Consider the following 144179-nt stretch of genomic DNA (forward strand, 5'->3'; position numbering starts at 1 on the left):
CAAAGGTTTGGTTCTTCTGATACTTACAGGAAAATGAGCCACAGGAAGCCTACGAGAAGAATATTAGAAGCATGCGTGTCTGGTGTCTGTCCTTATCCTGACTGTCAGTACCAATGCAGGCCAGATGTTCCCCACCCCTGAGACTTTACATTTCAGTTGCCTGTCATTGAATTGGATATAAGCATGGTGATACCATTCTGGCACTAAGATGTGAAGGGAAGTCTGATGAAAAAGTGTTTTGGATTTTTCGTTTTGTCCCTCTGCTCCCCACCCCCACCCCATGCAGGGAGAAAATACTCCTTTGTTCCCTAAAGCTGAGGGGAAACCAGAACCAAAAATCCCAATTCCTTTGTGATATCCTCAAGTCATGTGAACTAATTAACCTGAAGTTGATCTAACTCAAAACTTTTACATGAGATGATGAAGTTTTCCTGTTGCCTTACATAACCTTTGGGTTGGAAGTTTAATCCTATTTCCTGTAGTCCAATTCAGCAGATTTGAATACCTATTGATTTTGCTTTTCCCTTGTACAGGTTCAGCCCATTGCTAAAGATTACTCCCTCTCTTCCCCATTCCTTGGTCTCATCAAGAATGGACAGATGTTACATGGGGCATCAGTAGCTCGAGTTTATAATCCTAGCTACTCAGGAGGCTGAGATCTGAGGATTATGGTTCAAAGCCAGCCCAGGCAGGAAAGTCCCTGAAAGTCTTGTCTTCAATTAACCACCAAAAAAAAAAAAAAACAAATCCCTGGAAGCAGAGCTGTGGCTCAAGAGGTAGAATGCTAGCCTTCAGTGAAAAGGCTAAAGGATAGGGCCCAGTTCCTGAGTTCAAACTCCAATACTGGCATTAAAAAATAAAGAATAGAAGTTACTTAGAGATGACAATATATTCAATTAGTATCCCTATTGTGGCACAGGGGAGAAATGAAAGAGGAATTACTCAGTGCAAAACCTTGACTATTTGTATCTTCACCTTTCCTGATGTTTTGGTTGAGAGGATTTACTGAACTCTCCAGGGAGCGAAGAGGGGAGACAGCATAGGCAAGCCCAGGGGAAATTACATCTATGTTTCTGTATTCACAGCAGTGCTGGAATTCTCTGGTAATTCCCTCAAGAGCCAAGACTACCTCTGAGACAATCTGTTGGGAACCACTTGTGTGTGGCAGGAAATCAAATATAACCAGGAATAGGATATGCCTGCTGCCCTCATTCTTAATAGTCCACATCAATCCCAGTGAGTCAGGCCAACCCATGGCAAAAAGTTACAAATAAGCACACTCATCTACCCATTCTCTTCCAAACCCTTTTCTTTTTCTAGCCTCACCAATCCCTCCCACTCCTCCTCCCAATTCAAATCCTACTTGCAAGATAGGCCCATTACTTGAGGGCATCTGAAATTCTAACACACCCAAAGTAATGTTGCCCGTTGTTAGAAATCCTAGTCTCTAGTTTGTCAGGGGAGGCCTTACACTCCTTATATCATGCGGAGTTAACTTGAGATCAAATGAGGTATGGAGGACTCCATCAGCAGGTCTCCCTACCTACAAGGTACAAGAGCATCAGATCAACTCCACTGCCCTCATCCTCTCCCATAGGCACATTTACATTCCCATTTCTGCCCCCAACTTATCATCACTCTCAGATATTCCTTATTCCAGCAAGCATTTTGGGATTCATCTGTAGGTCTGAGGCCTGTCTCTCTAACCTAGCCCCATAGTACTGAATGTCTTCCTTTCTGATCACTCGGCACATTGGTTTGCCATGTGGCAGGTACTCTGTTTACTGAATAGATGAACAAATGAACATCTGGATAAATGAACAACTACATAGAGGCTATAACTCTGTAGAGACCATAGCTGTCTTACTCCCCACGGTACTTTGTTAAAACTGAAAATTCAATGGCTCTGTTAAGCTCCTTGTGCTCAGTGCTTAATATGTATGTAACATCTCAGGGAGAGAATATTTCCATCACCGCAGGAGGGTATGGCATAGAGCTTCTCCTACTGGAAGCATCAATCTGGATATAATGTACAGGCAGGATTGATTTCATATATCTGAAATTTTTATTTCTTTTGGAAAAATCAGGTTATCTGTGCCATCGAGGCCCTAGGCTTGCGTTCCCCACCTGGCAGTAGGAAGGGAGGGGATGGTGTTTCTCAATGCATTGCACTGGAGTTGTCTGCTGGACCATTTCACCACCCCACCCCCCCTCCCCCCCACTTCCCAGCAACAGTTTACCAGGAGCCTTGAATTTAGGGACCACGCCCATCCCGCCTGCTTCCAGAGAGTTGTACAAGAGACCCGACTTCAAATTTTGCAAAATAAGAGTCGGATGGGCTTTAAGAGTTCATCTGGGGCGCAGATGGGGCCAAGGTTCCTGCTCTTCGGTTGGAAGCCTGTTTCCTTACATTCTCCGGAACTGAAGAGATTTTTATCCTGGAACATCTGTTGCTTGACAAAGAACTTCTTCCCGGGTTCCCAGAGAGCTCTCCAGTTTCCAGCCCCTGCTCGCCTTGGGCCCGCCCCTCGCGGGTGAGACGGCGGGGAGGGGCCAAGGGGAAACCCAAGCCCTAGCGCCCACCACCCCGGCCCGGGCGACGTGGCTCGGCGGTCCCTGGCCTCCCCGCGGCGCCGACGGCGCAGCGACCAATGGGCGCGTGAGCGCGGCCCCCGAAGCCTCCCCGCGCCAGCGCGGGGCGCGCCCCTCCTCGGGGTACGGGGCGGGCACAGCAGAAGCCGGGCCCCGCCCCAGCCGGCCCCGGCCCAGCCCCCGTGCTCCGAGCCCCCATTCCGGAGCTACCGCTCGGGTCCGGTCGCTCCGGGCCTCCTGCTCCTCGGGACGACGATGGCGAGCGGGGACAGTGGCCGCCGCCTGGGGCTCGCCCTGGGGCTGCTGCTGGCCCTGGCGCTGGTTCCGCGGGCGCTGCGGGCCAAGCCCACGGTGCGCAGGGAGCGCGTGGTGCGGCCCGACTCTGAGCTGGGTGAGCGGCCGCCCGAGGACAACCAGAGCTTCCAGTACGACCACGAGGCCTTCTTGGGCAAGGAGGACTCCAAGACCTTCGATCAGCTCACCCCGGAAGAGAGCAAGGAGAGGCTGGGGTGAGGCCGCGGCCCAGGCCGCTCTTGGGGGGCGACGCAGGTGCCCGTGGGGACCCAGGCACCGGAGCCACGCGGGATCTCCGCGCAAATCGAAAGCGGAAATCGCAGTGTGTGGAGCCGAGGGCTGGGGGTGGCCGGGCTCGGGCAAAGTTATCTCTGGACCCCCAGACCCCCGCGTGGAGATCGGTGCCACACCCCAGCCGGCCTGGGGTGGCTTCCCGCGGGGAACGTGGCAGCGGCCTGCCGGAGCCAGGACCGAGAGGGCCCGCCCCCTCCCCTTGCTTGCATCAGAAGGGAGGGGAGAGTGTGTACAAAAGAAGTTTGTTCACAGTGGCCCTTCAGTGCAGGAGTTCTTGCCAACCCTCGCAGTCCTCGCTTAGTTCCCACGTGGAGAGAGGAGGCTTCAGACCCTTGTTCAGACGTGGGATACAAGAGGCAGGAGATGAAATGTCTTGATTCCTGGGTTTGTGTCTGAGAGCCAGGACTAATCCCATAAATCTCGGTGTAGGGACTATGAAAGTCTGGCTGTTAGGAAGGGAGGAGATGGGCTTGGGAAGAGTAGTAGGGAGTGAAGATGAGAACTGGGTCCCTTGTTTCTGTTTCCAGCAAATGCCAGTGAGGCATTTATGTCTTTGGCAACTGGTTGTTAGGGGCAAAACACTATAGAGTGGTGGTGGTTCTTGAACTCAGCTGTGGAACTGGACCCCAAACCTGGGAAAGAAAGAGAATCCAGAGCTCTCAGTACACCCTCCCCTGGTTCTCCTCTGAGGACAACTGGGGGGACAGTTTGGTATTGCGCTGAGTTACCTAGAAATCCTTCCAGAGAAACTAGCAGTCAGTAAGGCCTGGCAGGGCTGGGGAGGAGGGGGCCTGGTGCATCAACAGTGGCTAGTGGGCACTAGGGCTTCCAGAACCTGCGTCTTAATCGTGGAGGATCTACCTGTCTCTCTACAATCAAAAGGAACATAGTCACCCCTGTGCTTGTTGAGGCTTCCAAAAGCCAGTGTGTCCAGGTAGGATAGGATAAATGATGCCTATTGTGTAGGTGTACCATCTGCAGGTTGTGATAAAAGGATCTTTGAACTTCAAAGTCACCTCCAAACAATTAACCTTTTATTTGGCTGAGAAGTACTTTATCTGGTTGTTTAGAATTTCATAATAGGGGCCATTGACAGATTCAGTGTCTTGTATGGCTTTGAGGCCCTTGGAAGACTGATTTACTGTGTAACCCGATGGCAGCCTTGGTGGGTGCTTTGTCACTGGAGAGGAGTGGGGAAGGAGAGAATGAGAGGCCTGGGGATGGGGAATTGGGAACTTTAGCTTTTGGTGGCATCATTTCATGCCTTCATCTTGCCATTAAGTCAGCCTAATTGTAAGAGCAAAGGCTGATGTAGTTGGTTTGGGTTTGATCTTTAGCTGAAGACTTGATTTCATTCATTTTATTTATGCAGCAAACATTGGGCTGGCTACTGTGTACCAGACATTCATGTTTTGATACCTGACAGTTACAAAGATCAAACTTTATGCTCTATGCCTTAAAATGCTTATTGGCATGGTAGTGGTGTGTTACAGCCACGACCAAGCACACCCAGGAAGAGTCCCTAGGCTTCAGGCTGGAGAGGGGGCTTAGGAGCTTTTGATGTCACCCAATCAGAGCTTGTAGAATGCCTCAGAAGTTGTGACATGTTCAGCAAGGGATGGCATGTCAGAAGGAGCAGCCAGTTTATAAAGGTTTTGAACTTTGTTCTGGAACAGGACAGGACATGAGCCCCTGGAGGAGCAGGAAAGGAAAAGGGACTTGAGAGTAGAAGGTGAACAGTCTTGGTAAGGTAGAGATTAGATGTTATCATGTATGTTGTGGAAAGCCCTAATCCCAAAATTTGTCAGGAAACGGAGGCACAGGGTGGGCAGGGTGGCAGCTGGAGCAATGGCAGGAGAAAGACAAGGAGGAGCAGCAAGAGAATGAATCCAGACACCAGTGGTACTTTCGTTCAGTATGGCAGAGAGGAAGGATTAAGGAAGCAAGGATGGTCTCTGGCCTGAGCCTTGGATAGGGAGTTGCATCCACCTATCCCTGAGCTAGAGGGTGGGTGGGACTTTTGGAAATTATGGGTTCTACTTGGAAGGGGGGCTGAGTATGAGGAGCCACCCTTCTGTCCACTGCCTTCAGAGTCCCCTCCAAGCCTGCACTTCTGAGAGAGGAGTTTAACTGGATGCAAGAAAATTTATCTGTACTGCCATCCACCCATAGATCACATGCAGTCTCCAACTGTGCCTTATGTACAATCTTAGAAAAAAAAATAGGACCCACTTGCCAACATTTAAATTCTGAGTAATTTCACATACTGACCCAGATTCCTAGTTTCTCCTCACACCCAGCTAGGCAGCCTTGTTTGGCATCTGACAAGAGATCTCCCAGTTGCCACAAGCCTCTCCTAGAGGCCTTGCTCATTTTTTTTACTTGCTGAGTTTGTAGAGTTTTCCATCCACCCTTGACCTAGGTTGCTGCCTTTAGTAAGGAAAGGCAGTCCTCCCTTCCTTTATTCCTTACAGCCTTCCTTAGGGAAGATGGGGAAACTAAAGTCCAGTCAGTCCCATGTCCAAGGTCATGCAGATAAAGTGAACCGGAGCCAGGACTGGGATTCCAGGGTTCAGATGAAAGCACTTCAGCTTTATCTACACGACAGCTACCTTTTCCAGTATCTTCCACACTTGGGATTTTTCTAGATAGTTTAGATTATATTTGTCCTTCAAGTAGATACTGAGCCCCTACTGTGTATCTGGCTGACCTTTGTCCTGGATCCTGATTTTTTTGTTAATTAACTGCTATCCTTTCCCTAAAAGAGGGCTATACAGTCTGTTGTCACTAGGTATTTGCTGATCAGAGATGCTTTTCCTTGGACCCGCCGTTACTGTATGTGTACCCAGGGTTAGAGCAATGCCTGGTGGATGGACTCAGTACTACTCAGTGGTTAAAGCAACTGCTGTGACTTTAGGGGAAATCCTGGAGTCCAACCTGAGTTTACTTCATGCTTAAGTCTCTCAGTCTCCAGACCTGTCAAATGGTGATGTAAGGAACACTATAAAGCCACTAGTATTGTTCATACCTTCCAGAGAAACAGGAACTAGGGCTTCCTGAGTCTTTGGGTAGGAGGTATTGACTGATAGTTCACTCTGTCACCATCACCCTTACTGGGTTTCTTTATTTTGTGCCACCCCCAAAAGTTAGGAGTTGTAGCAGTACTAGTTATGAGATAGGACGAACTAAAGAATTCATTTTGTGTTTTCTTCTAATGAATCGAAGATTAACATTCAATCAGAAATTCTATTGACAAGATAGAATTCCAGCCCCAAACAATGAAGGAAGTCCTTGTTGGCCTCTATGGTCTCATCCCAGGTAAATGGACTACCTGTAGGATGAAATTCCTTTTAAGTATGGGAAATTGCAGAGGCAACCAGCTTGAGATTCCCTACAGATTGCTTGGGAACATCTGGCTTAGAGATGGATAAATGACATTTCCAACCTGAAATTGCTCTGAATTTGCATCTAGGATGCCTTAGTGGAATCTACTGGAAAACCATTGTAACTTGGGCTGGAGAGACCAGGAGGCATAAATATCTTCACCCGAAGAGCCGGGCACAAGGGTCCTGCAGTTGCTCAACTGGTTACATTTCTGGATTAGCTTCCATGATGTAAAGGCTCTTTCATTGTGTGGATATTTGATGCTTTGTCCAACAAGATCTGATTTCCTGCTTTCCGTTTTAAAACTTTGATCCAACATGGTGGAATTAAAGACAAAAACAAATGATTTGCTTGTCTTAGTTTGATGTAATTTTCTATTTTTTGCATTGGACCTGAAGCCATAAAAAATATAGGTCTTTACTCCAGTTGACTAAATATTAGCTATGTGACATTAGAAAGGTCATTCCATTTCCCTGAGCCTCAGTTTCCATTTGTCTAGGAATTGACCTACATTAGGAAACACTAATAGGTTTCATCTTCTAGGTCATCACAGTGCAAGGGCACTGTACTGAGAATTCTGGGATCACATCTAGGTTTATCAGGATGGAGAAGCATGATCCATTAACATGGTCTGCCATTGGCACTATTTTGAAATGTGAGAAAGACATGTTATCTTTGAAAAAAAGGAAACGTTAAGATCCTTCCCAGTACCATACATCACTAATTCTGTTGTAGTTTATGCATTACATTTTGTAAGGTTTGATCATTTGCTAGAGCACAAGCCTTGATAATATAGCCTTGTGGGTTTTGTTTTTGAACTACAGGAAGATCGTGGATCGAATTGACAGTGATGGGGATGGCTTTGTCACCACTGAGGAGCTGAAAGTTTGGATCAAACGGGTGCAGAAAAGATACATCTATGACAATGTCGCTAAAGTCTGGAAGGATTACGATAGGGACAAAGACGATAAAATTTCCTGGGAAGAATACAAACAAGCCACATATGGCTACTATCTAGGTGAGTGCTGATGCTGAAGCAATTGCACCAGTGCGAGTTAGGTAACAAGCTTCTTGCAAGAGACCCAGTCCTTTCGTTATGGCTACCTCCCTTGAAGAGACAACACAACTCTGAAGTAGAATCTATTGTGTAACATCTTCCTCTGCCTATTGAGGATGTACTGAGCTGCATATTTCAAGTGAAGTCATTCATGGGTGGAAGGTATGAAACACCAATAGGCCACTGTCCTACTTGAACTTAATCTCAGAGGCTCACACAGAGAAATAGCAGGGAGGAAATATCTCTGCAATACAAATTTCAAATTGCTACCAGAATTTAGGAAACAAAGATTAAATATCCTGAAGCACTCAGGGAAGACCTCTTGGACCTTGAAGAACAGAATCATATTTAGAGAGATGGAGTTGTGGGTAAAGTACAGGAGTTGGAGGGAGAGAGGTATAGCACCGTACTGTTTGAAAGTAAGATCTAGTAAGTTAGGGGAATGAGGAATGAGCATAGGGCAAAGGCTAGAGTACAAACCCATGAGGGGCCTGGTAGAAACAGTGAGGAAACAGGCCTGAGAACCAACGATGCACGTGCATGCGCATGCACACACACACCCCGCCCCCTCTCCCCATCCAGATTTAGAGAATCTTGAAATCCAGGCAAGTATTTAAGCAAGATGTATTGGGAACCAGGGTTCCTGTGTATATTATCGGTCAAAGAATGATACGATAACAGACAGATTTTTGTATGGTGTAAACCATCTTAACCATTTGCTATCAGGCTTCTAAACATGTATTAGGACCTTGATTATGGGATGACTTGAAGATACGAGAGCCATTCTAAAATAGGATCTATTAAAGAACTCAGTATGTCAGGATCTTTAGTTTGATGTGTACAGTTTGAATGTGAAGGATTAGTGATCTGGAAGGAAAGGCTTTCCTTCATAGCACAGTGTAAGTACTTCTGTGTCTCTCTTGTAGGCAACCCCACTGAGTTCCAAGATAGTTCCGATCATCACACCTTCAAAAAGATGCTGCCACGTGATGAGAGAAGATTCAAGGCAGCAGACCTTGATGGGGACCTGATAACCACTCGGGAGGAGTTCACTGCCTTTCTGCACCCTGAGGAGTTTGAGCATATGAAAGAAATTGTGGTTTTGGTAAGACCAGTAAAGACCCTGGACTGGGAAAAGTCTAGGTAGAAAGCTATATTTTGTTTCTTCTTTCAAAGAGATTTTTTTTAATTTTATGTTTGAAAGAAATTAGAGAAAGTCTGTAAAATGCAATAGATTTAATGCCTGCCTATCCAAGAAGCTAGTTAGAACAAACTAGCTGCTGTAACAAAGAGCCCCCTATAGAAACCATTTAACTTGAGGTCTGTTTCTTACTCGACAACTCTAGTATAGATGATCCCAGCCAGATGGATCTTTTGGTTTTGTTTTTTTTGTTTTTTTTGTTTTTTTGGCCAGTCCTAGGCCGTGAACTCAGGGCCTGAGCACTGTTCCTGGCTTCTTTTTTGCTCAAGGCTAGCACTCTGCCACTTGAGCCACAGCGCCACTTCTGGCCATTTTCTGTATATGTGGTGCTAAGGAATCGAACCCAGGGCCTCATGTATACGAGGCAAGCACTCTTGCCACTAGGCCATATTCCCAACCCCAGATGGATCTTTTGGATAGCTTCTTATATCCCTTCCATTTCTGTTTTGATGGGCCCTCTGGCCCTCTACCTCTGGGGAGATAAAGGAATGAGCCAAAAGTTGTCAAGCATTTTGTTATAAAATATGAACCAAAGAAGACAATATATGATTCTCAAATTCACTTAGAGCATGTGGCCATCTTGCATTTTTCCCTAGGAAACCCTGGAGGACATCGACAAGAATGGGGATGGGTTTGTGGACCAGGATGAGTACATTGGTAAGTGCTGGACTGGGCTCACTCAGTTGTTCTCTTTGGGCAACATTCCTTCACCCCCACATTGAATACTTTACCCCAGACTTCTTTCAACAGCTGCTACAAGTCTGCCAGTGTCACTACAGGGCCCTCCCCCTGTTTTAGCCCCATTTGTCACAGTAGCCCTGGTAATGAACTTAGATTTCATTCAGTGGAGAAGAGGCCAACAGGCTGCCCTACCCCTGGGCTGGCCAGCAGCTGGCCCCTTGGCCCTCATAGTTCCCCTTCATCACACAGCCCTGGTTTATCCTTGGAAAATGGGATTGGAGAGCTATAGATTGATAGTGAGGCCAGAGCAGACAGTGGGTTGGGGAAGATTCTGAACTCAGACCACAGGTCAGACCCAGCCTAGAAGCCCTGAGAAGGCATAGCTGTGACAATAGAACTGCCTGTATTCCTGAGCTCTCTGCAGAAAGGCATTCTCAACAAGGCCACAGCTTCTACAGAAGCAGAGTTGCCCAGTAATCCAGCTGTACCTAGCATTTGTTTCTGAAGGGCTTCAAGTAGCAACAGAAGAAGCATTTGTTCTGATGGCTGTGAATGCTGGCAGCCTGAAAGTCGGGTTTGCATGGAGTTAGAAGCTTCTCGAGCCCTTTATGGCATCACAGAAATAACTGGTGCCAGCAACAAGATAATTTCCATCTGACCCCCACCAACTGCTGTGGCTGACGGCTCTAACTTTAGGCTGTCTGCTCACAACAGCTCTTTCTTCCCTGTCTCTATCAGGGAAAAGCTGGGAAATCATTGAATATGAAAGGGGGGTGGGATCATTTTTAGGACATATGCTTAAAAGATAGCTAATTACCTGCAAAAATAAAACTGGGGCTCAAGTTGCCCTCAGTCTGGTTTTCCGGGTACATTATTTTGGCCACTCCATACACAAGGACAGGCAAAGTTGTCACTTAACACTAGAAATTGTATTTGCTTCCGAGAGCTGAATACTGTTGCCTGTCTTTGGTAACAGGTAGCTCTCTCTGCAGTAATTAAAGTGATCTTGGTGGCACTTTATAGAATAATGACGCTGACTACTCCCTCCTTGAAGCCTTCCTCTTGTGAGGCACACGTGGGAGGGAAGCATTCAGAGCCCCTGACATGTCATGTAACAAAGGTGATAGAATTAGACTGACAGACAAGGCCAACAAGTAGAAATAGCGTGGTACTTTTGCTTAGCAGTCTGTGCTTCTCCTGGTTCTCCGAACTCTGCATTGTAATGGGGCGAGTGAGGGACAAAACTTTTTGAGGGGCTTTGTGTGAAAGAAGCATGTCATTCTGTATACTGGAGAGAGAGAGAGAGGGTGGGCTTGAAAATCAAATTTGGGGTGACTTGTGGTTGGAAAGACCCAGTTTTTTTTTTTTTTTTTTTTTTGGCCAGTCCTGGGCCTTGGACTCAGGGCCTGAGCACTGTCCCTGGCTTCTTCCAGCTCAAGGCTAGCACTCTGCCACTTGAGCCACAGCGCCGCTTCTGGCCGTTTTCTGTATATGTGGTGCTGGGGAATCGAACCTAGGGCCTCGTGTATCCGAGGCAGGCACTCTTGCCACTAGGCTATATCCCCAGCCCCGGAAAGACCCAGTTTTGAGTTGCCTAGCTGGTGATATCTTTTCATTTCTAGGACAGCTTTTGCTTCTGGTAGGGACAAGTGGAAAATGGATAATTAGGATACAAGTGGGAAGGGCATCAGAATTGGAGCCCTTGGCTTGTCCATTCCCCAGCTGTGTGACCCTGAAAGAGTCATGTAACCACTCAGTTTTCCTCATCTGCAAAATGAGAATAAATAGCTCCTATCCTTGCAGGAGCAGATGAAGTTCTGGTTCGCTCATTCAAAAACTCTTTATCAAAATGTATTCATTGCCTGACTTATGTAACTGTAACCCCTGTGAATATTATCTTTACAATAACAGTTTGAAAAAAAAACTTTGCCAGATATAATGTGACATGTGTAAATATCAGGTGTCAGTCTATCTCCTTGGTTGTCTTATAGCCAAGATAGCCAAGAGTCATGCTTCTCCCCCCCCTTCTCTGTGTGTCTCTGTCTCTTTCTCTCATCAGTGTGAGGCTTGAACTCAGGACCCAGGCCATGCTTCTTTTTCCTGTTCCTGCTTTTACCTGCTTCTACCACATGACATCCCCCCTTCCCTTATATTGAAGTTTTTTCTTCCTTCTTTTCATCTCTTTCCCTCTCTGTATCTGTCTGTCTGCCTGTCTTTTCTCCAATTCTTTCTAAATTTCTCCATCAAAGAGAAATAGGGCTTCTTTTTGTTAAGAAGACCCAGCAGTAGTGGTGTTTCCTTCCCCTACTGCTCTTCCCTTGGAGAGGAAAGATCTGTCCTAGAGAAGTGCTATAAGGATGAAATGAGATGCTCTGTGAAAGCCCTTGGAAATGCTAGAAATGGCAATGCCAGTGAGGCCAGAGCATAGGGCAGCCACTGCCCATGTTCCCGAGGGGCCTCCCACTCAGACTGGCTGTGCTCTACAGGCTGGGGCTGAGCCTCAGGTTCACCTGTAAGGTGTGAATAACAGCAGCACCTAGTTCATAAACTTGCTAAGGAAATCAAATGAAAAAGAGAATATAAAATACATGTTACTTAAATCAGTGACTAAGCTTTCAGTTTGTCTGTAAAATGCAAATAATAATGGATAAACCACAAAGATAACATGGCACTAAAAGGTGATGACCAGGTCACACGTGAGTTAAGTAACATAATCTCAATCACTGAACTGAGTCAAGAGCTAAGATTCATCTTCTAGCTTCTAACCTCAGGTCTTTGTTTCCTACATGGCCTTCATGCTGGGTCAATCGTAGCCTTGTACCCATAGTCTCCAGTTGTGACTCCGGTCTCTTAATGGGTTAACATCATTCCAGAATTTTTTTTTTTTTTTTTTTTTGCTTTGACCTTCCTACTTGTGCTTTGTAACTACAAACAACCTTCCCTTCTAGCTGACATGTTTTCTCATGAGGAGAGTGGCCCTGAGCCAGACTGGGTTTTGTCAGAACGGGAGCAGTTCAATGACTTCCGGGATCAGAACAAGGATGGGAAGCTGGACAAGGACGAGATCCGACACTGGATCCTCCCTCAAGATTATGACCATGCGCAGGCAGAGGCCAGGCACCTGGTGTATGAGTCAGACAAAAACAAGGTATTGTGCTATCATTGATCCAAAGGAGACAGTTTGAATAAGATTTGATTTATCTACTTTGGCAGTAACATTGGGCAGTGTGGCTATATCCTTGTTGATGTCTCTTGCTCTACAGTAGAGAAATGGAAACTTTAGCAAATACCATGAAGACCCACAGTGAACTCTGGGCTTTCCTAAATAGAGCCAGCTATGGGCTGCAAACATAAAGTCTCCCCAGCTAGGACTGAAGAGTCACTTTGTTTGATGTGGGCAGGATGTGGATTGAAGAATTAAACCTTGCATGGCCCGACAGAAACTTACTTATCCATTCACATAACAGATATTTCTCAAACTTCTGTCAGGCACAAGGAAGCCTATCCCACTTGACACAGGAGAGCTCTATAGAGCTAGGCAGGCTCAGGAAAGCTTCTTCTCCATAGCCAAGGCCAGTACTTCCCAGTCATCAAGTAAACTGGGAATGTGGGTGCAGCTCAGGCATAGAGCACTGGCCTACTAGGTGGAGGGTCCTGGGCTAAATCTTAAAACACTGGAATAGATGATGGATGGATGGACAGATGGATGGACGAGACAGATAAAATCTGTAATTAAGATTTAGACAAACATTTTTACTTCGCTCTACTTTACAATTGCTACAAGGTCCCAAGAGGACAGATGAGGTTATTGAGTTTGGCCCTCAAGGGCAGTGGGGTTCCTCAGGATTGCTTTGGGAACACCTACACTGCTCATAGATATTAATGGATTCCAGCTTCTGAGTCATCCAGGTACTGAGTCAAGTCACTTCAGTTCAGCTTTTACAGCAAGAAATTACTCCATTTTGGAGGTGTGCAGCACATAGCCATAGATGAAAGAGGAGCCTAGAAGCTTTTAAATTATTAGATGTCATGCTTCAAACATTTTAAATCAAGGATATAACAAATGTCTCACCAGACAACGGATTCATGCTTACAAGGCCTCCCATGATGGCTCTTCCCTCTTTTCACAGGATGAGAAACTAACTAAAGAAGAAATATTGGACAACTGGAACATGTTTGTTGGAAGTCAAGCTACGAATTATGGGGAGGATCTCACAAAAAATCACGATGAACTTTGATAGACATTCATTGTAAGGAGGCAGACTGTCTAAGGTCTCCTCTTACTGTCTTGGGTGGTTGCTACTTTCATCTGATTTACAGCAGTTGTATCCCTAAAAAAAGCATTATACCTCAGATTGGGGTAAAAAATTACTTTTCACTCCATATTTACTGGAAAGTGATCCTTACTATGTTTTTCAGGAAGATTTCTAAAAACATATTGGAATCTTAGCAAAGTACAGTTATCCCTGGGGGTGCATTGCTACAGCACGGCTTCTAAAGAGTTATTGTTTCTTTTTTTCCCCACTAGATGTAAGTAAAAGGCGAATAAAACTTGAAAAAGTTCTGCTACTCAGAGGTTTGGTAGGGTGGGGGGTAGCATATTGCGTGACTGTTGTATATTTGAGCTATCAGATTTTTAAAATATTCACCACTGCTAAATGGTCAGTGGTATTTCCTTAGGCTTATTTCAGAGCAAGTCTAAGATTTCCGATTCTTTTTTGACCTTCTATTTTGAACTGTTACTCTAAAGTGCTATATAGGTCTCTGTGCATTTTTCTGTAGGTGCATAATTAATCCACATCTTTGTTTGTTGTTTTTATGAAAAGCAATCAAAAAAGATAATGTGAACAAGGAAGGAATTTTAGAGGTAGGGAAATGATGGAGGTCAGGCATTTGAAGGATTGTACCAACATGAAGAACCCTTTAAATATTCTTGAGAAGATTTTCTTGACATGGAAATGATGTGGACCTGATCTTTGAAATCGTGGCTAGAAATATAATCTGTTTCCTCCATGATCCTGAATTGAAAATGAAGTTTTGAGAGTCTAATGGATTCATCCAACATACCCACATCCTCACCTCTACCACAGGACAGCCTACACCATAGAAGTTGGGCAAAGTGAATTTCTGGGCCACTGACTGAATGGCAGAAACAATGATAGGTTGGAAACAATGGAATAAAGGATCACCTTGAGGATTTTCTACTGTGTCCTGTGGTGTTTGACCTGTGGTATTTGTGGTATCATTTTTCATAAAGAATTAAACAGAGGGTGAGTTGTAATGAATATGATTATAAAGAATCTGGTGTTCTTAATGCATTAGAATGTTTGGAATATAATCCATATTTTCTCCTTAGTATACGCTTATCATTCTCCCTTTTTTGTTTTGGTGGTCCTGGGGTTTGAACTTGATGCCATATGATTGCTAGGCAACAAGTACTCAACTACTTGGTCCACACATCCAGCCTTTTCTGTATTTTTTAGGTCTTGATTGTGCCCAGGGTTATCCTTAAGTCTTAGTTCTCCTACCTATACCTTCCATGTAGCTGGGATTATATAGATTAACCATTGTGCCAGGTTGGTTTATTAAGAAAGGGTCTTGTTAACTTTCTTATTTTTTCCTGGGATGGACTCGTGGATATATCTTTGAGGAGACACCGTTCCATCAGTAACACCACTTGCCATCTTGTTTGCACATTGTCACTGCTCCACGTTGGAATGCGAGCTTCATGAGAACATTGTTGGTATCACATCAGCTGCTATTTCCCAGGACCTGGCACAGTAGAGTGTTGCTCCACTCTGTCACTTGCTAAACAAATGAAACTTTAGTAGATATAGCAAAAAAAAAACAAAACCCAACCCATAGGATAGAAAGTTAAACAGTGTACCCAAGATTCCACAATGATTGGATGGCAGGGGAAGAATTTAAATCCAAAATCCTTGGTTCTGAAAATCCCTACAATTTTGATTAGGTTGCAATACTCCAACCCTCTCTGGTTTTCATATATGGCCTCTGTTCCTTTGTTGACCTCTTTCCTGGAAGTGTGTGAAAGACTTCTCTTTTGTCAGACAATAAAAGCCTGTCTCGAGAGAAATAAGGAAATAGTATCGTAGCCAGGCCCTGATACTTGTAATTCTAGCTACTCAGGAGACTGAGATCTGAGAATCAAGGCTGTAGTCAGCCCAGGAAAAAAAGTCCATGAGACACTGACACTTATCTACAATTTACAAAAAAAAAAAAAAAAAAAAAAAAGTGGAAATGTGGTTTAGAGTGAAGAACACCAATTTTTTTTTTTTTTTTTGGCCAGTCCTGGGCCTTGGACTCAGGGCCTGAGCACTGTCCCTGGCTTCTTCCCGCTCAAGGCTAGCACTCTGCCACTTGAGCCACAGCGCCGCTTCTGGCCGTTTTCTGTAGATGTGGTGCTGGGGAATCGAACCTAGGGCCTCGTGTATCCGAGGCAGGCACTCTTGCCACTAGGCTATATCCCCAGCCCAAGAACACCAATTTTGAGTGGAAAAGCCAAGTGAGAATTAAGAGGCTGAGTTCAAGCCTGACTCGCAGTGCACCTAAAGAAAAAAATAATAGTAAAAGTAACATGTAACCTGAGTAAGCACATAACTGCAAGGTGTGTTCACATGTTTCTCTGCAAAAGGTGACCATTGTTGCTGTATTAAGTTGCTCATAGTAGGACACTGGATTTATTTGGCACATTAAATTTTTCCTCTCAAGTCACTGCGCATAAGAAGAGTAACCCTGGAAGGGATTTGCTCTTCTGGATCTGGATTTAACACTATTTAAAGAAAGAAAGCCTTAGCTGGAGGGGTGTCACTGTTATCATGGTGATTCGTAAAACCTTAGATTCCTAATAAGGTCTGACTGTTGCAAGGAAAGCAGATTTTGTTTCTAGGTAATATTTCAAGTCTGATTATGAACAAATGCTACAAAATTGATTTGTAATGGGAAATACTGTAATGTCACAAGGCATTATTTAATGCTTGATGTGACTGAAAGCACTAATTGCTCGCAGCCATATTCTGTCTAAGCAAGCCATGAACACATTTGTACTTCTCGCCTCTTACTGTAGGTTTTCAAATGAATCCAAGTGTCACAAAAATACTTTGAGAAAATTTGCAATACCTGAAGGTTTTCTTGACCTGCTTGGACTATTAGAGTTGGTCCCCTATTATTAAACACACCAGTCATTTGTATTCAGAGGTGCCCAACAAACAGGAGTGGGGTGGATACTTGTTAACAGCTCAGCCCAAAGATCTTGTGGAAGGACAGAGTGGCGGAATTTTTTTTTCAATCTTCCTAGATTTACTTAGCCATCTTTATAACATTTTGGCTTTCTCCAAGACTGTGCCTTTGAGAACTGGCCCTGTCTAGAGTCATAAAAACCGTTTATAGTGCTAGAATTGCCCTCTAAAACCCAATGAGTGTCATAACATTCACTGCTTTGGCTCACACTAAAGCATTAAAAATAGGAGCCCTGGAAAGAGTAGGTCATCAGCATGTAAACTCCTAAAATTTACCAAACTTGAGAATTAGTTCCAAACTAGCCATCCCTACTCACTAGTGCTGAGTTCCAGGGGACACGAACTCAGCAAATTATATCCAACGTATCCCTTACTTACCTTTGTAATTTTTCTCACATGAAATAGAAAACAGAATCTAAGGCTGGTAGCTCACAAGCTATGATCCCCACTACTACTCAGGAAGTGAAGACAGGAAGATTAGGGTTCAAGCCCTGCCCAGGCCTTTATTACAGTACCTTGTCTGAAGAACAAGCTATGAGCAAAAGAACAGAATAGGACTCTAGTGGCAGAATGCTTGCTAGGCAAATATGAGGCCTTGAGGAAAAAGAAACACTGTACAACTCCCCATAGAAGTACATCCAAAAGACCCAAATGCAACTGCTTATTTTTCTTCCTTGAAGGCACTTGGATAGTAGATGGACACATTTCATTTCTAGGATAACCAGTGATGGTTGTACCAGAGACAGTGCCTGCAGACATTTCTCATGCAACCTTTATAATCACCCTCAGGAGGTAGGAACTTGTATGAAAGTCTAAGCTGGTTTATGTTGCTATGGCAAACAGCCCTATCACCTCAAGGTTTTATTTGTTTGTTTTTGTCAGTCCTGGGGCTTGAACTCAGGGCCTGGTCACTGTCCCTGAGCTTCTTTTGCTCAAGCTAGCACTCTACCACTTGAGCCACAGTGTCACTTTGGGCTTTGTCTGTTTATGTGGTACTGAGGAATGAACCTAAGGCTTCATGCATGCTAGCCAAGCACTCTACCACTAAGCCACATTCCTAGCCCCATCTCAAGGTTTTAAAGCAATATATATTTACTGTTGGATTTTCCAAAGCCAGCTGTGGTTGAGCACGACAGCAGCAGTGTTGAGGCTTAGCAATGCATTCTCATCTGTGCCCACTGCAGAGCCAAGTGCAGGCGATGGGCTGCCACTTCCTGACAGTGACTAGTGTCACTCGTGCCCACAAGTAACTTGAAGAGCGGCGGAAGTGTGTGATCCTACTGCTGAAAGCATTACGGAGTGGCACCTGTGGGCACCACAGAATTATTTTCCCTATTTCACTAGTTGGGATACTAAGAGGCCATCATGTCTGTTGTCTTATGGCTCATAAAGGTGGTGCTAGAACTGTTTGTCCAAACCAGGACATGTTTGTCAAAGAAAGGGGGCATTTGAAGCAAAATCTACAGAAACCCCCAAGGCCACCTTTCCTCTCCACACTGGGATTCATAAAGGTCCATTCATTTCTTCTCAATTTATGCTTCAGGGACCAAAGCCTTCTATTGACCCAGAGCCATGCTTCTGTTCTCCATTGGACCCTGGAATTCATGCTCATGGCCCCCGTTACTGGCTTCCCCAAGCACATGTTCCAGATGTCAGGTAAAGTGGCAAGTGGATGCACCTGTACTTCCAAAGTGGCAAATGAGCAGCTTTTGGGAGGGACTCCGTTTGACTATGTAAGCTGGGGTGCCCCTACATACTTGCTGTGTTTTGAATTTGTTTCCTCAAAGCCTAACAGCAGCATGATAGCATTGAGTGGTGAGGTTTTTCAGGAGATTAAGCCAGAGGCCCAGCACCCTTTTAAGGGGACAGAAGAATCAATCAAGCTGGGCCTTTTCTCCCTATCTACTCTTCTACCATGTGAATACAGAGAAACAAAGATACTGTTTTGGAAAATGGTCCTGGCCAGACCCTCTCTTCTTAAAATGTACCTAATACAAAGTATTTCTTCATTCCTTTTTTTTTTTTTTAATTTCAGTACTGGAGATTGAACGCAGAGCCTCAAGCTTGCTATTCACTCTTCCACCTGAGCCATGTTGAAGCTCTGTTCTATTTCATGACAGCAGCAGGAACACACTGAGACACATGTGAACTTGGGGCCTGTTCATGAGAAGAAAAATGGTGGAATGATCCATAGACTTCTCTATTTTTGCTCCTAGGAGAGGGTCAGCTGCCATGCTGTGACAACTCATACAATCCTGGGAGAACTAAGACTTGTGAATCTATTTAAAAGCCAATATTTGAAATTTTGGTTTCAATAATGGTGAATTTCCTTTTCTTAATCATCCCAATACAGTGCCTGGGATTTAAGAACCTCTTAGTTAAGCCACCATTACTATCACCATAAATTTTAAAACCTGATGGCAAAGCATGGTATAATGTCAACATTCAGGATCACTTTGATGAGATGTGGAGTTGATGGCATAGAAAGATGGGTTAAAGGCTCGACTGGAATCAAGTTCTAGCTCTGCCAGCCAGGAATTCCATGGTTTTAACAACTCACCTATACCCTCTCAGCATTGTTTTGTAGACAAGGTGAAGTAATACATGTACAAGAGCCTCAAGAAGTGAAGCACAAACACTAGAATTGCTTCCCGTTCATCTTCCTGAGAGGGTCAAGTGCCAGAGGTCAGTCAGATTGGTGCTGGAAACCCTGGGCAAATAATCTTCCAAGCTTTAGAATTACTGTGTGAAGCGGATTTTTTTTTTTAATCTCAGAATTGATCTAGGCAAAATTGAATGGCTTCATGGCAAAGAAATAGCACTTAACATTTGTCTAGCAAGAGTGGGGAACCTTTGGGCTGCCAAGGACATTTGAATATTTATAACATCATTTTCTGGCCATACAGAATTGTCGATATAAGCAGATGGCTGTGGGCAGATGACAAGAAGCATATGAGAAGTCTCTGTGTTATCATGTAACTCATGATTGCTCAGTCTTTATAAGGTCCTCAGGCAGAATGGCCCCCACTCTTGCATGATGAGAGTATGCCAAAGCTATTCATAGGTGGCAGAAATATGAAATTCAATTCCATAGCAGACCGAGGATTTTCTGAATTTCACCTAGGAAAGGCCACTATGGATCATGTTTTCCAGATGAGGAAGCTGAGGCCTACAGTGATTAAACCCACACTTTTCACTGCCAAGTTGAGGCCCAGGCAGACCTGGGACTAGAGCCCTCCCACTGTGTGCAATCATCACGTTTAAAGTCTCACCATTCTGGTCTGGAACAGCGGTAATTTGGTCTACCACATAGAGTAGTAATAGGATCAGTAGACGTCACGGCCGGCAACCACTCATTTCATGTTGTCAGCACTCAGCAACTAGCATCCACACCTACTATCATAATGAAGTATTAGTTTTCATATTCACTTTTTTCAGTAAAATATTTGTAGTTACTTTTTGCTTCAAACTGTGGCATGCCATTAGTGATTGATGGAGGTTATGGATGTAACAGAAAAAAAGCCAAAGTTAACTGTTATTTTTGTTTTTGTGCTTGGCTTGGGCTTGAAGTCAAGGCCTGTAGTACTATCCTTGAGCTTTATTTTTCCCTAAAGGCTGGTGTTCTACTTGAGTGACAGATCTACTTCAGGCATTTTGGTGGTTACTTGGAGATAAAAGTCTCACAGGCTTTCTCCTGCCCAGGCTGGCTTCAAACCACAATCCTCAGATCTCAGCCTCCTGAATAGCTAGGATTACAGGTGTTTACCACCAGCAAATCTATTATTTTTAAACATATGAGAAAAAAATGACCAGTTTTTCTAGCACCAAAGTTTGTATCTTCACAGAAAGCCAAAGGTCACACGGTTATGTACTAAAAACATCACAGGAAGTATGTAGCCTACCTGGTAAGTCACTGGTAAGAAAGCGGAGAGCATGTGGCATGTAGACAGGCTAGAGGGTCTGTGGCAGTGAGTAGGGCTCTCTTGCGGAAGTGGATCTGAAGCTGGCAGGGCCTGGACAGGGGACATCAGCATGGAGGTCATTGAGACCCTGGGCTCCATGAGGCTGACCAGACCTTTCCTCTAGAAACTTCACTTCCCTTTTCTCAGAGACAGTTGTGAGCACTCCAGAAGATAAATTGTTCCAAGTAGAAGCAATGCAAGGAGGGGCTTCCCTGGAGCCATTAAGATGGCCCTGAGATACCATTATGTAAGCAAACCTCAGCCATTTTAAAGGCTAAAATAGATGTTCAGAAATGAAAAGAAATTGTATAGAGATTAAGCTGAATTTTTCCTTTTTTTAATTAATTAAATTTTGTTGACAAGGTATTGTGCAAAAGGGGTACAGTTACATAATAAGGCAGTGAGTACATATCCTGTGATATCTTACACCCTCGTTTTTCTTTCCCTTCCCTAGATCAGGTAGGCATATATAATACAATGCCCAGTGTAATCATATACAGTAACCACATGGCGTATGCCAAAGGAAATTCACCTAGAACTTTAAATGTAACGTCAATAATAGAGTCCTCCTGTGTCCTTTTCTTGGAGTTGTTTTCGCTTCTCCTTGTCTTATATGATCTAGCTATTGTGATCCACTGATAGGTCTATTTATGTTTATTTATAGGTCTTTTTATGTTTAGTAGTCATTTGGTTTTAGATACATAATGTAAGGTCGCTGACCCAAACCTGTGGAAATACCATTTGAAAAGAAGTTTGTTGTTTTGCAGACCTGGTCTCTACTATCCCCCACCTTCACCCTAACAGACATATATTAAGAAGACCATGCCCCTTTGTTCTCTGTGTTCTAGGCTTGTCTCGCTCAACTTTATTTGTTCAAGCTCTGGCTATTTCCCTGCGAATACCAATATTTTATCATTTCTGATCGCTATGTAGTATTCCATTGTGTATAGGTACCACATTTTTTGGATCTATTCATCTGTAGAGGGGCATCTGGGTTGTTTCCATATTTTGGCTATTGTGAATTGTGCAGTGATAAACATGGATGTGCAGATGTCTTTTTGATATTTTTCTTTTTTTTTAATGACACAAACAATTCAGTGTACATCATTTAAACTGCTACTGGGTTCATCAGCTTCAGAAGCCCCTTCCTGAAGTCATCAGGAAGTCCCACTGGCTTGTTGGTGGCTGGATTCACAAAGACATGGACTGAAGATCCTGTGGCACAGGCCCAAGATTCAAACTGTGCCAACTTGGGATGGCCCAAGAAAAATCCATCCCCGAGGTCACAGTGCTCTGCTGAATTTCCTTCCTGAGGGGACACAGGGGGAAACAGAGCAAGTCGGTAATGCACGCTTGAGTGCCCAATTTTCTCCACAGCCAAGGCGGCCAGCGGGATCTGCGGAAAGCCAACAGGTATGTGGTAGGTGCACTGATTAGCCACCATGAACCCCACCATGGGGGATGTCAGTAAGCTGGTCTTCAGGCCACAGTACCTAGAAGGAGAACCATAATGTTTATTCCAGGTTGCTATGCCACTGTCCCTTAGTCCAAAAGCTAGGAGCCTTCTGTAGTAGAGGAGCCCCGCCCAAAGGGATCAGTCTAATCCCAGTTCTGTTGTTTCTTAGCTGAATTGCCTTGGGCAAGTTTTTTTCTCTCACTTTTTCTTTTTGCCAGTTTTGGAGCTTGAACTCAGGGCCTGAGTACTGTCCCTGGCTTCTTTTTGCTCAAGGGTAGCACTCTACCACTTGAGCCACAGCGCCACTTCTGGCCATTTTCTATATATGTGGTGCCAGGGAATCGAACCCAGGGCTTCATGTATACAAGGCAGGCACTCTTTCCACTAGGCCATATTCCCAGCCCTTGGGAAAGTTTTTTTAACTCTCCTGAACCTCAGTTTACACAATAATAGAATATCTGTTTTGATCATGGTACCACGTCCTAGGCTGACAGTGAAAAATTGAAAGGATGGCTCACACCTGTAATCCTAGCTACTTAGGAGGCTGAGATCTGAGGACCACGGTTCAAAGCCACCCAGGACAAGAAAATTCCTTGAGACTCATACCTCCAATTATCCACCATAAAGCAGTCAGAATTGGAGCTATGGATCAAGTGGTAGAGCACCAGCCTTGAGTACAAAAGCTCAGGCCCAGGGTTCAAGCCCCTAAGAGTGGCACACACAAATTGGGAATGTATATCATTTGATATATCAAGTTTCTAGCCAGGAAAGGTTTTCATTAACCACTGACTATTTTAATATAATTATGTCCATCTTTTCCTTATGGTGATGAGTCAGACACTTTTGTGTTAAATGAGAGAGAAACTTATTTATTAGGTATAAAAAGTTATGTCTTTTATCTCTACCACTGGATTTTAATCTCTTTAAGGACAGGGGTTGTAGCTAATACAATTTCTTAAGTTTTTTGAATAGAAATAAAATAGCACTTGGGATAAAACTTGGGGGTCAAACAGTATAGGAAATAAAAAGCATCCTGCTGAGTTATAGCAGGGACTCCACCAGAGACCCATTTGTGATTTAAGCATCTCTTTGCATTGTTTAATCCTCTTCTTTTCTTGAAAAAAAAAATGAAGATAGAATGCCTGGATTCACCAGAAGTGAATTATTATGGGTTGTGGAAGGTTTAATTATGGACATTGTTCTGAGAGGGGAAGCAGAAATAAGTTCCAGGTCCCCACTCAAAGAGCGCACCATGAGTTTCCTGTGTAGTTAGTCACCTTAGAGCCCACCAGTGACACCCAGGGTGGCATTAGATCCATTCACTTCCTGACATGAAGAGCTGCCCAGAATAAAAAATCAGGTGACAGAATAGTAGACACTATGCCATGTGAGCTCATTTGTGAGACAAGAATTTACTGGTTTATGAACTGGGAAACGATAAGATGCAGTATTTCTTTTAGTAATTATCTAACTGTCGTTTGAGAATTTTGCTTTATTTGTGCTTATATGAATGTTCCAAACAAAATGTGATTTGCTTTCAAACTGATTTTTAAATAATTGAATGTTATTTTTTTTCTTACCTTGTAGAAATAAGCTAGTCAGGAGATGAGCAGGCTGCTCCATGATAACACCACCCTAGCTGTCCTCCCTACAGAGTTACCTCACCAGTACTGGGAAGAGGGGTCTTAGTCTGGCAGGCTGCTATTATAAAAGTACTGATTGGATGGCTTATAAACAACAGGCATGTGTGTCTCATGGTTTCAGAAGCTAGGATGTCTGTATCAAGGCACCAACAGTCTAGTGTCTAGTCACAGTCTACTTCCTGGTTTCTGAGCAGCAGGACTGTGCCCCCACAGGGTAGAAGACAGTCAGGCTTTGCAGTATGATGCCAAGGTCCGCTGGGAATTGAATTCTCCCTTCCCCAGCTTCTCTGTTGCTATTGCATTTCCATTCTCTGCCACAATTTTCCTCCTTCCTTTATAGAGTAGACAATAAAGAAATAGTGTCTCTTCTCACCAAGAGAGTAATGTTACATGAGCAACTTGTTTGCTGAATGAGCCAGGCTTCCATGATTTTAAGTATTTGAAACATAGGATTGCATTTGAAACAAGTTGCCCAAGCAGAACTGGCTGAGGATCAGGCCTGTACTAGGTACTTTATATTTTATATATAGGTTTCAAAACAACCTTACAAGGCAAGTCTCATATCCTCTGTTTTATAGAGAAGAAGATAGAGCAGAGAGGCTGGATATGCTTGGCAAGGCTTGTGTGAAGTAATGGTGGGCCTGGACCCAGACTTTCTTTCTAGATAGAAGTACACATTTCTTCCTCTAGCCCAGATTTCTAGAGTGAGGCAAAGAAAAATCTGTTTTAGTCCAGTGGAAAATTATATTTTCCTTGTTTCTTTTTTATATATTTACATTTTTTGGTCCTGATACTTGGAGTTAAACTCAGAGGAGCCTTGCACTTCCTCTGGGCTTTCTTGCTCACGGCACTGGTGCTTTACTCCTTAAGCCACACTTCCAGACCAGCATTTTGCTCATTAATTGGAGAGAGAGTATTTCAGAATTTTCTACTTGGATTGGCTTGTGTGATCTTCAAAGTTTCAGCCTCTTAAATAGCCAGATTAGAGGTGTGAGCCCTTGGTGTCTGGCTCTTGTTTTGACTTAGGGATAGTGTGGTGACATTTGAACCATAGGCCTTATGTTTGTGAGTTCACAAACCCATCTGATTTGATTAGTAGTGATTCCAATAGGGTCTCCAATTGGAACATTTTCATTGTTGCTCTTCTTTTAGGAGATATAGATATAGATACAGATATAGATATGCACACACACACACACACACACACACACATACACATATACATGTTTGGCCTCTGGTCACTGTAAGGACACAGCCCAGCCTTCTCCAGAGTTCAGATGAAAGGAAAGGACCTGCCAGATGGTGGGACCTGCCAGTAGGCTGGTGGCACCTTTCAAAGGGAGCAGCTATTTTGGGGCACTAATTATAAATAGCATAGGACAGGCTACAGCTTGTGGTCTGTTACCTGGGATGGCAGGGCAGGAAGTCTATCCTCAACTCTCCTAACTAGGAACAGCATAGGTAGGCATGAAGGCAGAGAGGAGTCCCCAGGGAACATGGCACAGGCAGCCAAAGGTACAACAGGCCTTGGAAGATTAAGATGAAACTGACACTCCATGTGCCCGGTGTGTCTCTGTATAAATAAGTAATCTTCAATCAAGCCTGTGTGGAAACAAACTGCTCCCAGTCCCCATGTTGGTTATGTCTGTGAATGTCTGCATGTGAGATGGGTTAAGAGCTTCAAGTCAGTCATTGCATCTGAGGTTATCGCTTCAGGTCATTGAATCACAGCCCTGCTACTATGGAATCTCCACAAGTCATTTGATGTCCCAGAGCCTCAGATTTTCTCATGTCTAAGATAGATATAATAACACAGGTCCCATAGGACTGGAGGGACAATTAAATAAGGCTGTGCATAGTTTATGTATTCTGGTTAATTTCTAGATCTTAAAGATTGTTGCTGTCTGCTTGTTTTCTCAATTTGGTGTCTAGGAGTGGAGATTTAACATTTACTTATGGGCCACCCTCCCTCCCTCCCAGCCTCCCTTCCTTCCTTCCTTCCTTCCTTCCTTCCTCCCTCCCTCCCTCCCAGCCTCCCTCTCTCCCTTCCTTCCTTCCTTCCTTCCTTCCTTCCTTCCTTCCTTCCTTCCTTCCTTCCTTCCTTCCTTCCTTCTTTCCTTCCTTCCATGTTGGCTCTCTCACTTTCTTTCTTATTTTTTTTTTTAATTTTGAGACGATCCCTTGCATCAGGGTCCTGGTTATCAGCAGGGGTGTGGACAGGAGTAACAGTCACTGTAGGCCATTATCATGATGTCAATAAGCCCAGACACCAGACATGGAGGGCAGAACAAGAAAGAAGTATTTAGCAATGGGATTAATGGGAAGTACGTCTTTCCCTATCCTTAGGAGATTAACATAAAACTCAATCTCTTAGTGAAGTGCCAGGCCACATCAAGTATTCACTAGGTTTCATCCTAAGAGCATGGGCGCTATTCTGTTGAGGAAAGGTGTTGTACAAGATCTGTAAGCTAGGAAATGGGCTAGTGGAGGCAGAGTGGTTGCAGAGAAAACAGGAGACTATTGAGTTTGTGGGTGGTAACAACGGAGGTGAAAGCTGTGATTTGCAAAGATATTTAAAGGATTCAATAAACAGATCCTTGAATCTTTGCTGGCTGGCTTGGCTTCCTCCTCTGACAAAAGTCTGTGGTTGGCAGAAGCAGCACTGGGAACAAGAGCAGGTCCTCCACCAACTCCTTCCAGTCTTTGAAGACTGATGAGGAAACTGTGGGGCTTTCTCTATATAAACAACACCCTCTCTGGGGAGCTTCTGCCTCAGTTACCCATCATCCTTTGTGGCTATACCTGGGCAATTGAACCATCTTCTATCTAAGCATCATTTGTTTCAAAGTCTAGAATTTTCAAGTACTTTAAGGAAAATATGATTCCAAACATAGGGAAAATGACTGTACAGATAAGTAAATGCATTTGAAATATATAAGCTGTTTTGCTTCCAAAAGTGAAGGGAGGCAGTTGAGATGGAGATGGGAAGAAATGTTTTCTGGCAACCTCACATTTTGAGCAACTGTGACTTTGCAGTAGATGGAGTTCTTTTTTTTTTTTCTTTAATTAGTTTCCTGTTGCTTTTTAGCACATGTTGGCTCTATTTACAGGACAAATGATATCCTAGGTAACAAGAAAAATTCCTCAAAACTTAGGTCTTGTAAGATGTGAGATTGAGTAAATATCTAAACAAGCCTTTACCCTCTTCTGTGTTTGTCTTGCTGCTTGGCAATGTACCAATATCAAAAATTTAAAAATGATATTTTTAAGCCACATTGCCTAGCTCCAAATAGAAGGAGCTAGGATAACGAGCTAGCAATCACTCCCATTAGGAAAATGTCCAGGCCTAGTTCCCTGCAGATTCTACTCTCACAATTTGCAGTGTATACGCACTGACATCCCTAACTAAGGAAAAGAAAAACCATGAAAATCATCTTCTCTCCAAGCAGAACCATTTCTTTACCACAGTATTTTTCCAGGAAGTTCATTCTGAGGAATCAGTGTCAAAATGACAAGAAAATCCAACATGTCTCAAGAGGCACTATGTAGAACAAGAAAATTATCATAATAAGCTGTGTTCCAAACCTGGACACTAATGATACAATGAAAATTTCAAGAAAAAAAATGATGTGAAACAAACTCATTAAAATGTTTTAAATAAAAAGAAAAAAATGACATTATGCTCAATTAGCATTGAAACATGATTTTAAAGGGTAAATGCAGTATTTTTCAATGTCAAGAAGCAAAATTGGTCATTAAAGACATTTCTGAAAGTCTATAGATTACTTTGACTCTGCTCACTAAGGTTTTGCCCAGCAATGGTTATGCTTTTTGCTTCTTCCAGAACTGCTCTGTAAGTGATAGCTTTTGAAGAAAGCCCTCAAATAAAGCAGGGTGGGGATGTGGTCATTGTTGGTGGGTCTGCTGAGAAAAAGTGAGACTGAAAGGAAGATACATTTGAGCAATGCCACACTCACCCACAGTGCCCAGCCTGGTCATTGGTGTACTCTGCTGCCAGGTAGTCACCACCAAACTCTGGGCAGTGGAAGAAACAGCCCCTCAACCCCTGTTTTAAATCACCAGCTAGCAGAAAAGACTTAAGTCACAGAGAACAAATGTGCCAGAGGCAACTCTCTAAAGATGCGAAGCTCGGGAGGAAAGAAAGGATAGGGCCTAAAAAGATTTTCCTTCCATTTTTTTCTTGAGGAAAAAGAAAACCCACAAAGAACTGGTAGTTTGTTCCCCACCCCCCAAAAAAAGGTACAGTGCTCAGACCCTGAGTTCAAACCCCAGGAATGGCACACATGCACACATGCACACACACACACACACACGCACACATGCACACATGCACACATGCACACACACACAATGCTTTTATGAGCAAAAGAGAAAATCTTGGTCAAAGAAATCTGAAGAAAATATTCTGTTAACATGAGCCTTAAGACCAATATGTAAAAAAAATTTCAAAGACATGACACTTTTCAGACAACCAAAGTTCCCCTCATCTTTCAAAAGATAGGAGGCCAGTGGGCAATAGGAAAGAATCTGATGAATTCCACAGGAAGAAGCAGGTATAAAACTATGGCAAGTTATAAAGAAGGCAACATATTAAAAGAAAATTATTTAGTTAGACAATCTAGCTCAAATGTCTCTCAAGTACAGTAGTAAGACACAGACATGGAGGTAATTTTTTAATAAAACAGTTACAAGAAGTTTCTGGAAGGTGAGATTTTTCTATGGTGCTATTTCTTGCCTTGCTATTTCTGAAGATCACCCTGGACTCTAAGGATTAAGGAATAATACAATGTAGTTAGCAAGTGACCCACACTGCAAGTCCATATAAAGGAACACACATAGCCATGAACATGTCACTTCACAGAAAACGCTATTCTGTATGTATCTGACCAAATATAGTAATGTCTGAGGAATCTGAGGATCCACGCTGGAAATGTTGTTTAAATCTGTGTTCCCAGGGCTGAGGGTTTGCTCTGGAATTTTATTAAGGGTGAAAGTAGTCATTTTAGAAAGGGTTTTCATGGGATTTACTTAACCCACTTGTGTGATAATGTATTCTTAAAGTACTTAATACATAAATACTTGAATATTAAGTATTCAGGCTTGTCAAGTAATGGTTTATGTCCATTCAGTTAACAGAGCATCATTAAACACCATCAACTGGCATTCAGTCCATGATACAAACACAGCCCAACATACCAATCACCCACAAGGAGCTCCTGGTCTATGCCTGAGAAGCACTAAGAGTGAGCAAAATTCTCTGACTGGCTAAGACTAGGATTGTGATATGAAGAGTCTTGGCTTAAGAGAAGGAAAAGGACATCAAAAAAGGCTTCAAAGAGGAGGTAACCTTTGAATGGGGTCTTGAAGACTATGTAGGAGTTCTCTAGTCAGGAAAAGAGAGACATTCTAAGTAGAGGGGATAATACCATTTCCTTAGCAATGACAAGAGTTGTAGTAAGAATTAAGAATGGAAAAAGAAAGATGGCGCCGATGGAATAGGGAGGCACCCCGACTCGCTCCAACGGCATAGTGAGCTGGGAACCCCAACACCCAACACCCCATCAAGAACCCAGCAAAACCAGCAGCCAGAAGCAGTGGAGAAACGCAGGAAAACAAAAAGGAGCAAAAAAGAAGAACCGAAAACCTACACGGAGCCGGAGATTCACCGGGGCACCCTCCCCCCTCCAGCCGACCCTGGCCCAAACAGGGCCAGGCTGGGAAAGGGGAACCCGGCGATCGGCAGACAGGCTGCCAGGAGCGCAGAATTCATATAGGGGGAGACCCCACGGACACAAGGCAGGGTGCGGACCAAGACACACCGGCAGCGACGAGAAGTTCGGGTCCACACCGGGTTTGGACAAGGGAACCCAACGCGGCAGAAATCGGGAACCAGGGAAGCCACCACGACACTTAGCCAACCCCTGGAGGGCCAACGGCTGCGAGGGACACACACACAAAGCAGCAAAAGTGAGTGCCCTCCCCTCCCCCCTCCCCCACCCCTGAGGGAACAAAGAACCCACAAATCAGGCGGGGAAGCTCCCATCAGGCGCTGGGAAGTCAGTTTAGCAGGGGAAGGGCTCAGCAGCACCAACACCCCACAGGTTCCTGAACTGGCAGAACCGGCCCCGCCCCCTTCCCAACAGGGGCCGGGAGACAGCCGGTTGTGCAAACCCCACCTGAGGCGCCTGGACCTCGCAGACTCTTACAACTAAAACCACAGGCGCTGGTGGGCAATACCAGCCCAGCAGGGTCACTTGAGCCTGATCACGTCCCCCCTCCTCACAGCGGAGGTGAGGTCTGAAGGTGCCAAGCCACACCCGGACAGTCGATCCCACTGGGCCCCACACGTACCCCCCCCCCCAACGGACTCGTGGGAGGGCGCAAGCACAACCCAACAACCCAGGACTTGCTCTGGGAGGCATATCCCGCCGAAGTGCCTGTTGCACTGAACGCACAGCGCACAGGAGGGCGGGGCCCCCGGCAACAGCGCCCGCTCTGGTAGGCGTACCCTGCACTGGTGGGCGGGGACACAGCGACAGCACCTGCTGCCGTAGACACTACACAGGAGGGAGGGAGGAGCTACAAACCAAACCTGAGAAGCCATCCAGATCTCCAGATGCGCAAATCACAAAGAAACATAACTCAGTTCATCAAAGGGCAAGCCAACTCGCCAGCTCCAAAAAGCAGCACGACTGAAGAGGAGATGGAGACTAAAAAAGCAAATGAGGCCATGTTAACAGGAATGATCGAAAGCGTCAGAAATGAAATCAGAAAACAATTCCAGGAATTTAGAGCGGAAATCTGGAAGGACACCCAGGAAGCCAAGAAAGAAATGGAAGCAAAACTGGATACAATGCAAACCTGCTTTAAAGAAATGGAAGCAAAAATGGATACAATGCAAGCTGCCTTTAAAGAAAATCTCCACATCCTAAGAATTGAAATGCATGAAAAAATAGATTTAAAATACAACTCTTTAAAGGAAGAAATCTCCACGATCAGAGCTGATATGACAACCATAAATAGCTCTCTGACATCCATAAACTCCGCAATTGAAACCATGACACAAAGAGTAGACCATATAGAATCCAGAATCTCTCGCCTGGACGATGAAGCAGCTGACAACAACCAGAAAATGACCACACTCCAAGAAAAGGTGAAGCTTCAGGGAAGACTAATCCAGGAACTAATGGACAAAGACAAGAGATATAATCTGCGCATAATTGGAATAGAAGAAGGAGCCGAATACCAGAGCAGAGGGCTTAATCATGTTCTCAATAAAGTTATTGCAGAAAACTTCCCCAATCTCACAGGGGACCCCATCCAGGTAACCGAAGCCTATAGGACACCTGGCAGGCCAGACCCCAGGAAAGCCACCCCAAGGCACATAATATTCAAGACTACAGACCTCAAGATTAAAGAGCAAATTCTGAATTCAGCCAAAGCGAAGAAGGAAACTTTTTTCAATGGGAAGAGGATTCGAATAACATCCGACTTATCCACACAAACTTACCAAGCTCGAAGCGAGTGGAAGAACACCATCCAAGTACTCCAGAATAACAATTTACAACCTCGGATCAAATATCCAGCGAAATTGGAGTTCACATTCGAAGGGAGAACCAGATCTTTCCACACCAAAGAGGAGCTAAAGGAGTATGTGAATAAAAAACCAGCCCTACAGCGAATATTAAGAGGGGAACCCCACCCAACAGAGATCGTAAAAGACACACAGACAGAATCAGAAAGAAACTTCAATAGCCAAAGTCCAGCAGAAACACAAGCTCACTAAAGACAAGAAGAAAAAAAAAAAAAAAAGAAGAAGAAAAAACAGCCCACCAAGAAAATGGAAGGAGAAAAAACACCCTTATCCTTGATCTCTTTAAATATAAATGGTTTAAACTCCCCGATAAAGAGGAGCAGACTGGCAGAATGGATTCGCAAACAAAAAGTTGACATCTGCTGTCTACAAGAGACCCACCTTACAGCAAGGGACAAAAACAGGCTTCGAGTGAAAGGATGGAGCAAGATCTACCAAGCAAATGCATCCACCAAAACGGCAGGTGTAGCCATCCTGATCTCAGACAAGCTTGACTTCTCTTTAAAGTCCACTCAAAAAGACAAAGAAGGACACTACATATTAATACAAGGAAAAATACAGAATCAAGAAATCACGGTGATAAATGTATACTCACCAAACAAAAGAGGCCCGACATATGTCAAGCAAATTCTCAAAGAATTACAGAGCAAGATAGACGCAAACACAATCATAGTGGGTGACTTTAATACTCCCCTCTCTCCAAGAGACAGATCCAACACCCAGAGGATTAGTAAGGGAGCTGAGGACCTAAATAACACCATTTCCCAAATGGATCTAACAGACCTATATAGAACCTTTCACCCCACAGAGACCCAATACACCTTCTTTTCAGCAGCCCATGGATCATATTCCAAAATAGACCACGTCATAGCCCACACAAAGAACCTCAGCAAATACAAAAGTATTGACGTCATCCCATGTATTATATCTGATCACAGTGGATTAAAGGTAACCCTCAACAACAAAGGATACCACAGAGCCTATACACACTCTTGGAGGCTAAACCCCACGCTGCTATCCAACACTTGGGCCACAGATCAAATTAAAGATGAAATCAACGAATTCATAAGCCACAATGACAAAGAAAACACATCACAAAGAAACCTATGGGACACAGCTAAGGCAGTACTGAGGGGCAAGATCATTGCACTCAGTACCCACATTAAAAGAATGGAAGCAGAGCAGGTGAATACCCTCACGATGAAACTAAAACAACTGGAGAAACAAGAAATGACAGAATCTAAAACGACTAGGAGGGGAGAGATCACGAAGATTAAAGAAGAGGTAAATCTGATTGAAAATAGAAAGACCATTCAACAAATAAATAAGACTAAAAGCTGGTTCTTTGAGAAAATAAACAAAATTGACAGACCCCTTGCAAGACTTACAAAAAAAAGAAGAGAAGAGACTCATATTCGTAAAATCAGGGACTCCACAGGAAAAATTACAACAAGTACACACGATATTCAAACAATCATAAGGAGCTATTTCCAAAACCTCTACTCAGCAAAAAACAATAATTCTACAGAAATGGATCAATTCTTAGAGAAGTACAAACTGCCCAAACTGAACCAAGAAGAAATAAATCAGCTAAATAAACCAATAACTTACGGTGAGATACAGGAGGTAATCAAGAACCTCCCTACTAAGAAAAGCCCAGGCCCAGATGGATTCACCAACGAATTCTACAAAACCTTTAGTGAGGAGCTAATTCCAATACTCCTCAAACTCTTCCGCGAAATAGAAATGGAGGGAGAAATTCCAAACTCATTCTACGAAGCTAATATCATACTAATTCCCAAACCAGGCAAAGACCCAACAAAAAAAGAGAACTACAGACCAATATCACTAATGAACACAGATGCAAAGCTCCTCAATAAAATATTAGCTAATAGGATCCAGAAAGTGATCAAGAATATCATACATCATGACCAAGTAGGCTTCATCCCTCAGTCACAAGGATGGTTCAACATCCGTAAATCAATCAATGTAATTCACCACATAAACAGAACTAAAATCAAGAATCACATTGTTATCTCAGTCGATGCCCAAAAAGCCTTTGACAAAATACAACATCCATACCTATTAAAAGCTTTGGAGAGAACAGGAATAGATGGAACATTCCTCAAAACAATAAAAGCCATATACAACAGACCAACTGCTAATATCATATTAAATGGAGAGAAACTTAAGTCATTCCCCCTAAAATCAGGAACAAGACAAGGATGCCCACTCTCCCCACTTCTGTTCAACATAGTGCTGGAATCCCTAGCCATAGCAATAAGGCAAGAGGAGGACATCAAAGGGATCCACATCGGCAAGGAAGAAATCAAGTTATCCCTATTCGCAGACGACATGATCTTGTATCTGAAGGACCCAAAAAACTCAGTACCCAAACTCCTACACCTAATAAACCAATTTGGCAAAGTAGCAGGATATAAAATCAACCCACAAAAGTCAGCAGCTTTTCTGTACACCAGCAATAGACAAACAGAAAAGGAAATTATGGAAACAATTCCATTTACAGTAGCCAAAAAAAGAATAAAGTACCTAGGGATCAGCTTAACCAAGGACGTGACGGACCTATTCAATGAAAACTACAAAAATCTAATAAGGGAAATCAAAGAAGACACAAGGAGATGGAAAGACCTCCCATGCTCATGGGTAGGCAGAATCAATATAGTGAAAATGGCCATACTGCCCAAATTGTTATACAAATTCAATGCAATGCCTATCAAAATCCCAGCCACATTCTTCACTGAAATAGAGAAACCAATCCATAAATTCATATGGAACAGCAAAAAACCTAGAATAGCCAAAGCAATTCTAGGCAAAAAAAGCAATGCAGGAGGTATCACAATACCTGACTTCAAGATCTACTACAAGGCCATCATAACAAAAACAGCATGGTATTGGTATAAAAACAGATCGGAAGACCAATGGATTAGAACTGAAGACCCAGAAATAAAACCGCACTCTTACAGCCAACTGATATTCGACAAAGGAGCTAAAGATATACAATGGAATAAACATAGCCTCTTCAACTACTGGTGCTGGGAGAACTGGGCAGCCATATGCAGAAAACTCAAAGTAGACCCAAGCCTATCACCATGCACCAAGATCAACTCAAAATGGATCAAGGACCTCAACATCAGACCTGAATCCTTGAAACTACTGAAGGACAGAGTAGGAAAGACACTAGAACTTATAGGCACAGGAAGGAACTTCCTGAATAGAGTCCCAGGGGCACAACAAATAGGAGAAAGACTCGACAAATGGGACTACTACAAATTAAAAAGTTTCTGCACAGCTAAGGACATAGCCACCAAAATAGAAAGACAGCCAACGATATGGGAAAGGATATTTACCAGCACAGCAACAGACAAAGGCCTGATATCGGTCATCTACAGAGAACTCAAAAAACTAAGCCCCTCCAAGCCCAATAAACCTATTAGGAAATGGGCAAAAGAGCTAAAGAGAGACTTCACAAGAGAAGATATAAAAATGGCAAAGAAACATATGAGGAAATGCTCAACATCCCTGCTAGTAAAGGAAATGCAAATAAAAACAACCCTGAGATACCACCTCACCCCAGTTAGAATGGCCTATACTCTGAACTCAGGAAACAACAAATGCTGGAGGGGCTGTGGGGAAAGAGGAACCCTTCTCCATTGTTGGTGGGAGTGCAAATTAGTACAACCACTTTGGAGAACAGTATGGAGGTTTCTCAAAAAGCTCAATATAGACCTACCCTATGACCCAGCCATACCACTCCTAGGCATCTATCCTAAACAGCAAAATCCAAGATATCAAAAAGGCATTTGTACTACCATGTTTATCGCGGCACAATTCACAATAGCTAAAATATGGAAACAACCCAGATGCCCCTCCACAGACGAATGGATCCAAAAAATATGGTACTTATACACAATGGAATACTACATAGCGATTAGGAATGGTGAAATATTGTTATTTGCAGGGAAATGGTCGGAACTCGAACAAATAATGTTGAGTGAGACAAGCCTAGAACACAGAAAACAAAGGGGCATGATCTCCCTGATATATGACTGTTAACAAAGGGAGACGGAGAGACAGTAGAGACCAAGTCTGTGAATACTGTATATGTTCTTGATACATTGTATATTGCATATATGTCAACCTGACCTAGACAAGGGATAGAAAAACAGGTCGTAAGATATCATAAGAAATGTACACACTGCCCTACTATGTAACTGCACCCTCTTTGCACAACACCTTGTAAAAAAATTTATGTCCAATTAATAAAAATAAATAAATAAATAAATAAATAAATAAATAAATAAATAAAGCTGAGCACTGATGGCTCACGACTGTAATCTTAGCTCCTGAGGAAGCTGAGATCTGAGGTTCAAAGCCAGCCTGGGCAAGAAAGTCAATGAGAGTCTTCTTCCCAATTAAATATCAGAAAAATAAGCCAGAAGTGGCGCTATGGCTCAAGATGTAGAGTGCTAGCCTTGAGCAAAAGGAGCTCAGGTGCAGTGCCAAGGGCCAGAGCTCAAGCCTTGGAACTTGCAAAAAAAAACAACAAAAAAAAAAACTCAAAAAACAAAAACACCCTGAGCATAATGGTACATACTTGCCTTTCCAGATGTGGGCAGTATAAAAGTGACTATCACAATTCAGGCTGGCCAGGTCATAAATGGAAGTCCTTAACAGGAAAATTCATATAAATAAAAAGGACCGAGGGTATGACTCAAGTGTTAGACTGCCTGTCTGGCAAGTACAAAGACTTGAGCTCAAACACCAGCACCATAAAAAAAAAAGAAAGAAAGAAAAAGAAAAATGGCCTTTTAAAAGACTCAGCTGGGGACTGGGAATATGGCTTAGTGGTAGAGTGCTCACCTTGCATGCATGGGTTTGATTCCTCAGCACCACATAAACAGAAAAGGCCGGAAGTGGCGCTGCGGCTCAAGTGGAAGAGTCCTAGCCTTGAGCAAAAAGGAAGCCAGGGACAGTGCTCAGGCCCTGAGTCCAAGCCCCAGGACTGGCAAAAAAATAAAAAAAATAAAAAAAAAAAAAGAATTAAGAATGGAATCTACCTGGAGGGGACCAGTCCTGAAAAAGACTGAGTCACACGGAAAGTGCTCAGTCTTTTATCTTAGGAAGAATCATGAGCTATGTTGGTTACCACTTTTTGCCTTTAACCAAATGCTTAAAAGAAGGAATGATAAAACATATAAAATAACTAGTCAAAAGCCATCATAGAGGTATGCTCCAGTTTTGGGTCATGTACTCATCAGGGAGCAAAGTACTCTGATTGGCAAAGCCTGGATCACATCCCCAACCCTAAACCAATCGCAATAGACTAGAAACAGAGGTCTCTGACACTGCCTTCCTCATCAACCTACTAAGTGAGGCCATCTCTACCTAAACCATGGACTAAGAAGAGATAAGGGTGATTTCTCACAGAGATTCAGCGTAGTTAAAGCATGTCCATTACAGCTTCTTTCTCCTTTCTCTAACAGACCAGCTTTCTGTCTTTTCAGTCAGTATAGCTGGTGAAATGTGGCCACATCCAGTTCAAGTTACAATTTCTCTATTCAACAATTATCGGCCTCATTTGGAAATCCCTGGGAGACTGACTAGAAGAATGTGTACAATTAACTGTGGTGGTGGTGGTGGGGGGTAATAATACTCTTAGGGAAAATGTGACTTCAACATGTCGATCTTTGTGACTATAGGGGAAGTTCCAGGCATCATTAAGAACAAGAGAAATATCTACAAAGGTGTCTTTCACAACACATAAAGGCACATTTACAGAGAATGGTATGAACAGATAATATGAGGATAGTTCTGTCAGTTAAACACTGGATAGGTTGAGCAAGATTATTCATTGGCTGAAAGACTAAGCACAGGGCTATCACAAACGATGGTGCTGGAATTTCTAGCTAAGGAGAATGGTGATGTCTTGCATCAAGACTGAGACTATAAGCCAGGTGCTGGTGACTCACACCTGTCATCATAGCTACTCAGAAGGCTGAGATCTGAGGGTCGTGATTCAATGCCAGTCTGGGCAGGAAAGTTGGAGAGACACTTATCTCCAATTAACTAGCAGAAAACTGGAAGTGGCACTGTAGCTCAAAGTGGCAGAGCTTTAGTCTTGAGCAAAAGAGTTTAGGGACAGTACCTAGGCCCCAAGTCAAAGCTCCACAGTCCCCTCCCCCTCAAATAAGACCATACTATATTATTAGGAGGTGGAGTAGGAAAGGAAGGGTGATAAGTAGCTGGACTCCTGCATGGAAAATAGAAGACTGGAGTTTGTAATAGAGGCTAGGGACAGAGGTTTGGAAGTCTCTGGTAAAGAGATGAATGTGGAAACTATCAAGCATATGAGACTGTACATAAGGAACACCAAGGAAGGCTGAGAAGAGAGCAGAAAGCAAAATCTTCATTAAAGGGCAGACAGATGCCCTCAAGGTCCCGCCCACTTCTGCTCAGTATTATTGCTTCTAAATATGTGAATCCTGCTGAAACTCTCCATCTAATGGATTGCTTGAGGTCCACATGCTAGAATGTTGGTCCACTGTTGCGATGCTGGGAATCTTTAAGGAGGGGGCCTCACTGGAGAAACTCGGGCATTGGAGGGACACTATACCTATGAAGGGATTAGTGCAGTCCCAAGGGGGTTCTAGCTCCCCTGAGTCTGGGTTAGTAGCCATCAGAGAGGTGTAACTGAAAGGGCAAGTGTCATGTTCCCAGTACCCATTCCCTATCTCTAGTTTCTGTCTCACTGAAAGGCATTAGTAGAAAAGCAGTGAGGGAAGTGCAACCTATACAGCTTGCAGAGGCAGGCTAAGCTGAGAAACCACAGCCTGCCTGAAAGCCAAATGAGGGCTGTGGGTTACAAAGTTACAAGGCAGTAAGAAGAACAAAGGAATGGAAAATAAGGAATGGGCACTAAGTCTTTGGCTTCATGACCTTATAGGAAAGGGAAAGGAAACCCACCAATGAGAAAGCCAAAACGGAAAGGAAACCCACTAATGAGAAAGCCATTTGCAAGGACTCCAATTATCCCTATTTAGCCCAAGGCCAATCTCTGTGCCACTCAAAGAAAGCTCTAGATGTCTGAGATGAGCTGAAGTGCTGTCTTCTGGTAGCATATCTGTGCCACATGCTCTCTTTTTCTGCTGTATTTCCTTTCTAATAAACTTTGTTATCACTTTTACTTGTGTTTGCATCTTTCTTTATTATTTTTGTTTGTTTTTGGCCTGTCCTGGGCCTTGAACTCAGGGCTTGGGCTCTGTCCCTGAACTCTTTGTGCTCAAGGATAGCACTCTATCACTTGAGCCACAGTGCCACTTCCAGCCTTTTCTGAGTAGAAAAGAGTCTCATGAACTTTTCTTCCCAGGCTGGTGTCGAACCATAATCTTAGATCTCAGCCTCCTTAGTAGCTAGGATTATAGGTGTGAGACACTAGGGTCCAGTTCTGTGTTTGCATATTGTCTAAAGTCTTGCTACACACAAGGTCAACCTAGCTGCTCTAAATCATATAGTTGTTCAATGAAATAAATTACATTAAACCCAGTAATAATTACTCAAAACCCATCATTACCAAACATTTTACTCTTATATATAGTCTTGTCATTATATACAGCTATTTTTGTCTGTACAATGAGAATACTACATGTCATGAAGTTTTTTTCAGTTCTATATTGTTGTGTTTTGTGTGTGTGCGTGTGTGTGTGTCTGTGTCTGTGTCTCTGTGTGCTAGAACTCAGTCTAAGTGCTATCCCTTAGTTTTTTGCTCAAGGTTAATGCTCTACCACCTGAGTAATACCCTTACTTCAGGTTTTGTTGGGAGGTTTGCTGATTAATTGGAGATAAGAGACACTAAGACTGGAACTGGCTTCAAACTACAATCCTCAGATCTCAGCCTCCTGAGTAGATAGGATTACAGGCATGAATTACCAGCACCTGGCTTAGCTCTGCACTTTGAAATTTTAAGGCAGTACTTGAAATTGGCCATGTAAGGCACATTTATAACATGGAAATAAGCAAATGATATAAATTCATTGTTTGATTTATGGATTTATTCACTTACTGATTGTGACAATAGGAAAGGAAGGCTGCAAGATGGTTCCATGAAGGACCAATCAGGGACTCTTTTGCCCTTTGTGGACATTATGCTCTCTGTCGGTCTGCCTTACCTCTGCTCTTATAGCACTAAAGTAGTAACTGGCAGTCCCTAAATGAATAGGCATGGTTATATTCCAATCAAATTCACTTACAAAAGCAGGCAGCAGGCCAGAATTAGCCAAAGAGTCATGACATGTTTAATATAGGGTAGGATAAAGACTTAAGGGCATATTAAAAATGTAGAGTAGATTTTAAAGTACATGAAGTTTATAGTAAAATACAGAAAATAAGAGGAAACAGAACCAAGCACCAGTGGTTCAAGCCTGTAATCCTAGCTACTCAGGAGGATGAGATCTGAGGATTGCAGTTTGAAAATAGCTAGGATAGAAAAGTTCATGACACATTGTTCTCCAATTAACTATCCAAAAGACAGAAGTAGAGCTGTGGTTCAGGTAGTAGAGTGCCAGCTTTGATTGGAAAAAAACACTCAGGGAGAGTGCTTAGGCCCTAAATTCAAACCCAAACACTGGCACGCATGCATACATGTACATGTGCGCACGTGCACACACACACACACACACACACACACACACACACACGAAATAGACTTCTAGTATTCAAAAACATCATTTTCTCTACCTCACAACATAGTTCTTACTCATTAACATAAACAAAACTATCCACCAGCATTCAGAGGTATTTGTGTGTCAACTGAAGCTAAAGGTTAGCTAAGGATAGAAGAATTTAGCCCCCAAAATGACAAAAGCATTCCACGAGAACCAATCAACCGTGTGGAATTTACAATAAAGAGGATTGGAGATGCTATTATAATTGGTAAGTCAGATACCAAGTGTCTTATTATTAGTAAAATTTGTAACAAACATATACATGTACCTACATGCTGGTTGTGGAAAACATTTCTCTGTGCATAACACCTGGGGGACCCTTAGTCATGAAGCAAAACTGTGGGTGTCCCTGGATCCAAGAGGAGGGGACTGTAGCCAAACCCATACACCAAATGTGTCTAAACCTCTCAGACTTGCCTGGGACATCTCCATAGATTTCATGGATGTGGAACTTTATGCTTGTCTAGAGTTATAGAATGAGTGATTGACAGCTCTGGAATCCAGACTTAAGACTGGTCACAATTCCATGTCTAATGTGGCTGAGTTACAATCCTATTTGGTGCAGAACAGAGGGAAGCTGTTAATGAGGCTCATTTTGGACATGGGCTACAATGAGGCTTGGAGCAATTCCAGATGAGTCCATACCCAGGCAAAGGCCAACCTGTCCAGCAGGAAGTGGGGGGGGGTGGTTAAGCACATGCACAGGTAGAGATTACAGATGTGGTTGAGATCAGACATGTGGGCAGGCAGGGAGAAAGTGGGGAGCTTCCTGGGTCTGAGCTACCACAGTAAACGCAGTCCAGATAATCAGTGATGGATGGGAATCACAAGGAGATGGTGCAAACATCTGTAATTCAATTAGATGGTCTTGTGATAGGAAATGGGATCTGCTTTTCCAGCCATGTCCAGAGCTTCAGAGGAGGTGTGGGCTATGACTGGAAGCCATGCTGGTTAGCTGAGGTACTCTGCATTCGAGCCAAAGTCACAGTGTAGGAAAAGGGATGAAGGGGAATGTGTAAGTAGGCCTCATGTCTCAAGCTTGCTTTCTGGAAGACTTCTTGCTAGGAGAAATGCCAACGTCACTGTGGCAAAACCATTCCTTCATGGGACATTCTGTAGCATCCAGTGGCTTAAGGGTTCCAGCTGAGTGTGAACATCAGTGGAACTGAATTGTATCTTATTCAAGCTCCCAATGGGAGAGAAGATTGAGTATCTGTTTCCTTCAAAGATCTTTCCCATTTCTGTGGATAGAAAGTCAGCTCAAAGATCTCAAGAAGAAAGGGGATCTATTGGCTGGTGTAACTAGGAAGTGAAAGTGTGGCCTAAGGAATTCTAGAAAGAAAGCAATGTTCTCAGATCTAAGCTCTGTCCTGCTCCCTGGCTAGCTTGGTGTCTTTGCTCTTGCATCCACTTTCTTCTGCAAAAAGCAGAAGGCATGGGGAAAACAGCTCAAGCCTACAGCTTCCTATCTCCCCCTCCAGCTCAGATAGCAAGAGGTATCTAGTTAACATGAATTCTCATTGGTCCATATTCAGTCATGTGCCCATCACTGTCCAATCAGAGAGGCTAGGAAGACAGGTGCCATGCCTGCTCTAGCCTAGTATGATACTGAATTGGTTCTTAGAACCAAGTGGTTTTAAGAAGTGGTTCTTAGAACTCCCTATGAGGAAAGGGAACTTCTCACCCAATAAGGGATGCTGTTTTCCTAACAGAGAACAATACCGACAAAATAAGAACTTGAATCCCTTGATGATTAGAGTTTTCCAGGGAGTACTTAGATCCAACTGCTACCACCAAAGCCACATTTAATAAGGAGTCCTGAACATCCTGGCCAGACAGGACAGATGGAGTGTAAACAACCAGGGATGAAAGCTGGGTGTACTTGCTGGCTGTAACAGTTATATCACCCTCACTTTATGGATGAAGAAGCAAAGGGCCAGGACAGTGAAGTAATTGTCCCAAAGTCATACAACTAGCAAATGTCAAAGCTGGTAAAGGGATGCACAGGCCTCCATCCTCCAACAGTGGTGAAAGGGATAATTTACACTCCTTTCTATGCAAGGCCTCTATATCCAAGCCTTTAAAATGCTTGTAATGACCCTTCAATCATATACTTCTTTGCTTGTTTCTTTGTTTTCCTTCTTTCCTTCTTTCTTGCATTCTTCTCTATTTTCTTCCTTTCTCTCTTTCTCTCTGCTTTCTTTCCTTCCTTTCATCTCTCCTTCCTTCCCTCTCTTTTTCTCTCCTTCTTTCCTTCTTTTCTTCCTTTCCTTTTTCCTTTCTTCCCTTTTCTTTCCTTCCCTCCCTCCCTCCCTCCCTCCCTCCCTCCCTCCCTCCCTCCCTCCCTCTCTCTCTCTCTCTCTCTCTCTCTCTTTCTTTCTTTCTTTCTTTCTTTCTTTCTTTCTTTCTTTCTTTCTTTCTTTCTTTCTTTCTTTCTTTCTTTCTTTCTTTCTTTCTTTCTCATGTTCCAAAATTGAGGATTAAACTCAGTGCCTCACTTTCTTTCTTAGCCTTCAGGCTGGTGCTCTCCCATTTGAGCCACAGTTCTACTTCTAGATTTTTCCTGGCTAATTGGCTATAAGAGTTTTACAGACTTTTCTGCCTTGGTTGGCTTTTAGCCTTGCTCCTCAGATCTCAGCTTAGCAGCTAACATTGCAGGCATAGCTTGAATATATATTTCTTGGGTTCATTCCAGAGCTCAAAATGGAGCAAGATGTCTTCCTTAACATCTCTGATCTGAGTTGCAGAACTTCAATGTCCTTAAACAGACACAGAAAAAAAAAATAAGGACCAGAAACTACTGTTGTTAACACTGTTCTGACACAGTCACTGGGTCCCCAGCCAAATCCACCAGCAATCAGCTAGGCTGCTGGGCTTCTCTGCTCACAGTCCAATGTAGTGATCCATGCTGTTTGTATCAAGAGCAAGGAAGAGAATGAATTAGTCTCACTTGTCTCTTCCTATTGCCTCTGACCCTTGCTCGCTGACTTCTGTCAAACAACACTCATATTGTGGTGTTATGACCCATGTCTCTAATCCCAGCTACTTAGGAGGTAGAAATGAGGAGGATTGTGCTTGGAGGCATACCCAGACAAAAAAGTTAACAAAACCTCACCTTCACAAACAAGCCAGGTATGGGGGCATACACCTGTGAATCCAGCTGCCCAAGGTGCATAGTAGGAGGATTGAGGTCCAGGGTACTCCAGGAAAAAAGAGCATCACCCAGTCTGAAAAGGAACTAAGGCAAAAATATCCGAGGCTTAACTTAAGGGGTAGAGAACTTGCTTAGCAAGTGCAAGGCTCTGAGTTCTAATTTCCATCACACACACACACACACACACACACACACACACACACACACACTCATTAGCCTCAGTTTCCTTCTCTGTAAAATGGGCACCACACAAGTATCTCCAGAAGATTGTTCCTATTCACAGCAACCAAGAAGATACATTCCTGAGTCAAGGGAAGATCCTACATTAGTCAATGAAAAACCACTGCTGTTGTACAGGGAATTCTGGCTAAGAAAGGGAGAGTCTCTAGCCAGGCTGTGGTGGGGGCTTGAAGGAACAGACTGTGCAAATGGGTTGGAGGAGCTATTCAGTTCTAACTATGAAACAATTAAGCAGAGGGAGCTAGCCAAGAATAAGGAGAGCCAAGCTGGGCACTGGTGGGTCACAACTATCATCCTAACTACTCGGGAGGCTGAGATCTGATGATCATGGCTCAGAGCCAGCCCAGACAGACAAATCTGAGAAACTGATAATCCTAATTCACCAGCAAAAACCAGAAGTGGAGGCATGGCTTAAGTAGTAGAGCACTAGCCTTGAGTGGAAAAGCCAAATGAGAGTGTGAGGTTCTAAAGCTCAAGTCCCAGTATCTGCACACACATGCACACAAACACACACACAAAGGGTAGAGTGGAGACACACATAGGTGAATGAGCAGATGAGGAACAAATGAGGATGAATTGTGGCTCCTCAATGGCAGAGACAGAGCAGGAACCAGCTTGCCCTTAGGCCTCAGACTCTTCTTTCTTAACTTGAGCCACCTGTGGAAGTTCCTATTTCTGGCATCCCAGCAACCTAACACAAACGACAGATGGGAGAAAATCTTAAAAGGAAGTCTCATTGTCTCATTTCTGTCACATAGTAGGTGGTCAGTAAACTTAACATAGTTCTTTTCCAAAATTTGATTGCTGGAGGTAAGACACATGCAAATGAGCCCTATTTGTAGTCTCTTCCCTTTACTCTTCTAGGCCCCCAAACTGTAACCAAAGAAACTCTGCAAGATATACTGCATAATTAGTGTGCACCTCTTAGCCTTGGCTAATTACCTCTTTTATCAATTAAAATATTCTCCCATTAAGCTGAGGAGTTGAGAGGAAGACAGAGGCTCTTTTCTATTTCTAAAGCGTCTGGGAAAAAAAGTCCAGCTAGATAACGTCACTGATTTGGTTAATTTCAGGTGCACATCAGGCTATTCAACCTAGGTGAATTTAATGACCCAGGACAGGTCCAGCGATGAATGTCCCTGTAAATCATTTATAATTGCAAGCATAAAAATTAAAAATCAGTCTGAAGAGCAAGATAACACAACGCTAATGACGGAGAGCAGTAATCTGAAGATAGAGGCTCCCAGCTTTAATCGGGCCTGGTGAGATGACAGAGCACTAAGCCTCTGGGGGATTATTCTGGAAACAAAAGGCTAGGAACCTACTTCAATCTTTAATGGCTCATGAAGATAAAAGAAATTAACTGAATTTTCATATGATAATTATAAAACTTAATAGGGAATTTTTCCCTTTTCATACTCTTCAGTTGTCTTCTAGTTGAGATAAACCAACATTTAGTCTATTCTGCCTACAAGAATGACTTTAAAGGCTAGCTCTGTTCCACCATGTCATCTTAAAAGTCCAGCTCATAAATAATGTCCAGAAAGAGAAAAAAACATGCTGCTGTTCAAGGAAATAGTTTCTGAGTTGCATAGAACTTTGAAACGCCTTTACCTTTCCTTCCAGCATTTACAGACATTGTAGCCTTCCCAGTCAGTCAGAATCAAGAGGAGAATGAGCAAATAAACTATCATAGTTGTCCTTTGTGATATCTGTAAACGACAAATTGAACATTCTTGCCTCTTTCAGCTAGTGGACACTGAAGTGTGGTTTCAAGTCTAATGTGGTGGAACTTCCATAAAAGGCAACTTAAAAGATGCTTTCATTGAAGCCTGTGGATTAACTAAAGTCTCTCAACTCGGTATTTATGCCCTTTGATCTGAGATATTTTCTGTGGTTGTCCCTTTGCAATCACCTTGTGTTACCAGGAAAGAGAAAATCTACTGATAAGTACCACGAATGGAAGCAAATGGTTCCACAAGCATCCCAGGCCTTCTTATCATCTTAAAGGAAAGAGCCACACACTCAAGAGCCCACCCTGTTCTTGTTCCCTTACAGTAATAGCATGATAACAACTTTCTCCAAAACTTCTGCAGCAACAAAGGCTGAGATAATGGTCCAACAGGCTATTTGCCAGTGACTGGGGACTGTTTTAGCACTGCATGTGTGCCTTTCTCACCTCCTGCCCCCAAGTCTCCCTATTAACCTGGAGCCAATAGCTGTTCCTGGGAAGATGGCTAAAGATGAACTGAAGTGCTGTCTTCCTTTGACTTTTGTGTAATAAAACTCCCTTCTGTGCCCTTTATCATATCTCTATATTGGGCACATAGTAGCGAGCCGTCAGACCTAATCAGACTCCTAGACTTTGGGCCTGGGGTTTAAAATTTTGGTTTTGCTTGCTCCAGGAAGCCGTCTGTGATTGCCCACAGCTCCTTTTCCCTTTCTCTGAACTGCCCCTCTGTGGATGTGCTTTGGGGTTCCCTCTGAATACTCTACGACCTAATCCTGGCCTTACCTTGGGCTGCAATTTAAGTTAATTGCATTCTCTCTGATCAACCACCAGCAAGCACTTTGAAGGGGATTATGGGGAATCACACTTTGTCCACATTCAGTAAATATTTGTTGGCTAGCTGAACTCTTATCTTAATTCTAGGTTAGCCTGGGAGAAACAATGCAAAGAATACAGAGAAGCTGCTCTAAATAGACTCACAGACAGAATTCTTGCTCTTGCTCATAAGAAGAAAAATAAAAACCATGGAGCATTTTCTCTGGAGCTTTTAAATACTTTGAAGAGTCCTTGATAAAATTATAGTCTTTTCCTGAGCAGCCAGGATGATATCACCCATATAATTTCCTCTCCGCGTGAACTGTACACAGTCATGTTGTGAGGTGAATGAGTAAGGGAACAAGCTGACTTCAATCAACTTAAGCCATGTAAAAGTCAGGGTGAAACTAGGCTTCCACACTTCATAGGCAAGCTTCTGCCACTTGAGCCATGCTCCCAGTCCTGTTCCCCCTTGCCCACCCTCTGTTTGTTTTTCAGATCCAGACTTTGAACTCAGGACCTCAGGCTTTCTAGGCAGAAGCCCTGTCACTTAAGCCATGCTCCTTTTGTTGTGAGTTTTACTTTTGAGATACTTTTGAGATACCTATATCTGGTCTCAAATTGGAGATTTGCTTTGTCTCTTTCTCCTAATTAGCTGGTGTTATAGGCCTGCACCACCATACCTGGCTTTGAGGCTGGAGGAATATTCTTAGGACACGGGCACAGAATTAGCTCATCATGTGGAAGGTCATGGCTGGCACAAGGAGTAACTGGAACTGATACTGGGAGGGTCTCTCTCCAATGCATACTCCCTGACTCTTCTATCTATCCACATCAATGATCATAAGAATGCGCTGAGGGCTGGGGATATGGCCTAGTGGCAAGAGTGCCTGCCTCGGATACACGAGGCCCTAGGTTCGATTCCCCAGCACCACATATACAGAAAACGGCCAGAAGCGGCGCTGTGGCTCAAGTGGCAGAGTGCTAGCCTTGAGCGGGAAGAAGCCAGGGACAGTGCTCAGGCCCTGAGTTCAAGGCCCAGGACTGGCCAAAAAAAAAAAAGAATGCTCTGAGAGACTTGGAGAAACTCAGGCAGCTGGACTCCTGCTCTGAATGTCTGAGTCACAGGTCTGGGGAGAGGCCTGAGAATCTACATTTCTAACCAGTTCCTAAGTGGCCGTGCTGCTATGATTTGAGCATCCACATTGAGAGGCCTTTCTGTATACCAGTCAGTATACAGAGCAGGGAGTGGGCCCCAGAGTTGGACCCCTGAGTCTCTTTGTTTGAAGGTCTCAGCTCAGCCACCAGGAGAGACTCACCCTGCTCCCACTTCTGCCTTCCTGAGAGAGAGAAATTACTGTGCAGCTCTGAGAGCATGTGGAGATGTTCCTAGGAAACCTGAGCTGGAAGAACCACAAAGCATGGCTGCCTCCAGCCTTATGAAATCCTTCATGCTCCCTGAACCAGGAAAGCCCAGCAATCTTACCATAGCCTACGACCAAGAAACCCACTCTCAGCTAAAGCACAAATGAGCTGCTTCTATCTCTGCAAACAAGAGCTCCTGCATGTACTGTATATGATTTTGGTACACTGGGTATTGTATATATGCCTACCAGATCTAGGGAAGGGAAAGAAAAACGAGGGTATAAGATATCACAAGAAATGTACTCACTGTCCTATTATGTAACTGTACCCCTTTTGCACAACACCTTGTCAAAAATTTAATTAATTTAAAAAAAGAAAGAGCTTCTGCATGGTCCTTTCAGATGATGAGCTGAGTTTACAACAGTGATTCTTAAGTACAGACAATTTTGGGGCTAGAGCACAAATGAACTGCTTCTATCTCTGCAAACCAGAGCTCCTGCATGGTACTTCCGGATGATAAGCTGAGTTTACAACAGTGGTTAAGTACAGACAATTTTGGGAAACTTCTGGAGAGCTTTGATTTGTTTTGTTTTTCCTTCCATACTGTGGGGTGGTGATCCTTGAACTCAGTCTCTTAAGCTCACTAGAGGCTGGGGATATGGCCTAGTGGCAAGAGTGCTTGCCTCGTATACATGAGGCCCTGGGTTCAATACCCCAGTACCACATATACAGAAAACGGCCAGAAGTGGCACTGTGGCTCAAGTGGCAGAGTGCTAGCCTTGAGCAAAAAAGAAGCCAGGGACAGTGCTCAGGCCCTGAGTCCAAGCCCCAGGACTGGCAAAAAAAAAAAAAAAAAAAAAAAAAAGCTCACTAGATTTGCTTGCTCAGAGCTAGCTGGTGTGGTGCTCCCTCTTGAGCCACACCTCCAGATTCATTTTCCACTGGTTAATTCAAGATGGAATCAAATGGACTTTTCTGCCCCGGCTGGCTTCAAATCATGATCCTCTGGATAACAGCATCCTGAGTTACTAGGATGATGCATATGAGCCACTGTCACTTGGCTTGATTTTTACAACTTAGGAATTAAAGAGAGAGCTAATTACTAAATCTAAGTTGTAGAGACCAGAGATGCTGTTAAAGATGCTATAAGGCACAGGTCAGCTCCCTATAGTGAAGAATTCAACAGCCCCAAAGCCAGTAGCACTGAATTTGAGAAATCCTGGTCTATAATATTTCAAACAAAGACCAAAGCCTGCACAACAGGAACAATCCTGTTCCATACAGCTAAGCCCCATCCCCACCCCCACCCTGACTTGGAATCCTAACATGGTTGTTCATTGGCTGTGTAAGCTAATGTAAAACACAATCCCTCTCTGAGCTTCAGTTTCTACATAGGTAAAATGATATCAGAGGAGTATTGGAGGGAATTCAATACATTACTTGCTATAAAGAACTTGTTATAGATTGATGTTATTATTGTTAGGAAGATGGTATTTGTGAATGGAAAAGTGGAGGAATTCAGCCAGGCCTCTGTGATTTGAGCCTGGATAGCTCAATGATTTCAGGCTTTTTAAAAATGAGAATTGGGGAAAAATGGAAGCTAAGCTTTCCGGGAAGAGAATCAATAGGAATTGGGGAGGTAGAGAACCCTGGAAACTTGTATGAAGCATCCTTCTACCTCCTTGTCTCATCTCAAAGTGTTCTGAGGTTGGCACTTTTCTTAGCGAATTAGGGGAAGTGAGTGTTAATCTGTGCTGATACTAATCACCCATGACAGAAAGTTCCCACTCTGATCAAACTTTCATAACATATTAGGAAGAAAAGGCCCTCTCCTGCCTCATGCAGCCAAGCCCCACACTGCTCAGAAGTAGACAGTAATAAGCAACTGTCCATCTAGAAGGATCCTTAGCATAAGGCAGTGACAACATGAAAATCGAGATTATATTCCAAATATTAAATGTCCAAGTGACAAAGCCAATGTCCATTTAAGGGGGCAGTGGTAACCAGGGTATCCTCGATGCTCCTGAATGCTAGCACAGAGCTCTGTCCTCAGGGAAAAATTAAATCTAGGAGTTGTAAAGACCAACTTTTTCCCTTTGGAGCTCTCAGTTCATGGAAAGACTACAAATACTCTTAATGTATGATGGAGATATATCCCAATAAATCCATCAGAAACTGAAAGTATCATTGTCAAAACTGCATCAAGGGCTGAATATGGTGGTACATGCCTGTAAGCCCAGCCATTCAGGAAGTTGGGTACAGAGGACTGAAGTTCAAGGTTAGGACAGGTGGGCTGGGGATATGGCCTAGTGGCAAGAGTGCCTGCCTCATATACATGAGGCCCTGGGTTCGATTCCCCAGCACCACATATACAGAAAATGGCCAGAAGTGGCGCTGTGGCTCAAGTGGCAGAGTGCTAGCCTTGAGCAAAAAGAAGCCAGGGACAGTGCTCAGGCCCTGAGTCCAAGCCCCAGGACTGGCAAAAAAAAAGGTCAGGACAGGCAAAAGTTAGTTAGATATCATCTCAAAAACAAAGTAGGCATGGTAGTTCATTCCCATGGTCCCAGCTACTTGGGAGACAGAAGTAATATGGATGGTAGTCTAAGCAGACTCAAGACCCTATCTAAAAAATAAACAGAATAGCAAAAGGACAGAGTGGGGGGTGGCAGGAGGCATGATTCAAGTGACAGAGTACTTGCCAATTAACAAAGCTTTGAGTTCCAACCTTGCTGCTCCACCTACCTAATATCCTGTTACAGTTACACAATATGTTACAGTTTGGTTGTTTAACCTCATGATGATTGGCACTAAGATGGAATTATCCTAAGATCTAGGCCAAAGAAAGATCAAAATTCACAATGCATCCAAGAATGATTTCAACCTTTATGTCACATCATCTTAATATTGAAAAGCCATCCACTGACTATCATAAGCCAGGACTATACACAAGTGACTTTAAGTATAATGTAGTAAGTCTACTCTAGGAACATTAGCGTGAAAGTGGAATCAGACTATCTTTCACTCTAACACAGTTAGGGTACACAATCCTTTAGAAGTTCTGGGCCAAAAACTAATAAGCCTCATCATGCTTTATTTTTTATTTGGTTTTGATCTAGTGGTCTCTGCCATTTAATGGACTCTGATTGCTTCCTGTCATTCTATTTTGTCTCTTCATTTCTTTGTTTATTTACCCTCTTTTCCCAGTGTCTTTTAAATTAAGAAAGTTTCCTGAAAGTTCCTCTTGTTTACTTGGCTAGTTTGAAAGTATATGTCTATGCTATTGTCTATTCTATTGTCTTCAATATTTTAACTTACCTCTTAATTATATACACTATTTGTGCAACAAATTACTCAGGATCTCTACCTTTCTCTTTTATGTCATATTTATATGACATAAGTGAAATTAAATCAGTATCATTTTTTTTAAAAACAGAACCTGTAGTAGCCAACATTCTGTCAGGAGGAAAAAGTAGTCTATGACTAGATATTGGATAGCTGTATTGTTGGCATGGTCTAAATAAATAAGTAAAACTTTAAAAAAGAATCCCATGTTTCATGAAGCAACATGTTGATTAAAAAGGAAAAAATTTTGAATTCTCACTGGAGTTATAGACTTGGTACAGCTGCAAAAGATCCACCCAACACTTTCTGAAGCAGTAGGACAGAGAGGTTCAATAACTCACAGGGAATCTCGATAGTTCAACTCTTCAGGCATTTCTGCTATAACAAGATGCCCCTGGAAGAAGAGTTCTCTCCCTTATCTCCTTGCTCCACTATGAAACATTGAAATCATTCCCATTTCCTTCTCAGTCTCTTAACCGGGATGAGACTGTTGAACTAATGGCTGCATTTATGTAGTTATCACTTGAGCACACATTTAAGAAACAACAATTCTCAATACATCAGCTTCACTGCAGCTCCATTAAAAAAAGTTTAAAATGTTCAGGTTAAAAAAAATGCTATTTTCTACTTTATGATTGCCTGTGAAATATTACAAGTACAGGATGTAATTACCTTAGTGCTATTTTTGATGTCATATCAGCAAATTATACTGAGTCCCTACAGTACCTCTGCTCAGGGGAAGCATTATCCTGTGGAGAATGTTGCCCCCTGGGGCAAACAAAGTCTCTCACATAGGTTCAAGGCTCCAGTCATCAACCACTGAGACAGCCAGGAAGGGCCCCGCTTCAGAACCACTGATAGAAGGTTTAACCTATAAACATCTAGAACATTCACCTCCTTTATTTTTTTTTTTGCCCAATTAAGCCCCCAAGAATCCTCTTTATGCAAAGCAATGTTTTATAGAATAAGAATGTTTCCCCCTTCTTAATCACCAGCAAATCCTTTTCTATTATTAAAATACACACCATGCAAACTGACAAAAGAGCCAATAAGTACACATTGTGCTGAGGGCTAATACCCCAATGCCAGGAAGATAAAAACCCACTCAACATGATATGTCGGAGGATTAGCCATATTCATGTGGTGCAAACAAAAATGGTAACTCCCAGCAACCTTTAGAGGCCTGGGATTTGTTTCCAAAAGCTCAGAATCTGTATTAGAAGATTTAAAATAGTGCAACAAAACAAACTCCAAACTCCTTCACACTGAAACTTTGCAAAATACTTATGTGTTTCCAGTATAGAAACACCATGTGGCGATGGCTCATACCTGGAATCGTAGCTACTCAGGAGCCTGAGGTCTGAGGATCACAGTTGGAAGCCAGCCCATGCAGGACAGTCTGTAAGACTCATTTCTCCAATGAACCATCAAAAAGCCTGATGTGGAGCTGTGGCTCAAGTGATAGAGTAGTCTTGAGTAAAAAAGCTCAGGGATAGTGTCCAGGCTCCTAGTTCAAGCTCCATTACCAGCACACACACACACACACACACACACACACACACACACACACACACACACACACACACACACGAAAGACTTCAGGATTTAACTGTAATAGTAATTGTCATTTCAATGTAGCCTTCTGATAGAATTCTGTAAAACTAGAGCTTTGAGACTGAAAATTGTTCATCAGGAAGGGTTTTCATCAGTTCCCTCAAACCTGGCCACCTTTTTGAGCTTAGCTGCAAAGATGAAAACATTAAGGTCACTTACTAGACCTTGAGCATCTCTGCATCTTCGGTGTCTATTTTAGGTAGAAAACCACCCCTTAGGCTGCCATTCCATCTGGAAAATGTAATTAATAAATCATCATCTCTTGGCCCTGTACACTGCCTAAGAATGTACAGGAAAGAGAAGGCTATACTAAGACCTATTTATTATGCATTAGCCCTAGTATACCCTCATGCTTTCATAAGTACCCTTGGATCTCAGGGAGAATGAGGTGCTTGGATTTACAGAGACATAGAATCGTTTCTGCTCTTTCTCACCCTCCAGTCTCCAAGTTCGGGTTTAGCATTTGTCTTTAAGCTGGGAGGCTGCTATCATTTGTGTTTTGAACAGCCCCTAAAATCCTATGTGGTGATTCAATTGGAAAGTTTGGGAGCCGTTAGAAGGTGAAGCATCAAGGAAAGAAGTCAAGTCATTGGGGGCATATCCTTGAAGAAATATTGGACCCCAGCTTCTTGCTCTCTCTTTGCTTCCTAGAAATCATGAAATAGACAGCTTCTTCCATTCCATGCTCCCACTAGGAATTACTGCCTCAACATAGGCCCCAAAGCAACAGTACCAAGCAGTTATAGACTGAAACCTCTGAAACCATGGGCCACAATGTACCTTTCCTATCTTCAGACAGAACTGTTTCTGGTATGTATTACAGTGATGGAAGGCTGAATAACACACAAGGATAGGCTAATGAACAGAAATATATCTGTAATTCTTCAAGACCTGACCAAAGGTGCCCTCCACTGATGACACCATCAAGTAAGCCCGGAGGGAGGAAGCCTGGTAGAGAGCATGCTCCAGGGTCAGGTCTTTGGGTAAATAGCACATCCTTCAGTTGGAATCAGATCGAGCAGATTTAGATGTAGCTTCCTTGTTGGTGAATTCAAGAAAGTGACTTTACCTGCCTCAACTGTTACACATCAGGTTAGCTACTTAACCATTAGTCATGACTGTGAGAGAAATGAATTTATGCGGAATAGAAATAGGAAACATCTGCAAGTGTATTTGTGTGTGGAGGGGGGCTAACTTCAGCTTGAACTCACAGTCTTGTGCTCTTATGTAGTTTTTTGCTCAAGGCTTTATCATATGAGCCATGCCATTGCTTCCAGATTTTTTTCTGGTTAACAGGAGATAAGAGTCTCACCAACTTTCCTGCCTGAGCTAGCTTTGAACCATAATCCTCAGATCTCAGCCTCTTGAGTAGCTAGGATTATAAATATGAGCCATCACACACCCAGCGATCTGTAAGTGTTTTCATTTGAACATTTTTTGTTGTTTTTCATGAGAAGAATGATGTAGAGAGATGTAAATGTCTAGGTCCAGGTCAAGATAGTAATTTCATTTTGTGGTTTAAAGTCCCCCATACACTGGAAGGCTCTGCTCTTAACACCTCTGAACATCTCTCTCCTAATCATCCTTTGCCTAGAAGAGCTTTGAGGTACTACATTCAACCCTCAATCATAGCCCATTTAAGTTTTCAACTAACAGAGTTTCCTCACTTGGCTATCATGGCTACTGTCTGAATTCCACCATTATGGCTGTATGTACATGTTTGTATACATAATTCCAATTCTCCATACTGTACCAATGCACCAGTTTGGCTTCTGGGTTTTTGTGCCTCCCTGCTTCAAAGCACTGTGTCTTTGGTAGTAAATCCAGTTTGAAATGTTATTTGCTCCATGTAGTGCTGTCATGATGATTCTTTTCTTATCTTCATGAACTTCAGAGCTAATTATACATTACAATGATTGTAAGCTGGCAGCCCATGAGCAAAACATGGAGAGTGGGGCATTGGGACAATTATGGTTCCATAAGATCCTGGCAAGGAAGGGACATGGAAGAGATGCTAGGAGGAAAGGAGAAAATGGGGTAATCTTAATTTATAGTCCTGAAAACAGGACCCGATAAGATTCCCAAGGGCCACATTAACTATTTCATGCCATGTAGCAAAATGTTCTACTATGAAAAAATGATAAAAAGAGAAAAAAGAATGCTATTCCTAAACATCTCCTGAGGGTAACCAAAATAAATCCAAATCTTCACACTCCAGGATCCACATATGAGGATGTTTTACAAGAAAAATGCACTATTTAAACTGTAAAAGCAGCTGCAAGATGTTGATGAGAGTTCACATAGCAATTTAAGCATGAAACTGAAACTAGCCAAATAAAATATTCTCAAAATTGAGTTTGAACAGACAGTTTTAAAAATCAGCCTTCTGCTATTTATGCAAATATAAGAATTCACAGGAACAATTATACGCCACCTTCTACAAAATATTTCTAGTGGCTTAGAAATCACAATGACCGCGAAATCATGGTCCATAGTGAAATAGTCTATTATGTTATGCGTAGTTGGCAAGTTATTCTAAAGCATTGCAGATGGCAACAAAATGCATCTATGGAAGTATGATAAATTGCACATCAAAAACAAATTATATAGGTGTTCTTGGCATTTTTATTAGCTTAAAAATGATTTTAGCATTGACATTTTGCACAGTGTAATGAAACACAAATTATAATTAGAAAACATCTTGGTGTTCATTCTCAAATTCATCTTGTGCAATTCCTGGTTTTCTGACAACATTTCCAGCCACCAGATATGAGGCACTATCACTCTCAACTGTTCCCAGCCTTAAAGTCAACTTGCTCCTCAGTCCAAGGATTTCAGCTTCTCCCCAGCTTCCCACAGACTGGGTGGGGAGAAGGAACAGATTTGCACTAGGCCATTGAAAGCCCAATTCAGGGTTCTTCACTGGCCAGGGTACTTTTCATGGTCCTGAATTAAATTTTGTATGTTATTGGGTGTTCTCTCAAATAAATGCTCACATGGTAAGACCCATCAAAACTGTCCCTAGGGAGTACAGCGATGAACCTGTTAGTATGTGAACCAAGACATAGACAGCAAAACACCATCTTTTCCTGAGTCAGTCCCTCACAGAAGTGCTCCATCTGGGAGGCTGACTGTTATAGTTTGAATCCTTGTTGTTGTTGAAGTAAATTCTCTCTGTATAGTCCAGGCTGACCTAGAGCTTGAGATTTTCCTGATTCAGCCTCCCAAGGGTTAAGATCGCCAGGATTTAATACCATGTCTGACCCATTTGGATCTTATTTAAAAAAAAAAAAAACACACAGTAAAACAGCAAGTTTACTGAAAGCTAACTTAGAATACAGACTCTCCACAGAAGGAGGACTCAGAGTCAGAGACCCCCAATTTAGATCTTATAAGGTTCCCCAAAGTCTATGTGGTAAAGCTCACTCTTTAGTAGGGCACTTTTAAAAGGTGGAGAAACCTTGAAGAGATGGGGCTAACAGGGAGGTCTTCCAGTCATTGGTGGCTTAAAGAAGATTGTAGGACCCAGCAGCCTTCCTTTCCTTAGATTCCCAGTCATGACCAGTTTTGCCATGTGCTACCACCATCAAATGCTGCTTCACCGTGGGCCCAAACACAACAGGGCCTTCTGATCACGGACTGGCATGTCCCACAGTGTGAGCTAGAATAAACTTTGTGTTAGACATTTGTTATAGGAACAAACAGCAGTGCCATCATGAGCAACACAACATCATGAGTGAACATCCTTGTTCAATGTAAGCAAATACTATAGTAAAGCATGGTTTGATATGCATTATTTCTCTCTCTCTTTCCCTCCCTCCCTTCCTCCCTTCCTGTCTCTCTTCCTTCCTTCCTTCCTTCCTTTTTTCCTTCCTTCCTTCCCTCCTTCCTTCTTTCCTTCTTTCCTTTTAAAAAAATTTTAAGGGACAGCATAGTAGCCCATATCTGTAATCCCAGCAAGTTAGGAAGCTACTGCAATTTCAAGACCAGCCTGGGATAACATAGTAAGACCTTGTTTCAAACAAACAAACAAAACAGAACAGCTCTCTCTCCCTCCTCTCCAGCCATGGATCATCTTGGCCACAGGCCACCAGTTCGGTAATAAACTTTCTCTCCTGCCTGAAAAAAAAAACAAAAAAACAGAACACACTAACAGCCTTTGTTTTCCATTTGTAATGAAAATCAACAGATGCCTCTGACATGAATCTGAGCATGCCAAAACAATGATTCTTACTAACTTTGGTTAAATTAATGAGTCTTTTTTTTCTTTTTTTGCCAGTCCTGGGCCTTGAACTCAGGACCTGAGCACTGTCCCTGGCTTCTTTTTGCTCAAGGCCAGCACTCTACCACTTGAGCCACAGCGCCACTTGTGGCCATTTTCTATATATGTGGTGCTGGGGAATTGAACCCAGGCCTTCATGTATAGGAGGCAAGCACTTTACCACTAGGCCATATCCCCAGCCCTTAATGAGTCTTTTTAAAAATGTTGTTCCATAGTTTGGATTTCTAACATTTGAAAACTTCAATAGCATTTCTATTTGTAATTTTACTTTGACTTATAATTTTTAATGATGTAGCATAGTTCAACTCAAGATAGTTTCTTAAATCCAGAAACTATGTAAACTACCTAGCCTCTCTTTCATTTTCTTTAACTTTCAATCAAGAGTCTGCAGGCCGGTCATGTTGGTGCACGCTGGGAATCAATTAGGAGGATGAGGCAGGAGGATCACGAGTTTGAGACCAGCCTGGGCTACACCTTGGGGCTGGGACTATCGCCTAGTGGCAAGAGTGCTTGCCTCATATACATGAAGCCCTGAGTTTGATTCCCCAGCACTACATATATATATAAAATGGCCAGAAGTGGCACTGTGGCTCAAGTGGCAGAGTGCTAGCCTTGAGCAAAAAGAAGCCAGGGACAGTGCTCAAGCCCCGAGTCCAAGGCCCAGGACTGGAAAAAACAAAAAAACAAACAAAAAAGAGTCTGCAGGTTTCACAAAGTGTTTGCCTCTGTTGTGACTTACTGGGGAATTATGTTGTTATGTTGTTGCTTTGTTGTTGTTGTTGTTGTAGCTATAGTCCACTTTAAATGGATAAAGAGATCTAATGCTATTGATCACTTCACTTTCCCCAGGTATTTGCTAGTAGGAAGCAATTCTGGTAAGCCTCAGGATGATTCTGTGAGGAAAGTACCATTATGTTCATTTTGTAGCTATAGAAACTGAGGCTCAGAGAGGAAAACAGCCAAAGTCATGTCTTGTAATTCACTGTTGACTGAAAAATCACAAGGTTTAGTCGATTCCTGGACAAGTGAATGTTTGAATGCATACATGACTTGTGGGCTCCATGAAGAGAATCACAAAGTAAAGTGAAGAATTCATGACAAATCTCCGCTTCCTGAACTAAAATATATGCCATTTCCAAACTGAAAACATAAGAATATGCCAGAGGTAGGCGAGAGTGAAAAATAAAAATTATAAACAGAGTAAATGTTTTCCAATTCCAGTCATGTAGTATTACAAGTCTGAGAAGCAGAGACTGAGAGGAGTTATACATAGAGAGAAGACAACCCCATTATCAAGTGATAAGATTCTTAGGCTACAGCTAAACATTGACTACAAGGTAACTGGGTCTTGTACCCTAGAAAGGGATCTTTATGATTGATATTCAACAAAGGAATGAGCCACTGAGTAACCATTGAGGCCTAAAGGGCTGGTGGAATTCTTGACAGAAGCACTTAGACCTTTAGTTCTCAAGTTCTGTTCCAAGGTCGGTAAAAACCCACAAGCTCCAAGGATAAAAGAGTAAAGTTCCATGATGAGGTCCAGACAAAATGATATCACTCTGCAAGGACCTTAATGATTCTGAGACTATAAATCAGAGGTCATCAGATAAGGTCATTTATCACAGGAAGCCATGTTGAGATTTCTCATGGTATTCTGCAAGGACCATACCCACCCAATCATAACGCTAGAAAATAACAAACTGAATTGGAAATAGAAGCTAAAACTCCCAAATGAAGGGAGATGTTTCACCCCCACCCCCACCCCCACTGGATTTCCTAATACCTTTCTTCACTCGCCTCCAGCCTTTCTCTAGGAAGCAAAATCCATGTTCTGTACATTCATCCCAGCAATGTCTCAGACATCTCAAAGCTTCTTTGTCCACATCTCAAGAGGTGAAGCCCAGGAATCTCTCCTGCAGCTTGACTTCTGCCTATTTCATGTGTGTTACCATCTCTTTCCTGGACTTGTTCTCTTGAAGGGAGACTGCCTTTCACCCCACCACCCAAGAGACAAGCTCTAAAGTTGCCTCGTGGATAAGTATTGACAACAGGGCTCTCCATAGTAACTTTCAGTCCACATTCATTCACTCAGAACACACTACGGAAAACTCTCTGGGCCAGACATCGGCATCCAAAGCAAATAAAAATGCGGTCCTCACTTTCTAAGAGAGGAAGCAGTGTCCAATAACAACGTAACATGAGCCCCACATGCAAGGCTAAATGTTCTGCAGGCATAGCGACATTCATGGAGGGAAGAAGAAACATAAAATGACTGTGAATGACCTATTTTGTTTAAGCCAATATATCCCAGATAGTTTCATTAATTATCATCATGTAATTAAACAACACCGTGATACTTTGCGGTTTTTTGTTTGCATTGTCTTGTAAATCCCTTGTGGAGTTTACACTTCCAGTCTATCCTGAGTCACACTAGCCACATTCCCAGTACACAATGGCCACTGAGGGCCACAGGCTACTGCCGTGAACAGGGGAACTCAAGGCTTCCATTCTACTGTTCCTCACCTCTAGTTATCTCTCCATAGTGATGTTCTGACTCAGACTCTGTCCTTTACCCAGAGGGCAGGGGCCCAGGACTTTTCCAGATGCACTGCCTCATGGTGCTCTTTAACATACGTGGACTAACTGCTATATGCCAGGCAATGGAATAAATCCCAAAGCATGCTCTAATCTATGCCAGGCCTGGTAGGAATCTCAGCCTTTCCTACCCAGAAAGCATCACCAGCCTGGAGTGCGTGCTATTGAGAGTTTTTATTGGTTGGTTTTAGTTTTGTGTACCAGTCCTGGGGCTTGAACTCAGGGCCTTGAGCTCTCTCTCCTTCAGCTTTTTTCCTTCATGGCTGGTGCTCTACCACTTGAGTGAGACTTCCACTGTAGGGTTTTTTCTGGTTAAGTGGAGATAACAGTCTCTTGGATTTGTCTGGACGGCTCTCAACAGTGATTCTCAGATCTCAGCCTCTTGAGTAACTAGGATTACAAAGGTGAGTCACTGAACCCCCAGCACCACTATTGAGACTCTTATGAGGGGTGAAGAGTGTGTATTTTCATTAAAAGCTTTTACTATAATCTCTGGCCAAATTCCACTCCATTACTTATCCCCAACCCATACATTCTGGATGTTAGCGGTCATTAAGGGCTTTTTATTTGTAAGTGGCAGAAAAACTAGTTCCAATATAGTGAAGCTATAGAGAGAGGGTCTGAGTGCCGTGCCAGCCAGGAGGCGCATAAAGAGTAACGCCGCTTAAGTTTTGTACTGTCCCCAGCACCTGGTTTTGAACTCTTGTCTACTTTGCCTTCCTATAGAGCACTGGGATCTCCAGCAGCTCCAGATCACCACCTTGAGAACTTGAAGTGGCTTCCATAGCAGAGAGCTCTCACTCAGTAGAAGAGAAAGTCTGTGCCATTTGTTCTTCACAGGATTTACTCTATGCTATTGGCCAGAATTGGGTCACATGTTCATTTCTAAGCCAATCACTGCAAGTGATCCTTAGCTTCCCTGGTTTAAGCCAATCAGAGCTTATCCCAAGAGCTGGAAGAGGAGGCTGGGAATATGGCCTAGTGGTAGAGTGCTCACCTCGTATACATGAAGCCCGGGGTTCGATTCCTCAGCACCACATATATAGATAAAAGCCAGAAGTGGTGCTGTCGCTCAAGTGGTAGAGTGCTAGCCTTGAGCAAAAAGAAGCCAGGGACAGTGCTCAGGCCCTGAGTCCACGCCCCAGGACTGGCAAAAAAACAAAACAAATAAACCAAGAGCTGGAAGAGGGGTTAATCTTAGCCAAAGGGCATAGCTGAATATGAAGAAGGATGAATTCCCACAAAGGTTAAAAAAAAAGTATGTAAGAATGTGGAGGAAGTTACTACAGAAGTCTTAAAAAAAGGGGGGGGGGTGCATTTCTCCTGTCTGATGTTTGGGAATTCAACTGGGGAACTGATGAATTCTTTGGTAGCTTTAACTATGCCATTCAAAATTAATCTCAATCCCTCAGAGAAGTGTCATAACTATGGGACTCCTTTGTCTGGAGAAAAATCTTTCTAGCACAATGCTTTTAAGAAATCATGTCTCCCATCCTGGAAAGGATTTCCCCAGGTTGCTTGAAAATCTGACTATTGTTCTGGGATATCAGGAGACACAGATACCTCATAAAAGTTAAAAATTACAGATAGATTTTACGAATAAAGCTCAAGTGTTATCAGCTGGTACCCAAAGATTGCACAAGTAAAGGCTGGTCATGCATAAGCGTGGCACATAGTTCAACATCTAGTAAAATCACTCCACGAAGCTTGTGATATCCATTTCTGGGAAGTGTTCTTTAATTTTTTTTTCTAGGTTCCTTCTGAGAACAAAGGAAACAAGGGCTACCCTTTGGAAGAGAATAATTCTTGATACTAGACTAACATCTTTCTGCTCCAGAGGGCATTGAAATATTACATTCATTTCCAAGATGGAATGCTCCTCCCAAGTTTATAATCTGTAGCAATTACTGTAATTAGTAATCAGTGTGACTTACCAGGGCCAGGACTGTGTCTGTTCTGCTCATTGCTGTGTGCTCAAGTCCCAGAACAAAGTAGGGACTCAGCACATAGTAGATACAGTGAAACTGAAGTGAATTCATTTTGTAGAAAACAGTCTGTTAGGACACACATGCTCCCACTGAAGGCTCTTTCTTGTGTTCGTGTATAAATCTTCTGACTGGTTGGGTCTGAAGAGAGGAGGAGGTAACAGTGCAGTTGAGAATGGGATGCTTACAGATGACCTACAAAGCAATCATTCTAACTGCTCAGCCAGGGGTGGTCCCGCAGACTCAACAAGGGAGAAAATGCAAGAACTGTTCCATGCTCAGTGAAAGAAAGACATCTCAGTAGCCATGGCACCATATGGTCTTTCAATAACAGAAGGAAGAGTAAAGAGACAATGAGAAAGAGGAAACAATTTTGCATGGCAACTGATTCTACCAGAAGTTTCCACAAAGGGCTCCAGAGATTTGGAGGAAGGTGAGTGGGAGGATGGGAAGATCAGAGGTGCACTGTGAGTCCCAACCCCAGAGCCTCATAGTGTGGCCCATCTATCTTCATGGCTGGATGAGTCTTGGATGAGCCTTTGCTATCGGGAGAGCCCTTCTGTATGTCACATCACAATCCCATGGGTTTATAGTTTGCTAGATCAAAGCCTCAGCCAAGAGACAACCCGATGCCCCCTGCTTCCCCTTCTCCCCCCCGCAAAAAAAGCAAGATGCTTAGCAGGGAAAGCCTGAAGATCCCCAGTTTGAAAGGAATCAGTGGGTTGTTTCTGGCTTAAAAACACACACACACACACACACACACACACAAAAACAGTAGTTTAGAAGAAGGACCACATGGTCTCTTCTAGATAGATCTGTTTGTGCCACATGGTTTTCAGGGCTCCTAATGAACTGTTAACAAGCTGTCAATTAAGTGCACAAATTAGGAGAGATGACATGGAAGGGCTCCATATCAGAGGATGCTTCTATGCTGCAAAGTACAGAGAGAGAGAGAGAGAGGGAGAGAGAGAGAGAGAGAGAGAGAAGAGAGAGAGAGAGAGAGAGAGAGAGAGAGAGAGAGAGAGAGAGAGACTCATAACTTGGAATTTGAGCTTTCCAACGATACTTTTAATCCATAGAGGGAAAATGGAATTATGTCCTGGTTTGAAGGGAGTGAAGGAGTGTTTAAGAAAGAAACCAGGAGTTAAACAGGTTTCTGGGTTTTCTTTTCTTTTTTTTTAAATTCTAAGTGCTAGAAATCCTCTATTAAATCAAATAGTGAGTTCTCTGCTAAATTTCTAAGCCTGTTTAACTTAGATGGATGCTGACAAGAAGACTTGATTCTGGGTGACTTTTATTGTCATTTCCTTTCCAGCCGATTGGTTCTGTAGGCTTTGTGCTGTTTATTGGGCCTTTCTTCAGGCTTCGGGGAAAGGAAAGAAAGAAAAAAACAAAAAAAAATTGCACACAAAAGGAGCCAACTGCACACACGAATAACTAACTTTTAAATGTAATTATTCCTTCTCTCTGCCTGCCACCACTTCCCAAGAGACTAGCCCGAAAGTACAGCTTATTGGAGCAAGCCCTAAATCTCCCAGGCCCTGTTTGATTGTCAGAAGGAGGGCGGGGGGGGGGGGGGGGGGGGGAGGAGGGGGGCGGGGGGCTCAGTACTGCTGAGCAGAGTGAAGCAGGATGGCACATTCCTGGTGGCAGTGGGAAGTTCTCTAGGACACAAAAGGACATGAAAGGTTTTTCTGAAGACCTAAAAGAGAAAGCAAACAAAAATCCCAAGCGCTTCCTCTGTGAGAAGCGTGGGGAGGGGTCCCTACACAGAAACAGGCAAACAAAAAGGCAGGTTACTGGTTAACACTCAGAAAGCACTGTTAGCACTGGGGGCCGGGCCACACCATGCGCAACCCAGTGAATGGGGACTCCTCCATCTACAGGCTTGTGGAGGAGGCTGACCAGACAGTTTGCCTTGAAGCACAGGCAGTGGCTGGGTCACCATGGTTCCCATCTCACACCCCCAAAGGCAATCATTTCCTAAGAAAGACCCAGTAGTCTTCGTGGGCTGCGTAGTTAAGATGTACAGAAATAATTCCCCCACGAGGTCAGGTACTTTGTGACTCAAGAACTGAGATGATGATGACAATCCTCCCCCAAAAAGGGGATGTTCAGGTCCCTCCGGTGTAGAGAGGTGGGATTGGGGCGGAGGTCTTGCCCTTGTCTGCAGGACCTGGAGGCTGGGGACAGCTTCTTTCCCTTTTGGGGCACTGCTGCCACCTGCTGAGCTGCTCTTGAATCCAGGCTTCTCCTTTTTGGCTCCTCACCACCACCTGCCCTGTCTCTTGCTAGCCTCTTCTCCTCGGTCACCCAGCCAGGAGAATTCAGTTCTGATCTTTAGGTCTTGCCCTCCCCTTTTCTGGGCTTTTAAAAACTGATATTCTTATTATCTTTTTTGTTTTTTTGCCAGTCCTAGAGCTTGAACTCAGGGCCTGGGTGCTGTCTCTGAGCTTCTTTTGCTTAAGGCTAGCACCCTACCACCTGAGCCACCAAGGCACTTCCCCGTTGTTTCTGTTTATGTGGTACTGAGAAATCAAACCCAGGGCTTCATGTATGCTAGGCAAGCACTCTACCATGAAGCCATATTCCCAGCCCTATTCTTATTATCTTTAAGCAGCTTTATAAAGAGGTTGCTATTCAACAAATCCATTTGTAAGTACAGTGCATCTTGACCTCCTGTGTTCTAAGACAGGAGGCCTGGATTTCGAATCTGAAGTCCCAGGTTCAAAGCCTCGCTCTGCCTCTCCCTGCATGACAGTAACATGACTGCCGTGCGGTGACAGGGTGACTGCACCACTTACCTGCCTGCACTTTGTTTTCTCTTCTGAAAACAGAGATGGACACAAAATGCCATGTGAGGGTCAAATGGGATCATAGGAAAACTTTATACACGGCAAGGCAGCAAAGGAGAGGGCCTTAAGTTCTCCTGCGTCTGTCTTTCTCTTTTAGCAGTGGAGCCTTCTTTTCCAAATAAAATCTTAAGCAGAGCCCCAAAATATAAAACAAAGGACAGATAGCGTATTCTGGAAAAAGCAGATTAGAACCCCCAGGACTTTAACCCAAGTTCTCTAGCTCATAGTTGAGAAACCACTTTCATTGAGCAACCTGCGTGATTAGCAATAACCTGAATGCAAGAGGACCAAATGACTCGGCATAGAGGGCATAGAGATGCATGAAGACAAGCAGATTTCTTTCAGTCTGAGCAGCCTCTCACTTCTCTAAATATAAACTTACCAGTGACCTGACCACCTTCAAGATTGCCTGGGGCCACCCTCATTGAATTCATCTGGTCACCTTTTCCCATCCACGGCTAATACTTATGGTTATTAATCCTTTAAAGGTAATGTCTGCTGTCTATCTTGTAACTCACCCCTGCACACAAATGAAAACTTACAAATTTGATTAGGCCAGGCATGGTGTCTCATGCCTGTCATCTTAGCTTTGCAGGCACATGAGATTCAAAGGATTGTAGTTCAAGGGTGGCTAAGGTCTGAAGTATGAGACCTCTATCTCAACCAATAAAAATCTGAGTGTGGTGGCATGTACCTGTCATCCCTACATGTGAAGCACAAGTAGAATTACAGTCCAGGCCCACCCAAGCATTATCTCAAGATCCACTCAAAAACTTCCCCGAAGAAGAAGGGTCTAAGAGTGTGGCTCACATGGTAGAACCGCTTCCTGGCAAGCTCAAGGATGAGTTCAAATCTTAGTACCACAAAAGGAGTAGATAAAAGTACAATCCTAATCATATGCTTTTGCAGGAAATAGATGGACCTAGAAAAAAATTATGTTAAGTGAGACATGTCAAGAGAGACCAATGGTCCATATTGTCTCTCATGTGTGGAAGCTAGATCTAAAATACACCAAGATATGATGAATTATACAGGAGTTTAGGCATTCACACAGTGAGACCAAAGGACAATACTCTTAGGGATAGAACACAAAGGTATAATGCCTCTGATCATATAAAATAACATTTATCAAAATGAACTCCAGGAAATGGAAACAAGAAGTTCTTTTCTTGTCTTGTCTTGTTTGTTCCTTTATCTGTCTTTGCAGGGGAGGAGGGAGAACACAGGAATGGAGAGACAAAGGGGGAACAAGTGCCTCAGTGGTACTCACTAGACACTATGTTGAAAATGAACTATACAACTTGTGGGTGGAGATCGGAGGGAAAAACTGTGAGAGTGAGAAGAGGTGATATTGTCAAAAAGAAATATATTTATTACCTGACTTGTGAATTCTAACTTCTCTGTACACCACCTTTATAAGAACAATAAAATACTTAATAAAAAATAATGAGAAAAAAGCACAAGCTTTATAAAATCAGTCTAGGAAAGATGAGTTGCAGATTCATTTACAAGAACTTTTTTGAATCACATTTCCAAAAGTGACCCGAGGTCATGGTCCCTGACTACTGATCCTCTGATCAAGAATGGAGTTCTCTGGACAGAGGAGGCGCTGGCACGTCAGCAGAGTTCCCATCAGCTCACAGAGCCTCCATCTTCTTTTAATTCTAAATAAGTATTCCTGGAAGACTTGGTATTCCTCCTATGCTTTGCCCTCTGCCATCGCACTAAGCAACTCTTCTCCCAGATCTAAATGCTATGGGTGGAGCAGGTTCTCTGCCTCTCCCTGCAGGGAAGTCAGGGGTACAATCTCAGCCCTCCAATGTCTTTTTTTGAAGAGAAGAGCCAAGTGTTTGTTTCTATGCATTCTCTGCACCCTGGCTGTGATTTCCTTGGGAAGCATGGGTCTTCAGCTTCACACCTCCACCACCACAGCGAGCATTACAAGTCACCCTCACTTTAGGAAGGCAGTATTATTTTTTCTTTCTGGAAGTCACCAGGGCTGATTTCTGCCACCCCCTCCTGTTATAAATACACAGACGAATCAATTTAAGGAGACATGGGCAGGTATAAAATATGATCAGGGACGGAAATAAGGGGCATTAGGGAAATAGAGAGTTCCACGTGTATAGGGGAAAAGAACTAAATTATTTTCTTTACAAATGACAGAAGCCTGGTGGAGGATGAAGGGGGTTGGGGGAGGGAAGGGAGAAGAGGCTCTACTCTTCTTGTTCCATTCTCAAACTCACTTCTCCCTGCAGAAGGCATTTGTGGCTCTGTTGTGCCCTCTAGTGGGCAAAGATGGTCTGTGTTTTTTCCTTGAGTGACAGCCAGAGTCTCTTATGCACTTGTCGGCCTTCTTATTACATCATGAATTTTGATAAGCCCATTAGCCAGCCAGGCAGGCAGGAGGAGGATGTCTTTCTCACTTGATGACTACACAATGAGGAGTAATATATTTTAATTTAAACACCATAAACCTATTGAGTGCTTAATTAACTTTAACCGTCTTTAGGGGAATGAAGCCAATTTGAGGGGGTCAAAAGGAGTTGTTTCAATATCAAACAGTTTTACATAGTCAATCCATTCATTCGGCCTACAGCTACTGATTAACACACAAAATTAACATGTTAGTAAAAATTCATATTCAGGCCTCTGGGGAAATTAAGATGCGCATGCACAGGGCATGATTAGCACAGCTATTGTTTTCTCCCAACAATATAATTTAATGGGTTTTTAGAATTACAGAAAGAGAGACTCAGTGCTGGTTTGAATTGATTATTTACCACAAAGCTTTGAAATATAGAAACGATAGAAAACATCTCTGGCCAAAAGGGCCAGGGAACAGTGGCAGATGAGCTCAGAGTGCGTATGTCTTGCAAAGGAAGCCTGGCCAGAATGGACTGACAGAAAAAGCAGACTGGGCACCACAACCCGACAGGAGCTGAGCCAAAAGGACCAGAGAGATGCTTTTTGGCTTTGTGGAAAAGCGTGGTAAGTGCTGTCTAACCCCCCCCCCCCGATATATCTAAGGCAGATTATTCAAACATAGAAGGATAAATAAATAAAAAGTAAATAAATAAATAAGATAAATAAATAAAAAGGATAAATAAAAAAGTATAGATAGATGATGGTGGTGAGATGATGGTGGTGACGATGCTGACGATGGTGATGATGATGGATAGAGAGAGAGATGAGGAGCTAATGAGAAAGAGAATAAGAAGCAAAAAAAACAGCCAGAAAATTATCACACGGACAAAGCAATTTCAATGCTGAGCTTCCTGGCAGCCAAGGTAAAAATGTTAAGTGTGTTAGGATATATAGTCCTTAATATCTGATTCATTAAGGAAACATATGAGTTTGACTGATAGACATGTTTCCTTCCCTACGCTAAATTTGAGAGCAACTGATTATGTGTTTACTTACAGAAAGGTCACTGAATAAAAGGAGTGTCAGCATGCTTAATTACAAGTTAGCAAAAGGTGTGGAAATGTGCTTCAAGACAGTGCTTCTTGTGTTGGAGCTCCATGAAAGGCAAGCTCAAATCTTTAGACAGAACTGGCAAAGCCACTTCTGTGGGGAGCTAAGGGAGTACAGACCATATGTACATTTCTAGGGATCTTTCTTGAAACTGTGGGAACAACAGCATTAGGAGTCATGTGAAATTTACAAGATTGCCTTTGGTTTCTTCCCCTCTCGAAACCATTGACTCATGTCTAAGAAATGAATCCTCCTGACACATTTCTTACAATAACCTCAGTACCTCCTGCTTTCACACAGCTCTATTCCCAGTCCCATTTTTCAATAGGACATCCCCCAGACAACTAGGCTGGGTTTTGTTATTTCCCCAAGTTACACCTTGGCTGTTCTCACTTCCAGTGTCCACATCAGTCCCTTACCCCTTGCTGGTTGCCTTTCCTCTACCTTCAATTCCTTCCTCCTCAGACTGGCACCAGGATGAACAAAGTGGCAGCAGGTCCCCATCAAAGGGAAATGGCATCTCAGTGACACCGGTCACCATGACCCCTGTCTTCTTCCCCTTCTCCTAACTCATGTTCTCCATGAACCTCTGGTTTCCCGTGGGATTCAGAAGATGCAACTATCCCACACTGAATGTGTTCCTAGGGCAGTTCCCCCGGCTGGCTAAAGAAAGTGTAAGCATAGCTGCTCAGGCAGGCATGTTGCATTTTCCTGGCCAGGATGATTTTGATGGGCCTATGGCTCCTCAAACCATTGGAAACAAGGCCTAATCCTATCCTGTCATATGTTTTGAAGGCTCACTTCTGACTTTTTGCCTCTCTTCTCTATTTTATGGCATGATTTCTAACACAGAATACAAGCTTTTGGACTCCACTGCCATTGGGTGGGATGAATCGTTCAAGCTCCATGGTAGTTATAGTTACCCAAGCAAGATGGCTGCCCTTGAGGTCTAGCTGACCCCCTCTTCAGTGCTGGAGAGGCTGGCCTAAGAACCTAAAGTCTTCAAAATGTATATCAATGTAAGATTGACTTACTAATAAATTTAATAAAGAATATGTAGTTAATTATTAAATAATGATGGACATGTTCAAAGATTTAGCTATGTCAACATTCATCATGGTATTATTTAGTGAAAGTATACGCTAATTCATCAATAGGTTTTTTTTTCTTTCTTTCTTTCTTCCTTTGTCTCTTTCTTTCTTTTTGTCTGTCATTTGAACTCAGGGCCTTGCATTTGCTGGGCAAGGGCTATAGCACTTAAGCACCTCCAGCCTTTTAAGGTTTTTTTAGTATAATTTGTGTAACTCTTCATGGAATCCCATCAATCAATGATAGACAAATATTTGTTGACAAATAGGTTATCCTGTATTTTTAAATCAGAAGAGCATAGGGGGAAAACCCACTAGTATCTACCACAGAACCTCATTTTCTTTACAAACATATGTAGATGAAAGTACAGAGAAAAATCTGGAAAAATAGAAAAATGGTCTCTGTAGTTATCACTCTGTAATGTGTTCGTGGTGCTTTTTCATTGTAATATGTCTGTGTATCCGCAAATCCAGGACCTCTAACAACAAAATTGTGTTGCTTTTCTAAAAGGATCAAAAGCAATATGAGTTATTCTTAATTATTTTCTTAAATGACCATCACCTGAAGGCTATGTTTACTCTTTATCCCAAATATGACCCCTAGACTTTAAGGAGCTGTCAGGGTTTTTGTTTGTTTGTTTGTTTTTTTAGTGTGTATATGCCGGTCCTGGGGCTGAACTAAGGTCCTGCGCACTATTCAAGGTGAGCACTCTACCATTTGAGCCACAGCTCCACTTCTGAGAAATCATTGTCTTCATTGCATTTCTTTTCTGAGCTAAGATCCTTTGCCTACCCATTTTACCTTCCCTCACACTATACACAAGTCAGAATCCCCTTTCCTGATACTCGGAGCCTTTGGCCATCATTTTGAATGTCCAGGTGACTCCCCACAGCTGGGTTTTTCTCAGGAAACCCAGTCTGAACACAGGACACAATGGAAGAGGACTCTGGAGACATTACCTAAAGGAACACTCATGGAATGTCTCTGCCTCAGAGACGGAGGAATTGCTGTGGTTAATCTTGATGGTCAACTTGACTCGATGGAGAGACACTTAGGATACTGGCAAAGTGCACCTCTGGGTATTGACTGTGAGATTGTCTCCAGAGATTATTTGATCATGAGTGCTTTAATTTACTGAATGGTTTAACCCATTCATGGATTCAACCACCCATTAATGGATTACATGGTAGAATTGTATGAACTGGGGCCCAAGTTAGAATACACAATGTGTGTCCTTGGGGCTCTGTCTTGACTTGGTCCCTTCCTATTAATGCTTCTTTTTGCTTCCTGTATGCCAGGAGATGAATAAATCTGTTCTACCACACCTTCTCCACCATGATGAGCTTGAGATCTCCTACATTGTGAACTAGAAGACATTCTTCCTCTCTTAAATTGTTTCTGGCATGATTTCTTTTTTTTTTTTTTATTACAGTAAAACAAAGTCTGACAAACAATGGACTCCAGCAGAGAAGAAAATAGAGCTGGGGTAGGGAAAGCAGCTAATGGGGTCACCAAACAAGTTCCCTGGGTCAGAAGCAGCCAAAGGCTGAGATGAAGGAAGACAATGAAGCCCCAAATGAATCTCAAAGTACTGGGGTTTGAGATAGGAAATGTTGATTCGCCATTCCCCTTTCCCTTTAAGAAAGATATGGCATTTTCCTCCAAGCTGTAGATATTTGAGATTCCTAATGGAGCCAGATTGGAGATAGTATCATAGAATCACTTCACTACAGAGACCCATGCCAAATTACAGCCAGGTGATAAAAATGTTAAATACTTCAAAGCCAGTGAAGCTCAGACTCTGATGTCATCCAGTGTCCAAGCTCTCCTTCATTGATAATGTAACTCCAATGTTATCCTGGGAGACAGTGCACCCAACCCACAGGCCTTTCCCAGAATCCCTTGCAGACCCTTTAGCCAAGGCACTAAATGATGCCCAGTGAGTTGTGTGCAAATGTGTGATGGGGGGCCTCCAGGACAGCTTTAAGGAAGCCGCTGCCTCTGCCAGAAATTTAGCCCATCTGTTCCGACGTCCGCCTTCCTGCCACCATGGTGGTTGACATCCCAGCAGTTTCCCTGAATCATGGATGACTTATCAGATAGAAGCCATGGCATGGGATAAAAGTTAGAAGAAGGTTGAGTCCCTGTCCCAGCAGCCATCTCTGCCCACAACTGCACTGTACTTGTTTAAACCCTGATCTTTTGGATTTTTCTGTTCGCCATGGTCATCATTACTCCTGAAGGCTAATGGCAGCTCCCCAATTACTAAGAAGAGAAAACTTTTTAAAAGGAAAAGAATTTGAAATTCTATATTAAGGTGACAAAGAAAAGCAGCAAAATACTTGAGAGACTTCTTCTGGGCTTTTATGTGCTATTATTTAAAAATCATAAATACTGACATCCATGCTATGGAGGGAGGAAAAGGCATTATTTCAGCCATTAGCGACACGCAGCTATGGCAAGTTATTTCACTTAGAAGATGTTTAACATAGGTACCATAATTGTCACTTAATGGGTCAGGGAGCCAAGAGACACCTGCCTTTGTGTGCTGGAGTCTCTTCTCTGCGGATCACAAATATTGCCTTTTATGTTTAGGAAATGTAATTATGTCTGATGCAAATTACAAGCCTGAATACCACCACAAAGCATATTGCTTTTGTGGCAGTGTAGTCTCATTCATTCATTCATTCATTCAAAGCTTAACTCCTAACACCCTTTGGGGAGTGTTTTATCATGCAAGTCTCAGAATGGTCAGGCCGTGTGTTGTGGATGTGGACACGATTTCCAAGGTAGGTTTTTAATCACAGTGTGGCTCAAACTGAAATGTTCAGCCATCGCCCTCATGTCTCATTCTCTTCTTCATATCATATTCAGGTTGAGATCCAGTGCCAGCGGCTCGAGCCGGTAATCTTAGCTACTCAGGAATCTGAGTTCTGAGGATCTTAAAGTCAGCCGGGGCAGGAAAGTCCACACAAGGCTATCTCCAATGAACCACCAAAAAGCCAGAAGTGGAGCTGTGGCTCAAGTGGTAGAGCACCAGCTTTGAATAAAAAAAAGTAGGGGACAGCACCCAGACTCCTAGTTCAAGCCTCAGTACTAGCACACAAAAAATAATAATTAAAAGGTTCAAGTTGAATATATCCTCCATTGACAAAGCATCACTAGGGCCTGTTTCTGGCCTTTTCATACTGACTAGTGCTGCCACTTTTCTTTTTTCCTTCCTTTTCTTTTTCTTTCTTTCTTAAAAAAAATATTTGTTTTTGCTGTTGTTGCTTTTGTGACAGTCTTGGGGCTTGAACTCACAGCCTGGGCACTGTCTCTATAATTTTTTGCTCAAGGCTAGTGCTCTACCCACTTGAGCCACAGCTCCACTTTCAGCTTTTTTATTCAAAGTTAATTGGAGATAAGAGTCTCATGGGCTTTCCTACCCAGGCTGGCTTGAAACTGTGATCCTCAGATCTCAGCCTGCAGAGTAGATAGGATTACAGGCGTGAGCTATCGACTCCCAGTGCTAACACTTTTTTAATAATAGCTACCACCACTGAGTTCTGTGGCCCTGGGCCCTGTGTTAGTCAGTGCTTTATGTAGACACTCTCAGATAACCCTCCTAACAGTCTCGTGAGGTCAGGACATACCATTGCTCCACACATGATGACAAAGAGGCTTAAAGAAGCCATCCACTAGCCCTTGACCTTGCAGTTAGTAAAATAGGAAGGTAACAATGTAAACCCAGGCCATCCGGCTATTGATACTAGGACACTCTGGTGAACTGGTGAAGTCTCTTACATGATGTTCTTCCCACTCTCTAAAGGGCCTAGCATCTACTCGGTGCTCAATAAATGCCAGCTGAAAAACTGGCTAGTCCAACACTCATTTATTCCTATCCAAGATTGACTTGGGTGAAAAACAATCACCAGATAAAAGAGAATTAGTCTCCATGTAGGTAAGAAAATAGATAACACCCCTCCTTCTCCAAGAGATAGGGCCAAACTAGAGTCTTCTATGGGAGCCTATCCTACAGGATGCTTCTGAGCACTGAGAGACATGTGCTTGGGACAAGGGTCACATTGCTTCCTCCCAATTCTTCATAGAAGCCAAAGAGAACCAAACAGCAGCATGAAAGATACCTAAGGAACAGCCCATCTGGAAGCAGGTCCAGCCAGCCCTGTATTCTAATTCTAGAAGGCAATGGCTCCAAACTCGGGATTTAGAATGTGTCCCTGAGAAGGCTCTGGAGACTCAAAGCAGAGATTCAACTGGGCCAGAGGCCAGGGTTCAAGGGCCAGGCAAGACCCAATGAATAAGGAATTTTCCTCAGCTAAACCAATATAGTGTTCGTGATCTGAACAGAATAGGCAGAACAGAATAGAACTGGATGGGAGAAGAAAAAAAAATGGAGAGGTCAGGCCTGTTGCCATTCCTGTCTTCAGCAACAAGAGAGAGAATTCATGAATCCAACGGGTGGCTAATGGAAAGCTTGCTCTCTCTTTCTCTCTCTCATTCTCTCTCTCTCTCTCTCTCTCTCTCTCTCTCTCATTCTCTCTGTGTGTTTCTGTCTGTCTCTCTCCTTCTCTTCCTCCCTCCCTCCCTGCCTCAGCGAGCCCCTCCCTGTTTGTGGCTGTGAGACCCCCCCATGGGGACAGGGCCCTCACAGGACAGGCACAGGAAAGGACCGCCATGACAGCCAGTGATGCCAAGTGCAAAGCGCTGCTTCCAGCAGCAGCACCTGGCCTCCTGGCAGCTCCTCGGCCAGGCTTGGAGGTAAGCCTGAGCTTTTTTTTTTTTTTTAATGTTTGACATCTTCCTTGCTCTACCCTCCACATCCACATCATGGTTTTTCCAAATAGCGTCCATTGAACGTGACCTTGTGCGGGACAGGATGAGTCCAGTCCTGCATGGCTGCCCTCTTTTTGTTTTTATAAACTCTAAGACTTGATTTCTTAGTGAGCCACAGGCTAAAAACCTGGCCTTCCCGAAAGTTTGTGAATTGAAGTGAAATCCTTTTCCACATGGCAGTCACAAGAGGCTGCTTTGTGAAGGCCTGTGGGTGATGGACAAGAGCATGGCAGATATCAAGAATGACCACTGGAGACTCCAGCATCCTACCCAGAAACCAGCTCCATTGTGAACCAGAGACTCCCTCCCCCTACCCTGATGTTCCTTCCTTCTCACCCACGGACCACCCTAACCAAGCATGGTGGACCCCATGCTCCCGGTACCTACTTTAGTGTCAGCCTTCCACATCCTAGTCCGGGGCATCACAGGACTCTACCTTCCCTTCCCACCATCTTATCTGGCTTGCTCCTCATTCTTCAAGATCCAGTTTAACTTCATCCCTTTTGGGATGGAGATCACCAAACCAGAGCCGGTCCCACACTGAATCAAGTGTCCCCCTCTCTTCAGTACTGTTGCCACTCATTCCTATTGTACCTTCCTTGCAAACCTGTGAACTCTGAGTCCAGAGGCTGGATGGAGGAAGACTCAGGTGAACAAGAAAGTCTCTCAAAAGACCCAGAAACACTCTCTCTCAGGATCATGTGTGTTCTCTGCCAGAGATAGGCCTTTTATTGCCCACCTCACATCCATGAACTTGAACATTGGAGCCTTCCCGCCTTGCCTACCATATTCCTAATTCACACCTTTCCAATATCTGACCTTGCTTTGTCACATCTCTTCTCCTGTATCTCTTCTTGTGACCCCACCTAGTCCCAATTATGTTCTAGCTTGTGGTTTGATGCTGCAAGAATTGACCTTGGCCTACATTCTGTCTCTAATTGATTCAATTTTCAAGATAAAAGTCCTGGAGTCTTCTCCACCAGGAAGTCTTTAAAAGATAGAATGAGCTGGGCACTGGGGGCTCACCCCTGTGATCCTAGCTACTCAAGAGACTGAGATCTGAGGATCATGGTTCAAAGCCAGCTCAGGCAGGAAATTCCATGAGACATTTAGCTCCAATTAACTACCATAAAAAAAATGGAGGTGGAGCTGAACAGGAAGAGTTCAAGGACAGTGCCTGGAGGCCCTGAGTTCAAGCCCCAAGACCAACAATAACAACAACAAAAAGAAGACAGAATGAAACCTGATACATCAGCTAATTTCTATAATATAATCCCAGCTACTCTAGAAGTGGAAATAAGGAAACTAACCTAGGAAAAGAGTTACTGAGACCCCCACCTCAATCAATACGCCAGGCATGCTAGCAGATGCCTATAATCCAAACTATACAGAAGACATGAGTAGGAAGATGATGATTCTGAGTCTGGCCCTGGATAAAAATAGGTCCCTACGTGAAAAAATGCCTAAAGCAAAACGGGGCCGGAAGAAGTGGGAGAGCTCCTGAGTTAATTCCTTTTATATAGGCCATGTGGCATCAAATTTATTTTGCAGTGCTGCTGGGCAAGGAAAAAGAGAATGGGCTGATGCTCAATCCTTGGCTCCCACCAAGGTGTAGGCAGAGGACTGTCTGCTTCCCACCTGATCCTGCAGAACCCCAGGGACACCACTCTTGTCTATGGAATTCGAATCTGGACTCCAGGAATTAGGAGACTGTCATGTCAGGCATGTCACAGTCACGCTCCTCAATGTGGGAAGCAGCCCATGGCTCATCCACAAAGAAGACTCAACCACACATAAGGTTCATGGCTGGACATGACTCCAGAATAATATATCTCTAGGACTGCTGTGGTCTATGCAGCCCCAAAACTTCCGCCCATGGGGATAATGGTAACCAGTTAGACCAGTCATCCTCTAGCTTGTAAACAGAAGATCCCAGAGAGAAGAACACCAATAGGAATCAAAACAACATAGAGAATATGAGAGAAATTGCACCTACATTGTTGGTAAAAGAAGTAAAGAGCTCAAACCCCAGGGCTGGGTGTAGTAGCTCACATCTGTAATTCCAGCTACTCAGGAGGTTGAAATTGGGAGGGTTGTAGTTCAAAGCCAACCAAGAAAAAAAGTTAACCAGACCTCCATCCCAACAAATAACCTAGGTATGGTGTTACCTAGGTTATTCCTGTAATCGCATAGAAAGGAAGTTTGAAGTTCAAGCCAGCCCCAGGCACAAATAAGATATAATCTGAAAAATAACAAAAGTAAAAAGGACTGGGGGTATGGTATAAGGGGGAAAGCACCTCTAGATAGTGTGAGGTCCTGAGTTCAGTAAGTTAAAACCCCATTATTCGTGTGTGTGTGTGTGTGTGTGTGTGTGTGCTCAAAAGCAATAAGATTTAAGAAAGATAATTACAATAAGAATACACTATTAGAAGCAGAATAACTGAACTCTGAACACTGCTCATGGTTTTAGATATATTACAGTGAAACACTGTTGTTCTAACACCATACAAATGCTAGTTTGGGTACAAGACAATCAACAATTGCCAGCAAACAGACCCCAGTTGCCCATCCCCTCTCACTAGTATTAATGAGATCTTGCATGTTACCGGGTGGAGTGGTTTGGGTCCTACTGGTACCATTCAAGCAGTGTTTGATTATAGTTTTACACTGTTGGCAGACACTGTGAACAAGCTAATACCAGTCCAGCCAATTCTGTTGAGGTGTGTTTGTTTTTTTCCCCCCAATCTCTGAGGCTTGATTTCAGTTGGTCCTATTCAGCTTCTAACATCAATAACATTTCTTCCTTTCTGTGAGGCAAAGGCATAAGCTCTGGAGGTGGGCATAGCCTGATTTCACTGTCAGCCCTGAGAGGGTGTTCTAACAACCCTTGCATGCCCTGGACTTGAAAAGAAGAGATGCTCAGGAAATCTCTGGAGGATGAAGGAATATCCTCAATGGGTTTCACATCATTTATAAAGATGGAGAACATCACACTGAACAGCGAGCTGCTGAAAGAGTTTGATGATAATGAAACCATGCATCTCCAGCTCCCAGCCATCTGGCTGTCATTCTTTTCTTTTTATATAATGTTTTATTGTCTTTAAGTAGTTTTACAAAGGATTTCTGATTCAATGCATCAGTTTATGAGTACAATACATTCTCCATCCCTCTAGTTTAACAAATAGTAACAGTGTGCAGGCTCTTTCAAGATCCTGCAAGGTACAGTGTTTGCCTCACCTAGCCTTTTACTCTCCACAGAAGCACTATTGAGATAGGGGGAGGAGCCCATGTGCTGGGAAAGGAGTCATTTATTTTCCTGGAACTAATTACACATCAAAAAGTTCTACCATCATTTTGAGCCAATTTCTCATATATGGGCTCTCCACTTTAAATTATAATTTGATTATGCCTCAGAATAGCCACTGGAATGAAGGGAGCTGGCATCCTGTCTTTCGCTATTTTTTCAGCTTTACTTAATGCAAATACATAATATAGTAAATGAACAAAAAAACATGTTAGCAGCACACTGATGTTTGATGCCTATCATTCTAGCTACTTAGGAGGCTGAGATCCAAGGATCATAATTCAAAGCCAGCCCAGGCAGGAGTCTATCAGAGTCTATGAGACTCTGATCTCCAATTGACCACCAAAAAGCCAGAAATGGAGATATGGATAAAGTGGTAGAGAAAAGCTAAGGGAAGTTCCCAGGTCCTGAGTTCAAACCCTACTACAAGTGCATGGGCATGCACATATACACACAGAGACACATACATCCAGACACACATACACACACACACACACACACACACACACACACACACACACACAACCTCAGGTTTTAGCTGGGTTCTTATCTGGATTTCCTAGAAATGAAAACTACTTACACAAACATGAAAGCTTACACAAAGCTATGAGGGGAAAGTTTAATTACAGCATCAGTTCTTCAGATACTACATTTGCTTTTACGGGTCAAATTGTGTTGCTTCCAGATTTACATGTTGACATCCAAATCCCCAATACCCCAGTAAGGATGCAACCTTATATGGAGATGGGTCTTTACATTGGTAAGCAAGTCTTAATGATGTTAAGTGGGCTCTTCTCTAATATAGCTAATGTCCTCATAAAAGGGGAGAATTGGATCCAGGAGCCAGTGGTTAATGCTTGTAATTTCTACCTATTTAGGAGACTGAGAGGACTGTGGTTCCAGGCTAGCCCTGGGCAGAAAAGCCCATGAAATTACATCTCAATGGGAAAAGCTAGGTGTAGTGGCACAAGCCTGTCACCTTAGCTTCATGGAAGGCTAAGAGCAAGAGAACTGTGGTCTCAAGCCAGCAAAGACAGAAATGTCTGTGAGACTCCACCTCAATGAAGAAGAAACTTGTCATAGTGGCATACACCTGTCATCCCAGCTATGACAGGTAGTCTAAAATAGGTGGAGTACAGATGCATACTTGGACAGGAAAGGAGACCCTTCTCAAGAATAACCAGCACCAAAGGTTGGAAGTGTGGCTTAACAGTAGTGTATCTTCTTGGTAAGCAAACAGCACTAAGTCCAAACCGCAATACCACCAAAATGGGGGAGTGTTGGAGACAGTGACACTCATAGGGAGATCATCAGGGGTGAAGATGAAGGCAGCCAAAAATATAATGCTCCTACAAGCTAGAGAACACTGAGGATTGCTGCTGACCCCAGAACCTGGGGCTTGGGAAGGGAGGGGCATAAGAAATGGACCAGATTGTCCCTAAGTCCTCAGAAGGGACCAACTGCCCTGCTAATACTTTGATTTAGACAGGGTCATAAGACAAGAAGTTTAAACCACTTGATCTAACACATCTGCCCTGCATCATTGTCAGGAGGGATAAAGACAAAGATTTTTCCACAATTCCTACTAGGTAGAAAAAAATTGTGGCTGTTGATGTTATTAATTACTAGAGTATTACAAGTTAGAAATAACATAGATATCAAACGAACAGGTATGCGAAAAACTATTGTCTGAATACAAGATAAGCTCCTATAGGCCAGAAAATTAGGAAAAAGGAGCTAGACAAAATAGACAAATGTCTACTTACACAAGGTTCATTCATGAAGTTCCATAGATAGATGAAAGATAATTTGGGATTTGTGTATTGAATGTGTATAGATTTGCAAATAATGCTGTTTTCACTTTCATATTTCATGAAGCAATTTGACTCTACAGTCACATGTTATCAAGACTGCCTGTAATGAGTCATGTTTCTAGAAAACTTCATCTTCATTTCCATCTAAGTTAAGACAGCACTTTTGGCTCTGTAGATGATGCTAACACCAAATTTTATTCCAAGCCACCAGTGTCATTCATTCCCCACTGTCATTGGCATTGTTACCTGTTTCATTAATTTGTCCTTGTGCATGTATTCATGCTTGTCACTCAGTAACCTTACTGCTTTATAATATGCCTTCTAAAGGATGCATCTGTCTAACACTTGCCACTGTGAAGTCATATTAAAAAATGTCGTGCAGTTCTCAAGACAGCACAGGGACCTCTATAAGTGCCCAAAATGAATGGTGCTACATGTTCTCTCAGGAGAATGTGGATGAAAGTGAATCTCGGGAACTTCCGGGAAGACAGCAGAGGAGCTGCAGTGCACTAGCTCAGCTCCCTCCAGCACCGCAGTTTTCTCACCCCATAGAAACTTTTACCACTAGAAATACAACCAGCGTAAGTTGTAACAGTACAGGGATTCTGGCCAGGAAGGAAAAATCGACTTTGCACGTCTGAAAACACAGATTCGAGCCCTGGGCGGTATCCCACCGCCACGCCAGTGTCGGCAGCGCTGGCACAGAGCCCATCACAGCAACCCGCACTCCACACAGGTAAAGCACACAGCAGAGACCAGGCGGCGGCTGAGCACGGACGACCTGAAATCGCAGAGAAAGCGTGAGTACCCCACGAAAGATATTCTCACTCGCGCCCACAGAGCAGCTCTGCAAGGCAGCCCTTCCACCACCGCCAGAGCAAAGCACCATCTTTGCCACTGGCATAGGGTCAGACCAGATTGGAACTAAAGCGGGCCTGGGAAAAGCAAGGTCAAATTAGCCATCTTTGAAAAGGGCAAGAGGGACCGAACAGTGAGAGCCAGCTCTGCCCAGGAGAACGCCCCCTGCCCAGGCGGGAGGCGTGCCCTGGGCCTCGGCTTAGCCAGAGGTGCCCCGCCCTGCCCGCCGGAACTTCTAAATTTAACGTGAAAACAGCTAGCAGCTCCCAGCAGCACAGAAACACCAGACGGAGGAACCTGAGACAGTTAAACGGTCCCGTCACAGAGGAAGCCCAATTCCTAGCCCAAAACGGAGCTGCTTTCCATAGCCACCTCCGCCAAGGAGGCCAGCCCGCCCAGGAGGCAGAAGCCTTGCACAGGCAAGCACCTCTCAGCCGGGTAAAACAGGCCAGAGGCGCCCCGCCCTGCTCAGTCCACAGCCTATTCAAAGGCAGGCGTTAAAGGCTGCAGCCCTGCAGCAGACAGAGGAGCAAGCTGAATTCTGCCAAACCCAGACAATCAGGAATATAGACTGCAGACCATCACAAGGAAACCAGAGACTGGGGAAAGACCACCCAAACAAGGAAGACTCCATTTTTTTTTCTTTATCTTTTCAACATTTCTTAAACTTAAAAAAAAAAATTTTTTTTTCAATTCAGAAACGTCGTCGGTTGTTTTTTTTTTCCATGTTTTCTATTTTTACCTGTTTGTTCTATCAAGTTTTTTTTCTTTTCTGTTTGTTTGGGTTGTTCCTTTTCTGATTTTTTTCCTTTTTATTTTATTTTCTTTTTTAAATAATTTTTCTCTGTTGTGTGCATCTGTCTCCCACTATTTTTACTTTATTTCTCTCTTTGCGTTCTCTTTCTTTAAAACTTACTTTCCTATGAAGAACACCTCCAATCTTTTCTGCTAACTCTCCATTATCTATCATTGCAACCTCATTCTCTCTACTGATTCTACTCTTCTCGACACTTCCACGTCACTGAAACTAAACCAAAATCACCACCTCCCCTCCCCAATACATTTTACTCTATTCTCTTTACTACCTCCAACTTACCCTCCTGACTTACTGCCTGGACCTCCAGTCTCCAATGACTCCTGGTTATTGGATAGAGGGTATCCCAGCTTAATCCGAGTGAATCAAAGGGGTTCATAGAGAAAGCCGGTCCTAAAAGAACTTAATATAAAAACAAGAATTGCATATAGGGTTGTAACAGTAAATAAGTAACTACTGAATACAGGGCCCAGGATCAGTTGTTATATTGAAATTGTATTCTTTAGGAACACCAAATCTAATTTTATAGACAGGTATACAGGGTATCTGTACATAATTGTGAACTTGTAAGATTTACACAACAGTGCTTGGTAAGGGCTGCTTTGGGTCTTAAATGGTGCTCACAGGTGCTGGTAGACTGGCATTCTCTATTCAAATGGGCAGAAGAAACACAAGAAAGATGGCAATGAAGTCTTATCCCCCACTCAAAACAAGCAGGGAGCAGAGCAGTCAGTCAAAGACATAGAAGAAAACCCTCAAAATGCTCTACAAAGTATACTGATAAACATGATAAATGAAAAGTTTGAATCTCTTCAGTCAATTATTCTATAGCGTGAGGAGGCAAAGCAAAAATTAATGGAGAATTTCATGGCATCCACAAATAGAAAGATAAATGAACTTCAAGAGTCAAATGAAAACATAGTTAACCAGCTTAAAGATTTGAGAGACAACTCTCAAAACCAAAGTAATGAAGTTAATGAAGTAAAGAAGTCCATACAAGACCTAAGAAATGACATGGAAATTATCAGGAAAGACCAGTCAGAAGCAAAAGAGATTCGAAATCAAGTAACTAGCCTACAGTCCCGACTAACTGAAGCAGAGGATCGAATTTCAGGAGCTGAAGATTCCTTAGATTCTGTGGAGAAAGATCAAAAATCAATACAAATCCAGTCCAATCAACAAAACAGATCACTACAGGAGATTCAAGACATGATCAGGAAGCCCAATTTAAGGATAATAGGTACTGAGGAAAACTTGGAGAAAGAGGTAAATGGGATAGGCAACCTATTTAACAGATTATTAGCTGAGAACTTCCCAAATATCCAGAAGGAAAGGCCTATACAGATACAAGAAGCATTTAGAACCCCAAATCGACCAGACCAGAATAGGACATCCCACCGACACATTGTGATCAAAACAGCTTCAGCAGAGTGCAAGGAAAAAATACTCAAAGCTGTTAGGGCAAAGAAAACAATCACATATAAAGGAAAAGCAATCAGAATTACCCCAGACTTCTCAGCAGAGACCATGAAAGCAAGGAGAGCCTGGAATGAAGTATACCAAACTCTAAATAAAAATAACTATCAACCAAGAATTCTGTACCCAGCCAAACTCTCCTTCATAGCCGAAGGTCAAATAAAAGTCTTCCACAGTAAGGAAAAACTGAAACAATATATCTCCACCAAACCAGCTTTACAGAAAGTCTTCAAATATGTACTACACAGGGATAATAATCAAGATCCCAATACAGACAGAGAAATGAACCCTAATTAGTAAACATCAGATCAAGAAATGGGAAGACACAGCTTCAAACAAGATAGTGATAATGAAAGGAACAAGCGATCATCTCTCAATCCTGTCAACATTAATGGACTTAATTCTCCAATCAAACGACATAGGCTCATAAGTTGGATCAAAAATCAAGATCCATCTTTCTGCTACCTCCAAGAGACACATCTATCCAGCAAAAGTAAACATCTTCTAAAAGTGAAAGGCTGGAAACAAATCTTTCAAGCAAATGGCCCCCATAAGCAGGCTGGAGTTGCAATCCTAGTATCAGACAAAATTGACTTCAAATTAAAAAAGGTAAGAAGAGACAAAGAAGGTTACTACATACTAGTAAAGGGATCTCTCCTACAGGAAGAAATAACCATTCTAAATATCTACACACCAAATGCAGGAGCACCCAACTTAATCAAACAAACACTACTGACTCTAAAAACACTCATAGACCCAAACACATTGATAGTTGGGGACTTTAACACTCCACTATCACCTCTGGACAGATCAACACGCCAAAAACTGAACAAAGAAACCACAGAACTAAACAATTGCATAGACCAACTAGACTTAATCGACATCTACAAAATATTCCACCCAGCAAGGACAGAATACACATTCTTTTCGGCAGCACATGGAACATTCTCCAAAATAGATGACATCTTAGGGCACAAAGAAAATCTGTACAAATTCAGAAGTATCAAAACCATTCCCTGCATTCTCTCAGACCACAATGGAATAAAATTACAGCTCAACTCAAACAGCCACCACAGAAATTGCTACAATTCATGGAGACTAAACAACACACTGCTGAACCATCAGAGGGTCATTGAAGAAATTAAAACGGAAATTCAAATGTTTATGGAATTCAACCAAGTTGAGGACACAAAGTACCAGCTCCTTTGGGACACAGCAAAGGCAGTACTCAGAGGAAAATTTATATCTCTGAGTGCATACATCAACAAACTGGAGAAACAGCAACTAAATAATTTAAGGAAGCACCTTAATTTTCTTGAGAGAGAACAACAAGCCAAACCCCAAATCAATACACGGAAGCAAATAATTAAATTCAAATCAGAATTAAATCAATTAGAGACGAAAAAACCATTTAAAGAATCAACAAAACAAAGAGTTGGTTCTTTGAAAAAATCAACAAGATAGACAGACCCCTGGCAAACCTGACCAAAAAACAAAGGCAGCACACTCAAATAAACAAGATAAGAGATAAAACAGGTAACATCACCACAGAAATAACCGAAATTCAGAAAATAATAAGGGACTATTTTGCAAACCTTTATGCCAACAAATTCGAGAACTTGGAAGAAATGGATGATTTCCTAGAAAAAATTCATATCCCCAAACTGAACCAGGAAGATTTAAACCTAAACAGACCCATATCCAGTATTGAAATAGAAATGGCAATAAATGATCTCCCATCCAAGAAAAGCCCAGGTCCAGACGGATTCACTGCAGAATTCTACAAGGCCTTTAAAACAGAACTCACACCAATATTTCTCAAACTCTTCAATGAAATTGAAAGAGAACGTTCACTTCCAGACTCATTCTATGAAGCCAGTATAACCTTCATCCCAAAACCAAGCAGGGACTCATCACGGAAAGAGGACTATAGACCGATCTCCCTGATGAACATAGATGCAAAAATTCTCAACAAAATTCTGGCCAATCGACTTCAACAGGTCATCAAAAAAATCATACACCACGATCAAACTGGATTCATCCCAGGGATGCAAAGTTGGTTTAATATACGCAAGTCAATTAATGTAATCCACCACATCAACCGGAGCAAGCTAAAGAACCACATGGTTTTATCTCTGGATGTGGAAAAAGCGTTTGATAAAATCCAGCACCCATTTATGCTAAAAGCCCTGGAAAAACTGGGATTCCAGGGAACATTCCTGAATATAATCAAGGCAGTTTATGACAAACCAACAGCAAGCATAACTCTAAATGGTGAAAAACTAAAGCCATTCCCTTTAAAATCAGGAACAAGGCAGGGATGTCCACTCTCTCCCCTGCTCTTCAACATAGTACTAGAATTCCTAGCCCGAGCAATCAGGCAAGAAGAAAATATAAAGGGGATCCAATAGGTAAAGATGAAGTTAAACTTTCTCTCTTCACAGATGACATGATCCTATACCTAAAGAATCCCATAGACTCTACCCCCAAGCTACTAGAGCTGATCCAAAACTTTGGCAAAGTTGCAGGATATAAAATAAACCTTCAAAAATCAACGGCCTTTCTCTATGCTAATGACCCAAAGACCGAGGCTGATATCAGGAAAGCAACGCCCTTTGCAATAGCCCCCCAAAACATAAAATACCTAGGAATAACCTTAACCAAAGAAGTGAAAGACCTCTTTGAGGAGAACTTTAAAACCTTGAAAAACGAAATTAAGTCAGAACTAAGGAAATGGAAAAACCTCCCATGCTCCTGGATTGGGAGGATTAATATAATCAAAATGGCAATATTGCCAAAGGCTATCTACAAATTCAATGCAATACCCATTAATATCCCAACACCATTTTTTGATGAAATAGAGGAAGCAATCCAGAAATTCATATGGAATAATAAAAGACCTAGAATAGCAAAAACAATCCTAAGCAGAAAGAACAGTGCTGGAGCAATTACAATACCCAACTTCAAGTTGTATTATAAAGCTATAGTAATAAAAACAGCTTGGTATTGGCACCGGAACAGGCCTGAAGACCAATGGAACAGAATTGAAGACCCGGGAATGAACCCACAGAACTACGCCTACTTAATCTTTGATAAAGGGGCTAAAACAATAGTTTGGAAGAAAGATAGCCTCTTTAACAAATTGTGCTGGAAAAACTGGCTCAACACATGCAACAAACTAAAACTAGATCCTTATATATCACCCTGCACCAAAATCAATTCCAAATGGATTAAAGACCTCGAAATCAAAACAGACACCCTGAAAACACTAAAGGAAGGAGTAGGAGAAACACTTGGGCTCCTTGGCGCAGGACAGAACTTCCTTAACAAAGATCCAGAAAGGCTACAAATCAAAGAAAGGTTGGACAAATGGGACTGCATCAAACTGCAGAGCTTCTGCAGGGCAAAGGACATAGCTTGCAAGATAAACAGAAAGCCCACAGACTGGGAGAAGATCTTTACCGGCCAGTCAACGGACAAAGGCCTCATATCTAAAATATATGCAGAACTAAAAAAATTACCTTCCTCCAAAACAAAACTGCAAAGAACTAATAGCCCGCTCATCAAGTGGGCTAAAGACCTACAAAGAGACTTCTCTGATGAGGAAATGAGAATGGCCAAGAGACATCACTGGCCAAAAAAGAAATGCAAATCAAAACAACATTGAGATTCATCTCACCCCAATAAGAATGTCATATATCAAGAAAACTAACAATAACAGTTGTTGGAGGGGATGTGGCCAAAAGGGAACCCTACTTCATTGTTGGTGGGAATGTAAACTGGTTCAGCCACTCTGGCAAGCAGTATGGAGATTCCTCAGAAAGCTAAATGTAGAACTCCCCTATGACCCAGCAACCCCACTTTTGTGTATTTATCCAAAAAACCACAAACAAAATCACAGTAAAGCCACCAGCACAACAATGTTCATTGCAGCACAATTTGTCATAACAAGAATCTGGAACCAACCCAGATGCCCCCCCGTAGACGAATGGATCAGGAAAACGTGGTACATATACACAATGGAATTTTATGCCTCTATCAGAAAGAATGACATTGCCCCATTTGTAAGGAAATGGAAGGACTTGGAAAAAATTATACTAAGTGAAGTGAGCCAGACCCAAAGAAACATGGACTCTATGGTCTCCCTTATTGGGAATAATTAGCACAGGTTTAGGCAAGTCACAGCAGAGGATCACAAGAGCCCAATAGCTATACCCTTATGATCACATAAGATGATGCTAAGTGAAATGAACTCCATTTTATGGAAATGATTGTTATATCACAGTTGTAACTACTTTCAACATCCCATGTGTATCTGTAGCTTCTACTATTGATGATGTTCTTGTATCACCTTCTTGTGATTGTATCTACGCTATCTCTATAATCTTATCTGAGTATATTGAAAACCGTGTATACTGGTATTAGAATTAGGAAATTGAAAGGGAATACCAAAATTGAGAGACAAAGGGTAAAATAAGAGAAACAACAACAAAAGCAATATTTGCAAAACTGTTTGGTGTAAGTGAACTGAACACCTCAGGGGGGAAAAGGGGAAGGGGGGAAGGGGGTATGAGGGACAAGGTAACAAACAGTACAAGAAATGTATCCAATGCCTAACGTGTGAAACTGTAACCTCTCTGTACATCAGTTTTATAATAAAAACTTAAAAAAAAAGAAAGTGAATCTCGTGAGGGAATCACAAGGCCTTGAAAACAGAAGAATATGGAAAAAAGCAGATATCTTTTCCAAGGGTCAGTTCTGGAAGGGAACCCATCTCTGGCTCACACTGCAGGTAGCTGAAGCATCATTGGCTTTATTAATCCAGTGCTACCAATTCTCATCCTTTAAGGTCAAGTTCAAATGCCTCCCACTTTACAATGCACATCACACACACACACACACACACACACACATACACACACACACACACACACACACACACACACACACACCTCTTCACTTGTATGTGTATCTTATAGCTTTCCTGGACCTCTGAGGCCAGTCCTTTGTCTTAGCTACCCCAACACAGAAGTTGGTTTTACAGATAAGTTCTTTCTTTTATGAATGACAGAAAATAACTTGATTCTTTTCTTCTATTTAGATAAACAAGGCTGGGTACCAATGGCTCAAGCCTGTAATCCCAACTATTCAGGAGACTGAGATATGAGGACTCTGGTTTGAAGCCAGTCTAAGCAGGAAAAACTGCGATTCTTATCTCCAATTAATAAGCTGAAGTTAGAGATAGAGCTGTGGCTTGAGAGATAGAGCATTACCATTGAGCAGAAAAAACTAAGTCAGTGCTTAGACCCTGAGTTCTAGCCCCAATAATGGCACACAAAAAAAGAAATTACAAAATAAATTCACTTTGACTATAAAATACATCTTCTAAAATCTCCATATCACAGAATTTTTGATATAGAACTTCCAGAAATTTTACAATGTGCACACAGGTGTATATATACACACACACACACACATCCTGCTATATTTTTTTCCACAGATGAGAATCATGCTCTCACATGTTGTTTATAACCTGGTCTTTTTGCTTCATAAATCTTGCACCTTCCCTTTGTAAAGAAATACAAATTTATATTATAATTTTTAGTGGCACTATAGTATTAGAATATCAAAATGTTAGTTAATCATTCTCTAACTGTTGGACTCTTGAGTTGATTTATATGTTTTTCATAATCACAAGCAATGCTACAAAGTAAAGCTCTGAAATTACAGTTTAGGAAAATGATCATTTCCTTAGGATAAATTCTGAAAAGTAGCATGCTGGTTCAAAAGGGTATACTTAATGTCAGTTTTAGTTACTCCCAGAAATTACGCCACCTCATCAGCATTCCTATTGCTAATCTTTTTTATTTTGGCTGAAAGGAAAGCACACAACAGTAGCATTCCAATGGTGTTGCTGCTGCTTGCTGCTGCTGCTGTTGTTGATAGTTGGGCTTCAATTCAGGGCCTCACTCTCTAACATAGTGTTGTTGTTTAATCAAGTTTGGCATTCTACTACTTGAGTCATTCCTTCACCTCAGCTTTTTGTTGGTTAATTGGAGATAATTGCCTTTGCAATTCCTATTAGGCAAATTAAAGGCTTAGGAAGGGAAGCTAGTGCAACCCATAAATAAGCTTTGTATTTCCAGCTCTTCTGAGTCTTAAATGCTCTTAAAAATCCAGTGTAGGGCTGGGAATATGGCCTAGTGGCAAGAGTGCTTGCCTCCTACACATGAAGCTCTGGATTCGATTCCCCAGCACCACATATATGGAAAACGGCCAGAAGGGGCGCTGTGGCTCAGGTGGCAGAGTGCTAGCTTTGAGCAGGAAGAAGCCAGGGATGGTGCTCAGGCCCTGAGTCCAAGGCCCAGGACTGGCCAAAAATAAATAAATAAATAAATAAATAATCCAGTGTAGACACAGCTTACTCTGCAGAAGGGGCCAGAAGAGCCTCATAAAGTGTGTATATAAAATCAAAGCTGTGCATTTTTGTCCTGAAAATTCCATTGTTGAAGAGATACCCAATTTCAGGAAATCTTATAACATGAACATCCAATATTAGGCTCCTTGGTAAATATCCTAAGTTATTGATCTACTATCTGAAGTAATGAAAATTATCATTATTTTTCTACTATGAAGTAATGAAAACTATAAGTGTTGGCCAGTATTTACTAACACTAAAAAAGTGAGTCATGAAAGGCTTGGAATATGGTTAAGTAAAAGAAATTAAATTGTGAAATAAATTCATCCTTACCAAAAAAACATATAGGAAAAACACTAAGTGTTTGATGTCATATTGATGAATGTGGGACTACTGATGATTCAGGATTACCTGTAGTTTCTAACATTTCTACAATAAGCATTTATTACTTTTGGGAAAAAAAAAACACTAAGAAGTCAATTAAAACACTAAGAAGTCAAGTTAAATGTTCTTCCTACCTCCTACCCAGGGGACAGGCACAGAGTTGTTTCTGATTCCTGACACCTGCCTCTGTGATCAGCCCTTCCTTAGGAGTAGAATTAAAAGTCAGCTATCAGAACTATTTCCTTTACTGGGAGGAAGCGTTGTACTGCCAATGGTACCTAGTGTAGCAGGCTATTGTTTAATATCAAGAGCCACCATTTATCATTTGATGTCTGGATGCAGGCCTGTATGCTAAGCACCCTCAAATCACCTCACCTAGCCCTTGGACATCTGTGAAAGTAGAGTACCATTATTTTCATCTGACAGACCAGGAAGCAGAGACAGAAGGCCCATCCCATCCCTCATGTGAGTGAGGAGACAGAAGGCCCATCTCATTCCCTCACGACTAATAAGTGAATGAGCCAGGTTTCAAACTCTAGTGTGTCTGCTTTGGAAGTCTTCACTCTTTGTGTTTATACAGCTCTTTCCTTCTGGAAGGAGACAATTTGTTAATATTTACAGAATTTGTATATGCACAAGAGTGCTTCCATATGCCCTAGGTCTGGGCTGGAAACCTCCACCCAGAAGTTGCCACAGATGAACCAACAACTGGGAAAATAAATTGGGTGGGGAGAATGATGGAAGGGGTATCATGGAACAAGATACACTGTACACATAATCTACCTTACATATAAACTAATATGTTGAATTGAAATCCCTTTGCATAACTACTTAGAGATGTACCAAAAGAATGAAGGCAAGATAACTAAGCAAAGGTCATAGATATGTTAAGTGGCTTAATCATGAATATCATTTCACAATATAAATTTTATATACATACTATCAGTATATACATTTGTCAAAACATCATACTAGACACTGTGATTATATAATATGTATGTTTGTAATTTTAATAGTCACTTATACCACAGTAAAGCAGAATATAATTAGGTATAAAGATAAAGATAACAAATACTCCAAACATCACTTCCTAAATAATTTAATTTTTTTTCACTTTCCTAATTATGCTCTTATCCTTGTGTGAAGGAAATACTATGTCATGATGCAATGATGGCCACCTCTTCCCCTCTCTGCATGCTAGGACAGGTTTTGTTTTAGCTTGTTTTTGTGATACTAGAAATTAAACTGAGAGTCTGTGCTTTACCAACTTGAGTCATGTCCCCAGTTCTTTTGCTTTAAACTTGTTTCTCAGCAAGGGTCTTGTACTTTGGCCAAGCTAGCCTTGAGCCACAATTCTCCTACCTACATCTCTTGAGTAGCTACCTGGTTGTGGTAGAAGTATTTACACCATGGAAATGAGCAAATGTGACATATTTATGATTGATGTATTGTTTTGTTGATGATTCAGACTTAAGAGAGTAATGAGAAAAGCATTAATAACATAGATTAAACCTACAATGTGCTATTTTTGTGGTTGTTAGATAGTAAATGGCATAAGGATTGAGAAAAGGACCTTCCAGATTTATAGAACTGTGACCTGCTTTGCTATAAAAGTATTCTGTGTTATTGGCAAAATGAGTAATATTCTGATATGGGTCTTTGTTGTGTCATTCATGTTGGAACTGTACTCATTTACCAGTGAATGATATGAGCAACTTCTTTGCTGATTCAGGTTGTAATCAAGCATGTACTTGTATAATTCTGTCACATCATTGATTGGCTATAAGTATACACATTAGGTAAAAGTCAAAGTATACATTCTGCAATAATCCATAGACTCTATGAGATTTATAACAAATATAGATATAAACAGACATTGCTATTTAAGAGTTGACAATAATATTGAGTCACTTGATCCATCTATATACAGTGTATAAATAATGTAAACACATGCATATATCTATGTACATTTCCATTAACATCTTTCAGAAATTTAAGAATTGTTAATGTATGTGTCTTGCAAACAAGTTCTTAAATTATATTTTAGTATTATTTGAACTATATGTCTTTTGTGTCAGCTAACATAATAATCCTTATTTTCTGCAGAATTGATTGATAAAGACTGAAAGCACATCATCAGATAGAACCCAAGACTATTTGCTTTGCTGACTCTTCTAATAACAACATTTCAGAACTGGGAGGAACAAGGTAGTCAGGGGTCCCAAGGAATCTGAGGAGTGACATTTCAGACCTGATCTCTTCTCAAAACATCACTTAATTATAGACATGTGTATGTGAGTTGTGGAGGGGGGACACTTGAACTCAGGTCTTGGGTACTGTCTCTAAATTATTTTGCTCAAGACTAGTGTGCTACTGCCTGGACTGGCTTTGAACCACAATCCTCAGATCTCAGCCTCCTGAGTCACTAGGATTACAGGCCTGAGCCACAGATGCCCAGCTTACAGACTTCTTAAAGTCATTTGAAATCTGCATTTGTCTTTTAGAAACACAACAGAATGAGATGCTGTCCCCTAAAACATGAGCTACAAGTGAAACAAGGCTTCTAGGACAGGAAGCACTTGCGCACATTTTGGGAAATATTCATCACCATCTCATCTTAGTGACATGAGAATGCTGCAGTTGTCATGTGACATTGGGAGTGGCTGATTTGCAAGGCCCTCGCCACTAGAGACCAGAAACACCATGAAAACAAAGGTATCTCCTATTCATCTCTAGCTTGGCCAGAGTTAAAACCAGGTCCTAGAAGTTACATGTGAATGACAAAAAGGAGGGAGGGAAAAAGAGAGAAAGGGAGAGAGAAAGAGAGGAAGTGGGAGGGAGAGAGGAAAGATCTCCTTCACAAATCTGACACTGGCAGAATTAACATAGGCTTCTCTGTCTTGTCTAGGTATTTGCTTATGGCCCCAGAGATATGTTTTGTTTTTGATGATATCTTCAAAGAGACAGAACAACAAGTCAGTTCAATTCAGGTCAGTCAATTCTGGTCATCCAGACTTGAACAAATATAATACATACACGCATACTGATACTATAGAAGGCATTATATAAGGTTATGACTAGTGAGGCATATTTATACAAATATCCAAATGTGCTTCCTTTCTTTGGAACACAAAGGTGCAACTCCTATGTGCATCTGATCATCTAAAATAATGTTTATCAAAATGAACTCCAAGAAATGGAAACAAGAATTTTTGTTGTTGTTGTTGCTGTTTTGGCGCTGTTTTTTTGTCCAGTTGGTTGTTTATCTGTCTTTGGTAGTGTAAGACAGTGGCACAGAAATGGTGAGGCAAAGGGCAAACAAATGCAACAGTGGTACCCACTAGACTCCATGTGGAAAATGAATCATACAACTTGTGGGTGGGGATAGGAGGGAAAAACTGGAAGACAGCAAAGGAAGGTGTGACATTGTCCAAAAAGAAATGTACTCTTTACCTGACTTCTGTAACTGTAACCCCTTTGTACACCACCTTTATAACAAAAAAATTAAATAAAATATTTTAAAATGAGCTGCCTTTGAAATAAGACTCAAAGCTACTTTATGAGCATAATCTAGAAACCTCAGTCTCTCTGTGCTCTGAAGGTATACAGTCCAGAGAAAACCTGTTACCAGCTGTGCCAGGTGTGGTGGGAGCAGGCCCCATGTGGATGATAAAATTGAGAGAATGTCCCATCTACCTGCTTTGGGAATCCTTACTCTGGGGACTTTGGGGATGGGAGACTGTTCTGGTTATTCTCCTTGAACTCAAATGATAATGAAAGGAATCACAGACAATGTATGCTCTCTCTCTCACTCTCTCTCTCCTCTCTCTTTCTCTCTCTTGCTCTCTCTCTCTCTCCTTCCTCTTTCTCTCTCTCTCTCTCTCTCTCACACACACACACACACACACAGATTGCTGCATAATTATCCACAATACAGGCCATTTTCTAAATTGTGTCTGGGAATAATAAAGATTATCAAAGGATATACTTAATGAAGTCATTATTTAACTCAATCTGTAAAATATCAAACATCAAAGTAGAACCATCACACACACATTCTCTCTCTCAGAGCCTATGTAGGAACTGGCATTGGCTCCCTTCCTCACTGTCATGTTTTCCATGGCTTCTAGAGTCATCTTTCAGTAATGGACACCACATATCCTCCTTCATCCTCCATCACTAGGAGCTGGGATTTTCTGATCTAGCCAGCTAATTAAAGACACATTATTACAGCAAAGGTTGTCTCACAACTCACCTGGCACTTAGGGGTTAATCACCCCCATTTAATATCTCATCTTAAATAGGAATAATAAGAGCAAGAAACTGCCTTTTATGGTGACCTTCCTACGATGCTGCTACTTCTTCAGAGTACAACAGTTTAAAAAAAATTAAAAAGCCATGCAAATGGAGATGAATGGTATGCAGGCCACTGAGGTAATTAAAAATGTATTTTCCATCTCCTAGTAATTGAATTGTGTACAAGCTGCAAGTTAATGAGGTCATCTACCCTCCAGCACTGACAGGAAAGCAGGAATAATTATCTTTCAATTTTTTCCTATGTAGCAATTAATTTTAACCATTCGCCTACACCCTATTTCTACTCCCCTCATCCCAGTCAGTCAAAGTCATTGCTAAACCGAATTGACAGGCAATTGATACGGTGGCAGCACGGAGCCGCCGAGGCGGGCAAGGTAATCAAGGGGCTGCAGCTGTTGAGGGCTAAGCGCTTCCAGGTGAATGTCGCCTGAGATTTCGCATTCTGCCACTCGGAGGACACAGGACACACAGTGGTGGCTGACAGAACATCTGGTGCCAGGTGGGCTGGGAAGGGGCACTGCTGACTTGGGAAGGCAACAGAAGGATGGACAAGGATTGATGGATGGACAAGACTTTTAAACAAAATTTCACTAAGGAAAACTGTTCTCAAAAAACCAACCAGGGGAGTGATGGTCAGTCACATGGTAAACTTGTATCTATGGCATCATTGAACTTGTGGAGATTTTTAGCTGGTTGACTTTGGAATATAGTCCTGTTGGCCAATTTTCCCAGAACTCATAGGTATACCAAAAGTTTCTTTGTTCCTTGAGCTCAACAAAAGCTCACTGCTATTTTTTTTTTTTAGTCATTCACATTTTAGGTCCAGTGTTCAAGGCCAGGATAGCATGGAAGAGTGGGTGTGTTTTATTCTCTGCTAAAATTGGGCTGCCTTAGCCTGTAATATATCCTGTTTTGAAAAATGTTGATTGGAGTTTTATCTGTGATGCTGCTCTCATGTTCATATCAAACGCTAGGCTTGTGACTCCACTTCACCCTCTTGTCTTTCTAATCAGTAAAAATGGAGCAAAGTACCACTTTTAATAGATTTCCTCCAAAACAAATAAGTACAGGGAGACAGCGAAAAGGAGGAAGAGATTAGTGCTGTTATGGTTATGGGTTGTGTTAACTTGACTGGACTAAGGTATGCCAGATAGCTGGAAAACATCATTTCTGGGTATTTTTATGAGGATATTTCTAAAAGAGACCTGCATTCAAGTTGATGAGCTGAGTTGGGCAGGTACCATCCAATCCACTGACAGCCATATGAAAAAATAATAGGAAGAGTGCTGGGTCATCCATCTTCTTCCCTCCAACCTCACAGCTCTGGATTCTTGGGACTCAACCAGCAGCTCCCACCACCACCATGACTCTCAGGACTCTGGACTCAGATGGAGTTATACCACTGACTTCTCTAGTCATCCCGATTAAAGATGAAGATCTTGAGACTTCCTTACCTTCAGAATTACATAAGCCAATTCCACCTGTCTATAACTGTCTGTCTTATTGGTTCAGTTGCTCTGGAGAACCCTAACCAATACAAGGTCTTCATTCATTAACCCTGACCATATTTACCAACCATCTAGATAGCTCTTAATGCCAAGCAAACTCTGAACACTTAAATTTTATGAGAAAAGAATACAGATATATGAACACTTAATGTATTAAGTAAGCATATTTCTCAGCTTATACATTTATTTTATTTTTTTCTAGCAGTACTGAGGATTTGAATATAGGGCCTCACAGTTATTAGGCTAGTGCAATACTACTGAGCCACTCCTTCAGCCCTGTTTTTCACTTGTTATTTTTAGGAGCATCATACATCCTACCTTGGCATGCACCTGAGCAGCAATCTACTTACTCTAGGCTTCCTGTCACTGTTGAGATCATAAGCATTTGATCTTATATCTAGCTTCCTTCTGTGGAGACAAAGTCTCATGTATTTTCCTGCCTGGGCTGTCCTGGAAACACAGTCCTCTCAATCTCAGACTCCCATGTAGCTAACATACTAATGCACTCATGGCTTAAGAAAAGTTTTGTGAACTTTTCTAAGCTGGCCTCAAACCATGATCCTCCCATTCTCAGCCCCCCATATAGATAGACTTACAGGCATAAACCACCCATGCACAGCTCTGATGCAGTTATTGATAGCCCCTTCATCTTGAGAGTAACCCTGCACTAATAATAACATATGGCCATCAGGTCACGGGTTGTTTTGAGAGCAAAGAGGCAGATGTAGTTTGTGAGGGCACCAACTTCTCAAACTTACATGCTCTCCTCATTCTTTGAAGACATGTTTCCTGTCTTACTTTTCTTTAGTATCTTTCCATGCTACCCAACATGATCCTGGAACACGGCAGCTTCTCTCTAAAAGAGCCTCAGTGATACTGTGAGTCCACTGGAGGTCAAAGGTCAGTCCAGCGAAGCTATCTGACCTTGCCATGTGGGTTCCTATTTGTCTATCTGCTGAAAACAGCAGATCAGCACTGAGGGTTGGATAAGATGAGGCTAATTTCTTCCTTCTGGAATCTTAGCAGGCCTTGTGAACAATGTCAAACCAGGCAGAACAGATGATAGGAAATGCTTATACTTTCACCAATATGTGCAAAAGTAGAATTTTCTTCGGAAAGTACAGCCTAGTAATTTTGAATTAGAAAGGATTAACTAGTCCAGGGCAAGAGAAAATTTCTCAGAAGTTCTCCATCAAGACAATAGACATAAACGGGAAGGTCTTCCTCTAGCAGAAGGGTAAGGTGTGGGGTTTTTATTTACTCCTCATTCCCACGTCGATGCCATTTGCTCAAGGGGACCACACACAGGAGAGTCCTGGGGTCCCATCTTACTGTGATCAATGCAGAGGTGACCCAAGAAGACTCAGGAACTGGAGCCAGAGTGAAAGAGAAAATAGTCTCCCTCAAGGCTATGACAAATCTACTACTACCTGTGTGCCCTGAGACAGGCCTCGGAAATACAAGAGGAAGTGCTTCCAGGGCAACTTTCAGGCATGTGCAGCAATCCCTAAAGCTTTACTATTTTTTACCACCAAATGCAAACCCAGGATACAGGAAATCAGCAAGAGAGATGCATGTTGTACTATGGATACTTCAGCTTCACTATTAAGCTTAGCACTCACTGCCTCTGCTCACATCCAAGAAAGTCTCTCTCTCTCTTAAATTCACAGAGAAGCTAGCATTAGTTTAATCCTACCATGTGCTACAAAGTACTCACTTGGTTTTCCTATCAATCCTATGCAGAACTACATCTTAATTTTCAGATGCGGAAACAGACGCTCAGGGAAGAAGGGATTTGCCCAAAGACAAGGGACTTAAGTCTGAGCCAATCAGAGGGTGGAGCCCATGCCTTTTCCTTGAATCAATTCAGCTGTCCTAGGCAGGTGTGGTTTTCACCTTTCCTTTGTTGCCAGCTGGTTCTCTGTACTGCCATGTCCATTACGATATCTAGCTTTCTAGAGAAGTAAGGTGTCTACTCCACTGAGGCTTGAGTGATCTTCATGTCAAGTGTGGCCCTCTATTCCACAGGAAAACTACAGGGGAGAGGACACACATCTGTCCTTAATGCCTGATTATATCAGATCACTTCTGATTTATATAGCTGCCAGGAACTAGAAGAAGAAGAAAACAGAGTCTTGGAAAACAATATGCATGAACAGATGGAACAGAGTGGGATAATAGTCAGAAATTTTCAGATGAATAGTACCAGTGGTGTGTAGGTATAGGGGGCATGTGTGTGTGTTTTCAGTGTCTGTGGAAGATAGGTTCCAGGACACCTTGTGGATACCAAAATCCATTAATATTCAAGACCATTATATAATGTAACATAATATTTTCATACACATCTTCCCACGAACCTGTACTTTTTTCCTTTTATTGGGTAAATAATTCAATTATTTACCTAATCCAATGTAAATGCTATGCAAATAGTCATATAAACTGTATAGTTTAGGGAATTATAACAAGAAAATACTTGAATACTTCTTTCCTGTGTTTGGCTAACTCCGTGAGTGTGGCACCCATGTTCATAGAAGGTCAAATATATAATAGAGATAGAGACATACAGACACATAAAGAGAGATTTATTTTCAGGAATTGGCTCACATGATTATAGATGCATGGGAAGTCCAAAATCTGGTGGAAGAGGTTGGCATGGTGAAGACTCGGGAAAGAACTGCAGTTCAAGTCCAAATGCCATCAGAATGGAGATCAAGGAAGAGCTGATGTTAAACACAAGTCTGAAGGCTATCTGTTTCAGAATTTCTCTTACTCTAGGGTGGTCAGCCTTTTGTTCTACCTAGGACTTCAACTGACTGGATGAAGCCCACCTATACCATACAGGGGTAATCTGCTTTACTCAAAATCTACCCATTCCAATGGAAATCTCATCCCCAACACTCTCATGAAAAGATCTAGAATAATGTTTGATCAGAGATCTATGTTCCATGGCCCAGACAATTTGATACCTACAATGAACCACCATATCAGGGAAGGGCAACAAAAGGAGCTTCTTCTCATTATCCCCTGGGCTGGGACCCATGAGGAAGGCAGAAGGTCACGCAGCTGCTGTCCTTCCCATCATTCCTCTCGCTCCCCAGAAGCCTGCTCCTATGAAGCAGGAAAAGTGCAGACAAATGTCTCAGGATGTTCACTGAAAAAGGTCAGACATATGGTAAAGGGTAATGGAAAAATAGTTTAAATTGTATATGCCCCCTGGTAGGAGTGATCCAGGGACTGTAGTGATTCAGAAGGGATAGGCAAGAGCCAAGTGAACTAAGACCTCTAGAACAGCCTCTGTCAGGATCCCAGCACTTCAGAGATGGGAGGGACTTCCATGTTGTCACTCATCTCCTCATCCATTCCACTTCCCTTCATTCTGCCTGGTGGATCATTATGAAGTGACAGAGGAAGGCTGCACAGCTACTTCACAACACAGCCACAAACCCCAGTCTCAGCAGTGATTTGCCATTCATTGGATATTTAGCAGACATCAGAATCTACTTTTTACCAGACAGGAAACTAAACCAGGCACTGGTGGTTCACACTTATAATCCTAGCTACTCAGGAGGCTGAGATATGAGGATGATGGTTCAAAGCTAGCCCAGGCAGGCAAGTCCATGAGACTTATCTGTAATTCACCAGCAAAAAAGCCAAAAGTGGAACTATGGTTCAAATGGTAGAGTACCAGCCTTGGGCAAAAATGCTCAGGGACAGCATCTAGGCCCTGAGTTCAAGCCTAGGGATTATCAACAAAAGGAAGGAAGGGAAGGAGGGAGGGAGGGAGGGAGGGAGGGAGGAAGGGAGGGAGGAAGGAAGGGAGGAAGGAAGGAAGGAAGGAAGGAAGGAAGGAAGGAAGGAAGGAAGGAAGGAAGGAAGGAAGGAAGGAAGGAAGACTAGCACTCAAACAGGTGAGTTGTCCCCTGTAGCAAAGATACCAAGATGGAGCTGGGATGAAATCTGATTAAGTCAGATTCAGAAAACTGTATTCTGCACACCAGGCATCCTTCTAAGCCAGGGCTCTGCACACTCCTCTGGGGTGAGTGACTATCTCTGGCATTCCACCTGTTGCTACTTGTAAAGAGAACAGAAATGTCCTAACCTGTTGGAAGACAGCCAGACAGGAAGTGGTTCTGTCTGCATCTAGGACACGGAACCACGTGACATCTCAAAGAGGGGTATGAGAGGAAGACCAGATCCTTGGGAAAGTATGTCAAGAACACCACATATGCCGATAGGTGTATATGCACACATGCATACTCAGGAAAATGCTCCTTCCGGTGGCTCGGCAAAGGAGAAGGGGCCACTGGCAGCCCACTCCACCATCACCTGCTAGAGACAAGCTGTTCCACCTCTCCTTTTCACCACCCCCTCCCATACGGAGCCCTGGAACCAGTGCATGATCAGACACAAAGAAACCCAGCATCATTTCAACAGGCAAATTGCCGTGCAAAGAAAAGCCTTCCCAGGACAACAGATTTCTGTGAAGAGAACAAAAGGGTGGACAGGTGGTTTCCCCATCAAAAAACATCACCCACAACTTCCCCTCCAGATTCCAAGCTGCCTGGTCAGGCCTGGAGAAGAAAAGATATGCTGGCTTAAAATAGACTGATTTGGAAATGCAAATTTTGACTTGCTGGCATATTTGGATTCAATAAATAAAGGAACTTTCTTGGAAGAAGGTCGATGACGATGATAAATGCTACTTATTAATCCTAATAACAATGGTAGCTGAAATTCTGATGCTCCTACTATCTACCAGGACTATACTTTCCCTAAAGGGCTTCCCACAACTATCTATTTCATATTGCCATTTAATAGAGGAAGAGTGGGCTCCCAAAGGTTTATTCACTTCTTGAAGAACACCTTGTTAGTAAGTAGAGTAGCTAGGGTTTAAGATATTCTACCTGATTCCAAATCCTGTGACCCTATTTAATGTGTATGTGTGAGAGACAGACAGATAGGCAGGCAGGCAGGCAGAGACAGAGAGAAATGATGTAACAAAAAGAGTACAATTTCCTAAACAATTAAATCTTCAAGAAGGACTTCAGGATACAGACTGAATTCAAACTCCCTCCTCTCCTTTTCCACTACCAGGTCTACAGAACTGGAACTGTGCAGAGTGAGTGCTCACAGCTCCCCTGTGCTCAAAGGATAAAGGTAAGAGGACCAGACTTTCTGAGTTGCCATGTTCTCTCGTGCCCTCCCCAGGCCCCTTCACGGTGCCCACCCATTACCATCTCTACATCCCCATTAATGGCTTCCATCACATAAAATCAAATCCAAAGTCCCCCTCCAAAGAGGCTCTGCATGATCTGGCTCAGATTCTTTCCTCTCCTTTTCTATTTGAAGTGCTCCATTTGCACTGCCCTCCCCACACTCCTGCTGTGTACGCATGCTCAGGCTGTCTACCCTTGCTGTTCCCTCCACCTGGACTCCCTTTCCTAGGTAATCACGTGGCTCACTTGATGCTGGAGCTTTTCCTGCAGGGGAGCACAGATATGATGTTAGGCCAACTGCACCCACATGGATGAAGGTGATGTTTCAAGGATGGCCAAGCTGTAAGAAGGAAAGAGTCTTAGAGGAGTAAAGCTTTTGCTAGAAAATCTCTAAAGAGGGTTTCCAGGCCTCTGAGAGGAGAGGAGTGACATATGACTTGAAGAGGAGCTGATTGTACCAGCAGGAGGCTGCCACTTCTTGTAGCCTCACTGCTCAACAATATAACAGCAACTCACATGGCTAACATTCATCTATATTATGCATAGACATTCCTGCAAGTTTTCACACAAGAATCCTATAAGGATAATGTCATTATTATTGCCATAGTTAGATGAGGAAACTGAGGCACAGAGAAGTCAAGGTTAAAGCCATTACCCTATTTGCCAAGAGTCTCCAAGAAGCCTGCTCCAGAATTTACCTTTATGACTGTTACCCAACATCACAAAATTATCTGACTCCTTCCTCACAATATAAACCTTGCTAACTAATTAAAAATGTAACAAAACAAAAATAATACTAAGTGAAGTGAGCCAGACCCAAAGAAACATAGACTCTCTGGTTTTCTTCACTGGTAATAATTAGTATATGTCAAGGATAGTCCTAGCAGAGGAGTCCTAGAAGATCACAATAGCTCAATGATTATATAATGATACTAAGCAAAATGAAGTCCAAGATATGGAAACAAGTAGTTTTTCATTGTTGTTGTTATTTTTTAATGTGAAATTATTTATTTTTTCTTGCATTTTTCTTCCCTATGGTTTAGCCTCTGTTGTCACTGTATTTGATTTTGATACACTGGGTATTGTATATACATTTATCTGAATTAGGGAAGGGAAGTGGAACATCAAAATGGTGAGACAAAGGATAAAAGGCAAACCAATGCAACAATGATACTTATAAGACAATTTGTTTGAAATTAACTCTACAGCTCGGGGGGGGAAAGTGGGTTGGAGAGAAGGGAAGGTGGGAGAAAAATGAGGGAGGAGGTAACATGTTTGACAAGAAATACACTCACTACCTTGCATATGTAACTGTAACCTTCTGTACATCACCTTGACAATAAAATTAAATTTTAAAAAATGCAACAAAGCCTTTTCACCTCTATCTTCCTTTTGCATGAAACACTGAAAACAGTTAGAGAAGCAGGAAATAACTAAAGTACAGATTATCCCTAACTTTTGACTATTTGTTTTATTTTATTTGCTTTATTTTATATTGCTTTATGAAAGCAATGTACAGTCCAGTAGAAACCATGCCTCAAATTCTGAATTTGGTCTTCTCATGGCATGGTGACATGCAAGGTGATCCTGTCTTCAACACTGGGCAGTGGCAGTGAGGCAGCCTCATAATAAAGAGAGAAAAAAACTAGCGCTTTCCAGTGTACTAATGTTGTATGATAATGTGGTCACAAGAAACAGAGAGGCCACATTTTGAGAAGTTGAATTGGGAGTCTATTAGAAAGCCGGCATCCACAGGCAGACTCTTGTCTCAAAGACCTGCAGCCCCTTGAATACCCTTAACACTGTTAGAAAACTGAGCCATGCAGTAGTAAAACAAAGAAAGAACAGGAAAACAATACCAACAACACACCAGTTCAACCCCAAAGGAGAGCTGAAATGGGACACCATGGCAACCAGAGGAGAGACAGGAGACACGAGGCATGGAGAAACAGTACTTGAGTTGATCTGGTCCTTAATAGTGTCATGGTCAGGGGGCAAGGATCAGAGGAAACTCCCAAATTCAAGGCACAGAACTGAAAGTTTCAGTAACCTATCATCCAAGTCCCCACCCATCCCTGCCTCTAGGAATTCAGGCACCTCCATCACCTGGAAGGTGGGACTTTCCCTTCCTTCACCATGAAGACAAGATGACTAGTTAAACCCAATTCCCTATCCATCACATGGCCAAGATGGTGCCAGCTAGACCCACCCATTTCACTATATCATTAAACTTGGATGTCAGGTAGGTTAGTTGTATTAAATGTATTTTTTACTTCAAATATCCCAACCCATGATGAAATAACTGGATATGATCCCACTGTAAACTGAGGAACATCAGTGTTTTGGTTAACTATTCTTCCCACAGTGCCTCCTTAAAGTATTACATTCTTGTACCTCTCATCTCTACCTTTATGCTTTTAGGCATTTAAGAACACAGTCACAGGCATGGGGGAGAAGGTGTGATTGAGAATCACATCACAGAAAGAATCTTCTGGAAAACTTCTGCAAACCTATGACCACTATCCTCAGATACACTGACTTCATGGCTGCCATCACATAACTGCCATCACCATTACCTATCCCCAGGATGAACTCTCCATAAACACTATCTCAGTATGTTAAAAGCTGCCAATCCATAGCCTGAAGCTGGTATGAAACCAAGCAAAAGCCTGGGCCACACACAAGCATCCTAGCTGCAAGGGAAGCTAGGAAAACAGCATCTCTGGTATGTTTCCCTTCTATGCATGTGTAAACAGAGAGAGGTATCCTGAAGACAGAGAAAATGTGTTCATTCTCTGACAGCCCAAAAGAAAAGTAATATTCACACACAAACAAAATAATTCATGACCAAATACATTGCCCTTCACCCTTGTGCCTTATCTTAACAAGTCTGCATTGTGTAGAGTGCTAGAAGTGACTCACAATTGCATCTCTCCTTGTCCCAACATCCTTCCACAGAACATCCCACCAACAAAGCCTACCTGTGCCAATGTTCCATTCCCTATTCTTCTCTTCAAGGACAAGTAGAAAGGTCTGTGAAAAACATGGACAACTAAACATGGGTTTGTCAGTCTCTGATTCTTTCCGAATATCTTTCCTTATGGGCAATTCCAAGTGACACAGAGCCTCCAACCAAAGGGATTTCAAGCAGGAGTGACACACTGTCTGTGGAGGGGGCTCAGCAACTACTCTTCAAGAAATACCTTTGGATTAACTGATGCTACCAGTTCCTAACAACCCAATATCTTCAAGCAGAATGTACAGGCTTCCTCACACTTTACCTCTGCAAGGAACTTCATGTGACCGAAAGAGCAGGTGATATTATCTTCAGTTAATAAATGAGATGCTCTGGAAGACTTAATATACTTCCCAATGAACTAGACTTGGAAAACAAGGTGAGTTTAGATACAGTTTCCTGATTTCTTAGCTGAGTGCTCTTTGTTTTTCTGTGATCTTTAGCTACCCCTCTGCAGTTCAAGAAAAATCCCAGTGGGATCAGTGGAAAAGGGAACAAGGGAACCCAAGAGAAAAGTCTCAAATAAGCAGGAGGCAAGAGAGGCCCAGGAGAACAGAGAGATGTCTGGGAAAACATCTTATTTCCTTGGCTCTCACTTGAAGTTTTTCAAATGAATGCTAATTGTAAAGCATTTATATTTATCATGATGACTGAAGATAATTGCTTCCTTTTTGCCTCAAAAACTGCCAAAAAATAAAACCCAAAAACAAAATAGGGAATATCTAAAAAGTATAGAAGGAATGCAGCAGTTAAAGTCGGGGCAGGGGGATGGGTTCACTCTGCAAAACCAGTGTGAACCATTGTAGCCACCACAGTTAGGAAAGCCTGCTGTCTCCCAGCCCCATGATTAAAGCAACCGCAAATTAGTTTCAGCAAAGGTCTTTCCACTCAAATTGAAAAGCCCCATGTAATGGAATTTCATAGCTGCTGCTTTGGAAATTACTTCATACCTCACTTTGTTCAGAGCTGAGAGGTGACCACATGACAGGAATCCTAAGAGGCTCCAGTACTGGTGGGGTGGTGAGCCCATTCTCTCACTCAGACATCTTGATACATCCCAGGCTGCTCTCTTCCTCTCTTCCCACAGAGCACCAGAGTCATTTGGTTAGCATCTTCTCTTCCCTCCCCTCCTCACCCCCGACTCAGACTATTTACCTGCAAACAATGCTCTGGACTACAGTTGCACACTGGTGTTGCCAGCTATGAATGAATTACCCAGGTGCATGTGTTTTCAATAAAAGGCTGTCTGAAAGGCTAAGAGATTTCTGGGTTCTCAACAGATTTTCAAGAGAGAGGAGGAAACCACACCTTATGGTTTTCACTGACCACCTTATCTTCCTAGCACCATTCTAAGAGACTATGGGAATCACGTTTCTAATTTGTTGGCAGGTTGATGAGTCAGATTGCATGTCTGTGTGATCAACTAGTATTTCGGACAATTTCAAATGATTCATTTGTTTGTTTGTGGGAGAAAAAGTGCACTAGCACTTAACATGCTAGGCTTTGGGATACAACATAGAACAAGACTGTCACTTGTATTCTCATGGTAGTTTCAGTGAAACCATGGAGACAGAGGGCAATCAGATGATGCAAGGAATGCAAAATCCTAATTCTAACTTTGCCTCGTGGAAGGTCCTAACAGTGTCCAGGAAATGATCATGTTTCTGCAAATATCCCTAAGAGTGTGACCTTTGAGCTAAGAACTAAGAGGTACTGAAGAGAGAAGGGAGAGCAGTAAAGGCAGAGAGTCCAGCATGGGCAAAGCCCTGGAGGGCCAGAGCCATGGGTAGCTCAGTGAGCTAGGATGCAATAAGAGCCAGTACCTGCAGGGCAACCAGGACAGGACAAGGAGCTTTGTCTTTATCTGTAATACTCATGACATGCTGTGGAAAAGTGGTAATGGGGAAGAGGGTGGAGAGGTGGAAAATACCTTCAGCGACAACAAGGAGGTCAAAGTGGACAGCTGGGAACATCAAATCTTTGTCCAAAGCCAGCAGGGAAAACAGAAGTAGAAAGACTTGGCCTAGAAGTTATCTAACTCATCCAGAATCACAAGACTGACCACACAGTCAAGTTGGAAATTCAAAGAACTAGTTTCTTCCCCCACAACAACCTTTTTCTCCTACAACATTGCTGTCCCAGCAGTTTTTAAGGTAACACAGGCCTTTGCCTCTCTGGCAAATGACTCAGAGACACGGCTAATGCACTGACAATAATCAGCATTAGGTACCAAGTCAAGTATGAGGATCATCAACACCTACCCAGTGGACTCCCCGCCCTATCCCTAACATCTCCTCTAGCTATATCTCTCTACCTATGAGACAAGTTTAAGTATGTACTCGTAAAAACAACAGTAGTAATAGTATTAGTACTAAAAAAAAGCCTCCAGATGCTACCTATGTGCTATACGCTGGTGATACTAAAGAGAACTGGTCTTCTGTCTGAATCTTTGCAGGGACAAGACTTACCTTTCATGATGAGTCATGCACTTATAGTACACTGAGTTCATTCTTTTAAGTAATTTGATATTTGCTAATTATTTAGTACCTAAGATCAGGTTAGTAAATTTTTAAACTGCTATCAAAAATGTGTGAGTGTGTGTGTGTGTGTGTGTGTGTGTGTGTGTGCTGGTGTGTGTGCTGGTGTATATGCTGGTACTGGGGCTTGAACTCAGGACTTTGTGTTCTCACTTGGCTCTTTTGTTCTACCACTTGAGCCACAGCTCCACATTCAGTTTTTTGCTGATTCACTGGGGCTAAGAACCATCAAAAGGAAAAAAAAAAAAAAGAAGGGCTCTTCTGCTTGGGCTGGCTTCAAGCTGTGATCTAACTTACATCTCAGACTCCTGAATAGTTAGAATAATAAGAAAGAGCCATTAGCACCTGGATTCAATATGTTTTCTGTTGTGATCAAGATACTGTCCACTTAAGATGCTGCCCTTTCTCCACCGTCCAATGGACCACAAGGGACTCACATGCCTGTCAGTAAGGGGAGGGGCCAATTCTCAGATTCTTCTATGTCCTTGGTTTGTCCTTAGATCAGATCTTGTTATAGGTTCAACACATGCCATATCCTTATTCTCCCAGTAGCACGACTAGAGTACATTCCCAGTCACTTTTTTCACTTCATGGGACTTCTCAGAGCAGAGTGTGGCATTAGTGCCACATCTGTGATTGTGCATCATGCCCCTCCCCCTGCCCTCCCCCCAAAAAACAAACCAAATTCTTGCAGAATTCTCCTTGCTCTCTCCCACCTTCTGGATGAATGGAGAAGATTCCATTGACCAGAGCAGTAGTTCTTAAGTAGAGACAATCATGCTCCCCTTTTTCCAGAACCAACAATGTCTAGAGATTCTTTTGGTTGTCCTAACTGGGAAGGTATGCCACTGGCATCTACTGGTTAGAGGCCAAGGGTGTGGTCAAACATCTTACATGCATACTCTCCTCCCAAAGAATTCTTCAGTTCCCCAAATGTTGACAGTGTTGCTAATGGGAAATCTAACCTACAGGGAGCAGAACTATAAGTGAGCTCTTGAATGATGGTGTAGAGCAGAGTACACACACAGGTGTGCATATACTAGCCTTCACCAACTAGAGATTTGAACAAGAAGCTAAATTTTTACTGCATTAAGTCACTGAGATTTGAAGGTAATTCATTATAGCAGCTAGCACTGGTTACTTTAACAAAGACAAACTAATGGAGCTTAGCTTTTCTCCAGAGGACCACTATACCCTAGCAACAGAGCCATATCAGTTGACAGATTCTGTAAAGATGTCTGGAATAAAGAAATGAAGGGTAATGGATGTTTGGTCCTTACCCTGTAAATCATGAGGCTCCCAGGACAATGAGACAATAAATAATGCAGTGGCTAATGCAGATATGGCTGTGGGTGACTCATGCCTGCAACCTCAAACACGCAGGAGGCAGAGGTAGGAGGATCAAGATTAGAGGTCAGCCAAGCAATAGCATGAGACCTTATTTGAAAAATAACTAAAAGCAAAAAGGCTGATGGCATGGCTCAAGCTTCATGAGAGAACCTACTTAGTTAGAATGAGACCCTGTATTCAAACCCAGTCCTGCACCCCTCCCCCCAAAAAAGAATGTAACAGGTGCGATATAGCTCTTGCCCACATAAAGAACAGCGATGGCACCTCTGGGGAGAATCTTTTAACAACTCATCCTAAAATCACAGCAGGCACCCAACACTTGTCTAGGAAAGACAGAAGATCAACCTAACATAGAGCCAGTGCTGACCTCTCTAATTTTCCCCTTTCCTGCTCATGTATGTGTGTGTGTGTGCGTGTGTGTGTGAGAGAGAGAGACAGACAGACAGACAGAGAGACAAAGAGAGAGAGGGACTAGCTGACAATAATCAGCAAGGTCCTTTTAGTGTATGGTCTGGTCTTGCTGTGACTAATCAGATGATTGGTTGTGTATATCCTCTTTATGGTTGTTCATTATATCACCGTAACATAAAGTAATTTAATTTCAGTGGGATAATTAGGGTATCTCTAATCTAACTGATAGTCTGAACGAAATGAGGTTCTCCAAGGGAGATTTGTGTATCAGGAGACTGGTGACCTCCGGCCCCAATTTTCACACAATGTATTAATCTGACAGCCTGACTTCCCAGGCATACTGTATCCGTATATTTCTCTGCCTGTGGGTTTCAGAACACATTCACCAATGGGATTACTTTATTTATAATGAGATTTCTTTGGTCTCAAGGAGATAGATCTTAATATTTTAACAAAGGCCTTAGAACTGACAGAATACCCAGATGTAAATTCAAGCCCCAAAGCACAAGAGCATGCCTAAAGAAGTGTGGCTCTGTCCAGGGTGTCAGAGAAGCTGTTCATCAGGAGAAATAAAGACAAGAGTCTTGTAAGATGCCAGTCTGCTTGGGGCAGCTCAAGGCCACCCAGCAAGAAAACCATAGCCTCATCAAAAGCCACAGCAATGACACCTGGCTCCTACAGCTCCGGTGCAGAGGTTGCAAAAAGAATCTCCTCCTTAAGTCTAGGATGAGGGGTAGAAAAGCAGGGCCTGAAAAGAAGTAGAGGAGGCTGGTGGGCTCGGGGGCAGCATTCTAAGCAAACAGGGCGCATAGCACCTACAGACTGCTCCCCAATTTCCCAACCATCCCCCAGTGGCAGACCAAGCTCACTTCTGTCCCCCACACTGGCCCCAAAGCTCAATAATAGTCATTTTTTTCTTTATTTAAAGATGTCTTAAATATGTTAAAATGAAATTTATTTAATTCTTTTTTTTATTACAAGGTGTTGTGCAAAAGGGGTGCAGTTACATAATAGGGTAGTAAGTACATTTCTTGTGATATCTTACACCCTCGTTTTTCTTTCCCTTCCCTAGATCAGGTAGGCATATATACAATATCCAGTGTACCAAAATCATATGTAGTAGCCACGTGGCAACCTAATAGTCATTCTTTATGCTTGTCATTGGAGGCAGGATACTGACTCATGGGAACCTGCCACTGGCAACTTTTCCTATTATTCATTCATTCACTCATTCATTCATTCACTATCCATGTATGCCAGGTACAGGTCAGGCCTCAAACAGATCATGCCTATCTTGGCTGCTTACATTCTTCCATTGTTATTACCCACTTTGCAGGAAATCAGGATTAAGGTCCTCACTACAGGCCTACGTTGAGGTGTTCATATTAGAATGACATGTTATTACAAGATGAAACATCTATAAGATGCACAAGAAGGATGCATATGAACTTACCATTAAATGATTCAAGTAGTAGAGCTCCTGCCTAGCAAGCATGAGTTCAAACCCCAGTACCATAAAAAAACCCTTATGATGAAGTAACTAGAACCCTGAGTCAAGTTATAAAAATATAAAATCATGCATTAAGAGGAGTAAGTACCAATAACTAAAATGGTTAGAACTCGGCCATATGTACTCATTTATATGTTGTATTGCTTTCCCATTTGAGACCAAGTCCTATGGCCCACTAAGCTAAAAAATACTATTGAGTCTCTGGCTGAAAAAGAGCTTGTGAACCCCCAAATTCTAGGACAAGCCAGGCTGCTGAAGGACAGGTCACTTACTATTGCAGGGGCCTTTGGGTAAGGATAAGCGATGGGGAAAGGAAAGATTGATTACCTCCACCTGTGGGGAGGGAAGGGTTGGCTTGGAGATGGAGATGATTCCTGGATAGCTTTGCCAGAAGGTGCTAGGGCAGCACATGCAAAGCAAGGTGCTGTGACCTACACAAGTCACCTGGAGATGTTCGGCCTGTCATCCCTAGGCTTTCATACACATCTGTATGGTTTTCAGAGAACTATAAGCCACTCAACTGCCTTGCACTGAAATACATTTTAAGATCCCAAGGGGCTCCTGGCTCACTGCCACAAACATGGGTTAGCACTACATTGTACATGAATCTACAGTCAAATCAGTAACAAGCTACCTTCTTTCCAAAAAGCCAGAGTATGGTGACATTTGAAATGATGGGGAGAGATCTAAAGAGCTTTCTGATTGGCCTGTGTCAAGCAGTCCCATTTTTCCTTCCCTTGCATCTAAGTAGAAGCAATTGCTTGAAGCCAAACCTGTTCACAAGGCTAGCTCCCTGAACTCCTAAGCAAGCAGGCCCTTCTCAAGCCTTGGATTTGGAGCTTGGTATCAAGTGCAGCAAGCTGGTGCCTATCAAAGTACCTGCTGGTCCTCCAGGGCAGCGTTCTTATTTTGTGCAGGATATTACTAAGTATTACTTTAGAGCATGGTGTTTGAGCTGCAGAACCAAGTATCACGTATTGTTCCCTTCTGGTGCTCTCTTAGGGGTGACTTTGATCAAGACACATTGTAATTATAAGCTGATTTGAGTCCTCTTTGTACAACTGCTTAAAGATAGAGGGGAAGGAAGGAAGGAAGGAAGGAAGGAAGGAAGGAAGGAAGGAAGGAAGGAAGGAAGGAAGGAAGGAAGGAAGGAAGGAAGGAAGGAAGGAAGGAAGCAAGGAAGGAAGGATAGGAGGAAGAAAAGGGAGGGAGGGAGGGAGGGAGGGAGGGAGGGAGGGAGGGAGCGAGGGAAGGAGGGAAGGAGGGAGGAGGGACTACTCCAGGAGGTAGGGAAGAGAATCAAGTAACTGACTTGGGGATTTTATTATTAGTCCATTATAGGAGGAAGAAATTTTATTCCACGCCAGGATGTGAAAGTGATTTGGGAGTTGGGTTTGCTCTCACAACTCCTCTTAACTCACAACCCTTCCAACTCAGAGCCTCACACACACACACACACACACACACAAATACTTTTAATTCCCTTTTGAGGGTGGCATCCTCAACAACCCAGTGACCCTACCTCTTAAAGGTTCCATCACCTCTACACCCCCACACCGAGGACCAAAACACAAACCTCTGGAAGACAAACATCTCCAAATCACAGCATTTATAACATAATCCCTGTGATGAGGGAAAAATAAGATGCCCCCAGTGAGAGATAAATGGCAGGTAAACACAAGACCAATAACAAGAATAGGAACAGATAATAGGAAATCCTTCTTGGTGCTTCTTTCCATAATGCTCTGGGTTCCTGCCCAAATGCTTCCAACCTTCAACAAAGAAGTGTCCATCCCTCAACCAATCAGACCAAGGATATGCCCTAGAGGAGGAGAGATATAGGAAACCCTGAATCAAGCCAGCCTGACCTCAAGCTTCAGGTCCCCTCCTTACATTCTTATTTTCACTTAAAATAAACTTGTCCTGTCTGCCTCAAACATTCCTTTTAATTCTTTAATTGGCAAAGAAAACAAACCCAAGCCACCATAGGCAGTATCAGTTCTTTGTTTACTCTGTATCAGGTACATACTATGAAGACTTTTCTTTTGGGGGGGGGGGCTGGTCCTGGGGGTTTGAACTTAGGGCCTGCACGCTGTTCCTGAAATTGTTTGCTCAAAGCTAGCACTTTACTGCTTGAGCCATAGCTCCACTTCTGGCCTTTTTGTGATTATAGGCATGAGCCACCAGCGCCAAGAAGGAAGATGTTCTTTAAATAAGGAGGAAATTGAGGCAGAGAAAGGATAGGTGTGTTGGGTCATAGAACTAACGAGTGATAGAGCAGGGACCAGAAAATACATGTGACTGATCCAGTTCATTCTGTAACTGCTTAGTGGTACTGTTCCTTACAGGAAAAATAAAGCAAGCTTGCATTTATTTATTTGCTTTTAAAATATAGACCCAATCCAACAAAAAAAAATGATAAACAGACCCTAATGAAGTCAATAACAAGGTACATAATCCTCCTTCTGAAAGGTCCACATCCCTAATTGTTAGAAAAGACACCTTTAGAACTTTCTCGGGTTCCACTTCAGCATTGTGACAGTCCTACCTTGGGCTCCTTACCCTATGTAATGAGGTCCAAAGGGTGGTGGGGGGAGATTCCCCATCACTCCCAAGAGTCCACCACTCAGAGACAGTCTCAAGCAAAAAGATGATAAAAAGATGGATTCATTGGGAAAGTGAACTGACCGGCCAGGGTCACAGCCCAGACTCGGGAGCTGAAACTGAGAGGTTAAAAAGCAGGCTGGCGGGCCAGGGCCTCAGCCCAGACCTGGGGGCTGGGACCGCAAGCCCAGGCCACGCTCCGGTCCGGTTATAAAGGCAAATACCACATGGTCAAGCCTGCCACAGGCAGGTGGCCAATGGAGTTAAAACCTGTCACAAAGTATCTGTTTGAACCAACCTATCATTCTAGTTAGAATAGTCGGGGGGGGGGGGGTGGTGGTAAGGCTGCTCCTTGATGGGAGGGCACAGGTTTAACTCAACTCAGGTGATCAAGCAGTTTACACAACCTTATCACAGCAAAAGGAACTTCCCTGGATCTTCCCTGGGCAGGGCGGGGTCAGCTTCTGCTCTCTCTAACTACCCTCAACACCCTATAGCCTCCATCCTATCTAATAATAAAGTACCCACAAAGGATATATTTAACTATAATGCAGACAATATATTTAACTATCATGCTTAACATCTACCATAGTAAATAGGTTTTAGAACTTAATTGAAAATCCTAAGACTGAAACCAGGCAACAGTGACTCATGCCTATAGTCCTAGCTACTCAAGAGGCTAAGATCAAAGATTTAAGGTTCAAAGTCGGTCTAAGCAGACAAATTCATTACCCTCTTAATCTCTAATTAAACAGCAAAAAGCTGAAAATGGAGGTGTAGTTCAAGTGGTAGAGTGCTAGCCATGAGCGAAATAGTCGAGCCAAGCATCCCAGGCCCTGAATTCAAGCTCCAGTTTTAACATACATTTAAAAAAATCCTGACTGAAGTGACACAGTTATTGAAGAGAGCAAGTCTGAATTGGAACAGAGGTACTTCTGCTATTAGCCAGAGTTCTTCAGCCTATTCTCCCACCTCTTCCCAATCTCCTCCTCACCCATATCTTCTTCCTCCTCTTCCTTCTCCTCTCCACTTAGCTCTAAACCCCCTCCCTCTTACAAATAAGTTTCCTGCTTCCTGTCCTCCAGAGGACTAACTTCCTACTGCTTGGTTGAAGAAGATGGGAATTCTTTTCTACTATCTCCAACCTTGCTAGTCATTTCAGCCATTTGCAGCAATTCGGTCCTCTCCTAAGGCTCTGACTTCACTTTAGTGGTGTTCACTTCCCTTGTCCCTGCCCTCTCCCACCTATAGACTTTCTCTAAGTGCTCTAGAGTCCTGCTATTTACATGACAGGGACTGCTGGTGCCAACCATCCTCTGATGGGGATGCGGCTTTAGGAAGCTCAAGTATGGGAGCACACTAAAAGCTTAACAGACATCTAAGGAAATTGGCTTTAATGATTATTTGAGAACAAACTGGTTACCACTTCAATAGCTGACACACACAATACAGATATATAATACCAAAGGATATTCCAAAAAGAGTTTATTCTCCTTAGGAGTGCCAAGATTCCCCTGTCAATATTATGTATGCTGTGTTGATTTGGTACTTTTTGTTTTGAGTTTTTGTTTTTATTTTTTGCATTTCTAGAGGTCAGTGGTGAACTATATTCTTAAACAAATAATATGAAAAATAAACTTCAGTCTCCAAAGGAAAGAAGTTAAACATAATTTGCAAAACAAACTGATAATGTTAAGTTGTGAACATCAACAGCCCCATTTTAATTGTTTCAGATTTGATTATCAAGGCTTAAATGCACATGGAGAAGAGCAATCTTTTCTTTTTTGTTGGTTGTGGACCTAGAAATCAGGGTCTGGCTGCTGTCCCTGAGCCTCTTTGTGCTCAAGGCTATCACTCTTCCACTTAAGCCACAGCACCACTACTGGTTTTTGAGTGGTTAATTGGAGATAAGAGTCTCTCAGGGACTTTTCTGCCTGAGCTGGCTTCGAACTACAATACTCAGATCTCAGCCTCCAGAGTAGCTAGGATTACAGGCATGAGCCATCAGCACCAGGCTTCTGAATTTTTTTTTTTTAAGGATGACAAAAGTTCCAAGTGACTGTGGATTTTTATCAGGTACCATGCTGAGTTCACATACTCTCACTCCTTGCAAAAGCCCTCAGAAGTAGAATCCAGCATGACTGCTGCCTCCCAGCTCCAAATGAGGCAACTGGGTCTCACATTAAGAATATTGTCCCTTCTCCCCAACATGGCTGGAGAAAGCAGGTGTCACCTGAGAAGTTTATCCAATGGGCTGCACCCTTAACCAGCACACCACCTGTCTCCCCTCTCTGGCCAGTCCCTAGTTCCCGCCTGGCACATGTCTCCTCCACAGTTTGGCCCTGAATACACTTCAGGATAACTTCCTCCGTTGTGATAAGCAGGGCCCACGATCTCTGACAGCTGTTCCCCGCTCTTCATCATCATCTGAAACAATCAGTAAGCATTAGAGAGTACTTTTCCCTTTACAAAGGTGATAATTAGATAACAAGCTGAGATTAAAGTAATTACAGTTAGACAGCTGGCGAGGCAGCAGTCATGTTGAAATATTGTTGGTACTTCAGCATCTGGTTCTAATAACAGCATAGGCTAAAGGATTTTACATTAATTACAGAACATAATTTAATATAAACATATTTAATTACAATTGATGAGCGATAAACTGTTCAAGAATGACTTAACCCCTTCCGCATGTCAAACTGATAGGGAACTTTGGGCAGGCTGCAAGCCTGTTCTGCGGTCTTCCTCACCCTCTCCTCATGCCCTCCACAAATCCCTGGTCCCCTGGAGAAGCCCCTCCTCCCACCTCAAAGAAGAAATGTTCCAGGCAAAGACATGGCTAGTTTTCCCAAGTGTTGGCACATGTACACTGCATCCTTGGAAAGCAAGGAGAAAAGGAGTCTGCAGAACATCCCAGGCTGAAATGTAAATGCGCCCTGTTAGCTGACAAGTTGCTCTCCTGCTATTGCTGAGCAACATGAGGTGGCATCCTCAATCCCTGCCCCCAACTTGTTCTTCCCTATGTCCTCACTTCTCTAGGGGGTGCTGATTTTGCGTCTGATAGGTCATGCATAACCAACTAAACAGATCTCTTTGAAAAGTATTAAAGGTAAATCTGTTTTCAATACAAAATCCTAATTAGAAAGTCCCTACAACAACAGTCAGGGTATTTTCACAATCTGATAGTCAATCAGTAATACCAGAAGTTGTACCAAAGACAAGATGGTAGTCTGGCAGAAATTCTCCTATACAAGATGCTAATCCCAGTCAAAACTGGCAGAGCTTGGCTGAAGCAAGTTGTAATACAAAGGATCACAAAGCCACAATTTCCACTAGTTTAAGGACTCCACTATCTCTAGTGTTTGGTCCTCATGACCAGAAGGCATTCAAAGGCCACAGAAGGCAAACATCACTCAGTCTCAAGTGTATTGAGGTGACTTAAGGGAAAAACTGAAGAAAATCCAGAGCTGAGCCTTCCTAAGGAAACAATGTATATCCCTGAGTGAGTTGGAAATTTTATTGTCAAATTCCCTATCGTCAAATGACAAGAAATCATACATCGGGGCTGGGGATATGGCCTAGTGGCAAGAGTGCCTGCCTCGGATACAGAGGCCCTGGGTTCGATTCCCCAGCACCACATATACAGAAAACGGCCAGAAGCGGCGCTGTGGCTCAAGTGGCAGAGTGCTAGCCTTGAGCGGGAAGAAGCCAGGGACAGTGCTCAGGCCCGGAGTCCAAGGCCCAGGACTGGCCAAAAAAAAAAAAGAAAGAAAGAAATCATACATCGCACCAGACTGTTACTACTTTTTGTTGTGGACTTTAAAACGTACAATATGCATTGTCTTAAAACTAAAAATGAATGCTGAGGGAAAAAAAAAGACAGTTGATTGCTCATAAGCAAGCCTTACTTGCTTCTAAAGGGATGAGTGACAAATGTGCAGGTGTGAATATACAGGGCCCACAGCACACAAGAGAACAAGAGAACACTGCTCTACATAGGCCCCATTTGGGAAAAGGAAGAATGTATGCTTCCTACCCTAGCAAGTCTCCATGGTGAGTGAACTTTGAGTCACTTTCTGTGGATCAAGCACTCATTTGGAAGTGAGAAACAGGGATAGAAAGTAACCAATATAACATTTGTTATTTAATATAAATACATAAATATTTAATGTAATTAAAAATCATTTAAATTAAAAACTTGTGTATCAAAGGAGACTAAGAAAATGAAAAGCGAGCACATAGGATAGGAGAAAACATTATAAAACTATGTAATAGGGATCTAGTATCCAGAATATTTAAGGAACTTTTCAATTCTGCAATTAAAAATAATCCAATTAAAAAGGAAGCAAAGGGCTTGAAGACACATTTTCCCAGGGCCCAGGAATTGATAAGCACATGAAAAGATGCTTTCAATATTGACCATCAAGAAAATGTTCATCAAAACTGAAATGTAATATCAAGACACATACAATAGGCTGGCTACATTTAAAAAAGATATAATAAGAAGTGTTGTTAAAAATGTGGAGAAACTGGGGGTTGGAGGCATGGCTTAGTTGGTAGTGTGCTAGCTAATGAGTGAAAACAGCAGGTATCAAGTTCAAGTCCCTGTCTTAGACCAAAAAAAAAAGAAGAGGGAGGAAGGAAGGAAGGGAGGGAGGGAGGGAGGGGGAGGGAAAGAAGGAGGGGGGGAAGGAAGGAAGGAAGGAACGAAGGAAGGAAGGAAGGAAGGAAGGAAGGAAGGAAGGAAGGAAGGAAAGAAGGAAGACACGCATTCTCTGAAAACGAATGCTGAGAAAAAGGAGAGTTTATTGCTCATAAGCAACCATTATTTGCTTCTAAGGGGATGAATGACAGGCATACAGAGGGTGACATCAGTGTAAATATAAATAGAACAGCACTGTGGAAAAATTGTTACACAGAGTTTCCTTATTACTCAGGAATTCCATTTTAAATGCACATCCAAAAGAACAGGAAAAATGTTCACACAAAACTTGTACATAAAATGCTCACTGTGTTATCTCTCATAACCCCCAAGAAGTACAAACCAGCCAAGTGTCTACTACTTGGTGAATAAACAAAATATTGCATGTGATAGTACTCAGTCCTATAAAGGAACAAAGTACTGGTACAGGCTAAAACACAGGTGAACCCTGTGTGCAAGATGAACGAAAGCAGATGCCAAAGACTGTATGTTGTATGATTCCATTTGTATGAAAAGAACCAAACAGACAAATCCATAGAGACAGAAAGTAGATTAGTCATCACCAGAGAATGGGAAGAGAAGGAGCTTGAGAGTGATTGCTAACAGGTATGGGCCTTGGTTGAGGTGGGGTTGGAAATCCGGAATTCCATTGTTCTGATGGTTGTACAATATAAATACATTTAAAAATTTTAATGTTTAAAGTATTGTATTTATGCTATGTAAAGATTATCTCCATTTTTAAGAGTTATCAATCTAGGTAATGGGGGTTTAATCCCACTAGGGAATCCTGAGAGTCTATGTAAACAAGCACCTCAGAATTACATCACCCAAGAGGAGAGAATGTTGGGAGTATTTATACCCCAACTCCCATCAGCCAGTAGATGAAGGCTTCTTTGTGGAACACATTAATTCTTCAGCACTTCTGATCTGTCAGTACCAAGGCTTTTGGGGGACTAAATAAAGCCCTTAGATAAAGAGATGGCCAGCGTGTCCCCAAAAGATTAAGCCAGAAGGTTCTGGCAGTTCATTGACAAACTGCTACTTTCTCATAGAAAGACTCAAAAAGAAACTGAGTCAAATACTTCACAGTGCTAGACACAGAGAAAGTTCTTGATAACGATGAGCTATTTGTACAAAAAACTCCTGAGGTTTAACAATTTGATCAAAACTGCACAAAGAATTCATGGCAGAACTGGAATGCATAAATCACTCTCTGAGGGACCCAATCTTTCAGTCAGACAATTAGATTAACCAAATACATGCTAACCAGTCTTGCAAACACACCAATCAGATGGCAACAGTGTCATCACAGTGTTCAGAAGATATAATAAACATCTTTACATGTTTGCCTCACTCTCCTCCCCTTTATGGGTCCTCTGTGAGGAGAAGCAGCTGTTTTCCTCACACACAAAAAAAGCCTTGAGGGTTCATGTTAATATCTGCTCCAGTGACCCAGCATCTGAACACGGTGTGGTTTATTTGAGATTCAAAGCTTTGTACATTTACTGACAACTTAGTGAAAAAAAAAAAAACACACCAAGATGAACACCTGAGACACTGCAAGAGAGAAAAGGAAACATGTTTCTCACTCGTGCCTGGGTCCTTCTGTTCTCGCATGGAAAAAGGTAGCATTCAATCCCCTCAACAAAAGAGGTGTGCTAACCAAAGAACAGGATACACCATTCAAATTCCTAACCAAGGGCATGGGAGCCTGTCAGGGAAAGCTCTGGGCTGCAGAGCCCAGGAGGCCTACCTGATCAGGTAGTGGTTGATAACAGTGTCAAAGTAGCTGTAGTACACGGCATTGTTCACATGGCCATACTGGTCATTGTCCTGCCATCTTGTCTGGATGGGCAAGAAGTACCCATAGGCCTCACGATGACGATGAAGAGCCTCGTCTTTTGGGTTCTTTGATGATGTAGCCAAGGAACGAGCATACCCAGGAAGCAGCCTCACAACCCAAGAGGACATAGCCTTAGGGGTACCTTCAAGAAAAAGCAAGCACAAATCAGAATGCTTTTCGGAGAATTATGCTTGATTTAAGAATTGCATTAACTTTATCCAACTGTTTCAACAAGGTATTAAGGATTTTGTGTCCCTAGAAAATACATTTCTATTATCCAAGTCCTTATCATAAACTGTATGTATGTTTTTAAAGGATTCTACTAAAACAATGCTTGGTACACACTGCCAGAAATTAGTGAAGGGCCTCAAACTTGCACTCTACCATTTGAGATACACCCCTTGTCCTTTTGCTTTTTTAGTTTGTTTTTCAGGTATGTTTCACTAACTTTCCCATGGCTGTCTTTGAGTAGCTGGAATTACAGGTATGCACAATCTCACCATTACCAGAGGGAATGTAAAGTACGGTTTAACAATCTTTTATTCCATAAAGTAATATCAGTGATATGAAACCCGATGAAATTTATAAAATTTCTAAGTGTATAAAAAGTAGAGTTGAGAGTACTAATACAAAAAGTTTGATCTGGGTGCTGGTGGCTCACCAGGATTGCAGATTAAAGTCAACCCAGGCAGGAGAGTCCATGAGACTCTTACCTCTTACCAATTAACCACGAGAAAACTCGAAGTGGTGCCTTGAGTAAAATAGCTCAGGAATGGTGCCCAGGCTCTTCAAGCCTCACAACCAACAACAACAACAAAAATACATAAAGTGCTTGCCAGAAAACATTATCAGCAGTATATTATTAGTATTATCAGTATAGCTTTTTAAAAAGTGGATTTTAACTATATCATAAACTATAGAAAAATTAAATATGCATATACGAAAGGAAGAAAATCCAGCAACCCAATCACAATACCTTCTGTTAACACTCCCACATTCATTATTCTAGGTGTATGACTCTGTGTGTGTGTTGTGTGTGTGTGTGTGTGTGTGTGTGTGTTAGTAATGGGACTTGAACTCAGGACCTTTACTCTCACTTGGGTTTTTGCTGCTCACATCTGTCATTTTTCCACTTGCAACATCTCCAGTTTTGGCTTTTTGCTGGTTAACTGGATATAAAATCTAAAAATTTTGTCTGTCAGGACTGTTTTCAAACTTTATTGCCCAGATTTTGGCCACTTGAGTATCTGGAACTATAGGCATGAGCCACTGGCACCTGGCTCACTATTCTTGCTTACATATCTGGAAATACATTTTAAGTGGGATCCTACTGTATAGGGGTATCTTACATTCTTTTTCACTTAACAATAGATTACCAATATATAATATTCTACTATATCTTTCTTAACATTCAATTCCATTATATCTCATGTATCAGAAATTAGCAAATCCCCCATTGTGGCATGTTTAGGATTTTCATTCCAATTCTGGTCACAAGATAGAAATGTTTCCAAATAAATATCCACAATTATTTTCTTAGGATAAACCCCTAGAAACAAAATTGCTAGGTCAAAGGACAAATGAATTGTTAAGGCTTTTGATATAATTAATGCCCTCCAGTAAAGCGTTGTGTGAGCAAGCCAATTTCCCTGTCAATTCTAAGATGCTTTGTCAATGTGACTGTGTTCTCTCATTTCCATACAAATTTAATGAAATGTGCTAAGTGGAAAGACAGTGGCTGCTACTAGCAATGATGGAGTAACTAGAATTTCCACTCCTCTGTGGGAGAACAACTATAAATGTGCATGAGAAGATATAAAAGTGTTAGAGCTGTTGGAAGGTGTTAAGAAATAATCAAGGCAGGATTCATAGGCTGCGACTCTGGGAAAAGGGTGACCAGTGAGTTTTGCATTTGCCGCTGCTATTCCTCGGCCAGTCTGCTTTGTGGGGAATAAAGGCAGAAGAAAGAGCAGCAACCAGAGCTTGAGCTGGCCTTGCCATACTGGAAGAGGGACAAAAATGTAAAGACCAACAGCAACCCAAAGAATGAGCTACACAGAAGTGAGCCTGGGGAAGCAGCTTCCTTGAGAGGCTTTTGAGGAATTCTGCACAGTTGTCACAAAGCTGAAAGTCTAGTAAGATAAAAAAAAAAAAAAGAGTCTTCTGTGAGGATTAGACATTAGCTTTCAAAGAAGACAAAAACCTCAGCAAAACCAGCAAGAAAGTGAAATGACAACCTACAGAAGGGAAGAGAATAGTTATACATCACATACGTGGTAAGGATCTTGTATACAGAATATATAAAGAACGTCTACCAGCCAACAAGAAGTAAAGAAACAATCCAATTACCTTAAAGAGGGCAAGGGTAGGGGTTGAGTGTATTCTCTTTCAGCTACTACCTGAGAAGGGCTACTTCTTCAGAGTAAGGCCAGCCTAAAATTGTCCTTGAGCCTCCCTCCTGATTAAGACTATTTCCCCTAGCACCAGTCAGCCAGCACAAAACTAAATTATCTCTGAAGAAGCAGAACAGCCTTCAGAACTTCTGCAACTTTTTATTCACAAACTCACCAGAAAAACCCATATCAAGAACCCTAAAAGAACTCTTTTAAACATGGTAGGAAAACACCCCACAGTTTTAAGTTAAAATAACTATGATCAATATGCATCACAAAGGGCTCCATTTCTGCTGCATGAAAAATTCTAAGTTGGAGTGAAAGATTAAAACCCTAATAGAAATAAACAAAAGTCACAGCAGACAACACACAAGGAAAGATTTTAACAGGTTTACAAAGCATGGAAAGATGGATAATTTTAGTCGTAACAAAAGAACACCACTTCTCAATGATCAGATAAAATGTCATTTCCCAGTTATTATTTGTGGTTCACATTACAAAGTTTTTGACTGACCTATGAGGAAAGAGAAACTCACTCACAATTGATAGGAATATTCCTACCTTTAAGAAGGAAAAATGGTACAATAGCTAACAAAACCATTGGGAGTTTTACCCTTTGATTCACTTCTAAGACTTGAAAATAAACCTTCAACAACACAAAAATTTCTATGGCCAAAGTACTTCACTGGTATTAATGGAGAGATATTAGGAAAAATGTCTGTAGGAAATAGGCTGGCTAAATTATTCCAAGTCCATTCATATGATGAGTACTACACAACTGAAAACAAACCGAAAAGATGTGATATAAAGTGACTTCCAGGACACATTTGTTACCAATCTCCTCTCCCAATAAACATGTGTTTTAAAAAGAACAAATAATATAATATTATATATTTGCTATAATTACATTTATAGAAAGAAAGAAAGAAAGAAAGAAAAGAAAGAAAGAAAGAAAGAAAGAAAGAAAGAAAGAAAGAAAGAAAGAAAGAAAGAAAGAAAGGAAGGAAGGAAGGAAGGAAGGAAGGAAGGAAGGAAGGAAGGAAGGAAGGTTGAAGTAGAAATGAATAAGGGCACATTGACAAAGGAGATAGGATAAGAAAGTAAGGGTACTATAACTTTTTCTGCATTTTGGGGGGTTATTTGGGGTTTTGAAATCATGTTAGATAATGATGATGATGATGATGATAAATTAACAATTAGAAGGGGAGAAAATCTACAATGGAATATTAACAGAAACAAACGAACTTCAGCATATTTCAAATGAAAATGTAATCATACCAAAGAAAAAATTAAGTGTTTTGATCACAATCTCAGTCTAAGGACAGAAAAGATCTGTGAACATATACAGAAGAACACTAGCTATGCATGCTTTTTTTTGGGGGGTGGGGGTGGGGTTTGTCATGGGGCTTGAACTCTGGGCCTGGGCTGTTCCTGAGCTCTTTGGCTCACATTAGTGCTCTACCACTTGAGCCACAGCACCACTTCTGGTTTTCTTGTGGTTAATTGGAGATAAGAGTCTCACAGACTTTTTTTCCAGGGCTGGCTTTCAACTTCAGTCCTCAGATGTCAGCCTTCTGAGTAGTTAGGATTACAGGTGTGAGCCACCGGCGACTGGCCTACCCATATTTTTGTAGTGACGCTTTTGTAGTTAGCAGTTTTATGTGAATCAAAGCCTGACAAATGAGCAAGTACAAGAGAATAGTGTGTGAGGAATATTTCTCACCTGGAAAAAAGATTCACAAATTCTCTATAGAAAGGAGAAACACAAAAATAAGCTTTCTGGTATCAGATTGATCTAAGAAGTGCCAATACACACTCATCGTTACAAAGGACACATTTTAGAGATAGATATTCCCTGTTCCTGCTGAACCCACACACAAAGGCATTCCAATGCCAGAATTTAAACTTATAAACACCACTCTTTACACAAAGAGAATCAAGGCACTGATGACTGATTCTAGTATTGAGGCAAAGTAAAGGATGTTCCTGGAGCATACCATTATGCCACAAGGCAAAGAAATGGTTCAAGAATGACAGGAGGGCATGCCAGAACTGGAACATTTGAACATCAGATTCAAACTAAAAACCTTCAAGCAGCAACAATAAGCTAACTTATCTAATGAAAACCATAGCAGACAAGCAAAAGAATGCCAGTGTGCAACATGTAGGTAGAGAACTACAATTCTATACCCAACAAAACTACTCCCCATGGTGAAATCAACTAGTTATTTTTCAACAGTAACTTTTTCTCTAGTATAATGTGAACTAGTTAAGAATATCTAAAATTAAAAGCATCCAATGCATAGGAATAATCTAACAATGATCGAAAAGGAGCTACACACTGAAAACCCCAAGGCACTGCTGAGAGAAATTAAGGAAGCTCCACAAATGGAGGGATATGCCATGTCCAGGGATTAGGAGATTAAGTATTGTCAGAGGAGGAGCTACATGTGCAATATAATCTTCATCAAAACCTCAGCTCATTGTTCTATGAAAATTAAAGATCTTCCTAGTCTTACATAGAAAGACAGACGACTAGATAGCCAAATGAAATATAAAAAGGAAACAGAGCTGAAGAACTTGTATTATCAAATATTAAGATTTATTATAGAGTATAGAGTAGGTAAAATTAGAATGAGTCTAGGAAACAGACCCATTACATAAGACCATTAAATACATAAAACAAGTGCCATTTGAATACAGCAAGGGAAAGGTAGCATTTTAAATAACTAATATTTTAATGAAAATTTAGCTTATCTCATAGTATGCCAAAAATTAATGTCACAAATAAATACAAAATGAAAAACAGTAGGGCTTATAAAAGGTAACACAGGATATATTCATAATATTGAGGTGAGTAAAATAATCTCAGTACAAGACAAAAATGTTACTTATGGTGGAGGTGGGGCATGTTGATAAAAAAAATTAGATTTCAGTCAGGAAGAATAAATTCAGTGAAACAACTATATGATATGGAGATTTTATAATTTCTTGCCTATAATCCTTAGTTACTCAGGAGGCTGAGATCTGAGGGTTGTAGTTCAAAGCCAGACCCAGGCAGGGAAGTCCCTGAGACTCTTATCTCCAATAACCTACTCAGAAAAGGCTGGAAGTGCACTGTGGCTCAAGTGGTAGAGTGCTAGCCTTGAGCAAAAGCAGCTCAGGGACAACACATGGCTCTGAGTTCAAGCCCTAGGACTGTTACAAAAACAAATTTTTTTTTCATGTGGTGCTAAAGTACCAAACTCACAGCACTGGACATGCTAGGCAAGTGCTCTACCTCTGAGCTACAATTTAGGCCCAGTAACACTGTATTCTTCGAAACTGCTAAGAATAGATTTTATGTGTTCTTAGCATACACACACAAAAATGCTGACTGCAGAGGTAAGCATGCATTATCGCAATTTAGCAATTCCACAATGTATACATATTTTTAAAAACCCATGTTATACATAAACATATGTTATTTCCATTTCAATAATCATTGAATAATAACATTAAAGAAATGATTAATAAATCTAATTTCTCCAAAATTAATAACATTCATCAAAAGAGGAAGATTTTCCATACATACACCCAAAATACAAAGATTTTCTACAAAGCAATAAGAAAGGAAAGACAGCCCAACTTAAACAAAAGACTTGAACACGCTGAATAGACATTTAATAAAAGAGAATATCCATGGTCAACACGCATAATGAAATTATTAAATTTCATTAGTTATTAAGGAAATTCAAACTAAAATTAATGGGGTTTTTGTGTGTGCCAGTACTGGAGCTTGAACTTGGGAGACTGAGCTCTTCTTGTTCAGCTTTTCCACTTAAGACTGGTATTCTACCATAAGCTACACCTCCACTTCCAGCTTTTGTCTGGTTAATTGGAGATAAGATTCTCTCAGGTGTGTTTGCCTCGTGTGGCTTCGAATCTCAATCCTCAGATCAGACTCCTGAGTCCCTAGGATTACAGGACTGAGTCACCAGCTCCAAGCAAGAAGTCATTCTTAAAAACAATTTGAGGCTGGGAATATGGCCTAGTGGCAAGAGAGCCTGCCTCATATACAAGAAGCCCTGGGTTCAATTCCCCAGTACCACATATATGGAAAACGGCCAGAAGTGGCGCTGTGGCTCAAGTGGCAGAGTGCTAGCCTTGAGCAAAAAGAAGCCAGGGACAGTGTTCAGGCCCTGAGTCCAAGGCCCAGGACTGGCAAAAAAAAAAACAAAAAAACACTTTGACAGAGCTATATTATTAAGCAGCAAAGTATAGAAGCCAGCACAAAGACGGTGATGATGTACAGTCAGTGACGATGTACAGATTTTACATAGCTTTCCAGATTTTACAAACAGTATTGATTGAGGTCATGCCAAGCCCTGTGGGACTGTGCCTTGACTGTACTTCTTCACAGAGGAAGTGGTGGTAAACAGGTGCACTTAGCTGAAATCCAGGAGTATGAGGTAGACACTAGGTAAAGAGGTAGATTCTGCCATGCAAAGACATTCTCGGGAGCTGTAAAGATATTAGCTATTTTACTCAATTTATTCCAAGCTGAAACATAATAGTACATTATAAATCTGTTTTGATTTTACTTAATCTAATGAAAAAAAGTGTTCATCTTTTTGATAAGTGCTCATTAGCCACTTTTTTCTGACATAAACAGACAAGAAAGATGTTCTTATGCTGCATTTAAAACCCAACTCAGCTAATTACAGTGCAATGACTCAAAGAACAAAATCAGTGTGCTGAAGCTTCTCACTTGAATTGTCTTTGGAGTTTAATTTAAAAATCAAAGAAAAAAAAGTAAAAGGGTCCAGAAGTATGTTCTACACCAACGTAGAAAATACTTAAGTAAACAAAGATCAAACTCTATTATATGCTAGAAGTACACGAATTCTGGGGTGTCAATTGTTCTCTAAAAGAAGTTGCTCATGTCTGGGTTCTGGTGGCTCACATCTGGAATCCCAGCTACTCAGAAGACTGAGATGTGAGAATCATAGTTGAAGTAGGCAGGAAAGTCTACAAGACTCATCTTCAACTAACCAGCTAAAAGCTAGAAGTGGAGCTGTAGCTAACAGTGGTAAAGAGCTAGGTAACCTTGAGTCGGAGGAGGAGGAGGGGGAGGGGGAGGAGGAGGGGGAGGAGGGGGAGGAGGGGAGGAGGAGGAGGAGGAGGAGGAGGAGGAGGAGGAGGAGGAGGAGGAGGAGGAGGAGGAGGAGGAGGAGGAGGAGGAGGAGGAGGAGGAGGAGGAGGAGGAGGAGGAGGAGGAGGAGGAGGAGGAGGAGGAGGAGGAGGAGGAGGAGGAGGAGGAGGAGGAGGAGGAGGAGGAGGAGGAGGAGGAGGAGGAGGAGGAGGAGGAGGAGGAGGAGGAGGAGGAGGAGGAGGAGGAGGAGGAGGAGGAGGAGGAGGAGGAGGAGGAGGAGGAGGAGGAGGAGGAGGAGGAGGAGGAGGAGGAGGAGAAAATGCTCAACTTGCCCATACAAGGGAAAGTGTGCTCATATGGGGGATGGAGAGGGGCTGCTTTTTGGGGTTTTTTTTGGGGGGGGAGATAATGAGGAATTTGCACAAACATTTCACCATATTTCACCCAGTTCCTTGTGAGAACAAAGCACACATTATTTTGCACATTTATAGGGTACAGTATGACATTTTGATACATGTATTAATGTGTAATTGTCAGATCAGGTAATGCATATTTCTTACAGCAGAGTTTTGTTATTGTCTTGTGTTAAGAACCTTGAAGATCCTTTCTACTAGCTATTTTTGAAATATTCTGCTAATTGTAAGCCATTGTTATCCTACTGTACTGCAGAACATTGGGAGTTACTTCTTCCATTGAACTGTGTCCTCATTACAATAACCATCTCTTTCCATCTCCCACGCCCTTCCCAGGCTCTGATAAACCACTGTTGTTCAGAAATCACCCAGTACTGTCTGATCTAGAACACACTGGAATTGACTGGCACTGGAGAGACAAAACTGTGAAGATAGGGTGCAAACAAACAAAAAGAGGGGGGAGAAAGAAGAGAAAGAAGAAAGAAGAAGCCTCCCTAGGAAAAGACAGGTGTCCAGAAAGAGAGTGACTTAGTCTCTGTGCAGCTGCTTCTCTTCCATACAGTAAGAATGGGTAATGTGAAGTCCTAAACTTAAATGTAAAATACCAACTACACCAACAAATCTAAAGTGGGAAATTTCTGATGAGAACCGTGAGTTGTCATTGATGACAGGGTCAGTGTATGAAAGTGTTTAAAAAAAAATACAGGCACAGCCCACCTTGATGAATGAATCACACCAATAATCCCAGCATTTGGAGACTAAGGATTTCAAAGAGGTAGGAGGATTTCAAGTTCAAAGCCAGTCTGGAGCTAATTAATATGTTCCCAATGAGCCTCGGATACACAATAAGGCCCTGTCTAAAAGAAACAAAAACAAAAACAAAAAACAGCCAATTAAACAAAGAAAAAATCTTCAGGTACATGAATAGAAGGAAAACTGCTTGGGATAAACAAGGCAGCAAAGTTTGTATTCTTTCTGCATGTTGTTTAAGTTATAGCATTAGAGTCTTAAGTAGAGCTAGCTTCAATTCTAGAGGAAATCTACTAGCATGTCAGAGCCCTAGAAACCACAGTCCCTAGAATAATGGACAGATTCCCAAAGTACACATACAACCCATCCCCTGTGCCCATCATAATCGTTAGCCCTCCCTAAAGATAAAAACACACCCTTTGTATTTTTTTTTGCAGTACTAGGGATCAAACCTAGGCCCTTTCCCGTACTAGAAAAGTATTCTGCCACTGAGCTTCATCTCCAGGCCTTCATCTTATGTGTATGCATGTGTGTACACGTATACATGTGTATGTGCACATGTGCATGCACACATGCGCACCAGTACTCGGGCTTGAACTCAGGACCTGGGCACTGTCTCTTTTTGATTAAGGCTAGCACTCAACCACTGGAGCCACAAATCCACTTCTAGTTATTTGCTGGTTAATTGGCTATAAGACTTTCACAGACATTTCTGCACAGGTTTGCTTTGAACTGTGATCCTCAGATCCCAGTGTTCTGAATAGCTAAGATTATAGGCATGAGCCAACCAGCACCTGGCATCTTTCACCCTTTGTTCATGTATCTCAGCAGAGAACAAATGATTTCACACAGAGCAAGTCAATCTAATAGTGTATGCATATATGTATAAATATATAATAAGGATTATATTATAGTCTGTCTCATTCTAAAAGGGATGCAAGGTAGCTGAAAAATGCAAAATAGCACACAGTGGAGAATACATGTGAGAGAGAAATATTTAGTCTGCTTCTCACCCCTTTGTTCCCCATCTTTGCCTTGAGTTGCCAAGTCAAAAATGTCACCACATCGCTCTGAATGAGCCCACTTCAGCAGCAGCAGCAGCAGCAGCCTAAAGGACACCTCTGTGTTCAGCTGGTCCTTTCCTCAATATATCCCAACATCCATAGTTAGCGTTAGACCCTAACAGTGAGAGGACTAGGCCTCCCCCGCCCCCTGCCAGGACTGGAAGGCAAGAGAAGCTGGCAATGTTGACTTAGAAAGTACAAACCTAGACAAGATGGAATTACTGTTTCTAAAAATGTGAAGGGCTTACATAAGATTTATGTTGGTATTTTTGTTTTTAAACTGTGCTGTTTTATGTGCACTTTTATTTGAAGAGGCCACTGCTTCTGTTCAGATTTAAGTTAGTTATAAATTACTAATGAGTCCATATAGAGCAACACCACAGCAGAGAGGTTTAATGGAAGAACTTTGGCATCAGCTGCCTTGGTTTCAAATCCAGGCCTGACTATTAGATGTGACTTTAGGTTCAATTCCTTTAAGTTGATTAGATTAGACTTTAGGCTAGTTCCTTAACATCAATGTCATCATCTTTTAAAATGAGAACATGAATACATTGTGAAGATGGAATGACAGGATGTATATAAAGTACTCGGCATGGCAGCCAACATATAACACATTCTGAAGCAATAGTAGTGGATTATCAGTAAACATCTGCCTGTTTGAAAGGCTGTAGAGTGAAAAGGGTAATGTGAAAAAGGAATTGTGATTCCATTAGCAGCACCTCTAGGAACAAACTCCAAGGTTCCTTAGGTTGACAAAAGAACTCACTAACATATAGAAGGTGTCTCAAAACATCTAAAGTACTTAAAATCTCACAAAATCCAGTGCTGCAGTAATGTGGGAGAAACATTGGTACAGGTGGATCAGCAGCATAGTTCACCACATATTTGAGAAGGAACCAGGTCGTGTGGCTTACAAATTCCCTCCTTACGAGAACTCTGGGTCTGAATTAAAATATATTATGGAGTAAGGAACGAAAAGCTCAGGCCAACCTGTAGCCTCCCTCTGTCAGCATGACCCCAGAAGACTTGATTGGAAGAATTGCACTCCCTACAGAGATAAAAGATTCAGAGGCCAGGGAAGTACAGATGCGGACAGGTCAAAGCACAGAATTGAGTTACTTTGTCAATCTAATCAACAACCAATCCAAATCAAATGAGCAGTCAGTGATTATTGTGCACAGAGGATAGAAAGCTTCATAATACAAAGCAGGCAGCAGAAATATGACTCCAAAATATGACTGGGACATCCAAAGCAGACTGAGATCATTGAGGATGGCAATGGCCTTGAGCCTTCTATTTAGTTGAGGTCATGAGTTATGAAAGGTCAGGATTCCCCATCCTGAGCTGACATGTCTGTGTCCTTTCCAGTGTTCCTCTCGACAATCACGCACATGCTTTGAGAAGCTACAGCATTTAATCCTGGAGACCATTATTTCATAAGGCCAGAAGCAGATTCCAAAATGTAGTTGCTTTGTAAAATGCTCGTTAGAGTAACTGAAGAGCCCAGGGCTGCCTATTTTTAAACTTTGTGCTTGAGCCCTTGAAAGAAAAGTATACCATTTGAGTCGCTCATGCCTGTAAGCCTAGCTACTAAGGAGGCTGAGATCTGAGGACCACAGTTCAAAGCCAGCCTGGGCAGAAAAGTCCCTGTGAGACTCTTATTTCCAATTAATAATTCAAAAATCAGAAGTGGTGCTGTGGCTCAAGTGGTACAGTGCTAGGAAAGAAAGAGAGAGAGAAAGAGGAAGGAGAGAGAGAAAGAAAGAAAGAAAGAGAGAGAGAGAGAAAGAGAGAGAGAAAGAGAGAGAGAAACAAAGAAACAAAGAAAGAAAGAAAGAAAGAAAGAAAGAAAGAAAGAAAGAAAGAAAGAAAGAAAGAAAGAAAGAAAGAAAGAAAGAAAGAAAGAAGGAAAAGTATATCAAAATCAAGAGTGGGGCTGGGAATATGGCCTAGTGGTAAAGTGCTCGCCTCATATACATGAAGCCCTGGGTTCGATTCCTCAGCACCACATATATAGAAAAAAGCCAGAAGTGGTGTTGTGGCTCAAGAGGTAGAGTGCTAGCCATAAGCAAGAAGAAGCCAGGGACAGTGCTCAGGCCCTGAGTACACGTCCCAGGACTGGCAACAAAAACAAAACAAACAAACAAAATCAAGAGTGGACAACATCTAAAAAACACCTATCCTATCAGATAACTTTAAACTGATTTTAAATTGATTTAAAAATCTACCTGCAGACTCATTTTCTTGTTGCTATTCCCTAAACAAGACAATGTAACAACTAGTTACATAGAATTTATGTTGTACTAGGCATTATATATAATCCAGAGATGATTTTAAACTATACTTCTCATTGAAAAATGAAATTAAGTCAGAACTAAGAAAATGGAAAAACCTCCCATGCTCCTGGATTGGGAGGATTAATATAATCAAAATGGCAATATTGCCAAAGGCTATCTACAAATTCAATGCAATACCCATTAATATCCCAACACCATTCTTTAATGAAATAGAGGAAGCAATCCAGAAATTCATATGGAACAATAAAAGACCTAGAATAGCAAAAACACTCCTAAGCAGAAAGAACAGTGCTGGAGGAATTACAATACCCAACTTCAAGCTGTATTATAAAGCTATAGTAATAAAAACAGCTTGGTATTGGCACCGGAACAGGCCTGAAGACCAATGGAACAGAATTGAAGACCCAGAAATGAACCCACAGAACTACGCCTACTTAATCTTTGATAAAGGAGCTAAAACAATAGTATGGAAGAAAGATAGCCTCTTTAACAAGTGGTGCTGGCAAAACTGGCTCAACACATGCAACAAACTAAAACTAGATGCTTATATATCACCCTGCACCAAAATCAATTCCAAATGGATTAAAGACCTCGAAATCAAAACAGACACCCTGAAAACACTAAAGGAAGGAGTAGGAGAAACACTTGGGCTCCTTGGCGCAGGACAGAACTTCCTTAACAAAGACCCAGAAAGGCTACAAATCAAAGAAAGGTTGGACAAATGGGACTGCATCAAACTGCAGAGCTTCTGCACGGCAAAGGACATAGCTCGCAAGATAAACAGAAAGCCCACAGACTGGGAGAAGATCTTTACCGGACATTCAACAGACAAAGGCCTCATCTCTAAAATATATGCAGAACTAAAAAAATTACCTTCTTCCAAAACAAAACCGCAAAAAACCAATAGCCCCCTCATCAAGTGGGCTAAAGACTTACAAAGAAACTTCTCTGATGAGGAAACGCGAATGGCCAATAGACATATGAAAAAATGCTCTACATCACTGGCCATAAAGGAAATGCAAATCAAAACAACATTGAGATTCCATCTCACCCCAGCAAGAATGTCATATATCAAGAAAACTAATAACAATTGTTGGAGGGGATGTGGCCAAAAGGGAACCCTACTTCATTGTTGGTGGGAATGTAAACTGGTTCAGCCACTCTGGCAAGCAGTATGGAGATTCCTCAGAAGGCTCAATATAGAACTCCCCTATGACCCAGCAGCCCCACTTTTGGGTATCTATCCAAAAGACCACAAACAAAATCACAGTAATGCCACCAGCACAACAATGTTCATAGCAGCACAATTTGTCATAGCGAGAATCTGGAACCAACCCAGATGCCTCTCAGTAGACGAATGGATCAGGAAAATGTGGTACATATACACAATGGAATTTTATGCCTCTATCAGAAAGAATGACATTGTTCCATTTGTAAGGAAATGGAAGGACTTGGAAAAAGTTATGCTAAGTGAAGTGAGCCAGACCCAAAGAAACATGGACTCTATGGCCTCCCTTATTGGGAATAATTAGTACAGGTTTAGGCAAGTCATAGCAGAGCATCACAAGGCCCAATAGCTATACCCTTATGAACACATAAGATGATGCTAAGTGAAATGAACTCTATGTTATGGAAACAATTGTTATATCACAGTTGTAACTACTTTCAACGTCCTATGTGTATCTGTAGCTTCTATTATTGATGATGTTCTTGTATCACCTTCCTGTGGTTGTACCTACACTATCTCTGTAATCTCATCTGAGTATATTGGAAACCGTGTTTACTGGTATTGGAAGTAGGAAATTCAAAGGGAATATCAAATTTGAGAGACACAGGGTAAAAAAAGACAAACAACTACAAAAGCAATGCTTGCAAAACTGTTTGGTGTAAGTGAACTGAACACCTGGGGGGGGAGGGAAAGAGGGGGAGGGAGGGGGATATGAGGGACAAGGTAACAAACAGTACAAGAAATGTATCCAATGCCTAACGTATGAAACTGTAACCTCTCTGTACATCAGTTTGATAATAAAAATTTTGAATAAAAATAAATAAATAAATAAAATCTTTTCATCTTAAAAAAAAATATATACTTCTCATACACACTATTTATAAATACTGTGCCACCTAAAAATTGGTTTCATTAGGCTGTTTCCATGCATTCGTACCATGTACTTTAATCAAATTCATCTTCTCTATACTCTTTCTAAATCCCTGTCCCTTTTCCTTTTTAAAGAGCTTTTAGTGAGTGTCATTGTGCTGTTCTCATACATATCTATAATGGACTTCTACTACTATGCCATTTTATATTAAAGACTTGATCATTTGGGGACCTTGGCATAGGCAGAGGGCTTCAGATAACAAGGGACAACTGTTTCATTATTTTTAATTAAATTTACTTTTTTATTATCCCTAAATAGTTGTACAAAGGGTTTTCAACTCAACAATCATCAGTTCATTTTTTTTGCCAGTCCTGGGGCTTGAACTCACTCAGGGCCTGGGTGCTATCCCTTAGCTTCTCTATACTCAAGGCTAGCACTCTAGCACTTGAGCCACAGGGCCACTTCTGGCTTTTTTCTGTTTGTATGGTACTGAGGAATAGAACCCAGGGCTTCATGCATGCTAGGCAAGCACTCTACCACTAGGCCACATTCCCACCCCCAATTGTCAATTTATGAGTGCAGTGCATCTTAATCAATGTCATTTCCTCCAGGATTACTGTATTATAAGTTCTTTCCATTTCACAGAAAATCCTTATTCAGTATATGCCTGTTGGACTTTTCACTGGGTTCTAGTTTTCTATTAGTGTTTCTATGAATATCTAAGTTACATCTATATGGCTATGCATTTTTTTCAACCATGTGTTATATAATCAGCACTTGTAATACATTTCTAGAAGTTTAAAAAAAAAAGAACTGCTGCTCTCTGATTACTTAAATTTCATTCCCAATCAAAAGCTTTTTTGGTGCATTTAGTCCCAAGTTGTCACATTGCCTACAAAATCTGCAATAAACTAATTTGAAGCCCTAGGGTAAACAAAATGTGTTCAGCAGAATGGCAGGCTCAGGCAGCCAATCAGAAATGTACACACACACACACACACACACACACAGTCAGGATGTCGCCTGGCATTTCCTCTGTTTTATTCATTTATACCAATGTGTGGACAAACAGGTTGAAAACATTTTGCTACAAATAAAACCTTGAGATTTATATATAATTTCTAAGCTCATCTTGCAAAAGAAGCCACAATCTGTTTTCAGACAAGAGTGAAACACTTGCAATTCCCTTTGAAAAACAACGTCCAATCTCCTCTTAAATTGAGATGCCAGAGCAACTAGATGGAGATTTAAATCAGAGGACAAAATTAGCCCAGGTACACCAGGGTAGAAGGAGAAGCAGAGCAGACATTGTGGTAAATAGCCTATGAATTCAAAATGTGGTCTTGCCTCAGTCCCTTAGCAGATTTCAACTTCCAACAAATTAGAGAAATAAATTGCTAGTTCACCTATGATTCACCGGTAAGTAAACACTTTCCACCAACCACTTCACAACCATCTTTTGAGCTGAGCCTTTTTAAATGCCATAAAGGTTTGGGGAGTAAAGTCAGTTCTTACTTAGATTTCACAATAATCTTTGGCAGGACTTTAATGGAAGACAAAGATCTCTACCAAATTCCAACTATTTACCATCATAACAAGATTTCATATTCTTTTTTAACAAAGCATATTATTTTGTTTATATACAACATGTTAGTACACAAGAGTTTTAATTTAGTTGTACCAAAGGCAAAAATTCCTTTGAATGAAAATTAAATGTCAAATGCATGATGAGCAAACATCTACTATACCAACAACACTGCTATTTGATGCATTAATGTCAACATTTGGGGCAATTTTTAATGCTTACCAAAAAATAGCATGAGTAATCTCTGTATAGTATTTTAAACAACAGAAAAATGAAAATATCTTAATAGCACATTTTCACAAACAGTTCTAAAGACAGCACTCACGCTCAACTGTTTTATTTTTCTTTAAAATAAGCTACCAGCAATTCGAAACGAGTCTATAATCAATCAAATCCAAGAATTATAGATCAAATAGAATCCAGATTTTCAAAAATGCTTTACACTGAATCCTTGCCTTCTCTGAAAATCCGCAAATAGAGTGAAGGAGAGGCTACAGTTTATTTTCTACTTCTGTGACTGGCTTCTAGCTTCATATTCTTAATGTTAATATGTGCTCCCTACCCTCTGGCTACTGAGGGTGTGAGACACTCAGGGAAGAGCAAGAGGGACTAAAAGAGCAGCTAAAATATTTCATCCAGGTTCATGACACTCAAGTTTCAAGCTGGATTCCAATGGCACAATCAAGAGGCCAACGTCACAGAAGTCAGTCTACTATCCCTATACACACTAGAAATGAACTGGCTTATTTGTATGGATAAGGGTTCCCCAGCTAAGATTTCTTTGTGCTTCAGTAAACGGACCAATTTGTTGCTTCTTCTTATAAGAGAGATTCAAGGTTTGTTTGGCCTCTTAATTCTGTGGGACTCAATGTATCTCAGGCTAACCTCAGCTCTATCCATTCTTCTCTTTGGGTTCCATATGAGTTGAAGAAGACCACTGCTGGCAGAGAATAATGAGGTTAGTGAGGAGGAGGGAATCCATTCTAATTGGACATTTGTATTCCACAGAGGTGTCTTTATCTCTGCAAATATGTCCTCTGGCAAGTTGGCTAGAAACAGACCTATCTCTCTGAGGCAAGGACATTTCAGAACTCAGCCCAAATGTGCTGTCTATGTAGTTCAAATCTTAGCCATCTATAGGACACACAAAATCTGCCTCAGAAAGTTTAGGTAGCTCCACTGTCAATGGCATTTGTCCAGGTGAAAAGACATAGTAAAGAGAAATGATCCTTCTACAAAATGATGTTTTGCAAAGGTGAGTGAAGGGAGATTTTTATCAATCTAACTGCCCACCATTAAATTCTGTCCAAGTGGGCTGTGGTAAATAATTATCCCAGGGATATAATAACCAAGTGAAAGCAAAGTGCTTGTTCAATATAGAAAGGCTCTGAATTGACCACCTTATCTGGGTAGGTGTGGGGGGAAGGTAGAGTTTCCAGAAGGTGGGTTTCCAAAAGACAGCCATCACAAATGTGCTGATCTGACAGTATCAGTGGCATCTCATCCCAGATGGCAAGTGACACTGAGACTTAAGGCACTTAGACTCTTGCCAACAGAATAGAAAGGCGTTAGTGGGGAGAGGAGGATGGAGAGATCCCCAAACCAACAGGAATCCTTCAACCTCATGGTTTAAAAGCCACAGAGGTCTAAAAGGAATCTAAGGAATGGTTTTAAGAATACAGAGCATCAAAATCTCAACATAATACAAACTTCCAAACACAGGGAACAGAGACGTTCATTAAATACAAATATATCCAGAGACTTCATTTTGGGGCTGAGCCACTGCAATGTACACAAGTGGGGTGTAAAGTCAATGGGATTACATTTTCCTAATTATTTTCTGCTTGAGCTTTACAGCACAGACACAGAACTGATATCAGCCGGGACTTCCCTCATTCTCCCTCTATAACAAATCACTCACATAAACAAAGGGGGGTGGGGCGGGGGAGAGAGGCACAAGGCTGGGAAAAGACAGAGCAGGGTTTCTTCGATCACAGTTGCAAGGAACAAAAACCTGGAGGGGGAAAAGAGTTGTTGGACCGCCACCAAATCTCCCTCACTGGAGACAAGAGCCCATCTGCTGAGCTAGGCAACTTCGCTTTAACTACCATTCAGCTTGCGTCTCTGCAGAGATCTGTCTGCAGAGCTGGCAGATGGACCCCTGCTTCCCCTAGTAGCTGTGTTATTTGTTTAATAAATTTAATTAATATCCATACTGCATTGGATTGCTCCCAGAAAAGGGGCCGAAGTGCTCCCTTTCACCAATAGCTACACGATGAGTGATTTCCCAGAAAAGAGCAGATAACCGTGTAGTGGAGCCAGTAAAAATGGAAAGTACCATGTGCTTACATTATTTTGCATGGATTAATTTTTGCCATGCACTAATATATTTTTGATGAGTGTTTTAACTTTATGAACGTCTGCAGTTCCCAACAAGGCAGAGTTTCTCCTCTTCCAGATCAGTTAGATTTGTTGGAGTGTGCTTAGTAGTGCCCAACTGAATCACACATTCAACACATTTATCTCTTTCCCCCAAATGGAAGACAGTTCTCGCTGATTACTTTTAATAAATTGAAAATCTTCCTAGTCATACTAAACTTAGATTCCTTCCCAACCTAAAATAGAAGTGGCTCTTTCAAACACAAAGGATGGAAATAACTTTACACAAAAACCAAGCAACATGCTCCTTTGTTAGAGTCTTTACAAGTAATAAGTATGAACTAAAGCCATGCTTTATTATCCTTGCTAGCCAGTGTCATCTTGTCCTTCCGGGATGCAGATCTCTCATAGTGTATTCTGAGAAAGAGTAGTTCCCTGAGGATAAAGTAAGGGTTTTGTGGTCAAGTCTAGGAAATACTGGGTTTGAGAAGGTTAAGCAGGTTTCTTCACTGTAGGGTTTCTACAGGATTTGAGCATTTCCCAAACCTCAGGCCTGTTTCTTCCATCGCTATAACCCAGGGCCTCATATAGAGGTTGGTGAATAGCAGGTATTCATTAATGCATGATGTATGACTGAATCAATGAATGAACAAATAAGCATAGAAGTGCGCCCTCAAGGCTTTGCTGAAGGATAAGCCTTAGAAAACCCAAACCTGCCCCCTGATGAGATTGGTATTTTAAAAATCAGATGAACATGTTGGGTGCTGGTGGCTCTCACCTGTAATCCTAGGTACTCAGGGGGGCTGAGATCTGAGGATCACAGTTGAAAGCTAGCCTGGGCAAGACAGTCTGAGACTCTTATCTCCAATTAGCCATTAGAAAACCAGAAGTGGCTTTGTAGCTCAAAGTGGTAGAGTGCTAACTTTGAGCAAAAGAGCTCAGACAGTGCCCAGGCCCTGAGTTCAAGCCCCAAAACTAAAACAACAAAAAGTCAGATGATTAAAATCACTTCTCTCATAAAGAATAAAGAGAGGTAACTCAAATACTGAATTTGGAGGGCTTCCCTTCCTAATAATAGTGTTAGTTCCCTATATTCTGCATTTAAAATCTTGTCTACTGCTAAATATCCTAGGTGATGCCAACACTTTTACATAAAGACCTGATTTCATAGAATTTTTACACTTCTCAGCTCCTTGGCAATACTCTAATTTATCTGTCTTTGATATGTTTAATCCCTTCCTAGAAACTGGATAATGAATTCAGTTCCATCACAAGCATTGAGCTGGAGGGATAAAAAGAAATTACTCCTTTCAGTTGATTATTTTAGCTAAAAAGCTTACAAAAGGCAGGATTATTTTGAGACTTAAAATAAATAAATAATCTCAAAGCTTAAAATCCTGAAATTAAAGTTTTGTTTAAGGTAATAGGAAAACTTTGAAATTATTTGAGTGTAGGTTAGTCCTTGTGCATTTTGTCTATAATAATCTTCTGTTACTCATTGTCCTTAGATGGTTTTCCTACAATTATTCCATCCTGTGGGATATCAAGTTTACTTGTCTTTCTCTCAGTTTCAGACATAGTAGTCCTTCCTGGACATTTGGTTCACAGTGAAAGAATTAAAAAAAAAAAAACAACTGGCATTCAACCCTACATACCCAGAAGATGCATAATATACATGAAAAACAACCTCCCCCTACCTTTTACTTACTAAGCTTAACGGAAAAGGAATTATTATTTTCCAAGTTCAAACTACTGATTGAAGTAAGGCATTGAAAGATCTCAGCACAGGCATGGTGGCATATGCTTGTAATATCAGTTGCTCTAGAAGCAGAGATCAGAAGGATTGTGATTTGAGACCAACACTAAGCAAAAGAAGTTAGCAAAATTCCAACCACAAGCAACAAATTGGTGAGTGAAACATGAATCTGTAGTCATAGTTATATGAGAGTTATAAATAGGAGAATCATAATCCAAGCCTAGCCCTGGGCAAAAGTGTTGGGACCCTATGGGAAAAAGAACTAAAGCCAAAGAGGGTAGGTGATGGAATTCCTGCCTATAAAGTGCAAAGCTCTGAATTCAAATCCTGGAACCACCAAAAAAAATTCACAGAGGACTTGACAAATATTCAAACTTTGAGAATAAGTAGAGAATTTAAACAAGGCTTTATGAAGTAATGTATTTGTAGCATTTGTTTTTTAAAAAAAAAAACCTGCAGTAAAATACCTCTTGCATTGGAAGAAATATGAACAAGCAATTACCACAACTCATAAAACATTTACAGCTATATTTTAGTGAATAGAGGAAAAGGAAAAAGCAGCAAAAATATGACCATTGTCAATATGTAAACACAGAGTTCAACACTTGTAATGATAATTTTAACAATCACAGCTAACAATAACATGCCAAATACTGTGATATTTTTGTTTTCATTGTTTTTATTTATTTGCTTTATTTTTGAGACAGGTTCTTGATAGATAGCTCAGAGTGGCTTCAAATTCCAGATCCTCTGGCTTTAGCTTATAGTTGTGCCCCACCATGCCCACACTGTGATGTATCTGACTTAATATGCATACAATATATATGATGGAGACCAGATCAAATCCTGTACATCTGACTCCAGAGTGCATGCTCCCAACTACTCTGCTTCCCCACCTCCACCAGAGGCTATGCATGATAACATTCATCCTCTTGACAGCCCTTAATGTACATTGCACTAATACTCCAAATGGATGGCAGTAGCAGCAAACTGTTCTAACAGTTATAAAAAACGATGCCTGGCTGGAGACAAAGCTCAGTGGTAGAGCATATGCAAGGCTATGGGTCAATCTCCAGCATGACCAAAAAAAAAAAAAACTATACCTAAACTTCAATTTGTAACCTCATCATGTTTTGAATTCACCCAAATCGGTTTGGTTCTCTTCCTTTATCAGATTTTCTGGCCCTAGTTCCAGTGTGATTTTTCTATTGCAAGTATCATTTTCAATATCCTTTCTAGTGTGACGTGCTGTAATAGCTCAGATCCCCCTTTATTCTTTGCTCATTCCAGAAGCAACAATCAATAAAAAGCAGTGGTGTTTAACAATAAACCCCTTTAAAAGACAAATAAATACCTCTCTATAGTTGTCTTCCTTCTCCCCGCCCCACCCCCAACCTCATGTTCCTTTAAGGTAACATGAATTTTATTTTTTATTCCTGGAACAATTTAATGAATGTTTTGGTTGTCTAATATCTACAAAAAAATAAGAAAGATCACTGGGCATATTATGAGAACTCTTCCCCCTTTTCCTCTTTTTCCCTCTTTTCCCCCCTCCCTTTCTATTTCTTCCCTCCCTCTTTTTCTCTCTCCTAAATGCTGGTAGGAAATGTTATATTGTCCTACTTCATGTAAATAATAATTTGTTCTTTTTTGTAATACAGTGAATGAACTCTGAAACTTGTCACTTAAGATGTATTTATTACCTCACTGTTTCTGCAGTCTAAACATAGCTGAGTTAAGTGTCTCTGATTCAAGGTCTTGTGACAGTGAAGCCAAACTTAGCTGGGGCTTACAGCCTCATCTGAACACTCTTCTTGGGGGAAATGCTCAAGCTAAATTCACTTAAGTGGTCATTGGCAATATCTAGTTCCCCAGAGCTTTTCAGTTGAAGATCTCCATTCCTTGCTGGCTGGTCTCCAGGATCTTTCCTCAGCTACTACTCACGTGAGTTACTCAGATCCAGCAGGCACTCTAGACCCTCTTCTAATTACAGTGCAGTTCTACTGTATCAAAGAAAACACTCACCCACCCCCCCATAACTCAGTTTCACTAATATTGATACTCATTGCACAAGCAAATAAATACATTTCAACCTTTTATGAGTGACACCAAGAAAAAAAGTGATAGAGACTATTAGGTGAGGACAATCTTTGTCAAGAGGTGATAGGTAAGCTGGGATGTGCTGGAAGAGAATATTCTAGGCATGTAAAATGTAGGAAGCATGGGGTATGCCAGAGGTGTCTGAAGGAGGTTACCCATGGGTGAGGGAAAGAGAGGAATAAAATGAGACCATTCTGACTACCACGGTGAAAATGAAGAAGGTAGAACTGAAGGTGGCAAGATCAGCTTTGAGACTCCTGTGATCATATCACTGAGATGATGACGGATTGAACTGGATATTGTTAATGAAGACAAAAAAGTTAGAGGAAAGTAATACTAATCATGACAGATGAGAGATTGTATCAAGCCAGTTCAAATAATACCATTATTTCAGTTCACAATATGCCTACTTTGTTTTATTAGACTGTAAACAGCAATAAAATCAGGGTAAATGTATGTTTCCATTTTCTAAGAATCTCATATATAAACTGATCTATACTCTATACTAGTCCAATTCTAGTTCTTCTATAATATGAAAAAGGACCAGACTACGAATTCAGAAAGAAACAGATGAAAAGAGAAATACAAAGTATTTTAGTTGTAATATTCTAGTCCCAAATGGCATTTCAACTGCAGAAACTTCCTGCTCCCCACACCACTCACGTTTGCTTTTAACTGTCCTTTACAAACCCATCTCAATACAAATTCATAGGAAAATCTATACAAAACACTTCTTTCAAATTGTGGCTCATCTCACAGTAACGTTTGACTAAATTCCAGTCCTCATGAAGAGACCACTTTGAAGTTTTTTCATGCAGATGTCTATCTCCAAGCTGTTTTATAAAAAGATGCTTATGTCAACAGACCCAATTTTACATGAGATACAAATAGTTTTCCTACACATTTACACCCACCAACAGAGAAAACAATCTAGCTTTAAAGCTACCTACTTTTCCTAAAAATTATGGGTAGCCTATGCAAGTTGAGCAGTCTGTTGGAAAGCTTTAAAGCTAGAATTAATTTTGATCATGTTAAGCTAGCCACTAAATTTCTTTACTTTTAACAGGAAAGTTAGTTCCTAAGACCTGGGTACCTTGTACATGTGGAGTTCAGAAAGATCAATGGATTCTCTTTCTTTAGTTCATGCTCTCACACTCAAAATGGCTGCCTTGATTTAGGCAACTCTTTTCACCCAAAATTTATTATATCACTCATTCTAAAGCCCAATGATTGTCCAGAAAATTATGAGTCACAGAAAACAAGTTATAAAGGCTTTTTTTCTCAAAACGAAATGAAAGTGGTGTATTTTCTTTTCGCCAACCTCAAGAGATAAAAGTCAAATCAGTCTTCCTGAGCCAGTGATTCAGTTCTATAACCTCCCACAAGAACCTTCTCAAGTAATTTGTAAAATGTATTAACACAGCCTTCACCAAAGGAGTTGGGGGAAAATGTCCCACTGTTTCTATAATTCAATGGTGAATTTATAAGAGTTGATAATTTTCTTGTCAACAGAAAAGATCCATCTTAACGCTTCTCCTATTCAATTTTGCATTGAAATGACACCTTGTAGTTTAACAAACCTGAATCCAGTAACAAAACAAGACAAGCCCCTGGCTTTTTAGGATGTTATAAACAAAGGGATCATGACAAATTCAGCTGCACTACAGCCCAAAACTATCACAGGACCTATGTGTAGGGACTTACTCATTGTCAAAAGATTGATGGGTTGGACAGAAAAAGGGAAGAAAAAAGAGAAAAGGTCCAAGTCTGCCTTCCACTCACAGCTTTTTCCAGTGTATTCAGTCTTCTTGCAGAAAAAGCAAAGGAATCTTTTTAATATTTTCATCGTACTGTTCCACTATTCACAGTGACCCATACACATGGAACAGTCTATGATCACCAAATATATAAATAACCACTACCAATCGCTACAGCTACACCAGTTCCTGTTAGAGAAAGAGATTCATCCTTTGCCACATTAACAGTTCAAGGACAAAACATGGAATCAATCACCATTCCTGCCAAAGCTCCACCTTCATGCTCCAAATCACCTAGCCCACCAGACTGGCTATATGCTACAGATGACACTCAGAAATGTAGTCCTGTGTCAGCCAATCATGGGCTGCTCTTGAGAGGAACCAGTCTCTTGGTTCCCCAGAAATACAGGCAGATAAAACATGACTAATGCCATGTAGCACCCGCCCCCCCAACACACACAGCCCATCTTCCTCCACACCAATCAGCCCACAGACTTAGCAAACTCCCAGGAGTACACAGGTAGAAAAAGGAAGAGCAGAGATACTGATGACTGAGGGGTGATGGGAAAGGACATGTTTCATCTGAAAGAGCATGCCTAACTGTGGCAAATCAAATCTAGAAATCTCAGATCCAGTGGGTATCCATACCAAGAAGCATCTGTATTCATGGGCTCTCTGTTACGATAACAAAAACTGATGGTAGTCTACCGGCACCAAGAAAAGACTTGTTGCAGCTCACACTTTGTAGGTACTAGTCCATGATCAATGGGCTCCACTGTTTGGGGGCCTATGGTGAAGCAGCACAACATGGTGGAAACATGTGTTTGAGCCCAGTTGTTTACTTCATGGTGGGAAAGCAAACAAGAGAGAAAGAAGGGACCAGTGTCCCCAAATTTTTCTTTAATAGAATGACCTCCAATTACCTAGAACATCATTAAGTTCTGTCTCTTAAAATTTCCACTGCCTCCAATGGTATCAAACTGTGGAAGTTAAACACAGCCCTTTGGGGAGCAGTCCAGACCCCAACCATATCAGTATCCAAACCTCAGGAAAACCCTTAGGATGAAAATAAAATATTAGAGATTAATCAGTTGGTGGAAAAGAAGGGTCTAAACTTTCCAATATCTGAGCCTCCTAAGCTCTAAAGAGAATGTATTAGCCATTTCTATCAATATTTGCTCACATGGCCAACATTTGACATTTTGTATGCCTTCAAAGTACTCTTATCAAATGATAACTTTCTAATAGACTGCAGGGTTATGGAGATGTGATTTGTAACTATGCATGTGCATACACACACATACATGTATATCCACATTAATATCCAGCCATATATACACACATATATTTAAATTTATATATGCAAATGCATGTAAAAATATATATGTATGTGGTGTATGTATGAGCAGTATATATACATTCCTTTAATAAATATTGCATTCAGGCTTGAAATGCTATCTAACTGAAACCCAGATTTTGGTTCATTTTTATAACTATGAAAAGCAATAAAATTAGTGTGAATGTATATGCAATGTGTGTGTGCACACATATGTGTAAATGAGAGACAGGGAATTGTTTAATGCTGTATTAGGACTCAAACAAAAGTACTGGGAAAAAGCCCAGCAAGTCAATTAACATGGCCTGCCAAGCCTAGATTAAGAAACATCTTAGCCTGAACGGTGCTTTTCAGTTGAGCACATCTGTTTCATTTATAAAATTAACTTAGTGTAATAATATCTACTTGTATCATGATTTACTGCAAACTGAAAACAGAATCCCATACCCAAGTACTATATTTATACAAGAAATTTGTATTAACTGTGAATAGATAATATATCTGTATTGTCTCCAGCATTGACAAAGGTAATAGAGACCTGAACACTCCTAAAGCCTCAAGGCCAAAAGTAAGTAAACAAACTGTGCTAAAGATTAAACATGGACCAGGCATGGTAGCTCATTCCTGTAATGCTAACACCTGAGTGACAAATACAGAAGAATCATGAGCTTGAGACCAGCCTGGGTTAGATAAGTGAGACGCTGATTTTAAAAAAAAAATTTAAATAATCAGACAAATAAAGAAGGAAGAGACCTTCACTTTGAGCTTTATGAAGATATTCTGGATCTTACTTCACTGCAAGTAGGATTTTCAAGGTATGAATTTCACTAAAGCACAAACTGAATAGAATCATATCTGTATAATCCTCACATATTTCTGCCAGCTGGCTCCAGGATGTTGAGATGTGACCACCTCTCCATGGGCCTGAAACCACCAGCTGATTTCACACGGGTCACTACACAGTCATCAGATTGAGGCACTACGTGGTCACTACCCTAACAAATAGATCCAAACCAGCTTCGTCCAGGGAAAAGGTGACAGCTCCCATTCCCAATCTCACGAGCCACCCTGTCCCTCTGCAATCGAGTATCAATAGAGAGACTAAATGAATTGTTTACTTAATTGTGCTTTGCAAGCTGAATAATTGCAAGCCTTCCAGGAGGGCTTTGTAACCAATGAGATTGCGTTGGATCTGCCAAAACCCTTACCTTGAAGCCAACATCCTTTCTGCACACTCTCGCCTATCATGAATAATGGCAACCCTGGTTATTATTTCTAGAGGAGGCAAACCATGACAAAAACATCAAAAATGATGTCTTTCAAATTGGAAAAAATCTCCAGGAAGCTTCATCTGTTGAGAGCAGCTATGGAGTCACAAACCTGGTTTTACTTACTGCAATGTCCAACAGAGAAAGAGAATCTCCCTTGGGATGAGCAAAGTTGGTCTCTTACGTAGATCATATTTTAAGAGAAGGGACA

General features: G+C 41.9%; 2 protein-coding genes across 2 annotated transcripts; one reads left to right on the top strand and one right to left on the bottom strand.

Annotated features, from left to right (window-relative positions):
• Positions 1-2631: 2631 nt before the first annotated feature.
• On the top strand, positions 2632-14705 carry Rcn1 (reticulocalbin 1). The gene is made up of 6 exons (XM_048359658.1): positions 2632-3101; positions 7389-7582; positions 8548-8726; positions 9419-9479; positions 12452-12651; positions 13634-14705. The coding sequence occupies exons 1-6, from the start codon at positions 2848-2850 to the stop codon at positions 13739-13741; spliced, it is 996 nt and encodes a 331-aa protein (XP_048215615.1). The 5' UTR covers positions 2632-2847; the 3' UTR covers positions 13742-14705.
• Positions 14706-21802: 7097 nt separating this feature from the next.
• On the bottom strand, positions 21803-117776 carry LOC125361301. Its single transcript, XM_048359659.1, has 2 exons — positions 117548-117776; positions 21803-22214 (listed from the first exon to the last, which is right to left on the bottom strand). The coding sequence occupies exons 1-2, from the start codon at positions 117763-117765 to the stop codon at positions 21830-21832; spliced, it is 603 nt and encodes a 200-aa protein (XP_048215616.1). The 5' UTR covers positions 117766-117776; the 3' UTR covers positions 21803-21829.
• Positions 117777-144179: the final 26403 nt, after the last annotated feature.

This window comes from Perognathus longimembris, chromosome 13, assembly GCF_023159225.1.
Source record: "Perognathus longimembris pacificus isolate PPM17 chromosome 13, ASM2315922v1, whole genome shotgun sequence".
Taxonomy (NCBI): Eukaryota; Metazoa; Chordata; class Mammalia; order Rodentia; family Heteromyidae; genus Perognathus; species Perognathus longimembris.

Excerpts from the sequence above, each read along its gene's own strand:
- Rcn1 (XM_048359658.1), top strand. The coding sequence starts at position 2,848 with ATGGCGAGCGGGGACAGTGGCCGCCGCCTGGGGCTCGCCCTGGGGCTG. Across the intron at positions 8,727-9,418 it reads TGAAAGAAATTGTGGTTTTG|GAAACCCTGGAGGACATCGA; the intron begins GTAAGACCAGTA and ends ATTTTTCCCTAG. Across the intron at positions 9,480-12,451 it reads GGACCAGGATGAGTACATTG|CTGACATGTTTTCTCATGAG; the intron begins GTAAGTGCTGGA and ends CTTCCCTTCTAG.
- LOC125361301 (XM_048359659.1), bottom strand. The coding sequence starts at position 117,765 with ATGTCCTCTTGGGTTGTGAGGCTGCTTCCTGGGTATGCTCGTTCCTTG. Across the intron at positions 22,215-117,547 it reads ATCAACCACTACCTGATCAG|GTACTGTGGCCTGAAGACCA; the intron begins GTAGGCCTCCTG and ends TTCTCCTTCTAG.